This window comes from Salvelinus namaycush, chromosome 2, assembly GCF_016432855.1.
Source record: "Salvelinus namaycush isolate Seneca chromosome 2, SaNama_1.0, whole genome shotgun sequence".
In the NCBI taxonomy this organism is placed as follows: domain Eukaryota; kingdom Metazoa; phylum Chordata; class Actinopteri; order Salmoniformes; family Salmonidae; genus Salvelinus; species Salvelinus namaycush.
Genome location: NC_052308.1, coordinates 53115797 through 53259975, shown reverse-complemented (window position 1 = coordinate 53259975; position 144179 = coordinate 53115797). Strand labels below are relative to the sequence as shown.

At 42.0% G+C, this 144179-nt stretch overlaps 1 protein-coding gene across 1 annotated transcript; it reads left to right on the top strand.

The window, feature by feature from the left end:
* The first annotated feature begins 36932 nt into the window (after positions 1-36932).
* On the top strand, positions 36933-127132 carry pmepa1 (prostate transmembrane protein, androgen induced 1). The gene is made up of 4 exons (XM_039015118.1): positions 36933-37280; positions 103070-103224; positions 124903-124956; positions 125402-127132. The coding sequence occupies exons 1-4, from the start codon at positions 37175-37177 to the stop codon at positions 125990-125992; spliced, it is 906 nt and encodes a 301-aa protein (XP_038871046.1). The 5' UTR covers positions 36933-37174; the 3' UTR covers positions 125993-127132.
* Positions 127133-144179: the final 17047 nt, after the last annotated feature.

Here is a 144179-nt window from a genome sequence, read left to right as displayed (position 1 = left end):
GTACTGTAGGTAACTTATCATATCATAATAATATCACATAATCATATCATAATGCAGAGCCCCACCTGTTTTGAGCCCCACATTTTTAGCAAAAAAAAAAAAAAAAAAAAAAAAATTGTTGTTGGGGCTTGCCTGTTTTCTATGTTATTTTGGCATTAATACGTGTCACATATCAGTTTACAAACAATGTAAAAATATATATATCATTGAGTTAATAAAGCCACATACAAACATGGTCTCTTTTTTGTTTTCAAAATGCAGGTGTTTCAGCCTAGCTCAGTGCTTTCTGTGGTGGTGGGACAAGCCAGCAGAAAATATGGAGCGTTGCTCTGTTATTGGCTCAGTGTTCTGTCACTCATGGGGACACTACGTCACCACGAAGTCTAGGGGTAGAGCTCGAAAATGTAAGACCCTTGGGTGCTGCCATGGAGTTACATTAGAAGTGCCCATCCAAGAAGAATCAAGGTCATTGGCCACAGACAAATTTACGTCAAATCACATTATATCTACAGTAGCTTTGATTGGACATCATACTTTTAAACTCTTAGCTAGCAGTCATCATCATGAATCAAGTCGATAATCTACTGGCAAATCCTTTTTAATCCTTGTCATATGAAGATAAATAATTAAGATAAATTATAGATAAAACGTATTGGTGCTCATCAGCCATTGGACATAAACATTACACAACAAGTTGGAAATCGCAAATTCAACAATGAGTGGTTTGGAAGAAATCAGTGGCTAAAGCAAGCATTACAAAGTAATCATTAGCCTGCTATTCAGTGGAGTGGCTGTGTGGTCCCAAGTCTAAGATTAAGGGTATCTTTTTCTAGTTAAAAATTCTAAACATTCAACATTGGCCATGCTGTCAATGAAGCATGTTTTGTGCCGCTCTTAAAACAATTGTTAACTCGGAACTGCAAAATCTGACTTAGTGAGATCAAGACAACTGGGAACTCAGGAAAAATGACTGGGAAAATACGTTTTGAACTTTCATCGAACTCGGAATTGTAAATTGGGAACTCGGGCCTCTTTCTAGAGCTACGACCTGAAGAATACTGACGTCATCATGATTACCTTTTTTTTCGAGTTCCCAGATGTCTTGAAAGCACCAGGAATCCAGAGAATGCCAGACTTTGATGATAACATTTGATGACAAAATTTGCCCACGAAGGACCGCCGCGCCACCTTCCTGTTCATGTGAGCACAGCACAACAAGGTGAGTCCAAAAATGTATTGTATGCTGCTGCATAAATGATGTAATATGCCAGGGAGATATGCATACTGTTGCTAAGAAAGTAATACTGAGTGTATGTTGTGAAGTAAGCTGTTAGTAGCTCATGTGTCTCCCCCTAATAATTTGGTCGATTTTCACCTCTTAATTTTGCCTACTGTTCTGACTTGGTGGTGCACATGTAGCCTATAACCTGTTTTTTGAGAAATGTAATCATTGAATATTGTAAGAGCTTTCATTGTCTGCTTATTTGCCCCCTTTATTTATCCTACGGTTCTGACTTGGTGTACAGGGAGAATACTGTAAGAACGGCCCATGTTCTGAATTCTGTCGCTGTACATTTCAAAAGTGCTGAACAAATAGTTATATTGACTACGTCCGTCCTAGCTCGCTCATGAATGTCTTAATCGAAATTATGGATTGCCTCTTATCGGCTTGTCGTCCCCTTATGCCATAGTTTGTACATCTCAATTGTCAGTAGAAATCACATTTGTTTAAGCAAGTCAGCCATATCAGCTATGTTTTTTTAAAGGCAGTAAATGAGGCTGAATGAACTGTTTTGCTGCCAGACAAGGCTCCGCTGAATGCCAGGTGTAGTAGTGGTAAGGTGTTGGGACAGCTGTTGGGACTCTGCTGTTGGGACAGCTTTATGTAGGCCCTAACAGTTTGTGGGCACCGTTTGTCACCGTTATAGTGCACTTAATGTATTGTTTAGATTTGTGTTGTGTATTGGCTTTGCTGGCATGCATCACACTTTTTTTTTTACCCCACCAATATTTACATGCTAAAATCGCCAGTGGCTGTATCACCTCATGTGAGCATACCATTAGCTGTTTCAAAATGTCCCCAATCTTCCTTTTTTCTGGAAGAGGTCACATTTCAAAATGTCCCTTTCATTTGCATGTTTCCCTTTTATGTCTCTTTATATTTGGCAGTACAACTTCATCAAAGGCTGTCTGTTCTTCACCAGACAAAACAACTTTTGTTTGTTTTTGTTGTAGTGACCTAACTGAATGCAGGATATAGTCCAAATGACATCACCAATCAGGCATCACTTTAGTCTTGCTAAGACCATCCTCTCTATGCTTTCTCGTCACGTGGGTCGCAGATCAGGCAGGCTAGCATCTCTCACAGTCTCTGAAGCAAAGTTTTGTCTGGAGCAGAGGCAAGGTCAGACTCAGGTCATACTATCTGTGACTGTCTGTTACAGAAGGTGTCACACCCTTGACCAACCATAACAACAGGGTTAAATGGAAAACAGCTCAATACCAAGCAAAGCATTCAACGGGCCAACTTTTCCCACTTGAACTCCAATCATCCCTCAATCAGCATTGTCAGTGGCTTGTTATTGTTCTGTGAAAGGGTTGAACTGTTTCGTTTTGTGATACCAGTGATGAATATGTCCTGGCAATGACAAATATTTTCTGGGAACTGGACTGAATGGAATGGCTCTGAGGCCTTCAAAAATGGTTTCACTCACCTTGAAAGGCTGTCAGACTCCGACAAAAACAACAACACTGTCTAATGGATATAATGAACACCCTCAAATTGAATTCATAATTAAATTCTGGTTCAGCTCGAGTGCCATCTTTTCAAACCCCCGCTGATTATGGATGCTTTCGGAAGAATAACTGCCCTATTTTACATGGGCAATTTTACTAAGCACTAAAATATTAAGACTAGCGCTGGTTTGGGGAGCTTTTTACTGCACTTATCTTCATTTTGTTTAGCCCCGCAGGTGTTCATACAGACTGGTTTCATAGACTACACGTAACATAGTAAATGTAAATCCGGGACGCTCAAATTAGTATATGTTACGTTTGGTATGGTTACATAAGACAGAAGGTTACTTAAGGCAATAGGGTGGTTGGTCAGGGTGGGTGGATTTATGTATAATGTGAATGTCTAGCAACCCAAAGGTTGCATGTTTGAATCTCATCACGGACAACTTTAGCGTTTTAGCTAATTAGCAACGTTGCAACTACTTACTACTTTTTAACTACTTTAAAACTAAACTGAACAAAAATATAAGTGCAACATGTAAAGTGTTGGTCCCATGTCTCATGAGCTGAAATAAAAGATCCCATGAATTTCCAATCCGCACAAAAAGCGTATTTCTCTTAAAATTTGCACACAAATTTGTTTACTTCCCTGTTAGTGCGCATTCCTCCTCGACCAAGATAATCCATCCACCTGACAGGTGTGGCATATCAACAAGATGATTAAACAGCATGATCATTACACAGGTTCACCTTATGCTGGGGACAATAAAAGGTCACTCTAAAATGTGCAGTTTTGACACACAACACAATGCCACAGATGTCTCAAGTTTTGAGGGAGTGTGCAGTTGGCATGCTGACTACAGGAATGTCCACCAGAGCTGTTGCCAGATAATTGAATGTTAATTTCTCTACCATAAGCTGCATCCAATGTCATTTTAGAGAATTTGGCAGTACGTCCAACCTCACAACCACAGACCACATGTATGGCGTCGGGTGGGCGAGCGGTTTGCTGATGTCAACGTTGTCAACAGAGTGCCCCATGGTGGTGGTGGGGTTATGGTATGGGCAGGCATAAGATACGGACAATGAACACAATTGTATTTTATCAATGGCAATTTCAATGCACAGGCATACCGTGATGAGATCCTGAGGCCCATTGTCTTGGCAATTATCCACCGCCATCATCTCATGTTTTAGCATGATAATACCATGGCTCCATGTCGCAAGGATCTGTATACAATTCCTCGAAGCGGAAAATGTCCCAGTTCTTCCATGGCCTGCATACTCACCAGACATGTCACCCATTGAGAATGTTTGGGATGCTCTGGATCGATGTGTACAATAGTGTGTTCCAGTTCCCGCCAATACCCAGCAATTTCTCACATTTATTGAAGAGGAGTGGGACAACATTCAACAGACCACAATCAACAGCCTGATCAACTCTATGCGAAGGATATGTGTCGCGCTGCATCAGGCAAATGGTGGTCACACCAGATACTGACTGGTTTTCTAAACCACGCCCCTACTTTTCTTTAAAGGTATCTATGACCAAAAGATGCATATATATTTTCCTAGTTATGTGAAATCCATAGATTAGGGCCTAATTCATTTATTTCAATTGACTGATTTCCTTATATGAACTGTAACTTAGTAAAATATTTTAAATTGTTGCATGTTGCGTTTATATTTTTGTTCAGTACACTTAGCATCTTAGCTAACCCCTTCCCCTATCCCTTTTAGCTAACTCTCCCGTAACCTTAACCTTTTAGCTAGCTCATAACCTTAACCCTAACTTTAACCCATAACCCCTAGAGCTAGCTAACGTTAGCATTAGCCACCTAGGCACCTAGCTAATATTAGCAACAACAAATTGGAATTCATAACATATCATACAGTACGTTTAGCAAATTCGTAACATATTGTACGAATTGCAATTTGTAACATATTGTGCAAATTGCAATTCGTAACATATCATACGAAATGGATGATGGAGATCCACAAATTAACACCTACCATTTGGAAGGTAACATATCATAATAAATGGAGTGTTTCAGATTTATGTACAGAATAATATGAAATGCTCTGAGACCTCGTTGGTTTATAAGAGGCTTGTGAGAAACATACACAGGCAGAGAGAACATCACACTTACTGAGGAAAGTTCCAGGTTTAGCAGGAAATTGGAGCTGGTTCCTTTTCCGTTGCCAGGGTTCTCATTGTGCACAGTGTGTGAGAGTGTGGTGGATGGTGTGTGTGCGATTTGTGTTGGAAGGGGTTACGCAGGAAGTTCTGAGGAACTAAAGCTGTCATGGCCAAATCAGATTATGATGATTACCCTCTACCATTAAATTATCAAAATGTGCAGGAGATAGAGCTGGCAGTCTGGAATTATTAGTCTCTGTTGTTGTGTTGCCAGGGGACTTTAGGAAAGATTCTAATGTCTGCTCGGAGTATTTCATAGTGTATCTGTGTGTGCAAGAGAGAGAGAATGGGAGAGAGAGAGGGGGAGGGAGAGGCAGAAAGAGGAGAGACGAGAGATGGCATGCGTGGCATAAGCATACCACAAAACTGCATTTCGAGACTGTAAATGTTTTTAGCAATTTAGTTTATGGTAGGGTTTTACAGGGATTTCCGTAGACTAGTTTGATAGAGTGCACTTTGAGTGTGGAAAGTGATGACATACTAAGTCTGGCCAATTTTATCAGACTATTTTATCCTCTGCTGCATCCTCAGCTTTCCCTCTTTCCTAATAAAAAAACAAAGAACCAATGCAATGACAGCTCAAGAGGCAGTTCACAGTTCATTTACAATCATGCCTCTGGAACAGGTGCCAGTCTTTTGTCTTCAAATAACCAGATCTTTCTCATGCACCCATGACAAAAAAATTGTAACAGCATTATGGACAAGCGCAGCCCCAGAATGAATCAAGTATTTATTTGATAAGAGTGTCTGTCTCCACAATATCCACCTACACAGAAAGAGGGGATGTGTGTGTGTGTGTGTGTGTGTGTGTGAGAGAGAGAGAGAGAGAGAGAAACAAATGCACAGGAGAAGAAAGTAGAGATGGGAGAGCTGAGAGTGAGGAAGAGGAGGATCGACTGGTACTTTTTTCCCTGAAAGTCAGAGTGGAGGAGTCAGGGATGGAGAGGAGGTGTGAGATGAGAGGAGAGGAGGGTGATGTGTTATTATTCTTGCAGGGTGTGCTAGACTGGCTCCGCAGTTTGGCGTCAAAGCCAGACGTTACCTCATGCCTGCAGTGGCATGCAGGCACCCCCACACTCTCAGTGCTCGTGCACAGAGGCTGGCACTGCTGCCTCTGGTCCTGTCTATCTATCAGTCACTCTGTCATTCTACTAGCTATCCCCCTTTCCTTCAGTTCTGCCCAACGTCATAACCATCTTGAGAACTATTATGGTTTAATGTGTAGCCGCAGCTTTTGTGGGTATGTCTTTCTAAACATGTTTTATTGTCACATACTGTACACCGGATAGGTGCAGTAAAGTGTGTTGTTTTACAGGGTCAGCCATAGTAGTACTCCCTTGGACCAAATTAGGGTTTCGAACAAGCAACCTTTCGGTTACTAGCCCAAGGGTCTAACCGCTAGGCTACCTGCCACCCTGTGTGTGTGTGTGTGTGTGTGTGTGTGTGTGTGTGTGTGTGTGTGTGTGTGTGTGTGTGTGTGTGTGTGTGTGTGTGTGTGTGAGAGAGAGAGGGACTGAATGATTTTAAATATGGATATTACTGTAAAAGCAGACATATTGGCACCTTATAATTAGATCCAAAAGGATCCCTGAGATTCAGATTGCTGTGCTTGTTTCTTTATTAACTGAGACAAGTATACAATCTGGTTTTGAGAAAATGAGAAAAGGAAAAGGGAGTGAAAGCTAATTAAAGGAGGTAATAAATTGAGGGAAGCAAGGGGAAGAGAAATTGGGTCAAAATAGATGTTCATAGACAGAGTAATTGTGGTAAAGAATGGCTTACTGTATGTCAGCAGATTTCACACAATGAGCTTTGAACAGTTCCCTCATGAACCGGTCACAAGACACTTGGGATATCTCTCTATTGCTCTTGGTAAAACACTTTGACATATGTGAAGTTTGAAAGATGAATAAAATCAATTACCAAGACAATATTGTACGGTAGACTTAAAGCCCAAGGCAAAAAAAAAAATGTTGACTTTGGAATTATCTAGTTTGAACAACTTAGTATCTAGTTTGAATGACTTAATAAAAAACATTTAATAAGTCGTTCAAACGACATACTAAGTTGTTCAAACGAGACACTAAGTTGTTTAAATTAGTTATTATCTCATTTGAACTACTTAATTGTTATTTTGTCTAATTGTTGCTGCAGCCATTCATTCACTGATTCCATCCGTTGATATGATTAATGGATTGACTGTCTTTGTAAATAAGAATTTGTTCTCAACTGACTTGCCAAGTTAAATAAAATAAAGCAGGGCTGTTTTTGAATTCCAGAGCATGTACGTGGTCAAGTGTGGAGCAAGGAGCAGAGCGTAACTCGAGCAGATTAGAAAAATGCTGTCTGCCTTCTCTCCTGCTCCAAATTCGCTCTGGCAATGCTCTGCCCAGCATTTTTCGTTTCCTTTATCACTATTCTTTCAATTAGGCCTATTCGGTTGTAATAATTTAGCCTACCCCACCCTCAGAGGATATGTAGTCTCTACACTGAAGGACTTCAAATGTATTAACGGATGTTTTATGTAGGCAATAAAATGTATTTTAGTTTTTCTTAGAATAAAAAGCGCATTCAGCGCTTCTGTAACCACAGCAGACCATCTGCATTGGCTACATGAGACCAGTTTTGGAGTATGCTGTCCCTGCCTGGTACTCTGGCCTCACTCAAACCCTGACTGCTCAGCTGGAGTGTGTCCAAAAGAGAGCCTGCAGAATACTTCTGGGCGTCGTACACCAGCTACCGGGCACCCCTCGATACCCTCAGAATCATGTCCTTGGAGAGCAGATGGGAGCTGCCTGACATTTGCTAAATCCCTGCTGAACTCCCAGTTTGCAGACTATGAGGGGTAACGGGTAATGGTTCTTCACAGTGATGTCGTTGAGACCGGTGTAGTAGATGCACGGGCGCAGGGTTTTGTCCTTTTCCACAAAGAAGAGCCCTGCGCCGGCAGGGGAGGCAGAAGGACGGATGAACCCTGCAGCAAGGGAGTCCTTAATGTCCATAGCCTTTGTCTCCAGACCCGACAGAGAATACAGTCATCCCCGGGGCGAAGTGGTGCCTGGGAGAAGGTCAATCCCGTAGTCATATGGTCGGTGCGGCAGAAGCAAAGTGGCCCGGGTCTTACTGACCACCTCCCTCAGTTCCTGGTACTCCGCGGGAATGGCGGAGAGGTCCATGAGAGGTCCAGGGCAACTTCCGAGTCCCCAGGAAGACGTCTCGGGGCAGGCTGTGCTGACTTCAGGCAATGGGTGTGGCAGAACGGGCTCCAGCCCATGATGGCACCAGCAGACCAGTCAATGAGGGGATTGTGTCGCTGGAGCCAAGAGAATCCAATACCACGGGAACCTAAGGAGACTTAATGAGCAGGAATTGGATCATCTCGCTATGGTTCCCTGACACACGTAGGTTGATGGGGGTGGTATTGTGGGTGACCCAGCCTATAGGGCGCCTGTCCAGTGCTCTAACGTCCATGGGAATGGAGAGGAGCTGAGTGGGGATGTTCAGCTCCGAAGCCAGGGTAGCGTCCATCAAGCTCTCATCGGCCCCAGAGTCGATGAGTACCCGGAGAGATTTCGACTGGTTCCCCCACAGCAAAATGGCATGAAAAGGGGTGCTAGTATGGGGAGGGGAAAAGTTATCCGAATGGCCCACCAGAGCACTCGCTTCTACTGGTGAGTCTGGTCTTTTAGTGGACAGGTGGAGACGAAATAACCAGTAGACTCACAATACAGGCAACTCTTAGTGTGAAGCCTGTATAGCCGTTCAGCTGGAGACAGCCTAGCTCTGCCTAGTTGCATAGGCTCGGGAAGAGGTGAATCGGCAGTCTTCGGAGACTCTCGGGGAAACTCGGGTAGCCTCGGGTTCTCTCGGCAATGGAGCCGTCAGGGACTTCTGGGATGCCACAGAGGCGAGGTGGAATCCTTGGACGGGAGAGTGAAATCAAATCTCTTCTCCTTCCTTCATGCCCGTAGTCACCCATCGATCCGAATGGTCAAGGCGATGAGCGAGTCGAGATCCGTCAGTAGTTCCCAGGCTGCAAGCTCGTCCTTTACTTCCTCCGATACTCTGTGCAGGAACATGTTGAACAGCGCTTCCGGGTTCCATGCACTCTCAGCTGCCAACATGTGGAAATCCACCATATAGTCTGCCACACTGTGTGAGTCTTGCCGAAGCTGGAGTAACTTCCAGGCAGCCTCTTTCCGGGACAGTGGAGCATCGAAAACTTTCTTTACCTCCACCACAAACTCTTCCAGACTCAAGCAAATGGCCGACTGTTGTTCCCATACTGCCGTAGTCCAGGCGAGAGCCCTCCCGGACATCAGCGTGATGAGGAACGCTATCTTAGAGCGGTGCGAGGGGAAGGAGGAGGGCTTCAGATTGATGATGAGGGAACACTAAGCGGGAAACACCCGACAGGTGCCCGACTCTCCATCGAAGTGTTCCGGGGGAGGTAACCTGGGTTCCTGGGATGTTCTGGGACACTGTAAAGTCTATGGAGAATAAGAGCACCTCCTCCCAGCTGCCCACTGCACTGAGGCTATGAAACATTGTTACCACCGATAAATCCACTATAATTGAGAATTTCAATAAGCATTTTTCTACGGCTGGCCATGCTTTCCACCTGGCTACCCCTACCCCGGTCAACAGCCCTGCGCTCCCCACAGCAACTCACCCAAACCTCCCCCACTTCTCCTTCACCCGAATCCAGATAGCTGATGTTCTGAAAGAGCAGCAAAATCTGGACCCCTACAAATCAGCCTGGCTAGACAATCTGGACCCTCTCTTTCTAAAATGATCTGCAGAAATTGTTGCAACCCCTATTACTAGCCTGTTTAACCTCTCTTTCGTATCGTCTGAGATTCCCATAGAATGGAAGGCTGCCGCGGTCATCCCCCTCTTCAAAGGGGGAGACACTCTAGACCCATACGGCTACAGATCTATATCTATTCTACCCTGCCTTTCTAAGGTCTTCGAAAGCCAAGTTAACAAACAGATTACCGACCATTTCGAATCCCACCGTACCTTCTCCGCTATGCAATCTGGTTTCAGAGCTGGTCATGGGTGCACCTCAGCCATGCTCAAGGTCCTAAACGATATCATAACTGCCATCGATAAGAGACATTACTGTGCAGCCGTATTCATCGACCTGGCTAAGGCTTTCGACTCTGTCAATCACAACATTCTTATTGGCAGACTCAACATCCTTGGTTTCTCAAATGATTGCCTCGGCTGGTTCACCAACTACTTCTCTGATAGAGTTCAGTATGTCAAATCGGAGGGCCTGTTGTCCGGACCTCTGGCAGTCTCTATGGGGGTGCCACAGGGTTCAATTCTCGGGCTGACTCTCTTCTCTGTATACATCAATGATGTCCCTCTTGCTGCTGGTGATTCTTTGATCCACCTCTACGCAGACGACACCATTCTGTATACCTCTGGCCCTTCTTTGGACACTGTGTTAACAACCCTCCAGATGAGCTTCAATGCCATACAACTCTCCTTCCGTGGCCTCCAACTGCTCTTAAATGCAAGTAAAACGAAATGCATGCTTTTCATGCTTTTCAACCAACTGATCACTGCCCGCACCTGCCCTCCCGTCCAGCATCACTACTCTGGACGGTTCTGACTTAGAATATGTGGACAACCACAAATACCTAGGTGTATGGTTAGACTGTAAACTCTTCTTCCAGACTCACATTAAACATCTCCAATCCAAAATTAAATCTAGAATCGGCTTCCTATTTCGCAACAAAGCATCCTTCGCTCATGCTGCCAAACATGCCCTCGTAAAACTGACCATCCTACCGATCCTCGACTTCGGCGATGTCATTTACAAAATTTGCCTCCAACACTCTACTCAACAAATTGGATGCAGTCTACCACAGTACCATTCATTTTCTCACCAAAGCCCCATATACTACCCAACACTGCGACCTGTACGCTCTCGTTGGCTGGTCCTCGCTTCATACTCGTCGCCAAACCCACTGGCTCCAGGTCATCTACAAGTCTCTGCTAGGTAAAGCCCCGCCTTATCTCAGCTCACTGGTCACCATAGCAGCACCCACCCGTAGCACGCACTCCAGCAGGTATATCTCACTGGTCATCCCCAAAGCCAATTCTTCCTTCGGCTGCCTCTCCTTCCAGTTCTCTGCTGCCAATGACTGGAACAAACTGCAAAAATCACTAAAGCTGGAGACTCTTACCTCCCTCACTAGCTTTAAGCACCAGCTGTCAGAGCAGCTCACTGCACCTGTACATAGCTCATCTGTAAATAGCCCATCCAATCTACCTCATCCCCATACTGTATTTATTTATTTATCTTGCTCCTTTGCACCCCAGTATCTCTACTTGCACATTCATCTTCTGCACATTCTACCATTCCAGTGTTTAATTGCTATTTTGTAATTACTTCGCTACCATGGCCTATTTATTGTCTTTACCTCTCTTATCCTACCTCATTTGCACATGCTGTATATAGATTTTTCTACCGTATTATTGATTGTATGTTTGTTTATTTCATGTGTAACTCTGTTGTTGTATGTGTCGAACTGCTTTGCTTTATCTTGGCCAGGTCGCAATTTCAAATGAGAACTTGTTCTCAACTAGACTACCTGGTTAAATAAAGGTGAAATTAATGTATTTTAATTTTTATCAGCAACCATCACTCCCGTGTTCCAATGGGACGTTGTGCTAGCTAATCCAATTTTATCATCTTAAAAGGCTAATTTATCATTAGAAAGCCCTTTTGCAAATATGTTAGCACAGCTGAAAACTGTTGTGCTGATTAAATAAACAATAAAACTAGCCTCTATAGACTAGTTGAGTATCTGGAGCATCAGAATTTGTGGGTTTGATTACAGGCTCAAAATGGCCAGAAACAAAGGACCTTCTTCTGAAACTCATCAGTCTATTCTTGTTCTGAGAAATGAAGTCTATTCCATGTCAGAAATTGCCAAGAAACTGAAGATCTCGTACAATGCTGTGACTACTCCATTCACAGAACAGCGCAAACGGGCTCTAACCAGAAAAGAAAGAGGAGTGGGAGGCCTCGGTGCACAACTGGTCAAGAGGACAAGTACATTAGAGTGTCTAGTTTGAGAAACAGACGCCTCATAAGTCCTCAACTGGCAGCTTCATTAAATAGTACCCGCAAAACACCAGTCTCAACGTCAACAGTGAAGAGATGACTCCGGGATGCTGGCCTTCTAGGCAGTTTCAAAAACCATCAAGCACTATGTTTAAACTGGCTCTTATGAGTGCACGAAAGGAAGACCCAGAGTAACCTCTGCTGCAGAGGATAAGTTCATTTGAGTTACCAGCCTCAGAAATTGCAGCCCAAATAAATTCTTCAGAGTTCAAGTAACAGGCACATCTCAACATTAACTGTTCAGAGCAGACTGTGTGAATCAGGCCTTCATGGTCAAATTGCTGCAAGGAAACCACTAGTAGAGGACACCAAAAAGAAGAAGAAACATGCTTGGGCCAAGAAACACGAGCAATGGACATTAGACCGGTGGAAATCTGTCCTTTGGTCTGATGAGTCCAAATTTGAGAATTTTGGTTGCAACCGCCGTGTCTTTGTGAGACACAGAGTAGGTGAACGGATGATCTCCGCATGTGGAGGAGGAGGATGTGGAGGAGTGTGATGGTGTGGGGGTGCTTTGCTGGTTACATTGTCTGTGATTTATTTAGAGTTTAAGCCACACTTAACCAGCATAGCTACCACAGCATTCTGCAGCAAATCACCATCCCATCTAGTTTGCGCTTAGTGGGACTATCATTTGTATTTTAACAGGACGATGACCCAACAGACCTCCAGGCTGTGTAAGGGCTATTTGACCAATATGGAGAGCGTGCCAAGTCATCAAGGCAAAGGGTGACTACTTTGAAGAATCTCAAATATATTTTAATTTGTTTAACTATTTTGGTTACTACATGATTCCATATGTGTTATTTCATAGTTTTGACGTCTTCACTATTATTATACAATGTAGAAAATAGTAAAAAGAAAGAAAAACCCTTGAATGAGTAGGTTTGTCCAAACTTTTGACTGGTACTGTATATATTTACCCCAAAATATATGGAGGATTGGAAATGATGCAGACAATTATATTGATGAAACTACAATCTGCAATATTAAAACTGATCTAGCACCCCCAACATAAAAAAAACAGATTTAATCAGTCCCTAAAAATGGACTGCGCACGCACATTGCCGAAGGTTACTCTCTGGGGACTGCACTCTCCCAGACCCTTCTTCACTACTGCGTTGCTTCTCACTCCACGACGTGAGTCTTCCCCGCCTCTCTCATGTTGGAGCGTGAGCTATTGCTGCCCCTCACCAGATTTCGGCTTCCAAGGGCACTGCCACCTCGCCCACCAGTTGGGTCTTTAGTGCGGAAGCATCAGCATGACATGAAGCAGAAGTTCGACAAGAAGCACAGGGCTCTGAGTTAGAGCCCGTCGACCTTATCAGGCCAACAAAATGAGCACGTTCTGGTCCTCTCCAAGTCAGGTCAGTCGTCAACTGGGCCCAATGATAAATCTCATTGGCACGCCAGCTGTCTACGCAGGGTTCCTGCTCCCGTGAACACACCAAACTTGGCCACTGCTCCAGTGGTCAGGCAGGAAAAACCTGTTGCCATGCAACCTGCCCAGCCTCCTGAACAACAGCCAACTCTGTCTGCCCCTGAGCCATGTCAGGGCTCGTGCACACCCTGGGCGTTTTCAGGACTTTGATACTACCTTTCTTGGGGGGGGGGGTTGTGTTTGTTATTTAGCTCCTGTGAGTTTGTTATGGGTCTTTCGACTCACTGTATTGTTATCATGAAGGGCCACCGTACTTTGGCAAAATGGGGTTGTTTTGCGAGCTCAGGACAGTGGGCATGTTAGAGTGATAGTGAATAAATTCTGTCGTTGATAAAGAACAAAGTCTTGTTCTTCCAACACAACAATATATTGCATTATGTTATGGCTAGTTATGACACCTACATAAGTGTCAAAACCCACATTAAAAAAAAAAGTATTCCCTGCCAAGAAGTTCCCTTTCATTTGAAAGATTGTTTCTTAAATCCTTTGTTGTTTTAATGAATTCTTTACAGTCATCTTTTTTTCATTATATTTTAAATAACTTGTAGAAAATGCACTTCATGACACAATCATGAAGCATTATGACCATCCTGTACCACATTAGGTTGTGTTTGTAAATTCAATCTGGAGTGCCAGAGTGCTCACAAAGCGCGCTCTGGGTGTTCGTAAATTCAGAGGTTGTCAGATTGTCCATTCCTAAATTCAGAGCATTCACTCTCTGAGCGTTCAGAGCGCACACTGGACGTTCTGGCAGAAGAGTAGGGTTGATCTGAGAGTTCTGACCTCACAACAGCAGTCAAGCACCCAAGCTAACTGGCTAGCTTACTAGCTACTTCCAGACACAAATGAGAGAACCTCACTTTGACCAATTTACTCACCCTAGCAGAGTTGGTTAGGCTGTTTTCATGTTATCCAGAGATTTGGTGACTGTAACTGTGCTGCTGGCAACAATTTAATTACGCTTTTTTGCAAACGTTTACTGACTCTGACCATATTCAACGGGTGCTGAGTGTTAGTAAATTCATCAGTTATTCTGCACTCTGGCACACTCAGACGAGAGTGCTCTGAAATCAGAGTAGATAGCCAGAGTGAATTTACAAACTCATCCTTACTTGGACAGAAAATACACTTTATGCCACTGTTAAACCATATAAGCCAGATAGCCCTATCACGTACATGCCCTTATATGAGTCATCATTCAAAAAGAGGGTGTCTTGTCCTGCTCCTGAAATCTACTCCTGCATTCATCCCAGTCATCAGCAACAGAGCACTGGGGTAGGTGCATGTCTGACATCAATGTGTGCGCAAGACAATTATCATTTTATATGGTCAATTTAATATATATATATACCATAAACATAATATTGACACATACACTATGGTGTAATGGAATGTTTTGCCTTGTGTGGTAGGTTTTGTGGGTTTTAACACTCTTATTAAGGTGCCATAACTAGCCATACAATAATGCAATATATGTAACAACAGGTGTCATATTTGTGTCATGACAGTGTTATTACCATATTAAAAAGGTTGTGACAAGTTATGTCAACTGTTATGACATTATGACATGGTTATGACCATGTCGTAACGCGTTTAACCTGCTGGTTGTCAAGTGTTACCAAAATATGATATAAAACACCATTATTTACATAGAGCTACAGTAGCAATATCTATACCAAATTGCAGTTTTGAGCATACTAGGCATTCCATATATATTCTACAACATCACTCTAACTGAATATGGATGTTGTGTTGGTTGAATTTTCCAGGCAGGATCCAGAATGTTCTTCAGCTGGTGAACCTCTTCTTGTGTTGGGTAATGGCAGCTGGTTTAGCAAGCTTTGCCGCTGTGGCGATGTTGACAGGGATGTTGGGTTTTTTAGGGGGCTGTGACTCTGGCTCTATGTAGACAAACGTCTGGTCCTTTCTACACTCCACAGCAAGGTGGACAGCACTTTCTTCAACACCCACTGCTTCAACCTTTTGCAGAAGATTTGTTTGTACTGTAAGTCTCCTGGAAAGACATGAAGACTGATCATGAGGATGTGTAAAACAAGAAGACTGAACATAAAGATGTATAACCATACAATAAACCATGTTCATCTGTAAACAAAAAAGGGTACATTAGACTGGTACAGTTGAAGTCGGAAGTTTACATACACTTAGGTTGGAGTCATTAAAACTGGTTTTTCAACCACTCCACAAATTTCTTGTTAACAAACTATAGTTTTGGCAAGTTGGTTAGCACATCTACTGTCTGCATGACACAAGTCATTTTTCCAACAATTGTTTACAGACAGATTATTTCACTTATAATTCACTGTATCACAATTCTGGTGGGTCAGAAGTTTACATACACTAAGTTGACTGTGCCTTTAAACAGCTTGGACATTTTCTGAAAATGATGTCATGGCTTTAGAAGCTTCTGATAGGCTAATTGACCTCATTTGAGTCAATTGGAGGTGTACCTGTAGATGTATTTCAAGGCCTACCTTCAAACTCAGCGCCTCTTTGTTTGACATCATGGGAAAATCAAAAGAAATCAGCCAAGACCTCAGAAAAAAAATTGTAGACCTCCACAAGTCTGGTTCATCCTTGGGAGGAGCAATTTCCAAATGCCTGAAGGTACCACGTTCATCTGTACAAACAATAGTATGCAAGTATAAACACCATGGGACCAGACAGCCATCGTACCGCTCAGGAAGGAGACACATTCTGTCTCCTAGAGATGAACTTTGGTGCAAAAAGTGCAAATCAATCCCAGACCAAAGATTGTACTTTTTGGAGAAATGTTCTCTGGTCTGATGAAAGAAAAATAGAACTGTTTGGCCATAATGACCATCGTTATGTTTGGAAGAAAAAGGGGGAGGCTTGCAAGCCGAAGAACACCATCCCAACCGTGAAGCACTGGGGTGGCAGCATCATGTCGTGGGGGTGCTTTGCTGCAGGAGGGACTGGTGCACTTCACAAAATAGATGGCTTCATGAGAAGGAAAATTATGTGGATATATTGAAGCAACAGCTCAAGACATCAGTCAGGAAGTTAAAGCTTGGTCGCAAATGGTTCTACCAAATGGACAATGACCCCAAGCATACTTCTAAAGTTGTGGCAAAATGGCTTAATGACAACAAAGTCAAGGTATTGGAGTGGTCATCACAAAGCCCTGACCTCAATGTCATAGAAAATTTGTGGGCAGAACTGAAAAAGCGTATGCGAGCAAGGAGGCCTACAAACCTGACTCAGTTACACCAGCTCTGTCAGGAGGAATGGGCCAAAATTCACACAACTTATTATGGGAAGCTTGTGGAAGGCTACCTGAAACGTTTGACCCAAGTTAAACAATTTAAAGACAATGCTACCAAATACTAATTGAGTGTATGTAAACTTCTGACCCACTGGGAATGTGATGAAAGAAATAAAAGCTGAAATAAATCATTCTCTCTACTATTATTCTGACATTTCACATTCTTAAAATAAAGTGGTGATCCTAACTGACCTAAAACAGGGATTTTTCTACTGGAATTAAATGCCAGGAATTGTGAAAAACTGAGTTTAAATGTATTTGGCTAAGGAGTATGTAAACTTCCGACTTCAACTGTTCTTAAGGAAACTGAACATAAGTAAATTGAAAGTGGCTTTTTTCTGGAACCAAGTTACAGTACACAAACACCCACACAGCAATATAACAAGCCATACCGTGCACTGCTGTGCCCAGTCAGATCTTTGACACATTCACCCACTCCCACGCTGAAAGATCAGCCATAAAAATGTTGGTACCATTGTAACAGGTTGTAATCATGCTCTGGTCTCCAGCATGGGAACAGAAAAGGAATAGCTGATGTGGTAGTCTCAGGTAGGCCTACTCCAAATCATTTTGGCTCTGACACACACAAATGCAAGCTTTGCAGGTCCACCAACCCATCTAAATAACTCTCACACCCTTCATAAATCAGCAGAATGTTGATAACCTATTTATTGACACTTGATGTATTGTCCAGTAATATTTAGTTTGAAGTGAGACACCTTCAGTCAATCATAACGCGTCCATAAAGACTCTATATCGCATGATGCTGTACTTACTTTAAAGTCAGACCGCTTTGGTAATTTATAACACATACATAAATGCAGGGTCGGCAGGTAGCCTAGGGGTTAAGAGTGCGGTTCAAATCCCTGTCCCTGTCTGTCAATGTCGCTCTAAAAGTCGCTCTAAAAGACAATAATGTAACTGAAAATGCTCTACTTACTATGAAGTCAGACGCCTTCGGTTATTCATAACAGATACATAAAGGCTTAATGTAAACACAAATGTATTAACACTTAGGGAACAGCATAAAACAAATTCAATACAAGTTTAAACCATACATTTCCTTTTATTTTTACATTTTTAAACAATACCCATGTTTTAAGTTTCAAAAAGTTCAGCAATTACATTTAATACACTGCACAGGCCTGTGAATAGTGTAGCTTGTCCCTGAGCTGCTGAATTAATGGTTCTTGCCCCTCTGCCTGCTAAAGGTACTGCATATTGGTTCCAACCTTAAAAGTAATAACAAAGAAAGTTAGCAGGTCTGTTAGGAAATGCTTTTGTCACACCATCTGGATAAGGAAATGTCTGTGCTGCACCAGAAATACTCTAAATGAGGAGATGGGAAATTCCTTCCGATTCATATTATTATATTCCCCTTTCATTTACAAATCTCATGACATGACTATGAGACGTGGCTATATCTAGGGGGATTTATTTTAGTTGAGCTAGCTATCTAATGTTAGCTGGCTAGCAATTGCTGTGAAGTCACCGAAATTATTTGAAATAACGATTGAGGTAGCTATGTAATCTAACTCGATGCCTAACTACTACAAACCCATTTAAATGACAATAAATAAAGGTTAACTTACTAATTTTTCGCTGTCCAGTGGCAAGTGGACATTTGATTTGCAAATTCCATCACATGTGTGCTTACTGCGTTACTGATACACCGCTAACCAAACAGCAGTGCATGTGTTAAAAGGTAATTAAAGGGTAACATCACTCAAAAGTCGAAGTTTCTTCGATTTTTCCCAGACCTCAAAAATTGTCCTCTGATGCAGTTTATGCATTGCTGTGAACACAGAGAATCTAATTTTTGGGGGAAAATAGGGGAAATCTGAAACATGGAAAAACTAAACAGATCATCTCCATAAACAGATTATCTCCATAGACAGACATTGGCAGTAGAATGGCCTTACTGGAGAGCTCAGTGACTTTCAACGTGGCACCGTCACAGTTCGTCAAATTTCTGCCATGCTAGAGCTGCCCCGGTCAACTGTAAGTGCTGTTATTGTGAAGTGGAAACGTCTCGGAGCAACAACGGCTCAGCCATGAAGTGGTAGGCCACACAAGCTGAAGCGCATGTTCTTGGTTGCAACACTTAATACTGAGTTCGAAACTGCCTCTGGAAGCAACGTCAGCACAAGAACTGTTTGCCATGTTCCAACATCTAGTGGAAAGCCTTCCCAGAAGAGTGGAGGCTGTTATAGCAGCAAAGGGGGGACCAACTCCATATTAATGCCCATGATTTTGGAATGAGATATTTGACAAGCAGGTGTCCACATACTTTTGGTCATGTAGTGTATTATCACTATATAGCTGCAATTGAGGCGGCTTATTCTAATGCTTACCCTATAATGATGCACTAAATCACAGATTTGGTACCTCATTGCACACATGTTGTTACACATCATAAGAAAATATTGAGGCAAAAATGACAGACAGAAGCCTACAATTCGCAAATTACAGGTAACTGCCTAAATAAAGAAAACACCAACATAAGGTGTCTTAATAGGGCTTTGGTTTACCACGAGCCAGAACAGCTTCAATACACCTTGGCATAGACTCTACAAGTGTATGGAACTCTATTGGAGGGATGTGACACCATTCTTCAATGACAAATTCCATAATTTTGTGTTTTGTCGGTGGTGGTGGAAAACGCTATCTCAGGCGCCTGATCCAGAATCTCCCATAAGTGTTCAACTGGGTTGAAATCTGGTGACTGAGACGGCCATGACATGTGTCATTGACGTTTACATTGTTTTCATGCTCATCAAACCATTCAGTGACCACTCGTATCCTGTGGATGGGGGTATTGTCATCCTGTGGGGGCATAACCATGGTAGCAAAAAACATCACAACATTTTTATACATGACCCTAACTAAGCATGGTGGGATGTTAATTGCTTAATTAACTCAGGAACCACACCTGTGTGGAAGCACCTGCTTTCAATATACTTTGTATCCCTCATTTACTCAAGTATTTCCATTATTTTGGCAGTTACCTGTAGAACTCAACTGATTGAAGATTACGTTGACGTTAACATGATTAAAATATATAGGCCTATGTAGCCTATAGCCTACCGTATTTGTCTTTTCATGCTGTCATCTTGGCTTTCATTTGAAGCATATTTTTATCCTTCGCTTGTTTCTAACAATTGCAAATACACGGGCAACTTTGTATTTATAGTCAACTTTGTTCTGAAGTTATGGGTGGTCACAGAGAAACAGATGAACACCTCGATTCTATATTTAGAGGAAATCTCCTGTGTATAAAGTGATGCTGAAGGGCAAAACAGCATCTAACGACGCACTTAGCTGTTCTAGTGGTCTGAGGCAGTCGTAAATAACGAATGTTTTGAAGTGCAATTTAAGTAAAGATGCTTTTGGGAAACAGCTCAGAGATTTAACAATGCTCATATGGTTCTAACAATGAATTTAGCTTTAAGATGCTTTTCGGAAACTGGGCCCTGTATCATACTACCCACTGGGCACAGATGTAATTTCAACGCCTAGTTTTAATGTACATTTGTTTGAGATATCAACTAACGTGAATTCAATGTCAAATCAACAACAAATGTCAGCATGTCATTGGTTAAACATTTAATGAAAAAAAGGACATTTCCTTACTTTGATTACTTTTTGAAAATCCACATTGATTCAACGTCATCAGATATTTTGGGGGAGGCCGATGACATGGAACAAAGTTGATGCAACCAGTTTATGCACAGTGGGTACTAATTCTTCTAAAACCAAACATGCTGTCTATGAAGCCAATTAAGAGATAAGATGATGACACTAGGTCTATTGTGTGACTGCAAACCAGGGAGGAAACAAGTGAATTTCCTCTTCTACTGAACCAACATTTTAGGTGACAGTACATAGGAATTGCACAACTGACATTTTGTTAAAGTTGAAGACAGATTACAGTTAATCCGTCTACCTTCATGAGGAACATGGTAAATCTCTGCAAATCCTCTTTGAAAATTATATTGTGCCAATCTTAAGACTGCAAGTCGTTATGTGTGTAACAGGGAGACTAGAAGAGAACACACCTTAGATGCCACCAACCGCCATGTTCCGGCTTTTAGATCACTGTTTAATCTCTGCTATCTCTCTCGGTTCTCTCTACTCCCTCTCTGTCACGCTGAGCACTGCAAACATGATTAAGAATGCATGAGGAGAATGTTTTACTTGTTTAGATTATACCTTAGCTGAGCCATTTAACAGCCTGTTAATAGCCCAACACCATTACTCCTATGACCTTGTCATAACGGAAATTAAGTGAGAAACAGCAGGAACAACACAGGGGACTCTATTTACGTCTGGCGCTAAGGAGGTGCAATTGTCAAACGCACGCTAAACTGGTGCACTGGCATTTTCCAGCTCTAACGCAAGGTTCTATTTACCTGTCTAACATCAGCTCGCTGGTGCTGAGGTAGGAGGGGTGGCAATATTTGAGGTTCCTTAAAAACAAGCGCAAAAGTGACAATTTCATGCAGAGCTAGTGGAAAGTTTTAGGACCCACAAATACAGGTCTTAACAGTAATGCAGTTGATAATGGCATAAGCAGTCTATCCAGCCATGATGCACAGTGCCCATGGAAAGAGAGATTTTCCTTTTGTCCTGATGAATCTCGTATTTATTATAGAAACAAACAAAACCATTGGTTTTCCCCCATTTAAAAACCAAGCATAGCCTACCCTCACCTTCATTAGGGCTGGTTTAGCAGCATCACATAGGGGCGTGTTTTTATCCTGGCCACTAGCCAAAAGTACCCTATAAATGAAGGGGTTTTAAATAGTCTACTGAGTGTGCGTTGAAATATCTTTGTCGGTTTTTGCCCTCATGCTTATTCATTATTCGCAATTCACATACCTGCATTTCGCTTTTTCAAGTTGGCTATCTATCCAAAAGTGGCAATATTAATGTTCCTCTTGAGACACTGTGGAAACAACATAGCCAGTATACACTTCCTCAAAATAGTCCAAATTAATCTACGATAACTCAATAAATCACTCATTAATGTTGACGTTTTTGCAGAGGAGGTCTTTTTACATCAAACTAAGATGTTTGGTGCAGTTTATCTCAAGTGAAAATATTTGCATGAAAACTAGTCATCTCGTTCAATGACAACAAACACTTCCTTGAAGAATCCCGTCCCTAGTTCCCGTGGTACTAGAAGTAAGAGTAGATTATGGCGCTGCAATGGATAGCTGCCGTTTTACGGGCTCCTGACCAATTCTGCTATTTGGTGTGTTTTTTCACACTGATCTTAACTTTTTCTGTACATAATATTTCCACCATAATTTCCTATGACCGAAAACAGCTTCTGGACATCAGCGATCACTAACCTCGATTTGGATGAAGATTTCTACTTCAACGAGTAGGCAGTTTTGGATGTACTGCTCATTCTGGACCAGGCCCTATTCCTGGGCCTCGAAAGAGGAAGAGATGGTGCAAAAGAGGAAAATGAATGGGCTCCCTGACGAGAGTAAGTAATCCGCCTCTACCCTTTGGCGAGTAAGTAATCCGCCTCTACCCTCTGTTCTATTGGCAAACGTACAATCTTTATAGAACAAACTGGACGAGTTCCGGAGTCGTGGCTGAACAAAGATATGGATATTATACATCTAGCTGTTTTTTTTGTATCGTTAAGACTGAAAGGCAGCTTCGGATAAGGTTAAGGGTGGAGGTGTGTGTCTCTTGGTTAACAATAGCTGGTGAGCAATCTCTAATTTTAAGGAAGTCTCAAGGTTTTGCTCGCCTGAGATAGAATACCTTATGATAAGCTGCAGACCATACTATTTACCGAGAGAGTTTTCATCTATATTTTTCGTAGCTGTCTATTTACCACCACAAACTGATACTACCACTAAGAACGAGCTGTATAGGTCCATAAGCAATCTAGAAAATGCACATCCAGAGGCAGCGCTCCTAGTGGTCATTGATTATAATGCAGGGAAACTGAAATCTGTCAAACTTAATTTTTACCAGCATGTCACCTGTGCAACTAGAGGCAAAAAATTGTAAAACACCTTTAATTCACACACACATACACATAGAAATCTCACCCTCGCCCTCCTAACTCTATCCTCCTGATTCCTACTTACAAGCAAAAACTCAAACAAGAAGTACCAGTGAAGTGGTCTGAGGATGTGGATGCTAAACTACAGGACTGTTTCACTAACACAGACTGGAATATGTTCAGATAACATTGAGGCGTTTACCACATGAGGCGTTTACCACATGAGTCACCGGCTTCATTAATAACTGCATCGATGACGTCATCCCCACATTGACCATACGTACATATCCAAACCAGAAGCCATGGATTACAGGCAACATCTTCACTGAGCTAAAGGCTAGAGCTGCCACTTTCAAGGAGAGGATACTGATCTGGACACTTATAAGAAAATCTGCTACAACCTCCGACAAGCCATCAAACAGACAAAACGTCAATACAGGACAAAGATCGAATCCTAATACGCCAGCTCTGACGCTCGTCAGATGTGGCAGGGCTTGCAAACTATCACAGATTACAAAGGAAAACCCAGCCATGAGCTGCCAACTGACACAAGCCTACCAGACAAGCTAAATTCCTTCTATGCTCGCTTCAAGGCAAGCAACACTGAACCATGCATGAGAGCACCAGCTGTTCCGTACAACTGTGTGATCTCGCTCTCCGTAGCCGATGTAATTCCTTTAAACAGGTTAACATTCACATACGGATAACCAGACCGCGTACTCAGAGAATGTGCTGACCAGCTGACAAGTGTCTTCACTGACATTTTCAATCTCTCCCTGACCTATTCTGTAATGCCTACATGTTTCAAGCAGACCACCATAGTCCCTGTGCCCAAGAACATCAAGGAAACCTGTCTAAATGACTATCGCCCCAAAGTACTCACATCTGTAGACATGAAATGCTTTGAAAGGCTGGTCATGGATCCACAGATGACAACATCTCTATTTCACTCCACACTGCCCTCTCCCACCTGGAAAAGAGGAACACCTACGTGAGAATGCTTAGTGCCTTCAGAAATTATTCATACCCCTTTACTTCTTTAAAAATGAAATGTGTTACAGCCTAAATTAAACATTAAACAATTGATTTAACACACAATACCCATAATGACAAAGTGAAAAATGAAATACAGAAATATCTCATTTACTTAAGCATTCACACCCCTGAGTCAATACATGTTAGCATCACATTTGACAGTGATTACAGCTGTGAGTCTTTCTGGTCTCTAAGAGCTTTGCACACCAGAATTGTACAATATTTGCACATTATACTTTTTTTTATTCTTCAAGCTCTTCCAAGTTGGTTGTTGATCATTGCTAGACAGCCATTTTCAAGTCTGGCCATAGATTATCATGCCGATTTAAGTCAAAACTGTAACTAGGGCACTCAGGAACATTCAATGTCGTTTTAGTAAGCAACTTCAATGTATATTTGGCCTTGTGTTTTCGGTTATTGTCCTGCTGAAAGCTCAATTTGTGTCCCAGTGTCTGTTGAAAAGCAGATTGAACCAGATTTTCCTCTAGGATTTTGCCTGTGCTTAGCTCTATTCCTTTTATTTTTATCCTAAAAAAACCTCCTTAGTACTTGCGGATGACAAGCATACCCATAAAATGATGCAGCCCCCAACATGCATGACGAAATTTAGTTTCTTTAGTTTCTTATTGCAAACATGATGCATGTTTTGGAATATTTTTTATTATGTACTGGCTTCCTTCTTTTCACTCTGTAATTTAGGTTAGTATTGTGGAGTAACTACAATGTTGTTGATCCATTCTCAGTTTTCTCCCATCACAGCCATTAAACTCTGTAACTGTTTTAAAGTTACCATTGTTCTCATGGTGAAATCCCTGAGCGGTTTCCTTCCTCTCCGGCAACTGAGTTAGGAAGGACATCTGTATCTTTGTAGTGACTGGGTGTATTGATACAACATCTAAAGTGTAATTAATAACATGGCTTCCATGTGTTTGATACCATTCCATTTACTCCATTCCAGAGATTATTATGAGCTGTCCTCCCTCATGGTGAGAAGGTACATAGCTCGATTGCAATGCAATTTCGTCTGCTATTTCTGGAAAAGTACAAATATGATCTGTAAGATGGTGCCATTATGTATATAAAATATTACATTTGCGAGGAGAATAACAGTGAGTGGACATTTCCCCCATTCTCTTTATATTTAATCTTTATCCAGCTCCTATGAAAAGTTTGGATGTGCGTAAAACCCTCCATAGTCTAAGTTGCCTTGTCTATATTATACACCCAGGGGAGAAATTATGGTGCCTGTAACTGTATTTAGACAGCCTATTTAAACAAGTTATGTTTTTATTAGCATTTGATCAAAAAAAGGCCTTTTAGGCCTTATCAGCCTAGTAAATGTAATCTTGCTTATTGACTGTTTGTCATGTCCAGACCGCAAGTTACAGTAGGCCTAACCTTTATATCACTGTGAATTCTGTAGGCTATGTTTAACAGTGTTTTTCCGAATATGGGGCAGCTTATTTAATGAAATAGGTGGTAACCAACTAACATTGGAATTGGAGTTGACAACAACGCAATACATAAAAGACGTTAAGTACACAACTTGAAGCAACAACATATTTAGCCATGGAGCACATTCTGATTTTCCAGTGAGTGGCCAAGTATCAACAGACCCACAACTTGTTTTTTTAATCAAAACCCAGCCCTTTCGTGACACCGCCAGCTACTGGCTCAACATTGTAATCCAAGATGGCGTAGCAGTCAGATTACTTTTGTTCTTGTCGTGTCCCGTGTATATATCTTTTTTCTTTGCATATTTTTCTTAACCTCAACTTCAACATACTCTCCTGCAATCCGCCTCACCCAATGTGGTATGGATCTGCTATTTTCTTTACTTTTAAACCGGAACCCCAACAGAAGCTAGCCAGCTAACTAGCTAGTAGTCAGCTAGCCACTGCTAGCGGTCATCAGCTACCTTTAGCCCGGACAACTCTCGCCAGTTTGCACAGTGCGACTCAAACCAGAGCAAATCTGACTTATTTTTCTCCATATCTCCGGATTCCTACCGCAAGCTCTGAACCTTTTCACCTGGATCATCGCAGCTAGCTAGCTGCTATCCGAGTGGCCACTCCTGGCTAACGTCTCTGTCCCGACACAGTAACTAATTAGCCTGGAGTTAGCCTTTACATCTCCCGGCTAGCCGTAGAGGTCCATCAGCCACTCCTTGGGCTACAATACCTATTTTGCCAATTGGCCTGAACCCCCGCCGACCCATCACGACTGGACTACCGACGTAATTCGCCCGAGGGGGTTTTTCAATCTGGCTCCTCTGTTGCCACGACTCCTGAATGCCCATCTGCTAGCCTGCTAGCCACGGCCTGCTAGATGTCTAGAGCATATCGGACTGTTAGCTTATGAGGCCCATTGGACAAATTCTTTGGCCACTATACCTATTTTGCCAATTGGCCTGGACCCTTTTACCACACGGAGCCCTGCTGATCCACGACGACTGGTCTGCCGACGTAACAGCACGAGGGGGCTACAACAGACTTAATCCGTCGTGACGTCCCTCTAAGGCCCTTCTGCTAATTTGCTAGCCCCAGCCTGCTAGCTGCCTGAATCGCCGTGTCTCCAGCCCACCGAGCCACTCACTGGACCCCTTTGATCACACGGCTACGCATGCCTCTCCCGAATGTCAATATGCCTTGTCCATTGTTTTGGTTAGTAATTATTACCTTATTTCACTGTAGCTCAATACGCCTTAGTTAACCCTTTAGTTCCACCTCCCACACATGCGGTGACCTCACCTGGTTTAAATTATGTTTTTAGACACCATATCGCTCTCATTGTCACTCAATGCATAGGCTTACCTCCACTGTATTCACTTCCTACCATACCTTTGTCTGTACATTATGCCTTGAATCTATTTTACCGTGCCCAGAAACCTGCTCCTTTTATGCTCTGTTCCGAACGTACTAGACAACCAGTTCTTATAGCCTTTAGCCATACCCTTATCCTACTCCTCCTCTGTTCCTCTGGTGATGTAGAGGTTAATCCAAGCCTTGCAGTGCCTAGCTCCACTCCCATTCCCCAGGCGCTCTCATTTGTTGACTTCTGTAACCGTAAAAGCCTTGGTTTCATGCATGTTAACATTAGAAGCCTCCTCCCTAAGTTTGTTATATTCACTGCCTTAGCACACTCTGCCAACCTGGATGTCCTAGCCGTGTCTGAATCCTGGCTTAGGCAGACCACCAAAAACCCTGAAATTTCCATCCCTAACTAACATTTTCCGACAAGATAGGACTGCCAAAGGGGGCGGAGTTAGCCTGCAGAGTTCTGTCTTACTATTCAGGTCTGTACCCAAACAATTTGAGCTTCTACTTTTAAAAATCCATCTTTACAGAAACAGGTCTCTCATCTTTGCTGCTTGCCATAGACCACCCCCAGCTACCCCCAGCTGCGCCTTGGACACCATATGTGAATTGATTGCCCCCCATCTATATTCAGCGCTCGTGCTGTTAGGTGACCTAAACTGTGACATGCTTAACACCCCGGCCATCCTACAATCGAAGCTTGGTGCCCTCAATCTCACAAATGATCAATGAACCCACCAGGTACAACCACAAATCTGTAAACACGGGCACCCTCATAGATATCATCCTAACAAACCTGCCCTCCAAATACACCTCTGCTGTCTTCAACCAGGATCTCATTGCCTGTGTCCGTAATGGGTCTGCGGTCAAACGACCACCCCTCATCACTGTCAAACGCTCCCTAAAACACTTCAGCGAGCAGGCCTTTCTAATCGACCTGGCCCGGGTATCCTGGGTTCACTCCAGACCTGACTGCCCTTGACCAGCACAAAAATATCCTGTGGCGTACTGCATTAGCATTGAATAGCCCACGCGATATGCAAGTTAGGAACCAATATGCAAGTTAGGAACCAATATGGAAAGGCTAGCTTTTTCAAACACAAATTTGCATCCTGTAGCACAAACTCCAAAAGTTCTGGGACACTGTAAAGTCCGTGGGGAATAAGAGCACCTCCTTCCAGCTCCCCACTGCACTCAGGCTAAGAAACACTGTCACCACCGATAACTCTACGATAATTTCAATAAGCATTTTTCTACAGCTGGCCATGCTTTCCACCTGGTTACCCCAGTCAACAGCTCTGCACCCCCCCACAGCAACTTGCCCAAGCCTCCCCCATTTATCCTTCGCCCAAATCCAGATAGCTGATGTTCTGAAAGAGCTTCAAAATCTGGACATGCTACAAATCAGCCGGGCTAGACAATCTGGACCCTCTCTTTCTAAACTTATCTGCCGAAATTGTTGCAACCCCTATTACTAGCCCTTTCAAACTCTCTTTCGTATCGTCTGAGATCTTTAAAGATTGGGAAGCTGCCACGGTCATCCCCCTCTTCAAAGGGGGAGACACTCTAGACCCAAACTGTTACAGACCAATATCTATCCTACCCTGCCTTTCTAAGGTCTTTGAAAGCCAAGTTTAACAAACAGATCACCGACCATTTCGAATCCCAATTCTCTGCTATGCAATCTGGTTTCCGAGCTGATCACCTCAGCCACGCCCAAGGTCCTAAATGATATCATAACCACCATCGATAAGAGACAGTAATGTGCAGCTGTATTCATTGACAGAGTTGAAAGCCTTGATCAGGTCAATCACCACATTCTTATCGGCAGACTCAACAGCCTTGGTTTCTCAAATGACTGCCTCGCCTGGTTCACCAACTTCTCTGATAGAGTTTTGTCTGTCAAATCAGAGGGCCTGTTGTCCGAACCTCTGGCAGTCTCTATGGGGGTGCCACAGGGTTCAATCCTCTGGCTGATTCTTTTCTCTGTATATATCAATGATGTCACTCTTGCTGCTGGTGATTCTCTGATCCACCTCTACGCAGACGACACCATTCTATATACTTCTGGCCCTTATTTGGACACTTAACTAACCTCCAGACGAGCTTCAATGCCATACAACACTCCTTCTGTGTCCTCCAACTTCTCTTAAATGCAAGTAAAACTAAATGTATGATCTTCAACTGATCGCTGCCCACCCGTCCAGCATCACTACTCTGGACGGTTCTGACTTAGGTATTTGTAGTTGTCCACATATTCTAGGTGTCTGGTTAGACTGTAAACTCTCCTTCCAGACTCACATTAAGCATCTCCAATCCAAAATTAAATCTAGAATCGGCTTCCTATTTCGCAACAAAGGATCCTTCGCTCATGCTGCCAAACATACCCTCGTAAAACTGACCATCCTACCGATCCTTGACTTTGGCGATGTCATTTACAAAATAGCCTCCGACACTCTACTCAGCAAATTGGATGCAGTCTATCACAGTGCCATCCGTTTTGTCACCAAAGCCCCATATAGTACCCACCACTGCGACCTGTATGCCCTCATTGGCTGGCCTTCGCTTCATATTCGTCACCAAATCCACTGGCTCCAGGTCATCTCTAAGTCTCTGCTAGGTAAAGCCCCGCCTTATCTCAGCTCACTGGTCACCATAGCAGAACCCATCCGTAGCACATTCTTCAGCAGGTATATCTCACTGGTCACCCCCAAAGCCAGTTCCTCTTTCGGCTGCCTTTCCTTCCAGTTCTCTGCTGCCAATGACTGGAACGAACTGCAAAAATCACTAAAGCTGGAGACTTATATCTCCCTCACTAGCTTTAAGCACCAGCTGTCAGAGCAGCTCACAGATCACTACACCTGTACATAGCCCATTTGTAAATAGCCCATCCAACTACCTCATCCCCATACTGTTATTTTATTACTTTGCACCCCAGTATCTCTACTTGCACACTCATCTTCTGCACATCTATCACTCCAGTGTTTTAATTGTAATTATTTCGCCACCATGGCCCATTTATTGCCTTACCTCCCTTTTCCTACCTCATTTGCACACACTGTATATAGACTTTTTCTATTGTATTATTGACTGTATGTTTGTTTATTCCATGTGTAACTCTGTTTTTGTTTTGTCGCACTGCTTTGCTTTCTTGGCCAGGTCGCAGTTGTAAATAAGAACTTGTTCTCAACTAGACTTCCTGGTTAAATAAAAAATACATATTTCTTAAATACTGCGCCCATAATTCCGGTTGTGAAAATAGCACAAATATTTCTGACACACCCCTGAACCTATAACGCTACCGCTAGTGCTAAGATTTACCATTGCATTAGATTTGTTTAAAATAGAGCCTAGGATGTTATACGTCGTCGAGGTCTATGGGCGCATTCTGCTGCCCATTCGGAACTCAGGCAAGGCAACTCATCAGCCAATGGCGAATTCTTGTCTGTTAACGCAGGTTTCATAGCCACATTTTTTCCCAAGCTGTCAAAAATAATGATGCCGCAGACTGAAATGGAGATACTGCCTGCGTCGGCGACATGGCCATGAATTGAGCAGCGCTATATTTGCTCTCCCCCGCCTGGCTCACGCAGCTAAGCTGCTCAAAGAACAAAGGAATGTTTGGCGGAAAAGAGGGGCAGAGCACCGAGCGTTATGATAATCATCACCATCTATACTGGGAGGTGTGAATTGCAGACAATTACCACACGCTCAGATAGAAGCCATTAGCCATTAGCCCAAACAAAGCAAACCATGTTTCCAAGTTGATACATGTGCATCCAGGTATACTTATGTGGGTAAGTCAACTTATTTGAATGACATCGTTTCATATGATTTAATACCAGTGGTGGGCCGTCAGGGCCTGCAAGGCCTTCTCTGCTGGCCTAAACATCATCAGAATATAATTTTTTTTAAAATATATTTTCCCACAAATATGTATTAAATTATTCCCCAGAGTAAGAGTTATACTCTTCATTTCATAGCTTTCCTCTTGGTTGCACTGCTTCCAGCCCCAGGTTGAGATTTGGAGGGCTTGTCTTTATGTTAGATCTTTTATCCAATCATATTCAGCCATCATGTGTTGCCAGGGGTCTAAAATCTGCCCTCAGGCCTTCAGAATCAACAGTGCGGGCGCTTGTCGCTTATAGTGAATGGAAATGAAAATTTAGTGTCAACCAATCAGCTTTAGAGTTGGCTATTGTACGCCTGCTGGCTGGCTCCAGTGTTACACAGGAGCCAGCTAGCAGGCGTAGTGCGTGCACGTCTTTTGATTGGATTACCAATATTGAGAGGCAGGTCCTATGGAGATCTAGGAAACTGAATTTGATAAACGAATTAATTCGCGTACTACTAAGCTGTTTTTTCAACCCACAATGGCGGAAGGAGGAGAAGATATCGATTTGGTCGAGGATATAATTATAACGCCATTCTCAAGACGAACTTTTCAAGAAAAGTTAGACATTGTAAGGAGAGGTCGCCCGACGCCACAAAGCCTGTCACAGGCGGGAAAGGGCTTTGTTCGCTCGCCACTTTCAAAGTTTCAACTACGAGCGCTGTCAATGGCTCCTTGGCTCCGAGAAGCACTGCAAACTGTACTGCTGGGAATGCCTATTATTTGCAAGTGATCGATTTGGTGTTTGGAGCCACACTGGCTTTGCAAACTTGAGTTGTCTAACCAAGGCAGCAACGAGACACCAAAGTACGGCTGGGCACTAACAAGCAATGGTGCTTTTGAAAACTTTTGGGGACACCGGAGTGGATCTACAGCTCAAAGAACACGCGCGCAGGGCAACGGAGCTGCACAATGAAAAGGTGAAGGGAAATATTGAAAAGACTCATTGATTGTGTCATGTTTTTGGGTAAACACTGTTTACCCAAAAATGTCAATTTGTCAATTTCAAGGTGACGCAACGCCTGGTTATACTGCGTTTCTGTCTAAATGTATAGTGTCTAGAGCCATGGCATCATAATGAGGTGGATTCATTCGGGTGGGACTGTGTAATACCTCACAGAAGGCCCAGGCCCCAGGCCCACGGCACGCCACTGTTTAATACATGTTATTAACAAAGTCTTCTTCATTGGAAGTAAACTTCTATGTGAAATAATTGCAGTCATGGCTGTCTTGGTTGTAGAAAAGCAGGAATCTCTAAAGCTGTCCCAGCAGAGACACGCATGCGGGGGGGACACACACTATGGCTGCACAATCCACCAACTGAGCAAAGGGACACATCCTTTGGCTGGAAATAGCTAAAAAGGTGTGGAAAACCATTGTAAATTAGTGACACATCACAATACGTCAAACCAATCAAATGCCCTGCTTGGGCGGAGCTCCATAGGTGAAAACCTTATGGTAGGAACAACAGTGTGAGGATGGCCGGGAAATTGAATCCGGTCGCAGATTAAAACCGTATCAAAATATGTTGATGTATGCCGTCTTTTTGTTGAGTTTGACATCACCGGTAGGAACTACTATTACCTGGTCAGAAAATAGTGGGGAAACAACCTCGTCTCCAGGCTCAATTGCTATATACATTGCATTCTGAAAGTATTCAGACCGCTTCACTTCTTCCACATTTTCCACGTTACAGCCTTATTCGAAAAAGGATTTCCCCTCACCAATCTACACGCAATACCCCATAATGACAAAGCAAAAACAGTTTTTTTAGACATATTTTGGAAATGCACTTTGTTGAAACACCTTTGGCAGCGATTACAGCCTCAAGACTTCTTGGGTATGATTCTACAAGCTTGGCACACCTGTATTTGGGGAGTTTCTCCCATTCTTCTCTGCAGATCCTCTCAAGCTCTGTCAGGTTGGATGGGGAACGTCGCTGCACAGCTATTTTCAGGTCTCTCCAGAGATGTTAGATCAGGTTCAAGACCGGTCTCTGGCTGGGCCACTCAAGGACATTCAGAGACTTGTCCCGAAGACACTCCTGCGTTGTCGTGTGCTTAGGGTTGTTGTCCTGTTGGAAGTTGAACCTTCGCCCCAATCGGAGGTCCTGAGCGCTCCGGAGCAGGTTTTCATCAAGGATTTCTCTGTACTTTGCTCTGTTCATCATTCCCTCAATCCTGACTAGTCTCAGTCCCTGCTGCTGAAAAACATTCCCACAGCATGATGCTGCTACCACCATTCTTCAGAGGGGATGGTGCCAGGTTTCCTCCAGACACGACGCTTGGCATACAGACCAAAGAGTTCAGTCTTGGCTTCATCAGACCAGAGAATCTTGTTTCTCATGGTCTGAGAGTCCTTCAGGTGCCTTTTGGCAAACTCAAAGCGGGCTGCTGTGCCTTTTATTGAGGGAGTGGCTGCCGTCTGGCCACTACCATAAAGGCATGATTGGTCGAGTGCTGCAGAGATGGTTGTCCTTCTGGAAGGTTCTCGTATCGCAACAGAGGAACTCTGGAGCTCTGTCAGTGACCATCGGGTTCTTGGTCACCTCCCTGACCAAGGCCCTTCTCCCCCGATTGTTCAGTTTGGCTGGACGGCAGCTCTAGGAAGAGTCTTGTTAGGAACCACCTTTTTCCAATGAAGAATGATGGAAGCCACTGTGTTCTTGGGGACTTTCAATGCTGCAGAAATGTTTTGGTACCATTCCCCATATTTGTGCCTCGACATAATCCTGTCTCGGAGCTCTACGGACAATTCCTTAGACCTTTTGGATTTGTTTTGCTCTTACATTTTCTGTCAATTTTGGGACCTTATATAGACAGACGTGTGCCTTTTCAATCATGCCCAATCAAGTTGTAGAAAAATCTCAAAGATGATCAATGGAAAGAGGATGCACCTTATGTAAATAAGGTATTTCTGTTTTTTAATTTTTTAATACATTTGCAAAAACCTATTCGCTTTGTCATTATGGGGTATTGTGTGTAGATTGAGGATAAAAAAAAACTATTTTAGAATAAGGCTGTAACGTAAAAATTGAAATGGTCTAGACATTGTGTGTATATATCATATATAAACAAAATCTGCATCCCAAATAGCACACTAAATAGCTTAAAAATATATAGTTTTGATGTTCGGTTGAAGCAACGTTGACGTCACTTGTGGTCTTTACTGGCCTTAAAGAGAAAAGATGATGGTTGTTTATACTACATGTGCAAATATGTTGTGTGTATAAATAAGGCATGACAGAGATGGTTTGACATCCATTGCAATACAGATACATCAATTAGGAAATACTATACAACCAAGACACGGCCGTTCCATTCTGTCAGACCCTGGGCTGGGGTGTATTCATTAGGGCACACCATTGTAAACCATAGCAAAATGTTTTGCAAAGGATTTTTTTTTTCTTATTTGACAAATACAGGTTAGTCCCTCCCCGTTTCTGCCTGTTTTCTTACATTTGGTTCCTAGTGAATACGCCCCAAGTGTATTTTGTCAGCAGTCAAAATGTTACATATTTCATTTAAATCCATAAAATAATCAAGTGCATCATACTACATTTTTTTGGTGTCCCAAGAGCTCATCAATGCAAACTTGCCTTGTATTGCCATATTTGTTGGAGGGCAGCTATTCCTCTAGTCCAGTGGTTCCCAAACTTTTTATAGTCCCGTACCCCTTCAAACATTCAACCTCTGTCACGATCGTTATATGGTGGAAGAGAGGAGGACCAAGGCGCAGGGTGATAACAATACATCTTCTATTTATTGAAGACGAAAATGAAGAACACTTAAACAAACTACAAAACAACGACCGTGACGCTATAAACAAATAGTGCAGACACAGGCAACTAACATAGACAATAACCCACGAAATACCCAATGAATATGGCTGCCTAAATATGGTTCCCAATCAGAGACTATGATCAACAGCTGCCTCTAATTGAGAACCAATCTAGGCAGCCATAGACATACAAACACCTAGACTAGACACTGCCCCATAAACATACAAAACCCCTAGACAATACAAAACACATACATCCCCCATGTCACACCCTGACCTAACTAAAATAATAAAGAAAACAAAGATAACTAAGGCCAGGGCGTGACAACCTCAAGCTGCGTACTAGCACCAGGTTCAGCGCACTCTCAAATGTTTTTTTGCCATCATTGTACGCCTGCCACACACACACTATATGATACATGTATTAAACATAAGAATGAGTGAGTTTGTCACAACCCAGCTCGTAGGAAGTGACAAAGAGCTCTTATAGGACCAGGGCACAAATAATAATATAATAATAATCAATAATTTTGCTCTTTATTTAACCATCTTACATATAAAACTAACCACAGTTTAATGAGAAGGGTGTGCTTGAAAGGATGCACATAACTCTGCAATGTTGGGTTGTATTGGGGAGAGTCTCGGTCTTAAATCATTTTCCACACAGTCTGTGCCTGTATTTAGTTTTCATGCCAATGAGGGTCGAGAATTCACTCTCACATAGGTACATGGTTGCAAAAGGGTATCAGTGTCTTAACAGCACGATTTGCCAAGGAAGGATACTCTGAGCGCAGCCCAATCCAGAAATCTGGCAGTGGCTGCTGATTTAAATAAAATGTAAGGGATAACAAATCCAGTTGTTTGTCATCCGTTTCGGGAAAGTACCTGCGTAATTGCGCACCCAATTCACTCAAGTGCGTTGTTATAGCACATTTGACATTGTCCGTAAACTTGTTCATTTGCACATAAAAAAATCATACAATTATGGAAAGACCTGTGTGTTGTCCTTGTTAATGCAGACAGAGAAGAGCTCCAACTTCTTAATCATAGCCTCAATTTTGTCCCGCACATTGAATATAGTTGCGGAGAGTCCCTGTAATCGTAAATTCGGGTTCATTCAGGCGAGGAAAAAACATCACCCAGATAGGCCAGCCGTGTGAGAAACTCGTCATCATGCAAGCGGTCAGACAAGTGAAAATGAAGGTCAGTAAAAAAAACTTGTCAATACTTTGCCCCTTGATAGCCAGCGCACTTCTGTATGTTGTAAAAGCGTTACATGGTTGCTGCCCATATCATTGCATAGTGCAGAAAATACAAGAGTTCAGGGGCCTTGCTTTAACAAAGTTAACCATTTTCACTGTAGTGTCCAAAACATCTTTCAAGCTGTCAGGCATTCCCTTGGCAGCAAGAGCCTCTCGGGTTGATGCTGCAGTGTACACAAGTTGCGTCGGGAGCAACTGCTTGCATACGCGTTTACCACTCCACTATGTCTCCCTGTCATGGCTTTTGCACCATCAGTACAGATACCAATATGAGCAGCAGCTACGTTTGGCTACATAAGGCCTGTTAGTGGAATTCCCGCGAGAGTGTAACGGTTAATGTGATTGGATGTTAATTATTTCACTAGGCTACCTGTATTTGACATTGTGTTATTTCGCTGAACACTAGATGGTTAAATTTGATTTTTGACAGCGAAACGAGGCTACTCAGGCATGGAAAAAAAACTCACTCAAATGTATAGCTCTGTTGGAAAATGTGCAAAAAAAATGTGAATCACATTTTTATTTGGCGTACCCCCGACGGCATTGTGCGTACCCCTGGGAATACGTACCCCAGTTTGTGAATACCTGCTCTAGTCTAAAGTAACACATATTTAACTTGAGCAAGTAGGCCTGCAACCTATTACAGACATGTTTTTACAAAAATATCATGATCTGCAATGATAGTCTGAAATGTGTGTACATTGTAGAAAATCATATAGGCTATATATCTTCAGACATAGAAGAAGCTATTCTTTCTCTGGGTCACAGAACAGTCATGCGGCTTTCAAGACATTGTTATGTCATCGTTAAAACCACAGGAAGGTGGCATTAATCTATTGGCATCAGAGTAGACAAGCAAATGAGGCTGTGGTAAAGTTAGAACAAATGTACTGCGTTAGATAATATTAAATGCAAGAAGATTTTAATTATAGCCCAGTAAGCCCACCCATGTGCGGTACATATGCTTGAAACAGAGCATGTTACTACTCTTTTTGAACACTAAAATTAAAATATATGAAATTAATCAGTGTATGACTGGTGTTTCAGTTTGATTTTCTTTTCCAAAACGAATGAAAATTACTGTCAATCTAATATGCAGCTTCCAATGCAGATTGGCTACAATAAACTGTGTTGCCATCAGACTGCGATTCGATTGGCCAGACATCCTGTCACTCTTGCCAGTTCGTCTGGTGTTGACGTAATCTTGTCTGCCTCTAAGCCCCGCCCCAAGAGGAGCTCAGCCGACTTGGACTTGAATGAGGTGAGCTCAGAAGCCCGTCAGACAGACGGATACAAAGTAGCACAAGCTGTTCACAAACATCGGGGATACTGGAGTACCGACGGCAGGCTGCGGCCCGGGGAGGGGGGGAGGACGAAGGCAACTGTGACCCTAGAACCTTAACTTCCACCCGCAAAGAATTTACCAAGAAAGAAAATATCGTTTTTATGTGATTTCTGCACCGCCGCGCGCGCTAGAGAAGTGAACTGGAGAGAGCTCTTCGATACGTTTTTCTCCTACATTTCCAGATTTAAATGTTCAACTTCATGGGTCTAATAAACGGTACAGCGGCCATCCAGACCAATGTATCCTGTACATGTAACTGCAAACGCTCGACTTCATTCCAAAGCATGGAGATCAGTAAGTACTTTTGTTATGTTCAAGCTGCTACTTTTTGTACTTTTCTTTCCCACTTCGAATGACCAAGCTTGTCAACCAAGCTAAGCTGTCTGTTAGGTCTCGCAGACTTCCATTGCGTGGCTGGTAGGCTAGCTAGCTTAGCTATCTATCCAAGCTCTTTCTGCTTTCAATTCAGCAAAATGTCTGGCTGACTGCCTGGTTTTTATGTGCAACGTTTCTCAGCCATAACATGTCACAGCTACTTTTTGTCTAGGGGATTTTTGTCAACTAAAAAAGGTCTAGACTGTCTGCCGTGGTTTGACATGATGAAATGAAAGCTTATCTGGTCGTCATAACAAAGTTGACTCTTGTGCAGGCCAGACGTCTGGCTATCTCTGATTTCCAGTAATTGGCTCTAAATAAGGTCAATTATACTTCCATAAAAGGTGGCTCAGTGAAGACATTTTATAATACAAACCGTGTACATGTATTGTGTATGTATATGGACAATGAAAGCAAATTATTTGGTTATTGGAGTGATCTTGTAAACCTAAATCTTGATCATACCATGCAGATAGTGGACCAAATATGTAATGGTGGCATGAGAGGCTTTCTTTATCATAGTAACATTTTGCATATTTAAATCAGTAGATTGATTATTCTACCAGGGATTCATGAATTTATAAAACACAATAAATAGCGTTAGAAATATGTTTATTTATAGTTATTTATGAAATAGTTTAGAGTATAGGGGTGATTATTAGACATGAACAATAATACAATTATCGTCTCTTCTAAATCCACTCGGAAATGTCATTCAGTTACAATAGAGATTCGATATAGTCACAAACTAATTTAGGAGTAAAGCGGAATTTCCTATTGTGCTAAGCTCTGCCTGCAAGAACTGCATGATGTTTTGTCTAGAGATGGAGGGGATAAAAAAGAGTGAGAGATGCTCCCTGGTTTGATAAGAGTTTCCCCAAAGAGACAACCGGTCTGGATATCTTAGGGACTGATCTGGACATATTGAATTCCTCAAAGTAATGGACTGTGAGCTCATGTCTCCTGCATACAGTCTCCTCTTTTCCACACGAAAATATTTTTAGCCAGGAAAGAGACAAAATTCAATTTTTTTCCCCCCGGTGCAATTATGGAATTTTGAACGTGATCTGATCTTGGTTTCCCCATGATAAATGCGCCTTGTATCCTGTCTGAAGTGTTTTGTTTCTCTGTGGTAGGGCAGTCTTGACTGAAGATGAAGTGTAAAAGGTGCATGTCTGAAAGTGTTTCCATTATCAGAAACAAATACAATGGGAAGCCACTGCGTTTTGTCTAGACAGCCCCCCGAAAGAATGAGACGTGGTGGATGACAAAGCTTCAAAATCAGATAAATGGAAAATGTAAATACCATGGCCAGAATTAGGTTATTCACTTTGGTTTCCTCTGTTACTCAACTCAGCCTATTTGGGAATGCTCTATCTCTCTGAGCATTTAAAAGAATATGTTGAAATCAATTTCAACGCTTATCTGACTGTGTGGGTGGTGGTGGTGGTGGGGAGCTCATCTCAAGCTTTGATTTGGTGCTGTCTGGCGTTCTAAAGAACAGAAAGCCAATAGAATGTATAGTTCTACATGGGATGAAAGATATTCGGCAACCCACACTTCCTCTCAATCTCAGATGATATTTGTCACAACATTATACAACGCACTTATTCAGTACACAAGCTCCTCTTTTCCCCCTATTTCTTCAGTGAAGCTGTATATTTCTAAGCTTCCAAATACTGCTTAACAATTTCATGGCAGGTAGCCTTTAAACGGTTAAGAGCGTTGGGTACTAACCGAAAGGTCGCTGGTTTGAATCCCAGAGCAGGCCAGACGAAAAACTGCCGCTGTGCCCTTGAGCAAGGTGTTTAACCATAATTGCTCCTGTGAGTAGCTCTGGATAAGAGTGTCTGCTAAATGACAAAAATGTACCCTATTTATTCGATGCAATGATAATAAACACTGGTGGAAAAGAGCGTTTGATGCACTATACCAAGTTATCTAGCCTAAATAAAGTCGTTGATAAAAACTGTGACCTTCTATGGCTATTTTTCTCTGCCCAGACTGGAGGGCTGAATTGTTTCTTGATTTGTGATGAATTCCTGTTGAACGTTTGATTCTGTCGAGGCTCTGGTTCCTTCCCAGCAAGTGCTTTGAAGACATTCCAAGAGGAATCAGAAAATACTTCACTCTGCTCGAGATAGTGAGTGTGATACTTTAATTAATTGTAATACGATACTCTCCCATTATACACACACGAAGGGCAGAGGTTTAGGTTTTCTTTTAATCTGTTTCTCTCTATTCCCCAAAAAAGTTAACTGAAATATGAGTTTACCTTTTAAGGGCTTACTCACTGAGTAGAGTTATGGGGGTGAAATTTCTATTTACATATGTGCATACAGTTGAAGTCAGAAGTTTACATACACTTAGGTTGGAGTCATTAAAACTAGTTTTTCAACCACTCCACAAATTTCTTGTCAACAAACTATAGTTTTGGTAAGTCGGTTAGGACATCTACTAAGTCATTTTTCCAGCAATTGTTTACAGACAGATTATTTCACTTATAATTCATTGTATCACAATTCCAGTGGGTCAGAAGTTTACATACACTAAGTTGACTGTGCCTTTAAACAGCTTAGAAAATTCCATAAAATTATGTCATGGCTTTAGAAGCATCTGATAGGCTAATTTACATCATTTGAGTCAATTGGAGGTGAACCTAAGGATGTATTTCAAGGCCTACCTTCAAACTCAGTGCCTATTTGCTTGACATCATGGGAAAATCAAAAGAAATCATCCAAAACCTCGGGAAAAAACTGTAGACCACAAGTCTGGTTCATCCTTGGGAGCAATTTCCAAATGCCTGAAGGTACCACGTTCATCTGTACAAACAGTAGTACGCAAGTATAAACTCCATGGGACCACGCAGCCGTCATACCGCTCAGGAAGGAGACGCAATCGGTCTCCTAGAGATGAACGTACTTTGGTGCGGAAAGTGCAAATCAATCCCAGAACAACAGCAAAGGACCGTTTGAAGATGCTGGAGGAAACAGGTACAAAAGTATCTATATCCACAGTAAAACAAGTCCTATATCGACATAACCTGAAAGGCTGCTCAGCAAGGAAGAAACCACTGCTCCAAAACCGGCATAAAAAAGCCAGACGGTTTGCAGCTGAACATTGGGACAAAGATCGTACTTTTTGGAGAAATGTCCTCTTGGTCTGATGAAACAAAAATAGAAATGTTTGGCCATAATGACCATCATTATGTTTGGAGGAAAAAGGGGGAGTCTTGCAAGCCGAAGAACAGCATCCCAACCGTGAAGCACGGGGGTGGCAGCATCATGTTGTGGGGGTGCTTTGCTGCAGGAGTGACTGGTGCACTTCACAAAATAGATGGCATCACTTGAAAGGAAAATTATTTGGATATATTGAAGCAACATCTCAAGACATCAGTCAGGAAGTTAAAGCTTGGTCGCAAATGAGTCTTCCAAATGGACAGTGACCCCAAGCATACTTCAAAATTTGTGGCAATTTGGCTTAAGGACAGCAAAGTCAAGGTATTGGAGTGGCCATCACAAAGCCCTGACCGCAATTCCATAGAAAATTTGTGGGCAGAACTGAGAAGGCGTGTGTGAGCAAGTAGGCCTACAAACCTGCCTCACTTACACCAGCTCTGTCAGGAGGAATGGGCCAAAATTCACCCAACTTATTGTGGGAAGCTTGTGGAAGGCTACTTGAAACATTTGTCCCAAGTTAAACAATTTAATGACGATGCTACCAAATACTAATTGAGTGTATGTAAACTTCTGACCCACTGGGAATGTGATGAAAGTAATAAAAGCTGAAATCAATCATTCTCTCTTATTCTGACATTTCACATTCTTAAAATAAAGTGGTGATCCTAACTGACCTAAAACGGGGCATTTTTACTTGGATTAAATACCAGGAATTGTGAAAAACTGAGTTTAAATGTATTTGGCTAAGGTGTATGTAAACTTCCGACTTCAACTATACACTTTTCTATTCACATTAGCGATGGGAATGTCACGAGCCGAGAGAGGGTTCGGTATACGTTCTTGCGTCGCAGCTCAAAAGTACTGTAAATGTCACAGTAGCCACTAGGCAGGAGGCCAAGCAAACTATACACATAGCTAGCTACTAGCTAAAGTTATGCAAGCAACTCTTCATGTGTCTACCAATATTACACTTAATAGTTGCAACAAAACCATATTTATCTCATGAATAATGCAACAATTCACAACCATGTCAAGACATTTTCTTTCTTTGTACACATTTTTACTTCAAGACAAAAGCACAGAGTTACTGCTAGCTAAAGCTAACAACATGTCATCAAGTAATGTTAGCATATCAAAATGAACGATTACCCCTCTAATACAAATATACAAGTACAGTAGACCTACCTTTTAACATTACAACCAACCAATAATTTTTATCAATATCATGCAAATCATTAGGCTATATGTGGTAAAATCAAATTGTGAATGAAAACTTTGGTATAATTCACTGGGGACTTGAGCTGTTTTATATGGAAGCCCTTTCCCACCACCCGAAAATAAAATACATATAGATCATCCATATAGGTTATGTTTCTTAATTTGTAGCATTGTGTGGCAATTTCCATTTGTCAACGTTGTAGAAATCGGCACATCAGGTCCGCCGACAAACGTGTAATGAACTTGCCAGCTTGTAGTTCTAAAAAAACGGAAATGAGTTAGCATTTTCTACCTCTAGTTCATTGAGCATTCCTATGGGCGAAATTAATGGGGAATGGAGTTTTGGGATATATGCCAAAATAAGGTCTGAGGTTAACACGGGCTTAGGAGATCTTATGTTTCATTTTGTTCTATGAGATAATATTAGTCAGTTGACGTGACTTTTATGAATTATGAAGCCTTTACGTGGTCAAAATGTCAGTTGCTAACGAGTCGCTAACTGTCAGAGAAATGGAACTACAACATTAGTCATACATTTTTTTCACGTAACTATGTCGACCACGCAAATTAGTCTACGCTACAGTCCACCAAAAAGCTAGTTAGCTTAGTGAGCTTTCTGCTTCCCAGCTCGAAGGAAAATGCAAGGATGTTATATTGTTTGTTTCAGGCTGAAACCTTTTTACTTGTTTTTATTACATAAATGCATCAAAATTCACAAATAGTAATATTAGCTGATGAGATTCTCATAAAACAAAATGTAAAAGATCAAAGCCTTGGTTTACTGCAGACCGTATTTTTGGTGTTTATCCAAAACAAACAATTTCTCCATAGAATTTGTCCAACAAGACATGGCGGAGTTAGCTTCTGCAAGTGTCTACAAAAAGACTCCATTACTATTGCTCTCTATTTGCCCCAGCACTTTTCATTTGATTTAATAAAAAAATATTTACACAAGCGTTGAAAAGATGGACAAAGTACTGTTATTTTGACTGATTCACCTCATGATTTGTTTTAACAGGGTTTTTGTTTTCATCCTCCCTATGGCCAGGAGTTTTTCCAGGAGTAAAAACAAAAACAAAATATGTCCTGATTAGAAAAAATCTGGTCCCAGATTTGTATGATCTACTATATATATGTTTTATAGTATTGACATTAAATAAAACTTGAGAGAAATGGGCTTCCATAGATTTACGTAAGCTCAATGCAGCCGGCAGGCAGCAGCTACTGTGACAATTTCAGAATGTAACAGGCTGTTACTGCAATTTCAGGTAAAAACTCAATAAAACAAGTCTCAAATATAACCAAAATGTCAATACATTTCAGCTGTTTCTATTCAGCTATTATCATTTATACTGTAGGAGTGTTGAGTTCAACGAAGACAATAAACTAATACCCTGATCGGAAGGGGGGCAACTGTTGGGAGAGTGTCGTGCACAACCTCCGGAGGTAGCTCTGGAGACGTTATAATTTTGCAACTTTATACAACAGTATTGTAACTCGAGAATTGATACCTCTTGACAACCTCTCAAATGTCCCTTTGCTATTGTCAATGTGAAAACAATCTAATAGGCATGTCAATGCTCTCCGGGGTATAAGCCACAGTAAACACTGCTCTACAACCAACTAACTAATAGCAGTTTGGTGTATACGTCAATATAATGCCTTGGAGGTGTGAAACCAACAGAGCAGTCAGTCTCGCCAAAGCTAATGAGGCTTACAAACATTAATTCAACCTTAAATTCTCAGAAGGATTGGAAACAAGGAAGGGCCTTGGGCAAGGGATGGTTGTCTCACTGATTTCCATGGGGAATTCATTTCTCAATCAATTGTAACATTTGATAACGAATAATATGATACGGTGTGGGTTCTGTCCATATTCTTGCTATTCACACAAAGTTTTGAAGAAAGGGGGGATCCAGTGCAGTCGATGGGCCTAATCATTTGTCGCTAAAGAATGTCATTTTTAAATAGGCCTAGTATTGTGCCCGCTCTAATTCCATTTGCAGTTAGGGTTGTATACTGTTTTTAAGAGCAAGGGCTTTTATTTTGAAAGGGGAATTCACACAGTACACCTACACACACATACACCTGTGAGCCAGGCTGGGAGTCTGGCACGCAACTTAATTTTCCTGCATCTTTACTCTGAAGACAGTTTGGGAAAACAGGCATCGGGGAACATAACCAACCACAGACCGTGGAATGTTCTGTGTTCGACACCATTTTCTCTCTCTCTCTCTCCATGTCTTAGCAGGTCTTCAGTTGAGCAATCTGCACAGGAGCCCATATTCCCCCAAAGAGGTGTTTGTTCATGCATTCTCTTGTTTCTCTTTTCGTTGGTAAGGAGAGGGTCTGTCTGACTAGCTCTCGTAGGTCTGAATTTCAAGTGACTGTCATTCTTTAGAGAACAGGGCACATCTGCAGGTTGGCAGATTTGTTGGAATCAGAATGCGGCAGCTTAGAGGTTGAGGTGATTTTAAATTAAAATCTATTCTGCTCTTTCTTATTGTGAAGTACAGTCTTGATTGTGATCAAATTGGACTTGGGTGAGCAACAAAGACTGTCCTTCATCGCTCTCTGTTTTTGGAAACCACTAGGTCTATTTTGGTGTGTTTCTTGTCATGCTGTAAATCTCTTAAATGCTGGCTAAATACATTTCAGTGTCATGTGGGGAACGTCACCCCAATGGCTGTGTCGGAATTCTCATACTAAAAGTATTTACCTTGTACTACATATAGCCTACTACTTAGAACATACTGTTTGTATAATGTATGCAGTAAGCTCCTACATACTACAGTTACACACTAGGCCAACATGCTACTGTTCACCCATATTAAGGAAATGTTCTATTGCTCCATCATGTTATCGACCACCATTTGTTCACTTTTGCTCTTACAGCCGTCCCCTTTTCTGTTTGCATTGAATTGTTGGTCTGAAAAGGGTGATTCTCTTTCTGAAAAGTGTACAGTGAATTCCTATTACATGAAAAGGCTAAATTAAGTATGACATCCTGTCATTCAAGGCATACCCCAATTATGACACATTCTTGTATACTGCTGTATACTATATCTTTTATTCTTGCTTTGGGTACACTAAAAATGTACTAAATACGATGTAGTATGAGCAATTGGATACAGTCCTGTGAGAAATAGAATACTGAATCTATTGTCATCCTAAGCGTTATTTCAACTATCAGGCACCTTCTTTTCAGTGCCACTAACACAATCCCCAGCATTTTATGTTTATTGGAATAGCACTTCCTATTTACTTGTTTTGAAGAACAAACGATTTATGATTTGTAACCGTCTGGCCGGCATAGAACAGGCCCAGGCAGTGACAAGACGGACCACCCAGGAAAGTCTAGCTCACATCGCCCCACCCCAACACCCCCTCTCCTCATACCCAAGAAAACAGAGAATCAAATCTGCTACTAATTCAAGAGAACATGAGGAATATTCCTTTGGACAGGATACAGGTTTTGTTCAGTAACTCCCTCCCTCCTTCACTCTTCTTTCTCTATCACTTGTTCCCACACAGTGCTATTCTCCCTTTTTCATTCTTTTTCAGTCAGGTGCAAACATTACAATGGTTGGTTAATTATGCCATTTAGTGTTTCCTTTAAGATTATTTTAGAATTGGATAAAATGAACCGTTAATCCTACACAATTACTTAAATGAAATGACAAAGTGGTTAGATTGGAATTTTTTGAGGTGGCCAATAACCTGTTAATGGTTAGGCTACCATTAGTTCTTATCCCTTCTACACATGTTGTTCTTTTGTAAATGGAGGAATATTTTTTTTCCCTCATTAGGAGCAAGTCAAAAGTGACCTATTCTGGTTACAGAGGCCTAATAGAGGGTTTAATTATAATTTACCCTAATGAAGCAACATCAGGGTCATGTTCAGTGGTCATGGAATGGACGAAAACACTTTGAAACGGAGATGTGAAATGGGGAGGTACAATACTTTCTGAACTTAGGCCAGGGTGAAAGTAAGTGTTGCACCATTTCATTCCAGAGCTTGTGTGACTGCTCATGTGAAACCATTTTTAATCAAACCCTCATTTCTATATTATATCATAACCGTTACCAGGAGGCAAGATCTCTGACTCAGGTTGAAGGAATGTAACTTTGGGAGTCTATTTGCTCATACCTTCAAATTTACCTCCCTCCCCTCATACCTCCCTCCCCGGATCCTGCATGTACAGTAATTGCAGGGTAAGATTATTTTAGTCACTCCATAACCCTGTGTGTACCCCATCCCCACCCACCTAACCCCATCTCCATGGGTTACTGAACTAGGCCGCAGCCAAAACCAATGATCTCATCAGTACCACTCACTGCCCAGTCATTGAAAAAACACAGGCCTCTTCCCTTTGAAGTCCTTGCTCATCTGCTCTGACACACCAGCTGTGCGTGAGCTAGCTAGCCAACCGGCATCCATTTGCATTGGAAATGAGGTGGAAGACACAAGACCTGGCAAAACCTGCCAGCAACACGGGAAAAATCACAAAGTGAGTCCTGACCACAGACCTTACTCACTCACCCTACTTATCAAGACTATCAGATTCTTTAACTCCCTTCAGTTCTCCCCCTACGGCTCTATCTGTGGGTACCATTGGGCCCCTGTGAGGACTTGCTTGTGTACAGTACAGGGAATAAGGGTCCACAAGCAAGCAGATCGAGCTCTGAGCTGTATAATGCTTTATCTCCCCACCCCCTTCAGTTGTTATCAGTGTAGTCCTGGGCTCCATTCCCATCCAGTCACCTCCCCCCCCCCCCCCCCCCCTTGCCTCCCTCTACCCCTGCTCCCTCGCCCCCAGCCCTAGGGGGATAGGCACTAACATGCATGTCCTTTGTTGTCTGAAGCTGGCCAGAATGCCAGACTGGGGAGACTTTTTTTGGAAGTTAGAATTTATTTGGGTTATTCAGTTCTGGGAAAGAGTGACCGGGAGAAAGAGAGGATATTAGTGTGTGTATAATGTTTGTTCATGTAATTTTACTTGTTTGTTTATTTGTTTGAGTGCACACACACAAGCCATGTATGTGCATGTACACAAGCCATGTGTGTGTACGTGCATGTTCAACTAGTCGATTGTTTGGTTGATAGGCTATTGGTCCACTGAGATATATATATATATATATATTTTTTTTATCCAGCAGTAGCAAATATATATATATAGATTTTTATGGCACGCTCAGTGAACTAATCCATTGCGTCTATCAATTCCCCATCATATATTTTACCAGTAGTACATTTACCGTTAATTCCTATAATTTCTCATCTACAATGTTTGTTTGGTTACGGTAATTTATGTGAATGGTTTCAATATATTATTCCAGTATTTTACTATTTTCATTGTTCGGAGTTGACACGTTGGTTGCAGAGCGCAAAACCAATGCTACAAATTCCGTTTACGAGTTTTGTCCATTTAGTCATTGTCTTTTGTTTGGAGCGTTCCTGTCAATATTGAGTAAGGACGCGCATCTGATTTACGCATAGCAGGGATGCAAACTAGTCACCTTTTGGCGACATTCGCCGTTTTGAATCCAAAATAGGTGGCCTACGTGATTCGTGTAGATCCGATGAGAAACATTTGGGGGGTGCACTACTGGCTGTAAGCGAATGAGTACGTTTTGGAGCAATACTGGCTGTATCCAAGGCTCAGCCAATCGTTCACATAACAATAGAATGCAGCGCAGCACATGACTAAAGAAAGAAGAGACAACCAACTTGCTAGTTACAGCATCAGCGCTCGCTCTGGAAAGGCAGCTTGCCAGTTACAGCAGTGCATCCCCTGAACGACAATGAAGAGGTAACATGAGGTGAGAAGCCTGACCACGGAGACGGGGGTGAGAAGGTGATGAAGCGTACTTCATGAGCTGTAACCGAAAAACAACTGGCATTTGGAAAGTTTGAGGTGAGGAAGAAAGTGTGGTGGAACAAGTATTAGCATAGTTAAGTATCTTGCTAGCTGGATCGAATTCTCCGTTAGCTAGCCAGAGAAATGTAGAGCAACATTATCCAACTCATCTGAGCAAATAATTGAGTTCATAGTCTGAAAATTAGCTTGCTAATAAAGCCAGACAGCTAATGTTAGCTAGCTTACGTTGCAACTGCAGATGAGCTAACATTAGTAACCTAACCAATTCGCTATAGTATTAACTGGTATACGACTCCTTGCTGTTCCTCAAGTTAACTCGTTAGTTGCTTACTGGACCCTGGCAATCCGTGTGAAATGTTAACTAGCTAACGAACTAACCACTATCTTAACTAATGTTTTCTCTTTACAGTATGTGGTTAATTTTCAGAATGAGAGAATTAGATGAAAATGAGGCATTGCTTGTTAAACAAGTGGATTCAGGGATCAAGTGTAGCTGGAGCTGGGCCTGGCTTAAGCTGGATGCCACTATAGAGGTGAAAGGAACACCACACACTTTCCCTCATTCAGTACAGTAGATATAAAGGGGTATGCCAGGTGTACTCTGCCTGAAAGAGATCAATTTTGCCAACAAAGGGTATCATGCTCTGCTGGCACATTGTAGCACAGATGTCCACAGGCAGAAAGTGTGCAATGTAATAATGTGAAGTGTAGCCCAAAGATATTGTTTTTGTTGTGTAGAACTTGACAGTAACACATATGTGTGTGTGTGTGTGTGTGAGTGAAGGGGGATTATAAAAAATGTTAGTCAGTGATTGTTATTGTTGCACACATGTAGCCTTGTGCACTTGATCAATGTCTACTATAGTGGGCACTATAATAGAGCAAAAATAGAATGCCTGTTTGTTTCATTCTATTTCTACTTTAAGATGTTTTTTCCCCATATTGTTTGTGTGTGGTTACAAGCATTATATTATAGAGGCTGTCATGGCTAACTGCAATATTAGTGTATTGCTTTTTTTAATCAAGACTTGAGTGTCATTTGCAGTAAAGTCTAGGCAACAAGTAACATTGGATTGCTTTCTTACATTTTTTTTAGCTGTGTTATGTTCACATTAACCACTTTCTTTTACACACAGAGATAGATCATATTCTTTGTGGTTTACTTAGTTAAAACCTGGATTTCCTCCTAGCAGTCACCTTTTTGGGCCCACACCAGTTTGCATCCCAGGCATAGAAGTAGGCTTATAGGCTACCTGGCTTGCATATAAATGTTTCCACTTGTGGATCTGATCGTGTTTCTGATTGGTTTAATACACCACCACTAATGAGCTGTGGAGCTTCTCAAAGCAATGTTTTCTTCACCTCAAACAGCAAGCAAACAAGTCTGTTTTTACATCCATTGAAATTGACAATAGATCCTCAATATATTTGTAAAATCTTTTCAGTTCTTTTCACTTTGCGTGAAAGGAAAAAATGTCATGCTCTGATCCAATGGTAATGTCATAAAATAAGCCTACCTGATTACCTCTTATCCCTTGCGCAGATAGCCTACAGCTGTGTTTGTCCCGAGCTCACTGGTGCAGGAAACTCTTACATGCTGACCACACCGGTCTCCTTTTATTTTATTATTTTTTTATTTTATTTCACCTTTATTTAACCAGGTAGGCTAGTTGAGAACAAGTTCTCATTTGCAACTACGACCTGGCCAAGATAAAGCATAGCAGTGTGAACAGACAACAACACAGAGTTACACATGGAGTAAACAATAAACAAGTCAATAACATGGTAGAAAAAAAGAGAATCTATATACAATGTGTGCAAAAGGCATGAGGAGGTAGGCAATAAATCGAATAATTACAATTTAGCAGATTAACACTGGAGTGATAAATCATCAGATGATCATGTGCAAGTAGAGATACTGGTGTGCAAAAGAGCAGAAAAGTAAATAAATAAAAGCAGTATGGGGGTGAGGTAGGTAAATTGGGTGGGCTATATACCGATGGACTATGTACAGCTGCAGCGATCGGTTAGCTGCTCAGATAGCAGATGTTTAAAGTTGTTGAGGGAGATAAAAGTCTCCAACTTCAGAGATTTTTGCAATTCGTTCCAGTCGCAGGCAGCAGAGAACTGGAAGGAAAGGCGGCCAAATGAGGTTTTGGCTTTAGGGATGATCAGTGAGATACACCTGCTGGAGCGCGTGCTACGGGTGGGTGTAGCCATCGTGACCAGTGAACTGAGATAAGGCGGCACTTTACCTAGCATAGCCTTGTAGATGCCTTGGAGCCAGTGGGTCTGACGACGAACATGTAGCGAGGGCCAGCCGACTAGGGCATACAGGTCGCAGTGGTGGGTAGTATATGGGGCTTTGGTGACAAAACGGATGGCACTGTGATAAACTGCATCCAGTTTGCTGAGTAGAGTATTGGAAGCTATTTTGTAGATGACATCGCCGAAGTCGAGGATCGGTAGGATAGTCAGTTTTACTAGGGTAAGTTTCGCGGCGTGAGTGAAGGAGGCTTTGTTGCGAAATAGAAAGCCGACTCTAGATTTAATTTTGGATTGGAGATGTTTGATATGAGTCTGGAAGGAGAGTTTGCAGTCTAGCCAGACACCTAGGTACTTATAGATGTCCACATATTCTAGGTCGGAACCGTCCAGGGTGGTGATGCTAGTCGGGCGTGCGGGTGCAGGCAGCGAACGGTTGAAAAGCATGCATTTGGTTTTACTAGCGTTTAAGAGCAGTTGGAGGCCACGGAAGGAGTGTTGTATGGCATTGAAGCTCGTTTGGAGGTTAGATAGCACAGTGTCCAAGGAAGGGCCAGAAGTATACAGAATGGTGTCGTCTGCGTAGAGGTGGATCAGGGAATCGCCCGCAGCAAGAGCAACATCATTGATATATACAGAGAAAAGAGTCGGCCCGAGAATTGAACCCTGTGGTATGCGTGAGTGTTGCAAAATACATTTACATATACATGTTATTCAATAATTTCATTCAAACTGCTTGCGCGTCAACGATCGTCTGCGTAGCTAGGCATATACCCATGTGGGTGATTGAAAGTTGAACAAGGTTCACATTCCAGTCCAGTTGGTTGCCAAACGCCATATAAAATCCACAGAAGAAGAAGGAGACTGAACAAGGAGAGATTACTAGAAACTATGTTTCCCCTTTTATCTGTCGATGAATTGTCGGAGTAGAGAACACACGATTTTGTGTGACTGAAAATGGCTCAAAATTCTGTTCAGGTAAAATAACAACCCAATGTTTTTATCCCAGGACAAAATAGCTAGCAACAGCAAGCTAGCTAGCTAAATGTCCATGAATACTTCATAATGTTTCGACCTGTCCCCAAATTAATATTGTTGGTTCAGAGTTCGTTTTGATATTTCAACCTGCTTGTCCTGACCACGTCTGGTGTGACTGGACAAAATCCACATGCGTGCGATTGCAAAGGACATTTCAATAGCATTTTGGGTCATTCCATGTGATATCAGCAAGCTATGACACCCACCATCTCAAATTGTTCTGAAATTGTTTCTGTAGTTAGAAACAGATAAAGATAAGCATACCTGCAACATTATTTTATTCTAAGACAATTTGACCTCTTTGAAATTAATTGATTGCACCCAAATTGGCCATTTCATTTATAGGATTCATATAATATTCAGCAAATATAGTACCCAACGTCTGATTTTGACCAAACCTCTTAACAATGATTTAAGAAAATAAATGTTCAAAAGCCAGCCACGGACCGCCAAGACCACCCAACAGCAAATATACAGTATCTGTTCTCTATGGTTTGACAAGTAGTATGCCGCTTGGATAAATATTTATTCATCCTATGTAATGTATTCTCAGTGAATTTGGTGCTGTTTATTTTTCCCTTTTCAGAGAAATGAGTAATTGAAGTCGTCTATGTCCCATCACACAACCTGATAATATCAGGTTCTAACCACTAGATGGTGCTGATCCTGCTGTTAGGCGAAAAAAGTGTGAAGAATCCCCTCCCCTCAATGTTAACTCAAAACGTAATATTTTAATTATAATGATTTATACATGTACAATGAAGAGCTAACGTTGGGAGAATGTATTTGTCCAAATGATTTTTCTTTGAGATCCATATGAAAACAAAAAACAGGACTATTTATTTTTTTATTTTTTATTTCATTCTTTCTCTTTCTTTTCTGTCTTCAGTGCATCTCCTGTTGCAGTGATGTTGCCAAATCCCAAATTATTTTGGCAACCAGTTGCAGTGGCTGGTACTCCAATGGTACTTGTTTTTGGTAGAAAATGTGTGTCCTCTTTGTTTGGCCAAGAAAGTGACTTTGCTGGATTACTTAGATGCATGCTTTTCAGCTTTACTTCAATGTGTTCATCATTCACATCCTCCACAAATACAATCCAGTACTCATCATAGAAGCAAAGTAGAAAATTAGAGGCTCGCGCATTCACCATTGTATTCTCATCTATAGGTTTCCTAAGGACCAAGTCAAACGTAATGCATAATCTGGGCAGTACCCAACTTCAGCTGTGGCCAATTAACTATCTAGTGGTGAGGACAACTTCAATGACAAATTTCTCTGAACAGGGGGAACAAAACCCTCACCAAATTCTTTGAGAATACATTACATAGGATAAAGAAACAATACTCCAAGCCACAGCTCCATACTACTTGCCAGACATAGAAAACTGATACTATATACATGTTATTGGTGTGGGTGGTCCGTGGGTGGCAAAAAAAAAATCGGTGGATTCGTCATGTCTTACTTACTAAAATAAGTTTAGCCCTAATTGAATGTTGGGTACTATATTTATTGAATATAGGAATCCTATCAATTTAAAATTGCCAATTTGGGTGCAATCAATTAGCTTAATTCCTCAGTAATCAAAATATATTTCAACAAAATAATGTTGCAGGAATGCAAATCTTAGGAAGTACCTGTGGTAATAACTGTTCAATGTTGGTACAAACAGACCAGCTATGCCCTCCGTAAGGCAATCAAAGGCAAAACGACAGTAGAGAGACAAAGTGGAGTCGCAATTAATTGGCTCAGACACGAGAAGTATGTGGCAGGGACTCACGGATTATAAAGGGAAAGCCAGCCACATCGCGAACACCGACACCTTGCTCCCAGACAACCTAAACAGATTCTTTGCCAGCTTTGGGGGGAAAAAACAGAGCTGCCATGGTCCACCGCTGCTCACGAAGACTGTGAGCTCTCGTTCTCTGTGGCTGACGTGAGTAAGACATTTAAGCGTGTTAACCCTCGCAAGGCTGCCGGCCCAGATGGCATCCCGAGCCGTGTTCTCAGAGCATGTGCCTGGAGGGTTTATGAACATATTCAATCTCTCCCTATCCCATTCTGTTGTCCCCACTTGCATCAAGATGTCCACCGTTGTTCCTGTACCGAAGAAAGCGAAAGTAACTGAACTAAATGACTATCGCCCTGTAGCACACTTCTATCATCATGAAGTGCTTTGAGAGGCTAGTTAAGGATCATAACATCTCCACCTTACTTGAAACCCTAGACCCACTACAATTTGCATCCGCCACAACAGATCCACGGATGACGCCATCGCACTGCACATTGCCCTATCCCTTATGGATAAGAGTAATACCTATGTAAGAATGCTGTTCATCGACTATAGCTCAGCCTTCAACACCATAGTGCCCTCCAAGCTCATCACTAAACTCGAGGCACTGGGTCTGAACCCCGCCCTGTGCAACTAGGTCCTGGACTTCCTGACAGGCCTAACCCAAGTGTGTTTGCTCAGCCCCCTTCTGTACACCCTTTTCACCCATGACTGCGTGACCTCACACGTCTCCAACTCAATCCTCAAGTTTGCAGACGACACAACAGGAGTAGGCCTGATTTCCAACAACGATGAGACATCCTTCAAGGAGGAGGTGAGGGCCCTCACGGAGTGGTGCCAGGAAAATAACCTCTCCCTCAACAAAACAAAGGAGCTGCTCATGGACATCAGTAGATAGCCGAGAGAACACACCCAATCCACATCAACGGGGCCACAGTGGAGAGGGTGAAAAGTTCCAAGTTCCTCGGCGTGCTCATCACTGACAACCTGAAATGATTCATTCACACAGACAGTGTGGTGAAGGCGCAGCAGCGTCTCTTCAACCTCAGGGGCTAAGCTGAATTTCTTCAGCCTCCTAAGACCCTCAGGCACTTTTACAGATGCACCAGTGAGAGCATCCTGTCGGGCTGTATCACCGCCTAGTACGGCAACTGCACGGTCCGCAACTGCAGGGCTCTCCAGAGGCAGTGTACTGCCTGCCGTCCGAGACATCTACTGCACCCGGTGTCACGAGAAGGCCAAGAAGATCATCAAGGACCTCAGCCACCCGAGCCACAGCCTGTTCACCTCACTACCATCTTCAAGATAGAGACAGTAGAGGTGCATCAAAGCTGGGACAGAGACTGAAACAGCTTCTATCTCCAAGCCATCAGACTGTTTAAATAGTCACCACTAGCCGGCCTCCGCCCAGTACTCTGCCCTGAACTTTAGTCACCGTTACTAGCCGGCCAACATATGGTACTCAAACCTACACCTTAGGGCAGCAGTCTCTATCTATGTACAGTGCCTGATTTTGTGTCACTGATCTACACTCCATTCCCCATAATGTCAAAGTGGAGTTTTGTTTGTAGAAATGTTTTGAAATTAATAACAAATGAAAAGCTGAAATGTCTTGAGTCAGTAAGTATTCAATAAGATGCATGGACTCATTTGGGGTTCAATAATAATGGTTAACATGAATTTTGAATGACTACCCCATCTCTGTACCCCACACATACAATTATCTGGAAGGTCCCTCAATCGAGAAGTGAATTTCAAGCACAGATTCAACCACAAAACCAGGGAGGTTTTTCAATGCCTGGCAAAGAAGTGCACTGATTTGGTATACAGTAGGTACATTTTTTTAAAGTAAAATAAATAGACATTGAATATACCTTTGAGCATGGTGGTTATTAATAAGGCTTTGGATGGTGTATCAATATACCCAGTCACTACAAAGATACATGCGTCCTTCCTTACGCCGTTGCCGGAGAGGAAGGAAACTGCTCAGAGATTTCACCAAGAGGCCAATGGTTTAAACAGTTGCAGAGTTTAATGGCTCTGAAAGGAGAGAACTGAGGATGGATCAACAACATTGAAGTTACTGTACAGAATAAATAAATTTCCAACACAAGGACCAGGGAGTTTTTGGGGGATAAAAATAAACGGAATATAGCTATACGCACAGGCAAAATCCTAGAGGAAGACCTGGTTTCCAACAAACACTTAGACGAATTCACAAGAGTAGGCAACAACTCGTCTGCCACGCTGATCCTTAAGACTTGGGCCCTCAGGGGTGTGTACTTAGTTCATCATACCAAGACAGTCGTGAAGAAGGCACGACAATACCTATTCTCCCTCAGGAGACTTGAAAAGATTTGGCATGGGTCCCCAGATCCTCAAAAGGTTCTACAGCTGCACCATCGAGAGCATCCTGACCGGTTGCATCACCGCCTGGTATGGCAATTGCTGGGCATCTGACTGTAACGCGCTACAGAGGGTAGTGTGAACGGCCCAGTACATCACTGGGGCCAAGATTCCTGCCATCCAGGACTTACATAATAGGCGGTGTCAGTGGAAAGCCCATAAAATTGTCAGAGACTCCAGTCACCCAAGTTATAGACTGTTTTTTTCTGCTACCGTACGGCAAGTGATACCGGAGCACCAAGTCTACGACCAAAAGGCTCTTCAACAGCTTCTACCCCCCCACCCAAGCCATCTGACGGACAATTTATATTGACACCCCGCCTCCCTTTTGTACACTGCTGCTACTTGCTGTTTATTATCTGTGCATAGTCACTTCACCCCCACCTACATGTACAAATTACCTCAATTAACCTGTACCCCCGCACACTTACTCTGTACCGGTACCCCCTGTACATAGCCTCGTTATTCTCATTGTGTTACTTTTTATTATTCGTTTTTATTTTAGTCTACTTAACTCATCTTGAACTGCACTGTTGGTTAATGGCTTGTAAGTAAGCATTTCACGGTAAAGTCAACACTTGTTGTATTTGGTGCATGTGACAGTAACCTAAAACACAAGGCCAAATCTGGAGTTGCTTACCAAGACGACAGTGAATCTTCCTGGGTGGCGTAGTTACAGTTTTGACTTAAATCAGCTGGAAAATCTATGGCAAGATTTGAAAATGTCTGTTTAGCCATGATCAGCAATCAACTTGACAGAGCTTGAAGAATTTTTGAAAGAATAATAGGCAAATATTGTACATCCAGATGCGCTTAAGGACTAATCGCCGTCTAAGGTGATTCTACAAAGTATTGACTCGGGGTGTTAAATGCTTATACATTTATATTTTTCTGTATTTAATTTTCAATAAATTTGCAAAAATATATGCAAAGAAAAAATTCCCCTTGTCATTATGGAGTATTGTGTTTAGATGGGTAGAAAAATATATTGAATACATTTTGAATTCAGGCTGTAAACACAACATTTTGAATAAGTCAAGGGGTATGAATACTTTTTGAAGGTAATGTACATAGCCATTGAACAGTGGTCACTGACAATTTTTACATACTGTTTTACTTACTTCATATGTTGATTCTGTATTCTAGTCAAGGCTCATCCTGTATAACTACTGCTGTACAACTTTGCTGTTCATATACTGTTTATACCTACTGTCATATACATACTTTTCGTCATGTAGTGTGTGTAATATACAGTATGTGGACACCTGCTCTTTTCAAACATCTCCTTCCAAAATCATGTGCATTAATATGGAGTTGGTGTCCCCTTTGCTGCTATAAGAGACTCCACTCTTCTGGGAAGGCTTTCCACTAGATGTTGGAACATTGCTGCGGGGACTTCCATTCAGCCACGAGCATTAGTGAGGTCGGGCACTGATGTTGGGCAATTAGGCTTTCATCCCAGGTCAGGGCTCTGTGCAGACCAGTCAAGTTCTTCCACACCGATCTCGACAAACCATTTCTTTATGGACCTCGCTTTGTGCATGGGGGTATTGTTTTGCTGAAACAGGAAAGGCATTGCGCACTGTGATCTTTGGCTTGTGTGTGTCTGCTCGGCCATGGACACCCATTTCATAAAGCTCCCAACTAACAGTTATTGTGCTGACATTGTATCCAGAGGCAGTTTGGAACTCGGTAGGGAGTGTTGCAACCGATGACCGACAATGTTTACACGCATCAGCACTAAGCGGTCCCATTTTGTGACCTTGTGTGGCCTACCACTTCGCGGCTGAGCCGTTGTTGCTCCTAGACGTTTCCACTTCACAATAACTGCAGTTACAGTTGACCGGGGCAGCTCTAGCAGGGCAGACATTTGACAAACTGACTTGTTGAAAAGGTGGCATCCTATGACGGTGCTACTTTGAAAGTCACTGAGCTCTTCAGCAAGACCATTCTACTGCCAATGTTTGTCTATGGAGATTGCAAGGCTGTGTGCTCGATTTCTTTTATTTATACACCTGTCAGCAACGGGTGTGGCTGAAATAGCCGAATCCACTAATTTGAAGGGGTGTCCACATACGTGTGTGTGTGTGTTTTTATATATATATATATATATATATATATGTCACTTTGGAGTCCAGAGCAAGCAAAATCGTATGGCCTACCTGTAGCAAACTAAGTGGAGGTTGCAGGAGGGCACCCTGCCAGCAGAATGCTCGTTGCCAGCCGGGTAGCCCTGTTCTTTGCCAGAATATGTTACGTCTTCCTCCCATAATATTGAAGACAGTGCAATTTTACAGATGCTTTTCTTTAGTCATATAGCCAGTAGCCACCCTAATTAGGCGTATCTGAAAATGATCAATCAAATCGGTTAGTAGTAGATTGCTAAACTATTTTATATGGATGATAAATGTTGCCAGCCAAAACCGGGGGAAATTAACAAGTTCTTTCTGGTCACTAATCTGGATATGCGCGCCTGCCTTTGTGTGTCAATGCTGATGAATGGTCAATGGTCAACAATCAAGATGTGCAACTTTTTGGTTCTGAAGCATAGATGAAAATTTAACAATGATTGCAGGCAGTGGGTTCAGAACAACAACAAAAAATGCATACTCCTAAAAAAAAATTGGGTGAAAATTATACCACCATCGTAAAGGGCACTTTGAAGACAGGAAGGGCAAAGGGGCGTGTGCTCTGAAAAGGTAGAGCCTTGTCTGTGCACGTGCCTGCCGCGAACACGGGTGTTCTGCCGCTCAGCAAATGATCCCAAACAAAAACACAATTTCCTCTTTCCCTAAAACCACTCACTCACTCGCCCTCCTTTGTTTTGTGTTTCGCTTATTCCTATCCACTCGGAACATTTTGTAATTTTTTGGGGGTCTGCGGGATACAGGACTGTACCATCAAGACTGTAACCACAACAATGAGAAGCACTCGGCTGTGTGCTTCTCTGCTCCACCAGCTGCCCCTCCCTCTCTCTCCATTTTACATAGCCCACTCGACACCTTAACTATTACATAGAGAGAAGAGAGCTGTTATCTCCCACCCAAACATCCAAACAGAAGAAGAGTGAGGGAGAAAGGGAGGATGGAACAGAATGAAAGATATCAACCTGCCTGGAGCCCAACGGAGACGGCACCTTATTGTTCTGCTATACGAGGGCATCCATTTTACCATGTTCATTTTTGGATTCATATATTTTTATAGCAATATGCGTGCGCAAACCACATCACAGGCTTTTGCAGACTCACCCCAGCGACGGTATCTAGGCCCTGCTCTGCTCCCCTGGCTTTATTTAGCCTGCCTACACACACACACACACACACACACACACACACACACTACGAAGAAGCTCGCCAACCCGTTTGGAAGAGATCCGTAATATTAAGAGACTGTTGCTCCTCTCTTTGTGACCCAGACCCCAGTGAGAGAAGCGGATTAACATAGCGGATCCCCTAAAATAATGTAGGAGAGAAGTCGATGCGTCATGTGTGACTGGGTCGTCCCTGTTTGACGACTGTGGTGCATGAATGGAGCCTGCAGACAGTGGGAGGCGACTCAGACACTGTCTGGCACTAATAACAGTGCTGCGTGTGTGCTTGTGTAGGAGCATGTGCATGTGAGCAACCTGGGTGAGTAGAGGCTAAATGTCTGCTTGCATTAGCGAATGCAGTTGTCTGTTATTGAATCAACCGCTTGAGTTTTGTTTGTCTCTTTCCCCCTGAGTCTTCTGTGAAAGTTAGATTGGTCCACCAGCACATCTGGCCAATTTGGAAAATATCAACATTTAAAGGAAGGGTTTCTTCGATCATTCGGTTGCAAATATTCCCAAACAATATTTTTAAAGATGGCAGATGGAAACACTATTTTCAACTGAAAACATAATCTGCGGGAGAGAATGACTTTTAGCAAACTCCAGGTGTTTACTTTTGTTGGATGACATGAAAATAGATATCTTTGGCCACGCACACCAGTGGTGGGTTTGGCATCGAAATGAGAATGCATGAGCGGAAAATGAATTCCTGGGACCCTTGTTAGGGTCAACGGCAACGGCATCAACTTTCCTCATTACCAGGATATTTTAGGCTAAAACTTGGCTACCAGTGGAGCTTCCAGCAAGACAATAACCCCAACCACACATCAAAATCCTCAAAGAAATGGTTAATTGGCCACAAAATCAATATTTTGCCATGGCCATTTCAGTCTCCAGACTCCAAACTAGAGGTCGACCGACTATGATTTTTCAACGCCGATACTGATTATTGGAGGACCAAAAAAGCCGATACCGATTAATCGGCCGATTTTAAATTTTTTAAATGTATTTATTTATTTGTAATAATGACAATTACAACAATACTGAATGAACACTTATTTTAACTTAATACATCAATAAAATCAATTTAGCCTCAAATAAATAATGAAACATGTTCAATTTGGTTTAAATAATGCAAAAACAGAGTGTTGGAGAAGAAAGTAAAAGTGCAATATGTGCCATGTAAGAAAGCTAACGTTTAAGTTCCTTGCTCAGAACATGAGAACATATGAAAGCTGGTGGTTCCTTTTAACATGAGTCTTCAATATTCCCAGGTATTGCCAGTGTAACAGTATAGCTTCCATCCCTCTCCTCGCCACTACCTGGGCTCGAACCAGGAACACATCGACAACAGCCACCCTCGAAGCAGCGTTACCCATGCAGATCAAGGAGAACAACTACTCCAAGTCTCAGAGCGAGTGACGTTTTGATACGCTATTAGAGCGCACCCCGCTAACTAGCTAGCCGTTTCACATCGGTTACACCAGCCTAATCTCGGGAGTTGATAGGCTTGAAGTAATAAACAGCGCAATGCTTGAAGCATTGCGAAGAGCTCTGGCAAAACGCACGAAAGTGCTGTTTGAATAAATGCTTACGAGCTTGCTGGTGCCTACCATCGCTCAGTCAGACTGCTCTATCAAATCATAGACTTAATTAGAACATAACACACAGAAATACGAGCCTTTGGTCATTAATATGGTCGAATCCGGAAACTATCATCTCGAAAACAAAACGTTTATTCTTTCAGTGAAATACGGAACTGTTCCGTATTTTATCTAACGGGTGGCATCCATAAGTCTAAATATTCCTGTTACTTTGCACAACCTTCAATGTTATGTCATAATTACGTAAAATTCTGGCAAATTAGTTTGCAATGAGTTAGGCGGCCCAATGACTGCGTGCAATGAATGCAAGAAAAGTGACACAATTTCACCTGATTAATATTGCCTGCTAACCTGGATTTCTTTTAGCTAAATATGCAGGTTTAAAAATATATACTTCTGTGTATTGATTTTAAGAAAGGCATTGATGTTTATGGTTAGGTACACGTTGGAGCAACGACAGTCCTTTTTCGCGAATGCACACTGCATCGATTATATGCAACGCAGGACACGCTAGATAAACTATTAATATCATCAACCATGTGTAGTTATAACTAGTGATTATGATTGATTGATTGTTTTTTATGAGAAGTTTAATGCTAGCTAGCAACTTACCTTGGCTTCTTACTGCATTCGCGTAACAGGCGGGCTCCTCGTGAGGAGGTTAGAGCGTTGGACTAGTTAACCGTAAGGTTGCAAGACTGAATCCCTGAGCTGACAAGGTAAAAATCAGTCGTTCTGCCCCTGAACAAGGCAGTTAACCCACCGTTCCTAGGCCGTCATTGAAAATAAGAATGTGTTCTTAACTGACTAGCCTAGTTAAATAAAGGTGTTAAAAAATCGGCCCTAATTAATCGGCCATTCCGATTAATCGGTCGACCTCCACTCCAAACCCATTGAAAACCTGTGGTTTCAATTGACACGGGTAGTCCATTAGCCCAGACAAATGATATCAAGGATCTGGAACGATTATGTATGCTGGAATAGTCGACGATCCCTTCCAATGTGTTTTCCAACTTTTCAACATTTTAGAAAAAGGCTCCGTGCCGTTATGCTCGCAAGGTGAGGTATTGAAAACAGGGGTGTCAATAAATTTGACCCCTACATTTTTTTGATAGATTTGTATTACTTGTTACACAAAATCTTTTTCTCGGAGCAATTGTATTCATATAAAATAATATAGTTTATTTTATACAGTCATTTTTCCTAGGCTTTATCAAGGGTGTCAGTAGTTTCGGACCCCACTGAGTATTCAATATGGTACCCCTTTGTTAAGCGACTGACCACCCCTTTCTCTTCCCCATTTAAAACCAAAGGATCCTTCACTGCCCATCTGGCACAAGTTCTCACACTTGTTAAGCAGAGGTTCTCCCTCTCTATAAATACAAACTCCCTCTGTCACTCCAAGCCCCCTCCCTGCCACCCCTACCTCCTCTACAGCATACACTTGCAGTCACACTAACCTTCTCCCTCCGCCCAGTATAAAAGTCACAGATCACATTGGGGTAGAGGGCTGCATTCCCGTGGGATGCCCACAGGACCTGCGGGTCCTGATAGAGATCATTGAGACACGGTCTGCATTTTTCATGCTGTGGGCGTTCAGACAGAGCTTTGCGATGAAAATATTTTTGTTGTCCCCCAGAGTATTTGGAAATGGCCGTCTTTCTGCTTTGTATTCGTTAGCATAAGGCCTCAAACACACCTACAGCGTCATTGCTCAAAGTGGTATGCAGCATCATCTGGATGTGTGTGCAACAAAAGTTCAACATTCACCTTCTGCTACCCCTTTCTGTCAAGCCGTCTGCACATACAATTTGATGCATATGTTCAATAAATCCAAAAGTATGCACCACACAGAACGCACTGCAACTGCCTCTGCAACACAATGCTGCAAGGCAAACAGAGCGTTCCATTGTAAAAGTAACTTGGATCACATGAGGGCCCTCGCTATTTTTATACCCATTTACAGGTGGTGTCTCTTTGTAATTTAATTATTAACTACAGTGGCTGGCTGGCTAGTAGCCCCGGGCTCTTGTCTGACACTGAGCCAGACTGTCTCAGACAAATGGCTACTACTTTAGCAATGAAGGCTAAAGCTGACCCGTAAGAGCTGATCTAAGTTCAGGTTAGAGTTTTATGGCCTAGTGGTGAGGGTTAGGATTGAATCTAAACTGAGTGTAGGCTACTGTAGATCTCTGTTTTAAGGGTCCTTTCTACATGTACCGTGCCTTCGGAAAGTATTCAGACCCCTTCACTTTTTCCACATTTTGTTAAGTTACAGCCTTATACTAAAATGTATTAAATGTTTTTCCTCATCAGTCTACAAACAATACCCCATAATGACAACGCGAAAACAGGTTTTTTGAAATTTTTGCAAATGTACACTACCGGTCAAACGTTTTAGAACACCTACTCATTCAAAAGTTTTTCTTAAATTTGTACTATTTTCTACATTGTAGAATAATAGTGAAGACATCAAAACTAGGCAGGGTCTACAGTCAATCACGGATTACAAAAAGAGAACCAGCCCCGTCGCGGACCAGGATGGCTTGCTCTCAGACAGACTAAACAACTTCTTTGCTCGCTTTGAGGACAATACAGTGCCACTGACACGGCCCGCTACCAAAACCTGTGGACTCTCCTTCACTGCAGCCGAAGTGAGTAAAACATTTAAACGCGTTAACCCTCGCAAGGCTGCAGGCATTTGCAGACCAGCTGGCTGGTGTGTTTACGGACATATTCAATCAATCCTTATCCCAGTCTACTGTTCCCACATGCTTCAAGAGGGCCACCATTGTTCCTGTTCCCAAGAAAGCTAAGGTAACTGAGCTAAATGACTACCGCCCCATAGCATTCACTTCTGTCATCATGAAGTGCTTTGAGAGACTAGTCAAGGACCATATCACCTCCACCCTACCTGACACTCTAGACCCACTCCAATTTGCTTACCGCCCCAATAGGTCCACAGACGACACAATCGCAACCACACTGCACACTGCCCTAACCCATCTGGACAAGAGGAATACCTATGTGAGAATGCTGTTCATCGACTACAGCTCAGCATTTAACACCATAGTACCCTCCAAACTCTTCATCAAGCTCGAGACCCTGGGTCTCGACCCCGCCCTGTGCAACTGGGTACTGGACTTCCTGACGGCCGCCCCCTGTTGGTGAGGGTAGGTAACAACATCTTCACCCCGCTGATCCTCAACACTGGTGCCCCACAAGGGTGTGTTCTGAGCCTTCTCCTGTACTCCCTGTTCACCCACGACTGCGTGGCCATGCACGCCTCCAACTCAATCATCAAGTTTGCGGACGACACTACAGTGGTAGGCTTGATTACCAACAACGACGAGACGGCCTACAGGGAGGAGGTGAGGGCCCTTGGAGTGTGGTGTCAGGAAAATAACCTCACACTCAACGTCAACAAAACAAAGGAGATGATCTTGGACTTCAGGAAACAGCAGAGGGATCACCCCCCCTATCCACATCGACAGGACAGTAGTGGAGAGGGTAGTAAGTTAAGTTCCTCGGCGTACACATCACGGACAAACTGAATTGGTCCACCCACACAGACAGCGTGGTGAACCTCAGGAGGCTGAAGAAATTCAGCTTGTCACCTAAAACCCTCACAAACTTCTACAGATGCACAATCGAGAGCATCCTGTCGGGCTGTATCACCGCCTGGTACGGCAACTGCTCCGCCCACAACCGTAAGGCTCTCCAGAGGGTAGTGAGGTCTGCACAACGCATCACCGTGGTCAAACTACCTGCCCTCCAGGACACCTACCCCACCCGATGTCACAGGAAGGCCATAAAGATCATCAAGGACAACAACCACCCGAGCCACTGCCTGTTCACCCCGCTATCATCCAGAAGGCGAGGTCAGTACAGGTGCATCAAAGCAGGGACCGAGAGACTGAAAGAAGCTGTTTATCTCAAGGCCATCAGACTGTTAAACAGCAATCACTAACTCAGAGAGGCTGCTGCCAACATACTGACTCAACTCCAGCCACTTTAATAATGGAAAAATTGATGTAAAAAATGTATCACTAGCCACTTTAAACAATGCCACTTAATATAATGTTTACATACCCTACATTACTCATCTCATATGTATATACTGTACTCTATACCATCTACTGCATCTTGCCTATGCCGTTCTGTACCAGCACTTATTCATATATTTTTATGTACATATTCTTCATCCCTTTACACTTGTGTGTATAAGGTAGTTGTTGTGAAATTGTTAGGTTAGATTACTCGTTGGTTATTACTGCATTGTCGGAACTAGAAGCACAAGCATTTCGCTACACTCGCTTTAACATCTGCTAACCATGTGTATGTGACAATTTGAAACTATGAAATAACACATTTGATATCATGTAGTAAACAAAAAAAGTGTTAAACAAATCAAAATATATTTTATATTTGAGATTAATATAATGCAGCACTCCCATCACTCTCCTTCTTGGCAAAATAGCCCCTACACAGCCTGGCGGTGTGTTGGGTCATTGTCCTGTTGAAAAACAAATGATTGTCCCACTAATCCCAAACCAGATGGGTTCGCGTATCACTGCAGAATGCTGTGGTAGCCATGCTGGTTAAGACTTAAACAGCCTTGAATTCTAAATAAATCAGTGTCACCAGCAAAGCACCATAACACCACCTCCTCCATGCTTTACGGTGGGAAATACACATGCAGAGATCATCCGTTTACCCACACTGCGTCTCACAAAGACACGGCGGACAAATTTCCACCGGTCTAATGTCCATTGCTTGTGTTTCTTGGCCCAAGCAAGTCTCTACTTCTTATTGGTGTCCTTTAGTAGAGGTTTCTTTTCAGAAATTTGACCATGAAGGCCTGACTCACACAGTCTCCTCTGAACAGTTGATGTTGAGATGTGTCTGTAATTCTGTGAAGCATTTATTTGAGTTGCAATTTCTGAGGCTGGTAACTCTAATGAAGTTCTTGAAGTTTTCTGTATTGACTGGCCTTCATGTCTTTAAGTAATGATGGACTGTTGTTTCTCTTTGCTTATTTGAGCTGTTCTTGCCATAATATGGACTTGGTCTTTTACCAAATAGGGCTTTCTTCTGTATACCCCCCTAACTTGTCACAACACAACTGATTGGCTCAAACGCATTAAGAAGGATATCAATTCCACAAATTAACTTTTAACAAGGCACACCTGTCATCAAAGCAAACGGTGGCTATTTGAAGAATCTCAAATATAAAATATTTTTGATTTGTTGAACACTTTTTTTGGTTTACATGATTCCGTATGTGTTATTTCATAGTTTTAATGTCTTAACTCTTCTTTTACAATGAAGAAAATAGTCAAAATAAAGAACCTGAATGAGTAGGTGTTCATTAACATTTGACCGGTAGTGTATAAAAAATTAAAAACATACCTTATTTACGTAAGTATTCAGACCCTTTGTTATGAGACTCGAAATTGAGCTCAGGTGCATCCTGTTTCCATTGATCATCCTTGAGATGTTTCTACAACTTTATTGGAGTCCATCTGTGGTAAATACATTTAATTGGACATCATTTGGAACGGCACACACCTGTCTATATAATGTCCCACAGTTGACAGTGCATGTCAGAGAAAAACCAAGCCATGAGGTTGAAGGAATTATACGTAGAGCGCCGAGACAGGATTGTGTCGAGGCACAGATTTGGGGAAGGGTACCAAAAAAAAATCTGCAGCATTAAAGGTTCCCAAGAACACAGTGAAGAAGTTTCATACCACCAAGACTCCTCCTAGAGCTGGCTGCCCAGCCAAACTGAGCAATTTGGGGGGGGAGAAGGGCCTTGGTCAGGGAGGTGACCAAGAACCTGACTCTGACAGAGTGAACATCAGAAGAACCTTCCAGAAGGACAACCATCTCTCCAGCACTCCACCAATCAGGCCTTTATGGTAGAGTGGCCAGACGGAAGCCACTCCTCAGTAAAAGGCATATGACAGCCGGTTTGGAGTTGGCACTTAAAGGACTCTCAGAATGAGAAACAAGATTCTCTGGTCTGATGAAACCAAGATTGAACTCTTTGGTCTGAATGCCAAGCTTTAAGTCTGGAGGACACCTAGCACCATCCCAACAGTGAAGCATAGTGGTGACAGCATCATGCTTTGGGGATGTTTTTCAGTGACAGGAACTGGGAGACTAGTCAGGATCGAGGCAAAGATGAACGGAGCAAAGTACCGAGAGTTCCTTTGAAGAAACTCTGCTCCAGAGCTCTCAGGACCTCAGACTGGGGCAAAGGTTCACCTTCCAACAAGACAACGAACTTAAGCACACAGCCAAGACAACACAGGAGGGGCTTTGGGACAAGTCTCTGAATGTCCTTGAGTGGCCCAGCCAGAGCCCGGACTTGAACCCAATCGAACATATCTGGAGATACCTGAAAATAGCTGTGCAGCAACGCTCCGCATCCAACCTGACAAAGCTTGAGAGGATCTGCAGAGAGAAGAATGGGAGAAACTCCCCAAATACAGGTGTGCCAAGCTTGTAGCATCATATCCAAGAAGACTCAAGGCTGTAATCGCTGCCAACGGTGCTTCAACAAGGTACTGAGTAACAAAAACCAGTGTCAAAAAAGACCCCAACTCCAGCCTCTAAAAACCCACTGGGTTTGCCTTCAAATTGACTTTGACTGTAAATCCATAGGCGGATGCCAGCAGCCAGCTCAGTGCTGAATAGCTCAGAAACAAAGCTGATCTCATTGGAGCTTTCACACTGGATGCCAAGAACCAAAGTCTGAATACTCATGTAAATGTGATATATTATAATTTTTTTAATACATTTGCAAAAATGTCAGACAACTATTATAGGGTATAATGTGTAGATTGATGACGGGAAAAAACAATTGCATCCATTATCTAATAAGGCTGTAATGTAACAAAATGTGGAAAAAGTCAAGGGGTCAGAATACTTTCAAAGTTCACAACCTATGTCCTTACAGTAGTAGGTTCCATAGAGTTAGTATGGCTAGGCTAAGTGTAGCTACACTCTCCAGCTTGCCTCTTTTGAATGTTAGCCGGCCACAATGACTCTCAATCAGTGGTTTGCAGGTCCCAGAGTCAAGCTAGCCTTGCTATAAACAGAACACCATGTGTTGCAAATAGAGCCCAGTGGTGCTATCACCATTGAGCACTCATTCATTACACCACCCCTCTTATTCTCTCTCTTGTTCTCTCTGTCAGTGTCCGTCCTGTCCCCCTCTACCCTCCCTGTAGCAGATCCTCCTTGCTGTTCTCCCAGTGACTTTGGATCTTGGCATCCAATGTGAAAGCTCCAAGGAGATCAGCTTTGTTTCTGAGCTATTCAGCACTTTGAGCTGGCTGTTGGCATCCGCCTATGGATTTACAGTCAAAGTCAATTTGATGGCAAACCCAGTATGTTTTTACAGGCTGGTGTTGGGGGGTCTTTTTTTGGCTCTGGTTTAAAAAAAAAAGAAGACATATTATTTGATATTCATCTTTGATAGGACACTAAACTCAGATGTTCTCATTTTTGTATAGTGTCTTTTGTAAGTTATACCGTTCATGTAAACAGAGCTTGAAGTTCTGTTTGTTAGCAAGGCTTTTGGCGACGATGTACATTTTTTGCTGTAGGACATAATTGATCCTGGTCAGTCACTCTATTGATTGAAAACATGATATTAAAGAGTCTCATATCTAAATAAATATTATCTTAAACCATAGTAGTTTATCCTCATAAAGGGGTTATTCACTGCAGTGCCTGGACAGTGGAGTGGGGCATGGGAATAAGTGGAGATGGGAGGAAGGTATGTTGGCACAGAAGAGGGCAACTCCCCATCAGAACAAACCAACCCAAAGCCCCTAACAGGCCTTCATTAGTCATTCTGCTAATCACTACCCATGTCTGGTTGCCCCCACTGTGGCAGAAAGGTTGGGGTGGGGTAGCTATCTGTCCCTCATTCTCTGTCTCCCTCTCTCACACTCTGTGTCATATTGAGCCATATTGGCCCTGAATAGTGCATATGTTCACTTCTGGGAAAGCCCAGAGAACAATGTCCAGCACTCCGGCAGAAGATTTCTCTTTCACGTCCCGGGCCCTGGCAGAACACAGCGGAGTCATGGAAATGAAATGATTATGTATCTTAGCTAAGTCCTGGCAATACTCTTCGACTGTGTGTTATGTAAACTCTTGGCATCTGGCATCTGCATTGGTTTTGTGTGTGTGTCTTTGTATGTAATGCTGCCCAGGTTTGCAATTGAAAATGTACTGAGAATGGAATTATAGTTGATGAGGGAGATTTTTCTTCCCATGAAAATATGTAGCACAACTTACACTGGAGCTCAATGTATCTGACATGGGTAGCAATTAATTTAATCAAACAAGCGAATTGTCGGTATAGGGACAAAGTGGAGTCTCAATTCAATGGCTCAGACACAAGACGTATGTGGTAGGGTCTACAGGCAATTACGGACTACAAAAAGAAAACCAACCACGTCACGGACACTGACGTATTTTTTCCAGACAAACTAAACACCTTTGCACGCTTTGAGGATAATACAGTGCCACCGACGCGGCCCGATAACAAGGACTGCGGGCCCCCTATCCTTTTCCGTGGCCGACGTAAGACATTTAAACGTGTTAACCTCGCAAGGCAGCTGGCCCAAACGGCATCCCTAGCTGTGTCCTCAGAGCATGCGCAGACCAGCTTGCTGGTGTGTTTACGTACATATTCAATCGCTCCCTATCCTAGTCTGCTGTCCCATCAAGATGGCCACCATTGTTCCTGTACCTAAGAAGGCAAAGATTACTGAACTGAATGACTATCGCCACGTAGCACTCATCATGAAGTGCTTTGAGAGGCTAGTCAAGGATCATATCACCTCCACCTTACCTGCCACCCTAGACCCACTTCAGTTTGAATACTGCCCCAACAGGTCCACAGACGATGCAATCGCCATTACACTGCACACTATCCTATCCGATCTGGACAAGAGGAATACCTATGTAAGAATGCTGGTCATTGACTACAGCTCAGCATTCAACACCATCGTACCCTCCAAGCTCATCATTAAGCTGGAGGCCCTGGGTATAAACCCTGCCCTGTGCAACTGGGTCCTGGACTTTCTGACGGGCCGCCCCCAGGTGTTGAAGGTAGGAAACAACATCTCCACTTCGCTGACCGTCAACACTGGGGCCCCACAAGGGTGCGTGCTCAGCTCCCTCCTGTACTCCCTGTTCACCCATGACTCTGTGGCCATGCACGCCTCCAACTCAATCATCAAGTTTGCAGACGACACAACATTAGTGGCCCTGATTAACAAAAACTACGAGACAACCTACAGGGAGGAGGTGAGGGCACTCTGGGTGTGGTGTCAGGAAAACAACCTCTCACTCAACGTCAACAAAACAAAAGAGATGATCATGGACTTCATGAAACCGCAGAGGGAGCACCCCCCTATCCTCTTCGAAGGGACAGTATTGGAGAAGGTGGAAAGGTTTTTTAAAGTTCCTCGGCAAAAATATCACAGACAATCTGAAATGGTCCACACACACAGACAGTTTGGTGAAGAAGGCGCAACAGGACCTCTTCAACCTCAGGAGGCTGAATAAATTGGGCTTGTCACCTAAAACCCTGACAAACTTTTACAGATGCACAACTAAGAGCATCCTGTCGGGCTGTATCACCGCCTGGTACGGCAACTTCACCGCCCTCAACCGCAAGGCTCTCCGGCGGATGGTGCGGTCTGCACAACGCATCACCGGGGGCAAACTACCTGCCCCCAGGATACCTACAGCACCCGATGTCACAGGAAGGCCAAAAATATAATCAAGGACAACAAGCACCCGAACCACTGCCTATTCACCCCGCTACCATCCAGAAGGCGAGGTCAGTACAGGTGCATCAAAGCTGGGACCGAGAGACTGAAAAACAGCTTCTATCTCAAGGCCATCAGACTGTTTAACAGCAATCACTAACTCAGCTGCCTACATAGACTCACTAGTCACTTTAAACAATGCCACCTCAATAATATTTACATATCTTACATTACTCATGTCATATGTATCTATTGCATCATGCCTATGCCACTCGGCTATCACTCATCCATATATTTATATGTACATATTCTTCCATCCCTTTAGATCTGTGTGTATTAGGTAGTTGTTGTACAATTGTTAGATTACTTGTTAGATATTACTGCACTGTCAACTAGAAGCACAAGCATTTTGCTACACTCATTAACATCTGCTAACCATATGTATGTGACCAATAAAATTTGATTTGATTTGAATGTACGGCAGGGAAAGACATTAACGCTTGTCCGGGACAAGTATAAAAACAAACAAATGTTGGGCAAGCAGAATTTAGATTTAAGTTGTCCGAATGGGCAAGTAAATACAAATCATACAATATAAAACAATTACTCTGATCGGGAATTGGATCAATGTCCTCCAGATGCAATGTTTTGCACCGTGATCTACCATTTCTGCAGATTGCATTGACGGGCATGAGCAGTCTTTTTCAATTACCTTTTGAGATCAAATCACAGAGCTGTGTGTAGCCTCGTGTGCACCTTTGTTGATATTCATTACTAGTTTCAGTTATTTGCCCAATTATATATATATATATATATATATATATATATATATATATATATATATATATATATATATATATATATATATATATATTTGCAGCAGGTGAGTCATTTCTACAATTTTCTGTCCCCAGGAAATATTTGTTCATGATTATTGTATTTAAGATTTTCTGTGTCCCTGGTTTGACTTTCCACCATGTTTTATTTTTTATTCCACTTTTTCAAAAATAGCCCCTTCCCAGAATGACATCACATTCAGGAAGTGTCATAAAGCTGGCCTTCTAGGCAGAGTTCCTCTGTCCAGTGTCTGTGTTATTTCACCCATCTTAATCTTTTCTTTTTATTGGCCAGTCCGAGATGTGGCTTTTTCTTTGCAACTCTGCCTAGAAAGCCAGCATCTTTGAGTCACCTGTTCACTGTTGACGTTGAGACTGGTATTTTGCGGGTACAATTTATTGAAGCTGCCAGTTGAGGACATGGGAGGCATCCGTTTCTCAAACTAGACACTCTAATGTACTTGTCCTCTTGCTCACTTGTGCACCGGGGCCTCCCACTCCTTTCTAATCTGGTTAGAGACAGTTTGCGCTGTTCTGTGAAGGGAGTAGTACACAGCGTTGTACGAGATCTTCAATTTCTTGGCAGTTTCTGACATGGAATAGCCTTAATTTCTCAGAACAAGAATAGACTGACGAGTTTCAGAAGAAAGGTCTTTGTTTCTGGCAATTTTTGAGCCTGTAATTGAACCCACAAATGCTGATGCTCCACATACTCAACTAGTCTAAAGAAGGACAGTTTTATTGCTTTAATCAAAATAACAGTTTTCAGCTGTGCTAACTTAATTGCAAAAGGGTTTTCTAATTATTAGCCTTTTTAAAATGATAAACTTGGATTAGCTAACACAACGTGCCATTGGAACACAGGAGTGATGGTTGCTGATAATGGGCCTCTGTACGCCTATGTAGATAATCCATTACAAATCAGCTGTTTCCAGCTACAATAGCCATTTACAACATTAACAATGGGCCTCTGTACGCCTATGTAGATAATCCATTACAAATCAGCTGTTTCCAGCTACAATAGCCATTTACAACATTAACAATGTCTACACTGTATTTCTGATCAATTTGATGTTATTTTCATGGACAAAAAAATTTGCTTTTCTTTTAAAAACAAGGACATCTCTAAGTGACCCCAAACTTTTGAACGTTAGTGTATTATAATTAGTGTTTTATTAGTGACTCGAGCTATTAGCACCAGGCAACATGACTAACCTAGCATTAGTGTATTATTTAGCTTCAGTCATTGCTAGCTCCAAAGTTGATCCTTTACCATTTTGGCCTAGCTTTTTTAGTAGTCTTGAAGCTTTGTGCAGTAATTAGCTCTATTTCTAGTCTATTACAATTTTATGTTGAGCCCTATGGTAGCTTAGTGCTCAGCCAGTGCCATATTTGGCTTTCTCACTAGCTTAGAGGCTAGCTAGCTAGTGCACCTTCACTGCAGGTGAACCTGAAACAGATTTTCCGTTACCTGAGCTGTTAATGGTGTCCGACCGGTGAGTGAGTCTCCTCCTTCCCTAGCTGCTCTCAACTGGCCTTTGTTTAGCAGTCTAGACATGATGCAAAGGGGAATACAGCAGTGCCACGACTCAGACAGACACCGAGACCTCCTAACCCCTTGCCTGTCACTCCCAAAAGTCGGCCGGGCCTAATATATGCATGTATGTGTGTAGGGGGCAGGGACATGGGAAATTGGGCCGTATATGTGCTATGCATAATCTGCATTCTAGATGAGGTTATAGAGGGGCTCCAATCATTGGACTGGTGGTGTAGCCAAGTTTTTCCCACAAATTGAGTTCAGCCATTCAGGTTTTGTTTGTTGTTACTGCCCGTGTGATATTTTAGCCTTTGCAATGGTTAAATGGTTAGTGCAACGACTGAGGTAAAAAACGTATGTGTCATGACTCTCAATCTAACTTTACAATGGCTACACACACAGAACTACAATTCTGTTTTGTGACTAATATAATTTTGTAGGAATGAATAGAAGGTACAGTGCCTTCGGAAAGTATTCAGACCCCTTGACTTTTTACATTTTGTTACTTTACATCCTTATTTAAAAAAAACATTTTTTCAGCAATCTGCACACAATACTCCATAATGACAAAGTGAAAAGGTTTTTTAGATTTTCTTTGCAAATGTATAAAAAATGAACAGATACCTTATTTACTTAAGTATTCAGGCCCTTTGCTATGAGACTCGAAATTGAGCTCAGGTGCATCCTGTTTACATTGATCATCCTTGAGATGTTTCTACAACTTGATTGGAGGATTGTGTCGGCACAGATCTGGGGAAGGGTATCAAAACATTTCTGCAGTATTGAAAGTCCCCAAGAACACAGTCGCTTCCATCATTCTTAAATGGAATAAGTTTGGAACCACCAAGATCCTTCCTAGAGTTGGCCACCCGGCCGAACTGAGCAATCGGGGTAGAAGGGCCTTGGTCAGGGAGGTGAACAAGAACCCGATGGTCACTCTGACAAGCATTTCGTTACACTCGCAATAACATCTGCTAACCATGTGTATGTGGCCAATAAAATTTGATTTGATTTGACAGAGCTCTAGAGTTCCTCTGTAGAGATGGGAGAACCTTCCAGAAGGACAACCATCTCTGCAGCACTCCACCAATCAGGCCTTTATGGTAGACTGTCCAGACGGAAGCCACTCCTCAGTAAAAGTCACAACAGCCTGCTTGGAGTTTTCCAAAGGCATCTGAAGACTCTCAGACCATGAGAAACAAGATTCTCTGGTCTGATGAAACCAAGATTGAACTCTTTGGCCTGAATGCCAAGCGTCACATCTCTGGAAACCTATCACTATCCCTACATTGAAGCATGGTGGTTGCAGCATCATGTTGTATGGAGGATTTTCAGTAACAGGGACTGGGAGGCTAGTCAGGATCGAGGCAAAGATGAACGGAGCAAAGTAAAGAGAGATCCTTGATGAAAACCTGCTCAGGACCTCAGACTGGGGCAAAGGTTCACCTTCCAACAGGACAACGAACCAAAGCACACAGCCAAGTCAACGCAGGAGTGGCTTCCGGACAAGTCTCTGAATGTCCTTGAGTGGCCCAACCAGAGCCTGGACTTGAATCCAATCGAACATTTCTGGAGATACCTGAAAATAGCTGTGCAGCAACGCTCCCCATCCAACCTGACCAAGCTTGAGAGCATCTGCAGAGAGGAATGGTAGAAACTCCCCAAATACAGGTGTGCCAAGCTTGTAGCGTCATACCCAAGAAGACTCGAGACTGTAATCGCTGCTAAAGGTACTTCAACAAAGTACTGAGTAACAGGTCTGAATACTTATGTAGATGTGATATTTCACTTTTAATTTTTTATGCATTTGCAAACATTAAAAAACGTTTTTGCTTTGTCATTATGGGGTATTGTGTGTAGATTGAGGGGGGAAAAACAATTTCATCAATTTTAGAACAAGGCTGTAATGTTACAATGTGGAAAAAGTCTAGGGGTCTGAATACTTTCCAAATGCACTGTATACACTATAGGACAGTGGTGTGCCTGAACAAGTCACATTCCTCTTTCCATGTAACTCATTGGTAGTAATAACACGTATAACAAAGATGAGAGTTATAAGGCCTATCCAGTTTTCCAGTCCTCTTATATTGTGTAATAGGTTGTGTTGTCTGTGAACATTCTTCTCCTATGTGTGGCTGTGAGGGCTGTCACCTAATAAAACCCAACTGGTCACACAGACCAGAGCAAGAGGCCCTAGGTCCCAGCTCCCAGTCCCATCCACCTTTCCCTCTATGATGATTGGCTTAGGAATTCTGATGTATGTAAATTAAGTTTTGCATATGAAACCAGGCTTGCCGTACATCAGAGGGGAAATGGGAAGGTCTGGGGGAAATTGAAAAAGGGTGGGGACAGGGTGTCTCCTGGCTACCTGGCTGTGTCTCGGGGGGAAGGTCATTGGTTATTATGGGGTGGCACCCCTGCAATCAAAGCAAAGGGTTCATTGTCAGAATTACTGGGGGTTGGGGGTGAGCAGTGCTTGTGTGGTGGGGGTAGTTTTTGTTGCCCTAAGACCACAGAGCTAGCCTTATCAGCCCTACCACCCCCTCCGTTCTCTACCCCTGTTCTTTAATATTACACTCACAATTGTAGCCATCATTTCAGAAATACTCTAATTTAAAGTATTTTCCCACATCCCCACAATCGTTTTAATACCCACTATATTTCCTTTTGATTTGGTCCTCCCAGTTGCTGCCAGGAATACATGACATGACAAATGTTCCTCGATACTAGTCTGCGAGAGATGGTTTCAGTTGCTCAAGTTTTGTCCTGCCCCAACATCTCGCCCAGAACCATCCAGACGGAAGTCATCTGAACTTGAGTCTCAGGCATGAGTAAGCGCTGACAGAGTTGAAAGTAAAGCCCTTTCTCTCCTCCCCTCGAACGGAGCTATAAAAGTTTAAACCCAGGAAGCAGCCCTCTGGGCCCGATGTGCTCTTCCTGAAACTGACTCATGGCTGCTTGATTTGCCTCTGTATGGAGCAGAGAGGGGCTGCTGGCTGAGGTTTGTGTGTGTGTGTCCATGTCAGTGTGTGTGGGAGTGTGTATGTCCCAGCTCCTAACCTCCCAGCTGGGGCATTGTGCAGAGTGCAGCTGAACAGACTCACCCAGACCATCCTGCACAGTACAGAACGCTTAGCTGTCTGTGTCCAGTGTGACGGATCAATCTCATTAACCATAGTCATCCGCTTCCTGCATTCTCTGCCCTATGTGACTAACTTGGGTAGCTTACATGGACCATTTGCAGAGATTTTGACTATTTCCAGTGATGCGACAAAACCATCACCCTTTATATTGCAATCAAATCGCCTTGTTTATTATAGCCCAAAACTATGGGAGAATAGCAAAGCGGAGGGATGCGTAAACCTTTATCCCTGCATTATTCATTAAGGGCAACATGGCTGTTCAAACCTAATGAAGTTTAGTTCAACCGCCCAAAGATAATGTCCTCTGAAATCTTAAATGGCAAGTGTAATAATATTTGCACAACCCTGGCTCCCCAAGGTCCTAGCTTGACGACTGGACATGTATTATGCATTGCTTTTTAGCACAGCTGGCTTTGCAATTGTCTAAATTAATTTCCTTTTTAATTACCATTAGGCTGTCTGCAGTTAGCATCAGCGGCTAATGTGTGGCCTAAAGAGGTCAGAGTGAGGTAAAGTACAACCTTACAGTGAAATGCTTACTTACAGGCTCTAACCAATAGTGCAAAAATGGTGTTAGGTGAACAATAGGTAAGTAAAGAAATAAAACAACAGTAAAAAAACAGGCTATATACAGTAGCGAGGCTACATACAGACACTGGTTAGTCAGGCTGATTTGAGGTGGTATGTACATGTAGATATGGTTAAAGTGACTATGCATATATGATGAACAGAGAGTAGCAGTAGCGTAAAAGAGGGGTTGGCGGGTGGTGGGTGGCGGGACATAAATGCAGATAGCCCGGTTAGCCAGTGTGTGGGAGCACTGGTTGGTCGGCCCAATTGAGGTAGTATGTACATGAATGTATAGTTAAAGTGACTATGCATATATGATAAACAGACAGTAGCAGCAGCTTAAAAAGAGGGGTTGGGGGGGGCACACAATGCAAATAGTCCGGGTAACCATTTGATTACCTGTTCAGGAGTCTGATGGCTTGGGGGTAAAAGCTGTTGAGACACCTTTTTGTCCTAGACTTGGCACTTCGGTACCGCTTGCCATGCGGTAGTAGAGAGAACAGTCTATGACTGGGGTGGCTGGGGTCTTTGACAATTTTTAGGGCCTTCCTCTGACACCGCCTGGTGTAGAGGTCCTGGATGGCAGGCAGCTTAGCCCCAGTGATGTACATGGCCGTACACACTACCCTCTGTAGTGCCTTGCGGTTAGAGGCCGAGCAATTGCCGTACTAGGCAGTGATGCAACCAGTCAGGATGCTCTCGATGTTGCAGCTGTAGAACCTTTTGAGGATCTCAGGACCCATGCCAAATCTTTTTAGTCTCCTGAGGGGGAATAGGCTTTGTCATGCCCTCTTCACGACTGTCTTGGTGTGTTTGGACCAATCTAGTTTGTTGTTGATGTGGACACCAAGGAACTTGAAGCTCTCAACCTGCTCCACTACAGCCCCGTCGATGAGAATGGGGGTGTGCTCGGTCCTCCTTTTCCTGTAGTCCACAATCATCTCCTTAGTCTTGGTTACGTTGAGAGAGAGGTTGTTATTCTGGTACCATCTGGCCAGGTCTCTGACCTCCTCCCTATAGGCTGTCTCATCGTTGTCGGTGTTGTGTCGTCTGCAAACTTAATGATGGTGTTGGAGTCGTGCCTGGCCATTCAGTCGTGGGTGAACAGGGAGTACAGGAGGGGACTGAGCACGCACCGCTGTGGAGCTCCAGTGTTGATGATCAGCGTGGCAGATGTGTTGCTACCTACCTTCACCACCTGGGGGCGGCCCGTCAGGAAGTCCAGGATCCAGTTGCAGAGGGAGGTGTTTAATCCTAGGATCCTTAGCTTAGTGATGAGCTTTGAGGGTACTATGGTGTTGAATGCTGAGCTGTAGTCAATGAATAGCATTCTCACATAGGTGTTCCTTTAATCCAGGTGTGAAAGGGCTGTGTGGAGTGCAATGGAGGTTGCATCAGATCTGTGGATCTGTTTGGGCGGTATGCAAATTGGAGTGGGTCTAGGGTTTCTGGGATAATGGTGTTGGTGAGCCATTTTCCAACATTTCAAAGCATTTCATGGCTACGGACGTGAGTGCTACGGGTCTGTAGTCATTTAGGCAGGTTGTCTTTGTGTTCTTGGGCACAGGGACTATGGTGGTCTGCTTGAAACATGTTGGTATTACAGACTCAATCAGGGACATGTTGAAAATGTCAGTGAAGACACCTGCCAGTTGGTCAGCACATGCCCGGAGCACACGTCCTGGTAATCCATCTGGCCCCGCAGCCTTGTGTATGTTGACCTGTTTAAAGGTCTTACTCACGTCGGCTACAGAGAGCGTGATCACACAGTCGTCCGGAACAGCTGATGCTCTCATGTATGCCTCAGTGTTGCTTGCCTCGAAGCGAGCATAGAAGTGATTTAGCTCTTCTGGTAGGCTCGTGTCACTGGGCAGATCGCGGCTGCGCTTCCCTTTGTAATCTTTAATAGTTTGCAAGCCCACCCACATAAGACGAACGTCGGAGCCGGTGTAGTACGATTCAATCTTAGCCCTGTATTGACGCTTTGCCTGTTTCATGGTTCGTCGCAGGGCATAGCAGGATTTCTTGTAAGCTTCCGGGTTAGAGTCCTGCACCTTGAAAGCGGCAGCTCTACCCTTTAGCTCAGTGCGAATGTTGCCTGTAAATCCATGGCTTCTGGTTGGGGTATGTACGTACAGTCACTGTGGGGACGACGTCCTCGATGTACTTATTGATGAAGCCAGTGATTGATGTGGTGTAAGGTAAAACAAACAGTTGAGCATATTTCAGTACAGTAAAGTACAGTGCAATACAGTAAATTGTACCTCTAGTGTGCTCTATTGTATTATACTAAACTGTACTGTTTTGTGCTGACCTATACTCTGCTCTTCTTTACTCTACTGTGCTGTCCAAACTTGTGAAACAGACGTCTATGATAGGTTCAGATTTGGACGGACCATAACTACTTTTCAAGGTCCATGGACGTCCGGTGATCAGTGGGTGAGAGGGTTGGTTACAGTAAATGGAAAAGAGAGGGCTCATGGGTAGGTGTCTGTAAGAACCTGTTTTCACACTCTTGCTTTGACCCCCACGCGACAAAGAGAAAGATAGTAGTTATGAGCTGAACATAACTAGTATGCCAGTGGAAGGGAGGACAGTAGCAGGTGACCCAACTGAAGTTTGTGACTAGTATGAATTCCCATGTGTTCATTCTGTTACCAATTTGGTAACATAATGATGTGTTTTAATCACTTAAAAAATCATTAAAAATGTATCAGTAAAAACACTAAGTAATTGGTTGGTCTACCTTTTCTCGTTACTTCTGTGCACTTTCATTATCCTCCCTTATGAGGGGGAGAAGTTAGAAAATATCTTAGATGTGTTGGTTTTTGCTAACAGCATGACAAGAAACTAGGCAATATTTCTTAAAATTCCATCTGTTTGAACAGAAGTCAAATCCTCTTAGCTTTCATTTGACAACAAATCTGATTTGCTCGTATGAACTTCACATGTTAGTGCTCATGGGGCTTTTTACGTGGAAATGCCCGTAGACTTTCCAGACAGTCACAATGGAAGAGAAATTTAGATGGGGGTTCTTTTAAGCTTTCCTGATAATTGTGGTTGAGGAGGATTTTGAATTTGAAGTGAACTGAATCAAGTCAACACCTGTCACTCCTATTCTCTCTGTGAAGTTAAAAATGTCACTTCATGCTTTGATCAAACATTGTTGATTTTAAAGCTGCAATATGTAACTTTTCACACTTGTTTAGATTGTACAATGATTCTCTACACTATACTTGCTTGTTTTGTCACATAAACGGAAATTAGGCGAACTATTAGAATTTGAACAACCAGGAAAAGACAGAGCGATTTCTACAGTGCATCTTTAAATATTTTTTATAAGAGTTTGGCTGCAGTCAATTTGCCTGCTAAGCATAGTACCACATGTCACATTTTTATGCTGGTGATGGTGTGTGCTCCCGTCTGGTCTGAAGTGGCCATTGTTTGTGGCCTTGTCTAGACTGGCTGCCGACCGGGCTTACTTGCTGATGCAGGCAGCAAACAATGCGGCAAGCTGCTGAATGTGTGTGTGTGCCCCATAAAGGAATCCCCCTCTGTGCGGCAGGGACAACTGGCACACACACACACACACACACACACACACATATATACGTATATGTGTATGTATATGTGTATATATGTGTGTGTGTGTGCTGACACGGATTTAGAGAAAGGGGTGTGTCTGTCTCTCCTCCCACCCTCAAAATAGGAAACAGCTGGGACTGTCTAAATACCATACACACTCATCTGAATTGTTCACTATTGTTTGTCTATAGGGTGCAGGGGGCGGGTGTCTGGTGCCCTTTGCAGATGTTTAATGCAGTTTATTAATTTGTCCTTCCCTTTCTTTTCATAGCTTTCTCTCTTATTTGCCAGAAAAGGCAGCACACGTAGTGAAACTTCATAAGTCCTCATTATTGATTCCTGTACTGTTATCGCTAGTCCCCACACAGAACATATTTGACAAATTGTTTCTGAGGTAAATCACAACCACTTGCTGATGATTGTAATGCTTCCGCAGGTTCATCAACCTAAAACCTTGGAACGGATGTTGTGACATAACAGAGAGCTTAAACCCGCCAAACGGCTTCCTCTTGTCTTTTTGGGTTGAAAAAGGATGTGATTCCATAATCCCCAAAAATGAGGGCTCAGACAAAGAAATGCCTCACCTAGACTGAATTCAGCACGGGCAATTAAGAGCAGCTGTAAACCATCAATCCAGGCCTCTGCAGAACAGCAAATCTCTTCTAGGAAGTGCCTTTCGAGAGCTGCCTTTTTCCTGGGGTCATGTATTGGCTCTCCCACCAGAGGCCTAGAGAGAACGCGATCGTAGGCAGTGAGGGAACGAACGAGTGTTGGCCACACACTGGCTCCCGTGCACCTGTGTTCACTTCACGCTGGCAGTGGGGTCTGCTGTGCTTCCTTCATCATTCATTCCATTTCTGCTCCTCCCTCCTACTCCTGCCTACAGCCATAATTATAACCTGGCACATGGAGCTCTTGCTGTTGTTATTGTTATTTCTCAATCCTGGCAGATGTCTTCATCTCCTAAAATGACTAATTTGGACCTCCGCAGCGCTGGGCAAAAGCACGTAATGAAGTGCAACATGCTTCACGGCCGAGGTTCAACCAGTTATTAGAAGGGGTTTATGGGGCTATGTTCAAGAACCAACACAACACCAACTAAATACCCCAAATTTCTTCATAACATTGAACAAAGCCTAACCACACCGGTTGTGTAGTTTAACACCATTGACCTTGTAATCTAAACACATTTCAGACATGTTAGACTACCATAAATCTGTAGAATAAATGTTGTAAAGCCCTTGGCATATAATGACTAGTTTCCACATTAGGTGTTAAGCTAGTTTCTTTGATGTTGTGACTAATGCCCTATGAGTCTCAGCAGCCCTTGTGGCTGCCTGCCACATGTGTTCAGCTCGCTATGTTTCCTGACCAAAGCAAACAACTCTTCTTTTATTTTTCCTCCACATCTGCACCATTTAGCCTTCCCAGTTAGCGCTAGCATGGAGGGCTGTTGTGTATATCTCCAAGCTTGATTATGTGCAAAGACGAGAAGTCCATCCAAGTCCCAGCAGTCCATTCAAGTCCCAGCAGTACACCACCACAAATGACTGGATTTGAGACACGTTTCATTATGTACCTAGAGGGCTTTAGCTCGTAAAATTAACGTTCGAAACAATATCGATGAGTCATGGTGTAAACACTGACTATACAGAGCCCAGGGGGAAATTCTGTTGGATGTTGAGCCAAAGTCCACTTTTTTGGATTTGAGAAACCAGCCGACTAACGTGCCTCATCCTGAGCCAAATAATTTTTTCCATTGGGCGAGCCCATAGTCGTCAGAGCTGTGGGAATATTTCAGTGAAGTAAATGCTGAGGTTACTGGACTTTTCTCCTCTAATCTCTTGTCTATGTTTAAGGAAAAAATACATTGTTCCTTTCAATGTCTGGGCAGTGTCTATAATTCCAACCCCAATTCAGATCTTCATCGTCCTTCATTCAACCTCACTCATCCGAGCATACATTCATTAAGTGGGATTTGTGTAGCTGGGGTTTGTTTTGTCTTGTTCCCTCCCCAGATTAAAACGAACCGGATTCCTGCCAGGGCTCTTGTAGTTAGACGAGTTTGACTGTGGTGGTGGTGGAAGTGGTGTTCTCTCTCTAGACAGACACTGTTATGTCTGGACGAGTGTTGAGTCTGTCTGCAGCTGCGGCTGACGGGTATGGCAAGTTTTCAGCTCTGGAAAAACTTGGCAGCCATCTGTTTATAGATGAGGCTGCCATGTTGGGGAACGTCTGTGTTCCCTCCAAGAGACAGTTTACACAGCGCAGACCTGGAACATAAAACCCAGCACCTGGAAATGGCCTCTCTTTATCGGCCTCCAAGGCCCATGCAGTCATTAGCCGTTTCGTCTGTTCCCACAAGCTCTTAAAGTCAACACTGGTGCAGACTGTTGTTTTTTTATTATCAAGGTGAACGCAAAACATTTTCGCTTGAACTCTTGAACTTTCTATTCTCATTAGAATCACTTCCTATATACGGCCAGGCTATATTTAATAGTTGGAGTATGTTTTCCCTACAATAGGCCTGTCATGTCTTATGTCTGGACACCCGTTGGCAAGATTAACTGTAGGGAGAAATTCACAGTGGACAGCTTCTAGGTTTGTATGTCTGTGTAAATGGATGTTGTTAGGGGAGACAAAGCACATCCCACCCTATTCAGACTGTAGCCTGGATAATAATTATGTCTAGCACCACTCCAGCTCAAAACGGGAATGACTGTCAGACAGAGCGAGAGGTGCGTCCTTATTGGAGTTAGCCAAGCGCTGGATGACTTGCTCTTTGCTCCCCAGTCTGGCTCTTCATGTTTTCTTATTCAAATGAAGGAGAGCGTGGCTGTGTGCCCTTGGTGACAACAGATAAATGAGGTGGCAAGCCAGGGACCGGGGGAGTGCGAGACGAGGTCTAGGCTAGCTCCCGCTGGCTAGAATAACAATGAGCGTCACCCCGCTCGGCCCGCAGACAGGCCAGCTGATAACAAGGTTAGATTTTCATAAGCTACAGACAGTCAGACAGTCAGGTCCGGGTGTACATGCCGGTGGGTGAGGCAGGCTCAGTCCCGCAGTGAGCAGTGCACTAATCGTCCGCTGAGCTGTGAATGATGGCACGGAGGAGGAAACTCAATTTGAGATTCTGCCATGATTCTTTTAAAACACTGGGCACAGACGCGGCAGACGGCTCTCAAGCTGTTCTGCCGGCTTTCCTTTTCAATCTTTAGAAGGGATGTTTCTTTTTGTGTGTTTAACACCACTATTGTGCTCCGTATTGTGACGTTGCTTACTTTTCCTCCATATTGTTTCAAGGGTGGTGAATCACAAGGAGGGTATGTACAGTATGACTACACCTTAGGCCACACACACTGTAAAGGCGTTAACCTGCAACCTCCCACACTCCCATCCCATGATCTGTCTAGCCAAAACCGGACCTTTCGAAACTCCCTTTCCTGTCCTGTAGCTACAGAATCGAACAGATCTATTCTTCCTATTTTCAGAGCTCCTTCACCCATACAACTCCTTTGCTTTAGGACACTCTTCTAGCAATGTGGAAGTACTCAAGTTAATCCAGTAGCCCTGCTCATCCTTTGTTCTTACCTTCACTTGTCTGTTTCAGTAATTCGCCAGCCAGGCCTCCCCTGTGGGTTCTAATAGGTGGGGGTGGGATTTAGTGGCGAGAGTAGGTGGGGCGGTAGAGGGGGGATGTAGCCTAGGATTCCCTGAAGCTGCCAGCTCTGTCTAGTCAGGGAGAGGAGAAGGAGGGGGCGATGTCTGTCACCCCCCTCCCTTGGGACGAATCCGAGATGAGCGAGAAAATGAGTGTGTTTATTCTATTTATGTTCTAACAGGGTCGTTCCACCTCAAAAAGCATAAGAAAGAGGTTTTCGATGCCCATCATATCAAATCGTTCTGAAATCATTTCTGTAGTTAGTAACAGATACGATTAGCATTCCTGAAAAATTATTTTGTGAAAATATAATTTGATCTCTGAGAAATTAAGCTACTTGATTGCACCCAAATTGGCCATTTTCATTTATAGAATTCAGATAATATTCAATAAATATAGTATCCAACATCCAATTTGGAACAAACTTCTTCCTACCAATGAGTAAGACATGAGGAATCCCCCCCCAAAAAAAATGTCAGAAGCCACCCACGGACCCCCCCCCCCCCCCCCCCAGACCTCATGCCAATCACACCCCAACAACCAGTATACAGTTTCAGTTTTCTATGTTTGACAAGTAGTATGACTCTGTGGCTTAGAGTATTGCTTCTCCATACTCTGTAATGTAGTCCCTGTGAATCTGGTGATGTTTTCCCCCCCTGGAAAAGTACCAGGTTTTGAACACCTAGATGCCGCTGTTCCTGCTATACTGCCACACTCTTTTATCTGTTATGCTCGTCTCTTGTGTTTATTAAATGGATCACATTTCCTTGGCAACTTTGGGTAGAAAACCAATAGATTTGTCTCATTATGAAAATAATGAAAACAATTCAAGCCAGTCCTCCATGAAAGCAATTCAGTTTGTCCTAATAGCAACCCAATGCTTCAACCCAACTCCTTGAATAGTCCAACAAGTGGCCGCTACCAGAGGGTTATCCTTATGCAGTTCTCATATGATTGTCATCATTTTATTGAAAATAAGAATAGAATATGTTTCTAAACACTTCTACATTAATGTGGATGCTACCATGATTACGGATAATCCTGAATGAATCGTGGTTATCCTTAATCATGGTAGCATCCACATTAATGTGTTTATAAACATTCTATTCTTATTTACATTAAAAATTATGACAATACATTATGTATCATTCATTTTAGAGGTTGACCGATTATGATTTTTCAATACCGATACCGATTATTGGAGAACTAAAAAAAGCTGATACCGATTTAATCGGACAATTTTTTATTTTATTTATTTATTTGTAATAATGACAATTACAGCAATACTGAATGAACACTTATTTTAACTTAATATAATACATCAATAAAGTCAATTTAGCCTCAAATAAATAATGAAACGTGTTCAATTTGGTTTAAATAATGCAAAAACAAAGTGTTGGAGAAGAAAGTAAAAGTGCAATATGTGCCATGTAAGAAAGCTAACGTTTAAGTTCCTTGCTCAGAACATGAGAACATATGAAAGCTGGTGGTTCCTTTTAACATGAGTCTTCAATATTCCCAGGTATTGCCAGTGTAACAGTATAGCTTCCATCCCTCTCCTCGCCGCTACCTAGGCTCGAACCAGGAACACATCGACAACAGCCACCCTCGAAGCAGCGTTACCCATGCAGAGCAAGGGGAACAACTACTCCAAGTCTCAGAGCGAGTGACGTTTGAAACGCTATTAGCGCGTACCCCGCTAACTAGCTAGCCTTTTCACATCGGTTACACCAGCCTAATCTCGGGAGTTGATAGGCTTGAAGTCATAAACAGCGCAATGCTTGAAGCATTACGAAGAGCTTATGGCAAAACGCACGAAAAGTGCTGTTTGAATGAATGCTTACGAGCCTGCTGGTGCCTACCATCGCTCAGTCAGACTGCTCTATCAAATCATAGACTTAATTATAGCATAATAACACACAGAAATACGAGCCTTTGGTCATTAATATGGTCAAATCCGGAAACTATTATCTCAAACAAAACGTTTATTCTTTCAGTGAAATACGGAACGGTTCTGTATTTTATCTAACGGGTGGCATCCATAAGTCTAAATATTCCTGTTACATTGCACAACCTTCAATGTTATGTCATAATTACGTAAAATTTTGGCAAATTAGTTCGCAATGAGCCAGGCGGCCCAAACTGTTGCATTTACCCTGACTGCGTGCAATGAACGCAAGAGAAGTGACACAATTTCACCTGGTTAATATTGCCTGCTAACCTGGATTTCTTTTAGTTAAATATGCAGGTTTAAAAATATATACTTCTGTGTATTGATTTTAAGAAAGGCATTGATGTTTATGGTTAGGTACACGTTGGAGCAACGACAGTCCTTTTTCGCGAGTGCGCACTGCATCGATTATATGCAACGCAGGACACGCTAGATAAACTATTAATATCATCCACCATGTGTAGTTATAACTAGTGATGATTGATTGATTGTTTTTTATAAGATACGTTTAATGCTAGCTAGCAACTTACCTTGGCTTCTTACTGCATTCACATAACAGGCAGGCTCCTCGTGAGGCAGGTGGTTAGAGCGTTGGACTAGTTAACCGTAAGGTTGCAAGATTGAATCCCTGAGCTGACAAGGTAAAAATCTGTCGTTCTGCCCCTGAACAAGGTAGTTAACTCACCGTTCCTAGGCCGTCATTGAAAATAAGAATGTGTTCTTAACTGACTTGCCTAGTTAAATAAAGGTGTTAAAAAATAATCAAATAAAAAATAATCGGCAAAATCGGCGACCAAAATGACCGATTTCCGATTGTTATGAGAACTTGAAATCGGCCCTAATTAATCGACCATTCCGATTAATCGGTCGACCTCTAATTCATTTCTATTGGGCACAAAATAATCTGAAACACAACCAAAACAAACACAAATTCATCCAACAAGTTTGTAGAGTCACAAACGTAATGTAGTCATTGCGTGCTAGAAATATGGGACCAAATATAAACTCTAGTTGAGCCGACTCTGAGCTGGGGTAGTTTATTTCATGTCTCAGGGCCTCAGCTGTTTGAGAGAGCAGTGAATGTGCTGCAAATCCAGGGGGATGCAGGCGAACATAACAAACAAACCACTGTTCATGATTCCACTCGTTCGAAAAGAGGCAGGTGTGATTAGAACTCGGTCAGATCCAGGATATAAGCTCTCTGAGCATTGATCAATGCTAGGGATCCTCATATGTAGTTACATTCCTGATTAGAACTGCTGTAGCCTAATGGTTTGCTTGTTCACCAGGAATGGTCTAACAGTTACTAATCCAGACCTTTTTTGAAGGGAATAAACCACACACAAAGGGACCGTTTTCTGGACACATATTATCGTAAAAGAGCGACAAACTGATTCACTTTCATGGAGGACTGGCTTGAATTCTGAGGATGACCACAAAATGTATTTTGTTCATGAGCCAAATCTATTGGTTTCTACCCAAAGCTACAAAGAAAATGTTGTGATCTACACTGAACAAAAATATAAACGCAATATGTAAAGTGTTGGTCCCATGTTTCACTGTGACGGGGATCTGTACACAATTCTGAAAATGGCCCAGTTCTTTCATGGCCTGCATACTCTCCAGTCATATCACCAATTGAGCATGTGTGGGATACTCTGGATCGACGCAGTCATATCACCAATTGAGCATGTGTGGGATACTCTGGATCGACGTCTACGACCGCGTGTTCCAGTTCCCGCCAATATCCAGCAACATGGCATAGCCATTGAAGAGGAGTGGGACAACATTCCACAGGTCACAATCAACAGCCTGATTTAATTGCACTGCATGAGGCAAATGGTGGTCAAACCAAATACTGACTGGTTTTCTGATCCACACCCCTACCTTTTTTTTAAGGTATCTGTGACTAACAGATGCATATCTGTATTCCTAGTCATGTGAAATCCAGATTAGGGCCTAATGAATTTATTTAAATTGACTGATTTCCTTATATGTACAGTAACTCAGTAACATCTTTTAAATTGTTTCATGTCGCATTTATATTTTTGTTCAGTATATCAGTATATTTAATGAACACAAGAGACCAGCAAACTGGATAAAAGAGTTAGGTGGTATAGAAGGAACAGCGGCATCTAGTGGTCAAAACGTGGTACTTTTACACGTATTGTAAATAATGCAAGCAACTTATATTACACATTTCTCTGAACGCGCTGGGGGGGGGGATTCACAGGGAATACATTACATAGCATGGAGAAGCAATATTCCAAGCCTCATACTACTCAAATAGAGAACTGATACTGCATACTGGTTGTTGGGGTCAATTAGTGTAGGGGTCCGTGGTTGACTTTTGCCAATTTTTTGGGATTCCTCATGAGTTACTCATTGGTAGAAAGAAGTTTGTTCCAAATCGGATGTAGGTTACTATATTTATTGAATATTATCTGAATTCTATAAATTTAAATGGCCAATTTGGGTGCAATCAATAAGCTTAATTTAAACAAAATAATTTTTCAGGAATGGCAGTTTCTAACTGCAGAAACAATCTGAGATGGTGGGTGTCATGGCTTGCTGAAATGACATTGAACGACTCAACACACACGTTCAGGGAGTGGTCAATCCCAGACAGACATGCAACATATTTCATGAGTTCGATGGGGCACAGGCTTGGTAAAGATGGAGTGGTTCTAGTTTTTTGGCCCCTGGCACCTTGACCTGGTTACGACGAGACTCCAGTCCCCCCCCCCCCCCCCCCCCCCCCCCCAAAAAATGGCACTTATTCTAAGTATGTCAGATTCACTCCAGTCTGCTAGACAAGCATCATCGGCCGCTGTCGCAGATCGAAAGTGGGTTAGCACAAGCTGTGCACTGGGACAAACATTGGCTGTGCTTATTCTGCTTCTTTTTTTTTCAAGGTGTACCTCCCAGCCAACAATCTATCTAGTCACCAAATGTGTGCCCAGTTGACCTGTCTCATCATTCCAGTGAGATGATTAATTTCCTTCATCCCTGATGTAAGATCAGTTCAGAGTTGTATGTCTCTACGGTGGCCTTACTTGCACTGTTTGGAGCACAGTTGCTTTCTGCAATTAATTTGCTTCTCGAGGTAATTCATTGTCCTACATTGGGCTGGGACTGTGTGTTGCCTGGTATACTTTGGCAGAGTTGCATGAGGCTCAGTGTACAACCCCTGCATCTCAATAACCAAGTGTCCTCCACACACACTAATGGCATGATGGCTTGAGTCCCTTCCTGGTGCTTTACTACAGTTACTTTTAGTTTTTTCTCTCTTTTGAAATGGCGCTCTTGTTAAAGTGTTTTGGTCTGAAATACATTTTACATCCCTTCATGGGATAAACTGGTGAAATAAAGGTGCAATTAAAACAGCACTGCACATATAATTTTGTCAAGTCTGCCTGTGTATCTCTCTTAGTGTTTGTGTGTGTTATGTCCACTTAGTGTGTGTGTGTGTGTGCATTCCCATATTTGCACATATATTTGTGAATGTCTCAAACCTGGCCTAGGAGTCTCATATTCAGCATCTCTACAAAACTGTGTGTATCTGTGTGTGTGGGGTGGGGGGGGGGGGGCATCCCGAGCATCTGCTGTTGTGTCTGGAAATGCTTTAGAGACACGCCGAGCAGCAATTGAAATTTGCTCTGAGATGTCAAGCTACGCCTGAGAGCTCAAAATATAGAGAGGCGGAGATTTTAAAGAGCAACAATTCCGGTTTTGTTTGTCTAAATTTCCTCCCGACTAGATGACAACCATATTTCCACTAGACCTGTTTTCCGACAGCTCTTGTCCGGACTCGCCGTTCATTCTATCAAATCTACCTTGACTCTTCCATGTGTGCCCCTGTTGTTTGGGTTGAAATAATTACTATAACTTGATTTTGATTAAAGCACAGTCGGCTTTGTTTATTGAACAGTTGCTTCCCCCAAGACGTGTTCAAACAAAGACTCCAGGAAGGTTTCCCATTACTTTGGGCCTTCTCCTCACCCTCTCTCTCACTCCCACCCCTTAACCCACCAGACATGTGTGAACACACAGACACACACACACACTCACAAACACCCTTGAATTTCACCAAAGCTCCAGTTCTAAACTGGGTGGGTGGTACATGGTTTGCTTGTGGTTTAAATTTGCTCTGCTAAATACAATAAAACCAGTCTCAGAATTGTCACTGAACAGTCTTCACTTAGTGTTAGCATCAGTGCTAATGGTTACACCATGTTAGCAAAAGCGAATAACTCGCTTACTCACCTCCTGTTTTTCACCACCCATTGCTATCAAACTGTGTTTAACTAAAAGTTCCTTGTGTTTAGGCTGAGCCTAGTCCACTTAGCATTAGCATCTAGTGCTATCATTTTAACATATAAGGTAAAGCTAATAATTCACTTAGCTCCCCCTTCCCTCTTTTTCCCCCCACCCGTATCAATAGTGTGAGTGTCCCGATCTAAAGTTCCCACACTTGTTGGTTGTGGCTGTATGACCGTGGCTCCAAAGTCAATGAAAAGGGGTTGCTTTGTTCCCCCCACCCCCTTCTGTCTCACTATTGCTCCCCACTGTCTCGGTCTCTCCCTGCTCTGCCCTTCTCAGTGACTCTGCGCAATGCAGACCTGCCCTGTTTGCTCCGAGCACTGCACCCCCTCCAACCCAGCCTTTTTAATGGAAATTGGCAAGCAAATGTTGTGCACCTCTGACCTACAACCTGCCGCCGGCACAGACACAAACACACACACACACAGACACAAGCGCACACACCCATCCTGCCTGCCCATGTGAGCAGACAGTTTTACAGACTGATATATCCCCCTTTCCTTACACACACATCCACCCCACACCCTGCTATCTGGCCACTCCCAAATTCCCTAGACTAACAGTGTGTCGAGTCAGTAACAGGGAGGGAGAGACAGATGAGTGTGGAGTGCTAACCCTTCCCCCACCCCCCCCTCGTCCCGCTGTCTGTCTGCGTGCTTAGAGCTGTCTGGCTCAGCAGTGACCGCGAATGCCCCGGCTGGACACTGAGCAAGGGAGGGGAAAAATAGATTGGGGGGGGGGGGGGGGGGTGCAGGGTTGTCTTCCTTCTTTGACAGGGGACTCCCTTGACCCCCCTCACCTTCCCCATTTGGGGGCGAGTGAGTATCTCCACAGGCTGTATTGTCTAGAGAGAGAGAGAGAGCGGCTGGGGTGCTGTTGCTCTCGAGCTCGAACACACACATACACACACAAACAAAATCAGCAACCCTTTTTGCACTAACCTTTTTGACTCATCACATATGCTGCTGCTACTGTTTATCTGTCACTTTATTCCTAGTCATGTACATATCTACCTCAATTACCTGGTACCCTGTATATATAGCCAAGTTATTGTTACTCGTGTATTTATTATTACTTCTCTATTATTTCTCTCTGCATTGTTGGGAAGGGCCTGTAAGTCAACACGTGTCTACATTAGAACTGCTGTAGCCTAATGGTTTGCTTGTTCACCAGGAATGGTCTAACAGTTACTAATCCAGACCTTTTTTGAAGGGAATAAACCACACACAAAGGGACCGTTTTCTGGACACATATTATCGTAAAAGAGCGACAAACTGATTCACTTTCATGGAGGACTGGCTTGAATTCTGAGGATGACCACAAAATGTATTTTGTTCATGAGCCAAATCTATTGGTTTCTACCCAAAGCTACAAAGAAAATGTTGTGATCTACACTGAACAAAAATATAAACGCAATATGTAAAGTGTTGGTCCCATTTTTAATGAGCTGAAATAGAAAGTCCCAGAAATGTTCCATACGCACAAACAGCTCTCAAATGTTATTTACATTCCTGTTAGTGAGCATTTCGCCTTTGCCAAGATAATCCATCCACCTGACAAGTGTGACATACCAAGAAGCTGATTAAACAGCATGATCATTACACAGGTGCACCTTGTGCTGGGGACAATAAAAGGCCACTCATTTGTGTTGTTTTGTCACATAACACAATGACACAGATCTCAAGTTTTGAGTGAGCCCTCCCCTGAACATCCTCCATGTCAGCTGGCATGTGTGTGCGCACACAGGCCTAGTTTTGGGGAATGATAATTCATTTATTTAACCCTTGTTCTACCAGGTAAGTTGACTGAGAACACATTCTCATTTACAGCAACGACCTGGAGAATAGTTACAGGGGAGAGGAGGGGGGATGAATGAGCCAATTGTAAACTGGGGATGACTAGGTAAACATGATGGTATGAGGGCCAGATTGGGGATTTAGCCAGGACACCAGGATTAATACCCCTACTCTTACGATAAGTGCCATGGGATCTTTAGTGACCACAGAGAGTCAGGACACCTGTCTCCAGTCCACCTGCTGTCCCCAGTCCACCTGCTGCTGCTCCAGTTTCAACTGTTCAGCTTGCGGCTATGGAACCCTGACCCGTTCACCGGACGTGCTACCTTGTCCCGTACCTGCTGTTTTCGACTCTATATTGCACCTGCTGTCTCAAACTCTGAATGATCGGCTATGAAAAGCCAACTGACATTTACTCCTGAGGTGCTGACCTGTTGCACCCTCTACAACTACTGTGATGATTATTATTTGACCCTGCTGGTCATCTATGAACGTTTGAACATCTTGGCCATGTACTGTTATAATCTCCACCCGGCACAGCCAGAAGAGGACTGGCCATCCCTCAGAGCCTGGTTCCTCTCGGTTTCTTCCTAGGTTCCTGCCTTTCTAGGGAGTTTTTCTAGGGAGCCACCGTGCTTCTACATCTGCATTGCTTGCTGTTTGGGGTTTTAGGCTGGGTTTCTGTATAGCACTTTGTGACATCGGCTGATGTAAAAAGGGCTTTATAAATACATTTGATTGCTTGATTAACGTCCCATCCGAAAGACGGCACCCAACACAGGGCAATGTCCCCAATCATTGCCCTGGGCCATTGGGAAAGGGTACCTCATCCTGGCCCTCCAACACCACTTCCAGCAGCATCTGGTCTCCAATCCAGGGACCAACCCTGCTTAGCTTCAGAAGCAAGCCAGCAGTGGAATGCAGGGTGGTGTGCTGCTGGCATTATGAGCAACTCTTGAACGGTTAACAGTGTGTGTATCTGTTTGTGTGCATGTGTTTAAATTTAGCCCTGGCTTTAGTTATTGCTGCTGTTTCCCTTTTTCCGGACCACTGCAAAGTCTCCTCATTGCGCAGTTTTTTTCCACAATCTGTTCCTAGGGATTTATTCTGGAAGCTTTGTTGGAAAAGCTTTGGTAAACTTCTTCTCTGTTCGGTCTGGCAGCAACCGCTCAGAGGCCATTTTCTCCTCAACCCCGACTATCCCTTTTTGAACGTTTCCATTTGCTTTCCTTAAGATAAGCCATTTCAGGAGCATGAAGGCTTGCTTTTCTCAGAACAACATTCCTCTCCTCTCTTGCAATGCTTTGTCTATTAAAAATACCCAGAGAAGCTAGATAGAAGATGGACTACTTGAATAAAGTGCATTCATGTCTATAATTAAAAAGGCTGTTAATAGCAATACAAAAAAATACTTCTCACAAGACACAATGTTGGTGGTGGACAATGTAGCGGCTTTCATTTGTTTCTATGATAGCCTATGATATAGGTTAGGCCTAGTATATGATGTAGGCCTACCTTATGATATATGGTACTCAATAACACCATGATCCTGGTAGTGGTGTGAATGTTTAACCGTTAAAACAATTAAAGAAATAGGGATCCTTAACATGAATTAAAATCACCCATATTATTTTCCATGTAATAGTTGAACTAGACGATAGGCTAGAAACAGGGGTGCCAGGAGAAGTGGGTATACTCAAATTTTTCAAACGGCCCACTTGGTGAAGGAAAGATGCCCTGTGTGGAAAGCCGGGAAACCCATGGGGCGGCGCACAATTGGCCCAGCGTCGTCCGGGTTAGGGGAGGGCTTGGCCGGCAGGGATGTCCTTGTCCCATCGCGCTCTAGCGACTCCTGTGACGGGCCGGGCGCATGCACGCTGTCACGGTCGCCAGGTGTACAGTGTTTCCTCCGACACATTGGTGTGGCTGGCTTCCGGGTTAAGCGGGCATTGTGTCAAGAAGCAGTGCGGCTTTGTTGGGTTATGTTTCGGAGGACGCATGGCTCTCGACCTTCGCCTTTCCCGAGTCCGTACGGGAGTTGCAGCGTTGAGACAAGACTGTAACTACCAATTGGATACCACGAAATTGGGGCGAAAAAGGAGTAAAAATAAAAAACTATCACAGGTTTCAGTTTTTTTTAATACGCATCAGAGGGGATTAAGAAGTGAGTAGATGCAATGCCCACAGAGTATACCTGCGTATATAGCCTCCATTACACGACTAGCTATAAAGGCCTGGGAAAAGTTCTGTAATTTAAAAGGTACCCTCAGCGATATAAAGTAGATGCAGAAAGTATACAGCGTAGTTTGTCAATTTCCGCAACAACTAAGAGTGTTGAAGCGCAAGGCTCAACTTCTCTACTGTTTTGGTACCTGGCTACCATGCTGTCAACAGTGTGAAGCGAACCTGTGCACATGAGCAGATACAGGGTGTGACCGTGTGATAGCGTTGCATCTCGCTCATCTCAATATCCTAGCCTATTCATTGATGATAGGCACTGCTTTACTGAAGTTACAAGACATTGAAAGAAGAAACAAGAAATTGTGAGACAGCTTTTGATTGCAAATAGATACGCCGAGTGCACGCTTCTGACTCTGTCTGCCTGGTGCCGACCTACTGTGCCCCCCCCCCCCTCTCTTGCTGTCCCTCACTAACAATGAAAGATGCAAGTTTGATTGTGTTTTCGGAAGGACAGTCTGCTCCGTTCCAATAATACTGAATCTTAGGAGTCGATTCCGCTCTTGACACTCAGAAATGGGAGTCAGCACCGGGAGTCGAGGAATCAATTATTTTGTAGTATACTCTCTACCACTATGTCATCGTTGTTAAGTTCGGAAAAAGAGGCCTGTATGGCAATACAATAGAGAGTGATGTGCCCAGCTACGCAGTCCTGCCTGCCTGGCACACACTGGCCCCACTACGTCGCCCTGCTGCTAGCCCTGCCATCTGTGTGGAGCCTCATCCCTGTGTGTGCATGCTGGTGTGTCCGTGCCCCCGAGCACCATGTCAAGGAATAAGGCTGTGCGCCAGCTGACAGGGCCGTTCCAGACAGTGGGTTTGCATAGTCGCTGGCACAGGCCACTGGCCATATATTAACCCCGATGCTTTAGTAGAGAGACCCTAGCAACAACACTGTTTGTTTGTGGGAGCCGGGGTTAGGGTTGGGGTGTGTTTTGGTTTTATGAGCGGGAATTTACCTTAAGTCAATATTGAGAAATGAGGCCAAGGAACGAGGACTTCTCATAACATACATTCGAATTATCCTTCGGTTTGTGTATTTTAGGCCGTGAATAAATGTGGCATGTGTATATACAGTACCAGTCAAAAGTTTGGACACACCTACTCATTCAAGGGTTTTTCTTTATTTTGACTATTTTCTACATTGTAGAATAATAGTGACGATTTTCAAAACTATGAAATAACACATATGGAGTCATGTAGTTTGAAATTTGTTTTATATTTGAGATTCTTCAAAGTAGCCACCCTTTGCCTTGATGACAGCTTTGCACGCTCTTGGCATTCTCTCAACCAGCTTCATGAGGTAGTCACCCGGAATGCATTTCAATCAACAGGTGTGGCTTGTTCAAAGTTAATTTGTGGAATTGTAGAAAATAGTAAAAATAAAGAAAAATCCTTGAATGAGTAGATATGTCCAAACTTTTGACTTAAATGTATAAACATTTATGAATGTGCTTTGCCGTAGTAATTCTGGTAATTCTGTCTAGTCTTTCTCTCCCTCTTTCTGTCTCGCTCCATCATTATTCTCTTCATCTCTGACCCATCTGTCTTTCTCTGGATTGTGCCACCACTCCCCCTCTCCTCTCCCTTTGGAAAACATTTTTTTTTGCACCCCATTGTTCGGAGCAGTAGGGGACAATCATTTGTTGTGTGTGTGTCGAGTAATGTGTGTGAGAAAGTGGGGACAAGGCTGCAGACCTTTGCGGGCCGCAGTGTGTGTCGTTCTGCTCAGTGAGCACACAGGTTGGGGCTCTCGCCGAAGTTGAGGTATTAGGGGTAACACGATGCAGCCGGTCTCAGGGGGTCCCCACCACCACCATAACTGCGTACAAACTCAATGTAGCGGTGAGTTGTGCATTAATCGTTACTATCTTGGATTTTAATCATTGGGTAAAATCTGTAGGAGTTCGTTTTTTCTCTTCATGCATTAGTTTGTTTTTTTCCCAAGTCAAAAGTCCAATGCGATGAGTTATTGAGCTTGTTTTCTAGACTATCTTGAATTTGAGTTTCTTTGCCAATTGTGTTGTTGTCTGTGTATAACTAGCGTGATAAAAGCCTGTGTTGTATGAGGATGGCAAAGTCTCCTTTAATGCTGCTGCAGGTCAGACATGGTTGTGTAATAGTCACTGGTAAGACTTATGGAATGTTGGAACAAACTATTATCAAGTCTCTCTAGCCTGCGAGAGCATTTCAGTATCTGGGTTATGAGCACACTGCATAGCTTGGTCTCTTTGTTGTTTTGACTAGAATAGGTTAGGGGCAAATCCATGACAACAGAATTGCACTGAGACTCAGCTTTTTCACTTTAATGTATACAAAATAAAAAACATTGTTGTCAAAGTTTAACAAACTATGCAACTCTATGCACAATAACTACTTTGAAGAAATGACACGGTACATTTCACAAAAACACATTTACTGGAAGAACAGTGCAGATGCAAAGTTTGGTAACAGAATTACAGTAAAATCTCCCTCCGTTTATGCGACCATGTTTTCCAAAAACTCTTAAATACTGTTAAACATCTTCTCAAAATGAAGATTCAAAGATGTCTGTAGAAAGGAGGTATGAGCTGAACATAACAGTATGCCAGTGGAAGGAAGGAAGGAAGGAAGGAAGGAAGGAAGGAAGGAAGGAAGGAAGGAAGGAAGGAAGGAAGGAAGGAAGGACAGTAGCAGGTGACCCAACTCTGATTTCCCATTGTAGCCAATTCAATTGCAGTAATTCTGTTAGATTTGTTGGTAATTCTGTTACGGATTTGGTAACAGAGTTATGAGTTTTAATCACTTAAATAATGTTTTACTGATTCCTTGTTACTTCTGTGAACTTTTGTTATCCTTTCTCCTCATGGGGATAGACATTAGAAAATATCTTTAACATACAGTGCCTTCAGAAAGTATTCACACCCCTTGACTTTTTCCACATTTTGTTGTGTTATAGCCTGAATTTAAAATGGGTTTAAATTGAGATGTCACTGGCCTACACGCAATACCCCATGTCAGTGGAATTATGTTTTTTATTTAAAAAAAATGATACTTAAGAACAAGAAACATAGAAATAACACACACAGAACAGATCTACTGCTTCTGAGACTTGCTTTGAATGAGAATGACAGATCTATAACTCACCTTTCTACGTGAATTTGGTCGGGTTGCCAAAAAAGTTACATATTGCAGCTTTAACAAGTCACATAATAAGTTGCATGGACTCACTCTGTGTGCAATAATAGTGTTTAACATTATTTTTGAATGACTACCTCAACAACAACAAAACGCATTGAATATGTGGTGAAGTGATTAATTACACTTTGGATGATGTATCAATACACCCAGTCACTACAAAGATGCAGGCGTCCTTCCTATCTCAGATGCCAGAGAGGAAGGAAACCGCTCAGGGATTTCACTATGAGGCCAATGGTGACTTTAAAACAGTTAGATTAATGACTGTGATAGGAGAAAGCTGAGGATTGATCACCAACATTGTAGTTATCCACAATACTAACCTAAATGACAAAGTGAAAAGGAGGCCTGTACAGAATAAAAAGTATTCCAAAACAAGCATCCTGTTTGCAATAAGGCACTAAAGTAAAACTGCAAATAATGTGGCAATGAAATTAACTTCATGTCCTGAATACAAAAGCGTTATGTTTGGGGCAAAATTAACACATCACTGAGTACCACTCTTCATATTTTTAAGCATGGTGGTGGCTGCATCATGTTATGGGTATGCTTGCCATCGGCAAGGACAAGGGAGTTTTTGTGGGATTAAAAGAAACAGAATAGAGCTAAGCACAGGCACAATCCTAGAGGAAACCTGGTTCAGTCTGCTTTCAACAGACACTGGGAGACAAATTCGCCTTTCAGCAGGACAATAACCTAAAACACAAGGCCAAATATACACTGGAGATGCTCTTACCCAAGACAACGTTGAATGTTCCTGAGTGGCCTAATTACAGTTTTTACTTAAATCAGCTTGAAAATCTATGGTAAGACTTGAAAATGGTGGTCCAGCAATGAACAACCAACTTTGATAGAGCTTGAAGAATTTTCTGAATAATAATGTGCAAATATTGTACAATCCGGATGTGAAAAGTTGTTCTAGATTTACCCAGAAAGACTCACAGCTGTAATCATTGCCAAAGGTGATTCTAACGTTTTGACTCAGGAGTGTGAATACTTATGTTAAAGAGATATTTCTGTTTTTCATTTTTATTAATTTTTTACCTTGTAATTATGGGGTATTGTGTGTAGATGGGTGATGGAGAAAAAAATCTATTTAATCCATGTTGAATTCAAGCTGTAACACAACACAATGTGGAATAAGTCGAGGGTTATGAATACTTTCTGAAGGCACTGTATGTGGGTTTTTGGTAACATAATTACAAGGTACAAGGCAATGTTGCTTAATCTTACAGAAGGCAAATAATTTCTCAAACTAAATATAAGTGGTGATATTAGCTGGCAGGGGTCTTTACTTCAACATTATTGTGTTTTGATGAATTGTAATACCTATTTTCTGGTAGGTGTTTTCTAAGAAGCTTTTTCAATCTGTTTGAACAAAAATCAAAGCCATTAGTTATTACCTAATTTTTAAGACGGATAATGGTTGAAATTTGTATATCTGCCTTCATTTCCCCAAAATATAGACTCAGCTTTATTTTGTCACATAATTTGATATGCTCCTATGAATTTCATATGTTGGTGCTTTTACATGGAAACGACCTTAGGCTGTTTCACAGAGGAAGCTACTATGTTAGCTTATGCTTTGCTTATCTGCTCAGTTAGACTGTCTGTGTTTGGTTTGAGTTGTTGCTTGGGGCAAAAGTCCCTGCTGGATTTTTTTATGTGGGGCTGTCCGTGAACTTTCTCTCTCTCTCTCTCTGACTGTTGAAGTGTGAGAAGAACACAAAGTATGTCTGAGTTAGAAAGTGTGTGTGTGTGTGCGTGCGTGCGGAGTCCTGCATTTGTATGTCTCTGTCTGCTTCTGGGTCTGTTTGTGTGTTCCGTCTGCCAGGGTCACGTGGGGGGAGGGGAAGGTCAGGCTGTCCTGCCCTGTCTCCAAACAAAGATTGCCCTGTCTACCTCGACACTGTTGTGAACTCTTCTGGGAAAAGAGCTCCCGTCGTCTCGGAATCAATAGAGCCTCTGAGCTGACCAATAACTCTACTCATTTTACTACACGCGCACACGTGGTGCGCTATGATGATAATATTCAAACATGTCATAAGACTGGAAGCAGCCAGTCATTATGACAGTATAAGTTGTCATATCACTGACATCATACCTGTCATAATACTTGATGTCTTGCATATCATCGATGATGTGGTACTTAAAATAGTTCCTGCTTGGCTTTTCTATTGAGTAGGATATCATATGTGCCTACTTTAAGAGTTGTTACGAATACTAAGGGTATGTTTCAAAATAATTCTCACAATATTGGTCCCAAATATATAGCTTGGCAATATGGACAAAAAGTTATATAGAGATAAATGTAACTATTTTACTCTAACGATAAATACATCAAAATAGAAAATATTAGCAGCAGGATTTATTTTTAAGTAAGACAACTGAGATGGTATGCAATGTTATAAAAAGTAAGCTATTTCATGTAACATATCCCGGGAAATGCATCATTGATATTTTGATGTGCAACCTGTCAAAATAGGATCCAGAATGATCAAATTATTTTTGGGCTCTTCAGAGATTAATTTGCAGACATCCTTGTGCATGGGCCTATTGGCATAGGCTATATTAGCCTATTCACCACCTGAGAAAGTGGGAACTCAAAACACTTAGTAGATTGCTAACTCTAAGATCTTGTTGCTAGATAGCCATGTACGCTAATTGATTAATCTATCAGTAAATGTAATGTCCTACAAAACATTCTAGTGCTAGGCCTATGCTACTTGATGTGGGCCTATTCAGTGCAAATGGCATGTTCCACTCGGCTCTGCGGGCCCATCAAAATCATACTACGTAGCCTACTCCGGTTGGAAAGTGGTGCCATGAACTCAATATTGAGAGGTGAGAAATAAATGATATACTTAGACAGCTGTGACTCTCCTCTATGTAACAAGAAAATGATATTTTTCTTGCTATTGCATTTTGAGCGGTCATATGCTTGTGTTTATCAGAATGCAGCCCACAGAATGCAGCCCACAGTGAAACAGGGCCAGGCAGATACTTTCATAGCAGCAATCAACATAATGCATAGGCTATTACTGTTGACCAAAAATAATGGTTTTAGAACAAAAAATTGTCTGGAACATTGTTTAGCAAAATCACAAAATATTACTGACCTAAGCCAAATGCTTCGGTAGGAGGAGGGCAATGTCGGTGTCGATCATTTTTGCTTTATCATCCCAGCTCTACCCAAACATACTTACTAGGAACCAAGCAAGGAAGTACTACATTAGTAAATGAAAAATAACTAAATTGAATTATATAGCAGTCCCCTTTTGGCCAAAGGTAAGTATAGAGGACCTTATAAGTATAAGGTCCTCAATACAAACCTTTGGGACTTAACCTCTCTGGGATCCCACATGGCCAACATCCAGTGGCAATGCAGTGTACCAAATTCAAATAAATTACTCTAAAAATTAAACGTTCATGAAATCACACATGCAATACACGAAATTAAAGCTACACTTGTTGTGAATCCAGCCAACGTGTCACATTTCAAAAAAGCTTTACGACGAAAGCACACCAAACGATTGTGTTAAGTCAGTACATAGTCACAGAAAAACACAGCCATTTTTCCAGCCAAAGACTGGAGTCACAAAAAGCAGAAATGGAGATAAAATGAATCACTAACCTTTGATCTTCATCAATGACACTCATAGGACTTCTTGTTACACAATACATTTATGTTTTGTTCGATAAAGTTCATATTTATATCCACAAATCTCAGTTTACATTGGCACGTTACGTTCAGTAATGTTTTGCTTCCAAAACATCCGGTGATTTTGCAGAGAGCCAAATCAATTTACAGAAATACTCATCATAAATGTTGATGAAAATACAAGTGTTATGCATGGAACTTTAGATAAACTTCTCCTTAATGCAACCGCTGTGTCAGATTTCAAAAAAGCTCTACCGAAAAAGCACACCATGCAATAATCTGAGTACAGCGCTCAGAGCCCAAACAAGCCATACAGATGTCCGCCATGTTGTGGAGTCAACAAAGTCAGAAATAGCATTATAAATATTCACTTACCTTTGATGATCTTCATCAGAATGCGCACTCAGGAATCCCAGTTCCACAATAAATGTTTGATTTGTTCGATAAAGTCCATTTATGTCCAAATACCTCCATTTGGTTCGCGCTTTTAGTACACATTCCAAACTCACAACGCGCTTGCAGGTCCAGGCGAAAGTTCAGACAAAGTCATCTTACAGTTTGTAAAAACATGTCAAACTAAGTATAGAATCAATCTTTAGGATGTTTTTATCATAAATCTTCAATAATGTTCCAACCGGAGAATTCCTTTGTCTGTAGAATTGCAATGGAAATCAGCTAACTCTCAAGTGAACGCGCGTGACCAGCTCATGCCACTCTGGCAGACCTCTGACTCATTCAGCTCCCATTCCCCCCTCCTTCACAGTAGAAGCATCAAACAAGGTTCTAAAGACTGTTGACATCTAGTGGAAGCTGTAGGAAGTGCAATATGACCCCATTTCCACTGTATCTTGGATAGGCAAAGAGTTGAAAAACTACAAACCTCAGATTTCCCACTTCCTGGTTGGATTTTTTTCTCAGGTTTTTGCCTGCCATGAGTTCTGTTATACACAGACATCATTCAAACAGTTTTAGAAACTTCAGAGTGTTTTCTATCCAAATCTACTATTATATGCAAATTCTAGCTTTTAGGACTGAGTAGCAGGCAGTTTACCCTGGGCACCTTTTTATCCAAGCTACTCAATACTGCCCCCCTGTCCCAAAGAAGTTAAGAGGACTACTATATAATTACATTTTGTTACTTTGTATTTACTAAGTAAGTATGGAGTACGTACTTGTTTGGTACCTAGTAAGTACGTTTGAGACCAAATAGTTACCATGTGTTTACTTTTTGTTAATAGGTATTTATCTAGTTATTGTCTAGTAATTACCGGGCTGTAAAATGAAGGGTCAACAAACATGCAGTGCATTCGGAAAGCATTCAGACCCCTTGACTTTTTCCACATTTTGTTACGTTACAGCCTTGTTCCAAAATGGATACAAATAAATAAAAACATTAATCAATCTACACATAACACCCCATAATGACTAAGGGAATACAGGTTTTAATACATTTTTGCAAATGTATTAAGATAAAAAACAAAAATACCTTATTTACATAAGTATTCAGACCTATTGCTATGAGACTCGAAATTGAGCTCAGGTGCATCCTGTTTCCATTTATAATCGTTGAGATGTTTCTACAACTTGGAGTACACCTGTGGTATATTCAATTGATTGGACATGATTTTCAAAGGCACACATCTCTGGTCTGATGAAACCAAGATTGAACTCTTTGTCCTGAATGCCAAGCATCACGTCTGGAGGAAACTTGGCCCCATCCCTACAGTGAAGCATGGTGGTGGCAGCATCATGCTGTGGGGATGTTTTTCAGCAACAGGGATTGGGAGACTAGTCAGGATTGAGGGAAAGATGAAGGGAGCAAAGTACAGAGAGATCCTTGATGAAAACCTTCTCCGGAGCGCTCAGGACCTCCGATTGGGGCAAAGGTTCACCTTCCAACAGGACAACGACCCTAAGCACACAGCCTAGACAATGCAGGAGTGGCTTCGGGACAAGTCTCAATGTCCTTTAGTGGCTCAGCCAGAACCCGGATTTGAACCCAATCTAACATCTCTGGAGAGACCTGTAAATAGCTGTGCAGCGATGCTTCCCATCCAACCTGACAAAGCTTGAGAGGATCTGCAGAGAAGAATTGGGAAAAACTCCCCAAATACAGGTATGCCAAGCTTGTGGTGTCATACCCAAGAAGACTCGAGACTGTAGTCCCTGCAAAAGGTGCTTCAACAAAGTACTGAGTAACGGGTCTGAATACTTATGTAAATGTGATATTTCAGTTTTACATTTTTTACAAATTTGCAAACATTTCTACAAACCAGTTTTTGCTTTGTCATTATGGGGTATTGTGTGTAGATTGATGAGAATAAAAGAAAACATTTAATCAATTTTAGAATAAGGCTGTAACGTAACAATGTGGAAAAGTCAAGGGGTCTGAATACTTTCCGAATGCACTGTAGACCTATGCAAGTTGCTTTTCGTAACATCGGACTAAGTTGTTTTCAATTACCATGGTCCCAAAATGTCCCAAACACCCTTTCCCAATAAACTGTGCAATGTACATATCCTCCTATCTGTCCTCTTGAGTTCTTCTTTCTATGAATGAAGGGAGTTTCACGCACATCCAATATAATAACCGGAGCTAGACTAAAAGAGGGTCCAATACATAGTATCTTCTCACTTCTGCTGCTCCCAAACATGATATGTTGATGAAGCTTAGGTGGTATAATCATCAAGTATTCCACTCTTCCACTAGCTCTAACCTCTCCCTTCTCTCTCCAGCCCAGTTGGAGTTTGTGCAGATCCTGGTGATCGTGGTGGTGATGATGGTGATGGTGGTGGTGATCACCTGCCTGCTCAACCACTACCGCCTGTCAGCACGCTCCTTCATCTCCAGGCACAGCCAGGCTCGCAGGCGCCACCTACCACTGGCCTCAGTAAGTACTCTACACTGACCAGGACGTAGACTTTACTTTACAGCCTCCACACAGACCAGGGCGTGGAGTCTACTTTACAGCCTCCACACAGACAAGGGTGTAGACTATTTACAGCCCCTATAAATACTTCATAATTACATCTCACTGACCAAGGAATATACTTTACTTGACAGCCGCCACACAGACCAGTATGCAGCCTTGACCAGTGCTTCCCAAACTGTGGGTTGGGACCCACTTGTGGGTCAAGGCAGGGAAAGAGATAAAGGTCGTGGGATACACATTTTGGTGCATTGCACATTTTCCGGATGGACATAACACTTTCAGTGTTAACTTAAAGCTGCAATATGTAACTTTTTGGGCGACCTGGCCAAATTCACATAGAAATGTGTATTATAGATCTGTCATTCTCATTGAAAGTCAGTCTAAGAAGCTGTAGATCTGTTCTGTGTGCGCTACTTCTATTCTTTCGGTTTTCTACACCAGCTTCAAACAGCTGAAAATACAATATTTTTGGTTGTGGAAAATATATTTCACAGCGGTTTAGATGGTACAATGATTCTCTACACTATACTTACATGTTTTGTCACATAAACTAAAAGTAGGCGAACTATTACATTTTTTGCAACCAGGAAATAGCAGTACTATTTCTGCATAGTGCATATTTAAATGACTATACCAGATATAAAATATGCAGAAAAGATGATATACATTTGAAGTCGGAAGTTTACATACACTTAGGTTGGAGTCATTAAAACTAGTTTTTCAACTCCTCCACAATTTCTTGTAAACCAACTATAGTTTTGGCAAGTCGATTAGAACATCTACTTTGTGCATGAGACAAGTAATTTTTCCAACAATTGTTTACAGACAGATTATTTCACTTATAATTCACTGTATCACAATTTCAGTGGGTCAGAAGTTTACATACACTAACTTAACTGTGCCTTTTAAACAGCTTGGAAAATTCCAGAAAATTATGTCATGCTTTAGAAGCTTCTGATAGGCTAATTGACATAATTTGAGTCAATTGGAGGTGTACCTGTGGATGTATTTCAAGGCCTACCTTCAAAATCAGTGCCTCTTTGCTTGACATCATGAGAAAATCTAAATAAATCAGCCAAGACTTCAGAAAAAATTTGTAGACCTCCACAAGTCTGGTTCATCCTTGGGAGCAATTTCCAAACGCCTGAAGGTACCACGTTCATCTGTACAAACAATAGTACGCAAGTATAAACACCATTGGACCACACAGCCGTCATACTGCTCAGGAAGGAGATGCTTTCTGTCTCCTAGAGATGAACGTACTTTGGTGCGAAAAGTGCAAATCAATCCCAGAACAACAGCAAAGGATCTTGTGAAGATGCTGAAGGAAACGGGTACAAAACTATCTATATCCACAGTAAAACGAGTCTTATATCGACATAACCTGAAAGGCCACTCAGCAAGGAAGAAGCCACTGCTCAAAAACCGCCATAAAAAAGCCAGACTACGGTTTGCAACTGCACATGGGGACAAAGATTGTACTTTTTGGAGAAATGTCCTCTGGTCTGATGAAACAAAAATAGAACTGTTTGGCCGTAATTACCATCATTATGTTTGTAAGAAAAAGGGGGCGGCTTGCAAGCCGAAGAACACCATTTCAACCATGAAGCACGGGGGTGGCAGCATCATGTTGTGGGGGGTGCTTTGCTGCAGGAGGGACTGGTGCACTTCACAAAATAGATGGCATCGTGAGGGAAGAAAATTATGTGGATATATTGAAGCAACATCTCAAGACATCAGTCAGAAAGTTAAAGCTTGGTTGCAAATGGGTCTTCCAAATGGACAATGACCCCAACCATACTTCCAAAGTTGTGGCAAAATGGCTTAAGGACAACAGTCACAGTATTGGAGTGGCCATCACAAAGCCCTGACCTCAATCCTATAGAACATTTGTGGGCAGAACTGAAAAAGCGTGTGCGAGCAAGGATGCCTACAAACCTGACTCAGTCACACAAGCTCTGTCAGGAGGAATTATTGTGGGAAGCTTGTGGAAGGCTACCCGATACGTTTGACCCAAGTTAAACAATTTAAAGGCAATACTACCAAATACTAATTGAGTGTATGTAAACTTCTGACCCACTGGGAATGTGATGAAAGAAATAAAAGCTGAAATCATTCTCTCTGCTATTATTCTGACATTTCACATTCTTACAATAAAGTGGTGATCCTAACTGACCTAAAACAGGGAATTTTTACCAGAGTTAAATGTCAGGAATTGTGAAAAACTGAGTTTAAATGTATTTGGCTAAGGTGTATGTAAACTTCCGACTTCGAGTATACCAAACATTAGGAACACCTTAATATTGAGTTGTACCCCCCCCTTCCACAGGGATGCTGGTCCATGTTGACTCTAGGGCTGACCCAATTTTGTTAACTGGTCGATTGTTTGGTAGATAGGCTGTTGGTCGACCAATATTATTTTATTTTTTGTCGAGCAGTGGCAAATATACAGTCTAAAAAAATATATATGACGCACAGGACACCCATCTTATTCATACCTTTCTGAGTGGACTAATCCATTGTAGAGGCCGCTGGCATGACCCACCAGTATCACCGGTAGTGAATTTACACTAAATTACCATAATTTCTAATCTACAATGTTTGTTTGGTTACTGTTAATTCTTTTAATGCATTCAATATATTATTATTATTACAGTCTTACAGTTGTCATTGTAGGAGTGGACACGTTTGCAGAGCGCAGAACCTAGGCTAAACTTGTGAGAAAAAAGTTTTTGTTTTATTTCATTCCATTTGTGAGTTGTCATTTCATTAATTGTCTTCTGTTTGGAGCGCTCCTGTCAATCTTGAGTAAGGACATGCGCCTGATTACGCATAGAAGTATTTTCATTTGTATTTATTTAAGGATCCCCATTACAGCTACTATTCCTGGGGTCAAACAACATTTAAGGCAGTTATGTATAATTTAAAATTGATAACACATTTCACAACACATTGTGTTCCCTCAGGCCAAAACTGTACTACCACATATCTAAAATACAAATTACATGTGTACGTGTGTGTAGAGTGCGTGTCTTATTATGTGTGTGTGTGTGTGTGTGTCTTTTCACAGTCCCCGCTGTTCCATAAGGTGTATTTATATCTGCCAGCAGCAGCGGGAGGAGGAGGGTTGGGTCGGGAATCGTTTTTTTTTTCTCTTCTGATTAGGCTATATTGATCTCTGGCTCCCTCTAGTAATTTGTGTGTCTTAATTTTTTCAGACAAGCTCAGTAGCCTACATAGTTTTTCCTGATTTAAAAAAATATTAAAACATACAATCTACTTGCAGTGAAGCCGATCATCTTCTACATCAGTCAATCAATTAACATACTCCCATCCAGAGCGACCCACAGAAACAACCAGGATCAGCGCCCTGCTCAAGGGAAGTCGACAGATCTTCCACTAGGTCAAAAACGGGGACCCGAACCAGCGATCTATCAGCCTCTGGCCCAAGCTCCCAACCGCCAGGCCACCAGCCCTCTTAGATCCACCCACAGTTCCCTAAGAGTTGCCCCTCAACCATCCGGCACTATTTACCTGTGTATGTGTGTGTGTCCGTGTGTGCATTTGAATGAGAGCGTGTATATGCATGTGTACAAACATCTGCGCCGCATCAGCCTCAGGCAAACAGGCATTAGCTTTAACAACACTGCCCCTCACACGGGACCCAAACCGGCTGCGCGCGTGCGCCATCGTGCATACATTTATTTTGTCCCCCTACACCAAACGCGATCACGACACGCAGGTTAAAATATCAAAACAAACTCTGAACCAATGACATTAATTTGGGGACAGGTCGAAAAGCATTAAACATATATGGCAATTTAGCTATTTAGCTTGCACTTGCTAGCTAATTTGTCCAATTTAGCTAGCTTGCTGTTGCTAGCTAATTTGTCCTGGGATTGGCATCTACACTTTCCTAGTTTTACAACGACAACCGGCAAAACATTTAGTCTTTCAATTACCCATGTGGGTATAACCAATGAGGGGATGGCACGTGGGTACCTGCTTCTATAAACCAATGAGGATATGGGAGAGGCAGGACTTGCAGCGCGATCTTCATCAGAAATAGAAAGGAGTTCTATTTTAGCCCTTGGCAACGCAGACGCTCGCGAGCAGTGTGGGTGCAGTAATTGAATAACATGGATTTCTATATATATTTTGCGGCTGACACGTCGCGTGCGAGAGTGGTCTGGTCAGCATGTCAATGTCATTCAAACATACTTAAAAAAAAAAAAACGTTATATTTTTACTTTATTTTTTGAATTTTCTCTTTGACCGTCATTCTATCCCCCGCCCAGAAACTCCACTCTCACTTGTCTCCAATTCCACATCCCAACCCGCAGCTTCCTTCAGCCCATCCCACCAATCTCTGCTGGCCACCCTCTTCTGATTTCTACGCACCATATATCTTTCAACTATGCTGTAATGTTTAACATACAATTTGAATCTATCTAATCGAACAGAATCCACAGATTACGAGTTGGAAGATAAATATTTTTACTAAGGGTATTAGTATATTAGTAATTGACTGACCAGGTCTCTCCAGATCTCCCTACAATACTATTTCTAGGGTCAATTTTAGATCAATGTTATGCATTTTCAGCCATTCCTGAACCTGAGACCAGAAACAGGCTACCTCAGGCTACAATGGTCTATTGATTCTGTATCCTCACAACAAAATCTGCGGAGCTGTGATGATTGCATGCCCCGAATATTCAACATTTTGTTGGTGGCAAGAATTCTGTACAATAATTTTAGCTGAAAAGCACAATGTCTTGAATCTTGTCATTTTTTAAATATATTTTTTTAACCTCTATTTCAACAGGGAGTCACATTGAGATTAAACATCTCTTACAAGAGAGCCCTGTACACATTACAATAAAAACAGAATATTAAAACATACACATGTGTAAAAAAAAAAAACTTAAAAAAAAACGATATAATTCAGCACACAATTAACAAAAATAAACATTTAATAAAAGCAATCACATTCAACTACATAGAGGTTCTCAATCAATAATTTAAACTGCCTGAGTGGCACCAGTACATCTAGCTGCAGTGAACTCTGCATATTGTTCCACAAATTAGGTGCAAAAAACGAAATGAGGATTTTCCTAAGTCTGTGGAGACTGAAGGGATCTCTAGTGTTATCCATTCCTGTGAACGGGTTTGGTTACTTATTATTCTTATTCTACTTAATGAAGTTACATATGGAGGGAGGTTCTGTAAGATTGCTTTGTAAATACATTTATGAGAAGTCAGCTCTCTTCTTACAGACAGTGAGGCCCATCCCACATTTTTATACAGCCTACAATGATGAGTCCTAAAATTGTCCCTGTGATAAAACATATTGCAGAATGGTAGACTGCGTCCCAGGGTTTTAAAACCGAGGTTGCCGTATGCATGTTAACAATTTCACCAAAATCCAATACAGGGAGAAGCGTTGCTTTAACAATATTTCTCCTATTTTTAATACTAAGGCCTGATTTATTTCGATATAAAAAAACAATCTTGGATCGTAGCTTCTTAGTCAGATTTTTTTATATGCGTTAGGAAGGATAACTTGTCATCAATCCAGACACCTAGGTACTTATATTGAGAAACAAGCTCAATTTGGGCTCCATTTTTATAGCGCAAATATGCAGGTTCTCAGGGTCAACATTTCGTGACCTAGAGAACAGCATGAGCTTGGTTTTACTTGTATTTAACACTAATTTAAGGTCTGTAAGTGATTTCTGAATTGAATCAAAGTCATGCTGAAGTTCACAAATGGCCTGCTGCACTGAGATGGCACAAAACTGTGTTATCTGCATAGAGATGAATGCTACAATAATTAACAGTTTTTCCTATGTCATTAATATACAAAGTGAACAATAATGGACCCAAAATTGAACCCTGACGAAAACCTTTTTGAATCTCAAGAAATTCTGATTTAACCCCATCTATCAAGATGGCCTGAGTTCTGTCGCTAGGATAATTCTGAAACCATAAACGGGCTCTATATCCCAGGCCTACTCTTGATCATTTCTTCAGCAAAACAGAATGATCAACAGTGTCGAACGCCTTTGACAGGTCAATAAACAAGGCAGCACAGCTCTTTTCAGCATCCAAGGCATTGACAAGATCATTAGCAACTAGCGTGGTTGTACTATGCCCAGGCCTAAACCCTGATTGGTTTATATTAAGAATACAATTATTATATAAAAAGGATGAAGTTGTACATTAACCAAGGATTCAATAATTTTTGCTAAACAAGGTAGTCTTGAAATGGGGCGATAGTTGTCAAGATCATTTGTATTAGAGGTCGACCGATTAATCGGAATGGCAGATTTAATTAGGGCCGATTTCAAGTTTTCATAACAATCGGAAATCGGTATTTTTGGACACCGATTTGGCCGATTTAAAAATATATATATATTTTTGAACACCTTTATTTAACTAGGCAAGTCAGTTAAGAACACATTCTTATTTTCAATGACGGCCTAGGAACGGTGGGTTAACTGCCTTGTTCAGGGGCAGAATGACAGATTTATATCTTGTCAGCTCGGGGATTCAATCTTGCAACCTTACGGTTAACTAGTCCAACGCTCTAACCACCTGCATCTTATTGCACTCCACGAGGAGCCTGCCTGTTACGCAAATGCAGTAAGAAGCCAAGGTAAGTTGCTAGCTAGTATTAAACTTATCTTGTAAAAAACAACCAATCAATCATAATCACTAGTTAACTACACATGGTTGATGATATTACTAGTTTATCTAGCGTGTCCTGCGTTACATATAATCGATGCGGTGCGCATTTGCGAAAAAGGACTGTCGTTGTTCCAACGTGTACCTAACCATAAACATCAATGCCTTTCTTAAAATCTATACACAGAAGTATATATTTTTAAACCTGCATATTTAGCTAAAAGAAATCCAGGTTAGCAGGCAATATTAACCAGATTAAATTGTTTCACTTCTCTTGCGTTCATTGCACGCAGAGTCGGGGTAAATGCAACAGTTTGGGCCGCCTGGCTCATCGCGAACTAATTTGCCAGAATCTTACGTAATTATGACATAACATTGAAGGTTGTGCAATGTAACAGGAATATTTTGACTTATGGATACCACCCGTTAGATAAAATACGGAACGGTTCCGTATTTCACTGAAAGAATAAATGTTTTCTTTTCGAGATGATAGTTTCAGGATTCGACCATATTAATGACCTAAGGCTCGTATTTCTGTGTGTTATTATGTTATAATTAAGTCTATGATTTGATAGAGCAGTCTGACTGAGCGGTGGTAGGCACCAGCAGGCTCATAAGCATTCATTCAAACAGCAATTTTGTGCGTTTTGCCAGCAGCTCTTCAAGCCTATCAACTCCCGAGATTAGGCTGGTGTAACCGATGTGAAATGGCTAGCTAGTTAGCGGGGTGCGCGCTAATAGCGTTTCAAACGTCACTAGCTCTGAGACTTGGAGTAGTTGTTCCCCTTGCTCTGCATGGGGAACAATACTAAATACTAAAGTGCCTATACTAAAGTGCCTATAGAACATCCAATAGTCAAAGGTATATGAAATACAAATCGTATAGAGAGAAATAGTCCTATAATTCCTATAATAACTACAACCTAAAACTTCTTACCTGGGAATATTGAAGACTCATGTTAAAAGGAACCACCAGCTTTCATATGTTCTCATGTTCTGAGCAAGGAACTTAAACGTTAGCTTTCTTACATGGCACATATTGCACTTTTACTTTCTTCTCCAACACTCTGTTTTTGCATTATTTAAACCAAATTGAACGTGTTTCATAATTTATTTGAGGCTAAATTGATTTTATTGATGTATTAAGTTAAAATAAGTGTTCATTCAGTATTGTTGTAATTGTCATTACCTTTTTTTGGTCCTCCAATAATCGGTATCGGCGTTGAAAAATCATAATCGATCGACCTCTAATTTGTATCCCCACCCTTATGGAGTGGCAGAACATATGCGGATTTCCAAGCTTTTGGAATACTTCCTGATAACAATGTTAAATTGAAAATGTGGGCTACTGAGCCAGCAATTAGGAGTGCTGCACACTTAAGCAGACCAGGATCCAAATGATTAGCCCCTGTGGATTTTTTTTGTATAATGTTAACAAAGAAAACTCCTGACTAGCATTTTCAGTATCATTCAATAGATTTTCACCATCTACATCCAAACTACTCTTTTCAAGAGCTGGCTTTGAAATACATTCAAATATAAAGCCTGCAGAGATTAAATGGCGATTTAAATGCATTAATGATATCAATTTTGTCAGTAATAGGGCCAGAATCTAAAATAATTTATTGGAGGAGAGAAGAGGGGATACAACCCTTCAGTCCTTTAACAGCTTTCCAAAATTTAGCTGGGTTCCCTGTACATTCAGATAGTGTATTAACATAATAATCTGATTTTGCTTTTTTAACTAGTTTCACACACAGATTTCTCAACTGCCTAAAAGACTGCCAGTCTGGGTCTGGGAGTCTGTGAATCTGGGAGTCTGTGAATTATTTTTTAAGGGAGCATGTTAATCTACAATACAATTGAAAACATTTGAGAAGTGGTTTTAAGAGCCAACTCTGGGTCAGGTATAGATGCAATACAATCAAAGTCTTCAAAATAAAGGTCAAACAAGGTTTGGATCGAGGCATCCGTATATCCCTGACATATGCAATAGGACAGTAGTCACTAATATCCAAAGCAAATACCCCACTCCCAGCATATTTCTCTGGAGTATTTGTAAATATGAGGTCAATCAAAGTTGACTTTGTAGGGTCCTTTAAGTTTGAACGAGTGGGCTTTGTAATCAGCTGGGTCAAATTTTGATTAGTACAAAAATCATTTAGACAATCAGCATCCTGCGTTCCCCATGCAAGATTAAAATCTCCAGCAATCAACACATCTGGTGTAATAGAAATGGCAATTAAATCAGTGAGTTTGTTTAGGACACACTTCTTGGCGGAAGGTGGATGATAGATTCCTATAACTGTTATTCTTGATTTGGAACACAACTGCAGATTTAAAGCCAACAATTCAAATTGTTTAGGACTGGAAAGTAGCCTTTAACAGAGACACACAAAGAAGATTATTTGTGTAAATAGCAACACCACCACCTTTGCCTTTCCTATCAACCCTAAACACATTGTAACCATCCATAGCAACATCATATATCAACTCATACACCCTGTACCATGGAATCGGTACATCAAAAATCTCTTCCCAACTATTTAGCAATCCTTATGGCACAGCTGTCAACATCCTGGTCCTCAAATGAAACTGGTATTCCTATTTATGCTTTTTTTATTCCTCCGCCCGTTTTGGTCCTTTATATTGGGCAGACAGACCAGTTCAAATCAAATTCTATTTGTCACATGAGCCGAATACAACAGGTATTACCATGAGATGCTAACTTGCAAGCCCTTAACCAACAATGCAGTTCAAGAAATAGAGTTTAAAAAATCTAATCAATTCAAAAGTAACACAAATGTACAAAACAATAACGACGCTATATACAGGGGGTACCGGTACCTAATCATTGCAGGGGTACAGGTTAGTCGAGGTAATTTGTAAAGTGACTATGCATAGATAATAAACAGTGAGTAGTAGCAGTGTGAAAACAAAGGGGGTGGTCAATGTAAATAGTCCGGCTGACCATTTGATTAGTTGTTCAACAGTCTTATGGCTTGGGGGTAGAAGCTGTTAATGAGCCTTTTGGTCCTAGACTTGGCACTCCGGTACCGCTTGCCGTGCGGTAGCAGAGAGGACAGTCTATGACTTGGGCGACTGGAGTCTTCGACCATTTTTTGGGCCTTCCTCTGACACGCCTAGTATATAGGTCCTGGATGTCAGGAAGCTTGGCCCCAGGGATATACTGGGTCGTACACACTACCCTCTGTAGCGCCTTACGGTCAGATGCCGAGCAGTTGCCATACCAGGCGGTGATGCAACCGGTCAGGATGCTCTCGATGGTGCAGCTGTAGAACCTTTTGAGGATCTGGGGACCCATGCCAAATATTTTCAGTCTCCTGAGGGGGAAAAGATGTTGTCGTGCCCTCTTCACAACTGTCTTGGTGTGTTTGGACCATGATAGTTTATTGGTTATGTGGACACCAAGGAACTTGAAAGTCTCGATCTGCTCCACTTCAGTCTTGACGATGTTAATGGGGGCCTGTTCGGCCCTCCTATTCCTTTAATCCAAAATCAGCTCCTTTGTCTTGCTCACATTGAGCGAGAGGTTGTTGTCCTGGCCCAACACTGCCAGGTCTCTGACCTCCTCCCTATAGGCTGTCTCATCGTTGTCTGTGATCAGGCCTACCTCTGTTGTATCGTCAGCAAACTTAATGATGGTGTTGGAGTCGTGCTTGGCCACGCAGTCGTGGGTGAACAGGGAGTGCAAGAGGGGACTAAGCATGCACCCTTGAGGATCTGCGTGGAAGATGTGTTGTTTCCTACCCTTACCACCTGGGGCCAGCCCGTCACTAAGTCCAGGATTTGAGGAGAGGTGTTTAGTCCCAGGGTCCTTAACTTCATGATGAGCTTTGTGGGCACTATGGTGTTAAACGCTGAGCTGAAGTCAATGAACAGCATTCTCACATAGGTGTTCCTTTTGTCCAGGTGGGAAAGGGAAGTGTGAAGTGCGATTGAGATTGCGTCATCTATGGATCTGTTGGGGCGGTATGCAAATTGCAGTGGGTCTAGAGTTTCTGCCATGAAGGTGTTGATGTGAGCCATGACCAGCCTTTCAAAGCGCTTCATGGCTACCGATGTGAATGCTACAGGGCGGTAATCATTTTGGCAGGTTACCTTTGCTTTCTTGGACACAGGGACTATTGTGATCTGTTTGAAACACATAGGTATTACAGACTCAGCCGTGGAGAGGTTGAAAATGTCAGTGAAGACACTTGCTAGTTGGCCCGGGCATGCTTTGAGTACACTTTCTGGTAATCCGCCTGGCCCCGCGTCTTTGTGAATGTTGAGCTGTTTAAGGTCTTGCTCACATCTACTACGGACAGCGTGATCACACAGTTATCCGGAACAGCTGGTGCTCTCATACATGCTTCAGTGTTGCTTGCCTCTAATCGAGCATAAAAGGCATTTAGCTCGTCTGGTAGGCTCACGTCACTGGACACCTTGCTGCTGGGTTTCCCTTTTGTAGTCTGTAATAGTGTTCGAGCCCTGCCACATCCAACGAAGGTATTTGTATTTATTATGGATCCCCATTAGCTGCTTCTAAGGCAGCAGCTACTCTTTCTTGGGTCCAGCAAAATTAAGGCAGTTTATACAATTTTAAAAACATTACAATACTTTCACAGACCGTGTGCCCTCAGGCCCCTACTCCACCCCTACCTCATATTATATATATATATATATTAGTACAAAATCCATCTCTACGTGTGTATGCATGTGTCTGTGCTGCTTCACAGTCCCCACTGTTCCATAAGGTGTTTTTGAAATCAGATTGTACTGCTTGCATCAGTTACCTGATGTGGAATAGAGTTCCATGTAGCCATGGCTCTATGTAGTACTGTGCGCCTCCCATAGTCTGTTCTTGACTTGGGGATTGTGAAGAGACCTTTGATGGCATGTCTTGTGGGGGTATGCATAGGTGTACTAGCTGTGTGCTAGTAGCTTAAACAGACACCTCAGTGCATTCAGCATGTCAACACTTCTTACAAAAACAAGTAGTCATGAAGTCAATCTCTCCTCCACTTTGAGCCATGGGAGATTTACATGCATATTATTAATGTTAGCTCTGTGTACATTTTAAGTGCTGCCCTGTTCTAAACCTGACCACACGACTGAACAGTAGTCCAGGTGTGACAAAACTAGGGCCTGTAGGACCTGCCTTGTTGACAGTGCTGTCAAGAAGGTAGAGCAGCGCCTTATCGTGAACATACTTCTCCCCATCTTAGCTACTGTTGTATCAATATGTTTTGACCATGACAGTTTACAATCCAGGGTAACTCCAAGCAATTTAGTCACCTCAGCTTGCTCAATTTCTACATAATTTATTACAAGATTTAGTTGAGGTTTAGGGTTCAGTGAATGATTTGTCACAAATACAATGCTTTTAGTTTTAGAACTATTTAGGACTAACTTATTCCTTGCCTCCCACTCAGAAACTAACTGCAACTCTTTGTTAAGTGTTTCAGTCATTTCAGTTGCTGTAGTAGCTGACATGTATAGTGTTGAGTCATCCGCATAGACACTCTGGCTTTTCTCAAAGCCAGTGGCAATTCATTAGTAAAGATTGAAAAAAGTAATGGGCCTAGACAGCTGCCTTGGGGAATTACTGATTCTACCTGGATTATGTTGGCGAGGCTTCCATTAAAGAACACCCTCTGTGTTCTGTTAGACAGGTAACTCTTTATCCACAATATAGCAGGGGGTGTAAAGCCATAACACAAGGTTTGCCAGCAGCAGACTATGATCCATAATGTCAAAGGCCGCACTGAAACAAAACAGCCCCCACAATCTTTTTATCGTCAATTTCTCTCAGCCAATCATTAGTCATTTGTGTAAGTGCTGTGCTTGTTAATGTCCTTCTCTATAAGCATGCTGAAAGTTTGTTGTCAATTTGTTTACTGTAAAATAGCATTTTATCTGGTCAAACACATTTTTTTCCAGTAAAGGGGGCTTTACTATTCTTAGGTAGCGGAATGACTTTTGCTTCCCTCTAAGCCTGAGGGCACACACTTTCTAGTAGGCTTAAATTGAAGATGTGGCAAATAGGGGTGGCAATATCATCCGCTATTATCCTTAGTAATTTTCCATCCAAGTTGTCAGACCCCGGTAGCTTGTCATTGTTGATAGACAACAATAAATGTTTCACCTCTTCCACACTAACTATACGGAATTTAAAATTACACTGCTTGTCTTTCATAATTTGGTCAGTTATACTTGGATGTGTAGTGTCAGCATTTGTTGCTGGCATGTTATGCCTAAATTTGCTAATCTTGCCAATGAAAAAAATCATTAAAGTAGTTGGCAATATCAGTTGGTTTTGTGATGAATTAGCCATCTGTTTCAACGAATGATGGAGCTGAGTCTGCCTTTTTTCCCAAAATGTATTTTAAGGTGCTCCAAGCTTTTTGCTATCATCAGATCCGGTATAGTAGGATTCAAACTTAATCCTGTATTGACACTTTGCTTGTTTGATGGTTCGTCTGAGGGCATAGCGGGATATTTTATAAGCGTCCGGATTAGTGTCCCGCTCCTTGAAAACATCAGCTCTAGCCTTTTGCTCGATGCGGATGTTGCCTGTAATCCATGGCTTCTGGTTGGGATTTGTAGGTACGGTCACTGGGGGGGGGGGGACGTTGTCAATGCACTTATTGATGAAGCCGATGACTGAGGTGGTATACTCCTCAATGCCTTTGGATGAATCCCGGAACATATTCCAGTCTGTGCTAGCAAAACAGTCCTGTAGCGTAGCATCCGCATCATCTGACCACTTCCGAATTGAGCGAGTCACAGGTACTTCCTACTTTAGTTTTTGCTTGTAAGCAGGAATCAAGAGGATAGAATTATGGTCAGATTTGCCAAATGGAGGACGAGGGAGAGCTTTGTATGCTTCCCTGTGTGTGGAGTAAAGGTTGTCTACAGTTTTTTTTTTCATCCAGTTGCACATGTGACATGCTGTTAGAAATGAGTTAAGTTTGCCTGCATTAAAGTCCCCGGCCACTAGGAGCGCCGCTTCTGGATGAGCATTCCCTACCTCCTCCCGCTGGCACCTGCCTAGTTTTGGGGTAATGATGTAATCAATTGGTTGTAATCTTGGATTGAGCAGACCTTCCCATACAATTCTAATAACTCCATGAAAGACATAACTCTACCATTCCAATTTACAATATAATTTAAAAACAAAATACCCTTTTCAAACATTCATAAACAGTTCTTTTATCAACCAGCACATTTGAGGTCAGCCATAATATTTGTTGTAATATTTGTTCTATCTTTTCAAGGGAATTAATTTGGAATTGTAGCCAGCTCTGCGATGCTTGTTTGAAAAAGAGAGATACTTTGAAAAAAAAAAAGTATTTTCAATTAATCGAAAATGAGACGTGGCAATCTGCAAAAAGACAAAAAGGCCATTTTTAAACAATAGATGAGCTTTTCTTAGTAATATACCAATTAGGGTTCAAGTAAAACTTTTGTATAAGTGAAGCTTTTAGAGGTTTAGTGCTTTTATATTTAATAATCTCAACCCACTCAGTTCATATTCATTATATAGATAAGGCACACTTTATTTTGCCTGATTTAGCATCCCAGATAAAGCGTAATATTTTTTGCTCATATGATTTGAAAATGAATCACCAGGAGTAGGCAGCGCCATAGGTAAGTGAGTAAACTAAGATATGACTAAGGAGTTAATCTATTTTCCCATAAATAGAGGTATTTACCTCTCCATAATTGCAGGATCTTGTCTATTTTTACAAGTTTTCTATTGAAATTCATTGTAGAGAGCTCATTTATATCTTTTGTTATATGAATACCAAGTGTGTCTACTGCACCGTCAGCCCATTTTATAGGTAAACTGCAGGGTAATGTAAAAGTTGTATTTTTTGCGTAATACTGTACTCTTATCGTAATTAGGTTTTATTCCAGAGAGTCCAGAAAAGTTATCTAGATCTTCAATGAGACATTACAGCGATCTAACTTACGGACTTAATATAAAACTTGAGTCATTGGCATACATGGACCCCTTTTGTTTTTAAGCCTTGGATTTCTAATCGTCTAATTTATTTTTATTTCACCTTTATTTAACCAGGTAGGCTAGTTGAGAACAAGTTCTCATGTACAACTGCGACCTGGCCAAGATAAAGCAAAGCAATGCGACACAAACAACAGAGTTACACATGGAATAAACAAACATACAGTCAATAATACAATAGAAAAAGTCTAAATACAGTGTGTGCAAATAAGGTAGGATAAGGGAGGTAAGGCAATAAATAGGCCATAGTGGCGAAAAAATTACAATATAGCAATTAAAGACTGGAGTGATAGATGTGCAGAAGATAAGTGTGCAGGTAGAGATACTGGGGTGCAAAGGAGCAAAACAAATAACAGTATGGGGATGAGGTATTTGGATGGGCTATGTACTGGTGCAGTGATCTGTGAGCTGCTGTGACTGCTGGTGCTTAAAGCTAGTGAGGGAGATATGAGTCTCCAGCTTCAGTGATTTTTGCAGTTCGTTCTAGTCATTGGCAGCAGAGAACTGGAAGGAAAGGCAGCCAAATGAGGAATTGGCTTTGGGGGTGACCAGTGAAATGTACCTGCTGGAGCGCGTGCTATGGGTGGGTGCTGCTATGGTGACCAGTGAGCTGAGATAATGCGGGGCTTTACCTAGCAAAGACTTATAGATGACCTGGAGCCAGTGGGTTTGGCGACGAATATGAAGCGAGGGCCAGCCAACGAGAGCATACAGGTCGCAGTGGTTTGTAGTATATGGGGCTTTGGTGACAAAACGGATGGCACTGTGATAGACTGCATCCAATTTGCTGATTAGAGTGTAGGAGGCTATTTTCTAAATGACATCGCCGAAGTCAAGGATCGGTAGGATGGTCAGTTTTACGAGGGTATGTTTGGCAGCATGAGTGAAGGATGCTTTGTTGCGAAATAGAAGCCGATTCTTGATTTAATTTTGGATTGGAAATGCTTAATGTGAGTCTGGAAGGAGAGTTTACAGTCTAACCATACACCTAGGTAATTGTCCACATATTCTAAGTCAGAACCGTCCAGAGTAGTGATGCTGGACGGGTGGGCAGGTGTGGGCAGCGATCGGTTGAAGAGCATGCATTTAGTTTTACTTGCGTTTAAGAGCAGTTGGAGGCCATGGAAGGAGAGTTGTTGTTATTTGATCTGATCTTGTTAACCTGTTTGGGCTGCAAGGGGCAGTATTGAGTAGCCAGATAAAAGGTGCCCATTTCAAACGGCCTCGTACTCAATTCTTGCTCGTACAATATGCATATTATTATTACTATTGGATAGAAAACACTCTCTAGTTTCTAAAACCGTTTGAATTATTTCTCTGAGTGAAACAGAACTCATTCTGCAGCACACTTCCTGACCAGGAAGTGGAAAGTCTGAAATCGAGGCTCTGTTCTTCTTCCTGCCTATAAATGGGCACGAGACCTATTAGTATACATGCACGTCATACACCTTCCCCTGGGTGTCAAGAGGCTGTGAGAGAAGAAATGAGGTGATTATCTTGGTCTGAGATGGAACACATCATCTTGGAATGACGTGTCCCCCATTTTCGGTACTCTGAAGAGCGCGAGGTGGACAGTGGGATTGCCTTTTGTTTAGCTGCCGTTATAGGCGACTACTATCTCCGGCTTTGATTTTATTTGATACATGTCACCATATCATCGTAAAGTATGTTTTTTCAATATAGTTTCATCAGATTATTGAAAATTTTTCGGGAGTTTTGCCGTGTTCAGTTCTCTTCCGTTTGTTGACATGGAGAGCGTCGTGCCACTTGGCTAGTGTGCTTGCTAAATGAAGATGGAAAGTTGCCGTTCTAAATCCAAACAACGATTGTTCTGGACAAAGGACACCTTGTCCAACATTCTGATGGAAGATCAGCAAAAGTAAGAAACATTTTATGATGCTATTTCATATATCTGTCGTAGATGTGAACTAGTCGTCGGCGCCCAGGTGTTTCTGGCTATTGTGGTAAGCTAATATAACGCTACATTTTGTTTTCGCTGTAAAACACTTAATAAATCGGAAATATTGGCTGGAATCACAAGATGCCTGTCTTTCATTTGCTGTACACTATGTATTTTTCAGAAATGTTTTATGATGAGTAATTAGGTATTTGACGTTGGTGCCTGTAATTATTATGGCTGCTTTCGGTGCAATTTCTGATTGTAGCTGCAATGTAAACTATGATTTATACCTGAAATATGCACATTTTTCTAACAAAACATATGCTATCATCTGATGAAGTTGTTTCTTGGTTAGTGGCTATTTATATCTTTATTTGGTCGAATTTGTGATAGCTACTGATGGAGTAAAAAACTGGTGGAGTAAAAACAGTGGTGTCTTTTGCTAACGTGGTTAGCTAATAGATTTACATATTGTGTCTTCCCTGTAAAACATTTTAAAAATCGGACATGTTGGCTGGATTCACAAGATGTGTACCTTTCATATGCTGTATTGGACTTGTTAATGTGTGAAAGTTAAATATAAAAAAAAAATATATCTTTTGAATTTCGCGCCCTGCACTTGAAGTGGCTGTTGTCATAAGTGTACCGACGCCGGGCTGCAGCCATAAGAAGTTAACTAACATTTCGATAGCCATAACGAATAGATATGGTGACAGTGGACACCCTTGTTTAACTGCTCTTGACAATTCAAAACTCTCTGAGAAGTAGCCGTTATTTACTATTTTACATCTGGGGTTGTTATACATTACTTTTACCCATTATATAAGAGAATCACCAACATTGAAAAAATCCAGGCATTAATAAATCAATTCCGTTCTTACTTTATCAAAGGCCTTTTCGAAATCCACTATAAATACCAGGCCTGACTTCTTAGATGTTTCATGTTGTTCTTTTATCTCTAGTAGTTGTCGTATATTATCTCCAATGTATTGTCCGTGTAGAAAACCGATCTGATCAGGATGAACAATACCTGGTAAAAACCTTTTTTTAATTCTGAGTGCTATGCATTTCACTAGTATATTTGCATCAACATTGCAGGGTAACAGGCCTCCAGTTTTTTAGATAGACTGGATCTTTATATTTGCCATCTGGGTCTTGTTTTAATAATAGTGAAATCAGACCTTTCTGCTGAGTACCATTTCTATAGGAGTAGTTAAAACAAGCTAACAATGAAGCTTTGAGAATATCAAAAAAGGCTTGATATACCTCTACCGGTATGCCATCAAGCCCTGGGGTTTTTCCAGACTGAAAGGATTTTATAGCCTCAAAGTTCTCCATCTGTAATTTAGTCTTCGCACTGATATTTTTGTACATTTTGTTAATTTACATTTTTTTGTATTTGCAAATAATTCCTTACAGTAATCGTCATTCAGAGGTTGAGGATGAGACAGAATAGAGAACATCTGCTTCAAATATTTAGCTTCCTCTTTTAAAATATAATTTGGAGAATCATAATAACGAGTTTCTGCAAATTATTTTTGGTAGGATTCCTGTGTTGGAGATTCAGGAAGAATTTGGTGCATTATTCTCCATATTCCATCCGTTCTTGAATAAGTTCCTCCAGTTCTTTTTGTTTTTCCTCCAACTTATTTTGAATCTCTAGTATCGTTTTTATTTTGATCTACCTGTACTATTAGTTCATGTATTTCCCTTGTTGGTCTTGGCTCTTTAGACAGAAACTGCTTTTTTTATAATTATTGATCAGTTTTGAATTGAATAACCTCTGCACATACATTTAAAGGTATCCCAAACAATAAGGGGATTTATTGAACCTATATTGTACTGGGAAAATTCAGTTATAAATTGTTCTTCAGTAAACTTTGATAAAATTTCCAATATTCCTGTCCACGTGGAAATTCTGTAACAGTTATTGTGAAGGCCAATTAGATGATGATCCGATCGCTTTCTGTCTCCTATCAATACTTTGTTAACATTTGACGCAAGAGAGAAAGAGAAAAGATAGTAGTCAAGACGACTAGCTTGATTAAGTCTCCTCCATGTATATCTCACTAGGTCAGGGTTTTTTAGTCTCCAAATATCCATTATTTCTCATGTGTCCATAATATTTGTGATTTCCTTAAGGGCACGGTGATGATAGTTTGTAGCGTTATTTATTTATATATATATATGTATACACATACATACATTTGCAAAAATGTACACTGCTCAAAAAAATAAAGGGAACACTAAAATAACACATCCTAGATCTGAATGAATGAAATATTCTTATTAAATACTTTTTTCTTTACATAGTTGAATGTGCTGACAACAAAATCACACAAAAATGATCAATGGAAATCAAATTTATCAACCCATGGAGGTCTGGATTTGGAGTCACACTCAAAATTAAAGTGGAAAACCACACTACAGGCTGATCCAACTTTGATGTAATGTCCTTAAAACAAGTCAAAATGAGGCTCAGTAGTGTGTGTGGCCTCCACGTGCCTGTATGACCTCCCTACAACGCCTGGGCATGCTCCTGATGAGGTGGCGGATGGTCTCCTGAGGGATCTCCTCCCAGACCTGGACTAAAGCATCCGCCAACTCCTGGACAGTCTGTGGTGCAACGTGGTGTTGGTGGATGGAGCGAGACATGATGTCCCAGATGTGCTCAATTGGATTCAGGTCTGGGGAACGGGCGAGCCAGTCCATAGCATCAATGCCTTCCTCTTGCAGGAACTGCTGACACACTCCAGCCACATGAGGTCTAGCATTGTCTTGCATTAGGAGGAACCCAGGGTCAACCGCACCAGCATATGGTCTCACAAGGGGTCTGAGGATCTCATCTCGGTACCTAATAGCAGTCAGGCTACCTCTGGCAAGCACATGGAGGGCTGTGCGGCCCCCCAAAGAAATGCCACCCCACACCATGACTGACCCACCGCCAAACCGGTCATGCTGGAGGATGTTGCAGGCAGCAGAACGTTCTCCACGGCGTCTCCAGACTCTGTCACGTCTGTCACATGTGCTCAGTGTGAACCTGCTTTCATCTGTGAAGAGCACAGCAGTGGCGAATTTGCCAATCTTGGTGTTCTCTGGCAAATGCCAAACGTCCTGCACGGTGTTGGACTGTAAGCACAACCCCCACCTGTGGATGTCGGGCCCTCATACCACCCTCATGGAGTCTGTTTCTGACCGTTTGAGCAGACGCATGCACATTTGTGGCCTGCTGGAGGTCATTTTGCAGGGCTCTGGCAGTGCTCCTCCTGCTCCTCCTTGCACAAAGGCGGAGGTAGCGGTCCTGCTGCTGGGTTGTTGCCCTCCTACGGCCTCCTCCACGTCTCCTGGTGTACTGGCCTGTCTCCTGGTAGCGCCTCCATGCTCTGGACACTACGCTGACAGACACAGCAAACCTTCTTGCCACAGCTCGCATTGATGTGCCATCCTGGATGAGCTGCACTACCTGAGCCACTTGTGTGGGTTGTAGACTGGACAACTCTCATGCTACCACTAGAGTGAAAGCACCGCCAGCATTCAAAAGTGACCAAAACATCAGCCAGGAAGCATAGGAACTGAGAAGTGGTCTGTGGTCACCACCTGCAGAACCACTCCTTTATTGGGGGTGTCTTGCTAATTGCCTATAATTTCCACCTGTTGTCTATTCCATTTGCACAACAGCATGTGAAATTTATTGTCAATCAGTGTTGCTTCCTAAGTGGACAGTTTGATTTCACAGAAGTGTGATTGACTTGGAGTTACATTGTGTTGTTTAAGTGTTCCCTTTATTTTTTTGAGCAGTGTATAAAAAAAACTGTTTTTGCTTCGTCATTATGGGGTATTGTGTGTAGATTGAGGTGGGAGGGGGGGGAACGATTTAATCCATTTTAGAATAAGGCTGTAACATAACAAAATGTGGAAAAGGTCAAGGGGTCTAAATACTTTCTGAATGCACCGTATATGGAGAAATACACGTTTTAAAATTTTGAACAATTGAACAAGATTTGTTTGAGTCGGGGACAGCCCTAGTTGACTCCAATACTTCCCACAGTTGTGTCAAGTTGGCTAGATGTCCTTCGTGTGCTGGATCTTTGTTGATACACTCAGGAAACTGTTGAGCGTGAAAATCCCAGCAGCGTTGCAGTTCTTGACACAAACTGGTGCGCCTGGCACCTGCTACCATACTCTGTTCAAAGGCACTTAAATCTTTTGTCTTACCCATTCATCCACTGAATGGCACACATACACAATCCATGTCTCAAGGCTTAAAAATCCTTCTTTATTGAAGTGGATTTAACAAGTGAATAAGAGATCATAGCTTTCACCTGGTCAGTCTATGTAATGTTTTGTATACTCAGCGTTTTAATGTCTGGTGTTTCTTTCTTTGTGAGACAGTCAGAGGCTTACAGGAGACAGGTTGTCTGCCACATGTCTGACACATCGCCCAGTGCAGTGATCTGAAGATTCCAAAACCATATGACTGCACTGCTGCTTTCTGAATCACCCACACACACTGCTGCTTTCTGAATCACCTAGCCTGTGATTCATTCGTTAGGAGATATGGGGAATGATGCCGTGTGTGTTTTGGGCTAGGCAGACGTCTGTGTACTCTGCAGGAGGGGGTATGAGTCAGAGATGACAGAGCTTTCTGTGTCACGGTCAGTGTCTGGCTGTGTGTTTGTTTAGGATTGCTTGTGTGAAGAGCACTTGAACAGTACATGTAGCTCTTGTCCAATTCACAGCCCATCTAGGTGTAGAGAACAAGGCTCAGATAGAAGGACAGGAAGTTTACAAAGGCACTCCAGTATTAGCCCTTGGGTTCTGCCTATTAAGAGATGCTATACAAGTATACCTTACTCTGTCTGGCTCTGGGGTTGATCTCATCACCTTCACCCTATGCTCAAAGGTGGTTGGCTCTTTGGCTGGAAAGGTAAGTACTCCACTTGCACATGGTATGCAGTGACATGATAAATTCTTCTCTCTCTCTCTTTCTCCTTGCACCCCGCCATCGCTCTCTCAGGATGGGAGTCTGTGGTCCTCAGATGGCCCAGGGTCCACCAGTGGAATGAGCGAGGTAAGGGGGATTATGGGTAATCTTGTTTAGCCATTAAGACTTTACGTCTATAGGGGTCATCCCTAAACCCAGGGACCTAAAATTCATCCCAAATGGACGGAAATATATTATGGATTTGTCCTCCTATATAAGAGCAGAGGGGCTATGGGTGTTTATGGATGTTCATAGCAAAGAGATGACAACGATGGTGCTGTATTGTTTTGTATGGTTGCTCGGCCTCCTGTCAATATACCCTCACTCAATATACCTTCACACGCTCTTTTTGTCACTGTGGATAAAAAGAGTGTTCTGAACAAGAGGACCACAATGAAAATAAGATGTTGAACTTTTGTGTTATCCTCAATTATTTTAAGTGCATTGCATCCAAATACAATTTGTCAACTTCATCAAATTAATCACAAAAATGAATGTTTGTGCTAACTTTCCCTCTACTCCTCCCTTACAGCAGCAGGTGTACACCCCCCGGCCCCCGGACCGCGGCCCCTCCTACCTGCAGAGGGAGCGTCTGGCCCGCTTCCAGCCCACCTACCCCTACCTGCCCCATGCCATCATTGACCTGCCGCCCACCATATCGCTGTCGGACGGCGAGGAGCCCCCGCCCTACCAGGGCCCCTGCACCCTGCAGCTTCGCGACCCCGAGCAGCAGCTGGAGCTTAACAGGGAGTCGGTGCGCGCGCCCCCCAACCGCACTGTCTACGACAGCCACCTCCTCGATACCTCCCTGTGCCCGCCGCCCAGCCTCAATGCAGGAGTCAGTGCTACCACTGTAGCCACATCCGCACAGGCCTACTCCAGCCGAGTGGAAGGGGCGCCGCCGACTTATAGTGAGGTTATAGGGCACTACTACCACCCCTCTTCCCTGCCCAGGCACCACCACCAGACTTCTAGTGGCAGTGGGGGCATGGGGGGCGGATGCGGGTTAGGAAGCCCGGGTCCCTCGCTGTTCCACGGGATACTCCAGCAGGCCCACCTGGGCAGCTTGGAGAGCAGGAACGCACGCAACAAAAAGGAGAAGCAGAAGCCTCGGCAAGTGTGACGGCAGTGTTGGTGTCGGCTGTTTATTTCTTTCTCTGCGCACTTCAGCTGAACTGTTGGTGTCAGGCAGGGTTGGGGAGGGGAGGTCGACATGGGGTGGCAGGGGGAGGCAGACGTAAAAAAAAAAAGAAATGCCTCCCCTCTGAACTTTACCCCCCCGGTCACCGTCTTAACTGACAACCGTCGCCCCTGACTTACTTTGTATAAATATTTACTTGTTCTTTGTTGTCTCCGTGCTTACAGCTTTTTTTCTATACTGACAAATGCGAAAACAAAAAAAAAAGTTACATTTTTTATTTTATTTTGTATTTAGGTTTATTTTGTTTTTGTATGCCTTTTGCATCATTTCTAGTCACTTATCTCCTTGTAGTTTATCCTTAGTTGCTCAGAGTCTTTTAGAATGACCAGGTCTTCCTTTTTTAGATGCAGATGGCTCTTAGTGAGCCGCCACCTAACCCCGTCTGGCTTTGTGTACTGTCCGTGTACAGGCTTGTACAGTGCATTGATAGCAACCTTGTATCAGGTTGCCAGATTCAGGCTCTCACGGGTTGCCAGATTGAAGCTCATATGTTAGCCCTAGTTAGCCTCAGCTCATGACCCAGTTAGCCACAGTGCCAACACCCCCGTCGCTCATCAATCCACATCAAAGGGTGAGTAAGTTTAGCGATGTGGTGGTCAGCGTTGGCATCCATGGAAACACATGATTGACAGCTGACTGGGTCTGTGTATCAACATGAGCACTGGAATAGAGAGTCCTTTGAGGTCAATTGAGTACAGTACTTTGCCCACTGTAGTGCTTTATGGCTATCTTGCTGTACTATCTGGACCCATCTGAGTTTAGTACTGTACTTTGGGTCTTGTCCAGTCGATTTTAGTACTGTCTTTGGGTCTTTGGACAGACAAGTTCAGGAGTTCCCGTGTGCAAATGCTCTTCATTTTTTTCTGGATCTTTTTTAAAGAGATGTTTGCACAAGATTCAAGACTGTTTATCTGGAGAAAAAGAAAAGAAGTCTGCAATATGTATCATAGAAGAGAGGAGAGTGTGGGCAGGGGTATTTTTGTAAACATGGATTCTAAAGAGAAAAATACATTTTTGTTTTTTATTTTTTGTCTGCTCTAGAAATAAAAGTGAAAACGGTCATCTGTTGGGGTGCCAACTCAAATGTGTTTAACATTGTGCTATCTATACATATACATCCGTATGTATATGTATCAATGTATGTGTGTAAACATATATACACACGGAAAAACAAAGTTAAAAAGCACGATTTTAGAGTTATTTATATAATTGTTGAAAATAATTGCACTATTTTTTTATATAACGAAATGGAATGAGGAAAAACGAGACCTGGAGTTTTGCGTGCATGTGTGATCATGAGTGACAGAGCCCTCAACCTTTGAACCCCCAACTTTGAACTCCAGTTCAAGTTTATTATCTGCAGAGCCCCCAGATTTCTGACCAGAAGTAGGGTGAAGTTGCTCCTAGACGCTGATGTTGGGTCAGTTTAGCTTTTTCCCTACTAATGGTTAAGGCAAGGATAGGGGAAGAGAAGCTGATCATAGATCTGTACCTAGGGGAAACTGCATCTGACCACCATTTCATAGGACTGCAGCGTACAGTAGCCTACTACACAAAACAGCAGTACTGTAAGGCCAAAATCTGACTTAAAACATTTCGTGCGTGACTTTCAAATTGATCTCCTATTGATTTTAGGCAAACGTTAGAGTTAAAGTTGCAGATTTTTATTCAGGATTCTGCTAGTAGGCCCTATTCCATATGCTTAACTCTTTCACCTTTCAAGGCCTTTAGAAATTCAAAATCAACACAACTCCATTAACCTCAATTACCTATTATCACTCAAGATGTATTTGTCAAATCATTTATTTTGACAAACTACCTCAACAAGCAACACGTGAAGCACGCAGTCTCACATACCTTCAGATATTTTCATGATTAGTGCCCATAATGAATTTCAACTCATGGATTTTGTTTTTTTAATGCAAGCCTCCACCATGTGTAGGTTTGGAACAGAAAAAGATTAATCAGGAAACTGAAGTTGGAGTGGTGACCTTCACCACTTTCCTCTAAGCTTTGTATCTGAATGTCAGGCCTTTGAAGCGGCCAGGTGAGAGCGAGTGCTTTGTCAATAGAGAGCATGACTGAGCGTTTAGCAGGCAACTGTACGCTGCACACATCCTCCTACCGTCTGGGCTTTTCTCCAACAGGCATCTCTTAGCACTTTAATGAAGAAGGAGAGAGATGCAATCTTCCTCAGTCAGCATTGGTCTCACTTCAATATTGATATTATGCAACTGCTCCCTCTGAGGTGAGACTCAAACTGCAAGGGCGCCCAACTTAAGATGGTATCACAGCAAAGAAGAGAGATGTGTATGTGACAATAATAAAATACAAATAATATATATATATATATATATATATATATATATATATATATATATATATACACGCGTGCACACACACAGTGAGCTCCAAAAATTGGTACAGTGACACATTTTTGGTTGTTTTGGCTCTGTACTCCAGCAATTTGGATTTGAATTTATATAATGACTATGAGGTTAAAGTGCAGATTGTCATCTTTAATTTGAGGGTAATTTCATCCATACCGAGTGAACTGTTTAGAAATTACAGCACGTTTTGTACATAGTCCCTTCAATTTAGGGGACCAAAAGTATTGGGACAAATTCACTTATGTGTATTAAAGTAGTCAAAAGTTAAGTATTTGGTACCATATTCATAGCACGCAATGACTACATCAAGCTTGTGATTCTACCAATTAGCATTTTCCTTTTGTTTTGGTTTGTATTTCAGATTATTTTGTGCCCAATAGAAATGAATAGTAAATTATGTATTGTGTCATTTTGGCGTTCACCCCATATGGATAAAAAATATATATATTTAAAGCTGACAGTCTGCACTTTAACCTCATAGTCATTGTATAATTTCAAATCCAAAGTGCTGGAGTACAGAGCTAAAACAACAACAAAAATGTGTCACTGTTCCAATACTTTTGGAGCTCACATATACAGGACCAGTAAAAAGTCTGGACACATCTACTCAGTCAAGGGTTTTTCTTTATGTTTACTATTTTCTACATTGTAAAATAATAGTCAAGACATCAAAACACATGGAATCATGTAGTAACCAAAAAAGTGTATTTTAGATTCTTCAAAGAAGCCACCCTTTGCCTTGATGATAGCTTTCCACACTCTTGGCATTCTCTTAACCAGCTTCACCTGGAATGCTTTTCCAACAGTCTTGAAGGAGTTCCCACATATGCTGAGCACTTGTTGGCTGTTTTTTCTTCACTCTACGGTCCAACTCATCCCAAACCATCTCAATTGGGTTAAGGTCTGGTGATTGTGGAGGCCAGGTCATCAGATGCAGCACTCCATCACTCTCCTTCTTGGTCAAATAGCCCTTACACAGCCTGGAGGTGTGTTGGGTCATTGACCTATTGAAAAGCAAATGATAGTCCCACTAAGCACAAACCAGATAGGATGGCGTATCGCTACAGAATGCTGTGGTAGCCATGCTGGTTAAGTGTGCCTTGAATTCTAAATAAATTACTGATAGTTTCACCAGCATGGCACCATCACACCACCTCCTCCATGCTTCACTGTGGGAACCACACATGCGGAGATCATCCGTTCACACACTCTGCGTCTCACAAAGAGATTGGAACCAAACATCTCAAATTTGGACTCATCAGACCAAGCAAGTATCTTCTTATTGGTGTCCTTTGGTAGTGGTTTCTTTTCAGCAATTCGACCATGAAGGCCTGATTCACGCAGTCTCATCTGAACAGTTGATGTTGAGATGTGTCTATTACTTGAACTCTGTGAAGCATTTATTTGGGCTGCAATTTCTGAGTCTGGTAACTCTAATGAACCTATCTTCTGCAGCAGAGGTAAATCTGGGTCTTCCTTTCCTGTGGTGGTCCTCATGAGAGCCAGTTTCATCATAGCGCTTGATGGTTTTTGCGACTGCACTTGAAGAAACTTTCAAAGTTCTTGAAATGTTCTAAATTGACTGACCGTCATGTCTTAAAGTAATGATGGACTGTCATTTCTCTTTGCTTATTTGAGCTGTTCCTGCCATAATATGGACTTGGTCTTTTACCAAATAGGGTGATTTTCTGTATACCACCCATACCTTGTCACAACACAACTGATTGGCTCAAATGAATTAAGAAGGAAAGAATTTCCACAAATTAACTTTTAGCAAGGCACACCTGTTAATTAAAATGCATTCCAGGTGAATACCACATGAACCTGGTTGAGAGAATGCTAAGAGCGTACAAAGCTGTCATCAAGGCAAGGGGTGGCTACTTTGAAGAATCTCAAATATAAAATGTATTTTGATTTGTTTAGCACTTTTTTGGTTCCTACATGATTCCATATGTGTTATTTCATAGTTTTGATGTCTTCACTATTATTCTACAATGTAAAAAATAAAGAAAAACCCTGGAATGAGTTGGTGTGTCCAAACTTTTGACTGCTACTGTATATATGTACAAACGTGTGTGGACACCCTTTCAAATGAGTGGATTAGGCTATTTCAGCCACACCTGTTGCTGACAAGTCTATAAAATCGAGCACACAGCCATGCAATCTCTATAGGCAAACATTGGAAGTAGAATGGCCTTACTGAAGAGCTCAGTGACTTTCAATGGGGCACTGTCATAGGATGCCACCTTTACAACAAGTCAGTTCATCAAATTTCTGCACTGCTAGACCTGCCCCGTTTTACTGTATGTGCTGTTATTGTGAAGTGGAAACGTCTAGGAGCAACAACAGCTCAGCCCTGAAGTGGTAGGCCACACAAGCTCACAGAACGAGACTGCAGAGTGCTGAAGCGCATAGTGCGTAAAAATTGTCTGTCCTCATTTGCAACACTCACTACCGAGCTCCAAACTGCCTCTGGAAGCAACGTCAGCACAATAACTGTTCTTTGGGAGCTTCATTAAATGGGTTTCCATGGCCGAGCAGCCGCACACAAGCCTAAGATCACCATGCGCAATGCCAAGTGTTGGACTTCATTGGACTCTGGAGCAGTGGAAACACGTTCTCTGGCATGATGAATCACGCTTCACCATTTGGTGAATCTGGGTTTGGTGGATGCCAGGACAACGCTATCTGCCCTAATGCATAGTGCCAACTGTAAAGTTTGATGGAGGAATAATGGTCTGGGGCTGTTTTTCGTAGTCGGGCTAGGCGCCTTAGTTCCAGTGAAGGAATATCATAACGCTACTGCATACAATTACATTCTAGACAATTCTGTGCTTCCAACTTTGTGGCAACAGTTTGGGGAAAGCATTTTCCTGTTTTGCATGCCAATGCCTCCATGCAAAAAGCGAGCTCCATACAGAAATAGTTTGTTGAGATCGGTGTGGAAGAACTTGACTGGCCTGCACAGAGCCCTCACCTCAACCCCGTCGAAAACCTTTGGGATGAATTGTAACGCTGACTGTGAGCCAGGCCTAATCGTCCAAAATCAGTGCCCGACCTCACTAATGCTCTTGTGGCTGAATGGAAGCAAGTCCCCGCAGCCATGTTCCAACATTTAGTGGAAAGCCTTCCCAGAAGAGTGGAGGCTGTTAATGCAGCAAAAGGGGGACCAACTCCATATTAATGGACATGACTTTGGAATGAGATGTTCGAAAAGCAGTTGTCCACATACTTTTGGTCATGTAGTGTATGTCTAAGACACCAGACAAGGATGTCTGCTCGCCCCTTGCGCTTTCTTCCCGTTGGCCCCACTTTATTTATTTCTTATGTTTAAATTTCATTTTAGGACAAATACCTGAATTAAAATAAAAATGTCTGACCCTTCATGAGCAAGCAGCCAAAGGATTGATCTAAGGGGTGTGGCCATTTGACCTCTGACCCCTAGTGACATCTCATGATGCAGTTTGATGACCTCAGAGGGGAGTTTGGGCAGGTTTCCTGGTTCGATTTCAGTCTTTGCTTCAGGGAAACCAGTGCTGACTGATTACAATGCAGGCAGGGTGGGGAAGTGACACATTACAAACCAAAAAAAAGGAACCACTATTGGCATACCGTACTAAACCATACTGCTGTTTAACCTTGACATAACACTTTCATGGCGTTATGCCTGTCGTAACATTCTATGACTGTTCATTACAATAAAACAATATCAGTACTTGAAATTAAATGTCACGTATAATGACGACAGACATGCTAATGACAACTACATAATGTGGGTATCCTGTCAATTTGCATGAAGTAAAGAGCTATATTTTCCTCTGAACTCTAAACCTTTCAACATTTCTGTTAATACAATGCACTTCGTACATAAATTGAAGGCATTGCAAGCTCCAATAATTCTCATTCATAATGAAGGCATTGCAAGCTCCAATAACCCCTAACATATTTGGGTGCATTGTTTTTGTACACTACCTTACCCATCTAAGGACTTCTTACCGTCTAGACTGGGTGCTCAGATGAAAGCAAACAGAACCACTCAGACAAAACAAATAATACTGAATATTCCAAATGGTGTTCCCTTATATCCTTATATCACCCCCTGTCCCCATCTGAAATGAGCTCCTACAGTTCCAGAGAGATGCCTGTGTCCAATGATGGAGTCCCACATAGACCTTCCTCGTGCTGCCATTGGCTGGGTGTCGGTCCCCTTGGAAATGTTCAGTGTTTATGTGCGCCTGCCTGTGATGATAGATTAGGCTCCGTCTGTGCTGTCAGTCTGCCTAGACTTGCCCTAGACGGACTCACAAAATGACAGACGTATGGATGATAATGTTGACAGAGGTGTCGCGGAGAGTGTTGCAATATACCTACTATTTGCCTTTTGATAATGTAGTAATTGTTTAACTTAGAGAAATGTAATGGTTGTTTTTTTTCTTCAGTTTTTTTCTTTTTAAAAATATATTTTTGCTCCAATTCATTGTACACGCATGTAAGGGTTTTGCTGTATGAATAACAGAACATTTATTCCATGGTTTGACCACCAGGTGTCTTCACTAACGATATTGTCTACCATAGTGAGTCAGGCTTTGGAGACAATAGCCCAAACCAGGTTGGGCATCACTTTGTTTCAATGCAGCCAGTACCACAGGTTTCTGCACTTTATTTAAACTGGTAGAGTTGATGGGAAGTACTTTTAGGTGACCAAGTGCCAGAACAATGCCTTTGCTCCTATTCGCTATTAGAGAACCCTTTAGTCGTCTTCAACATGCGCTATAGTACTTAGTGTGGAATATATGCCTCTAGCTTTTGGCGGCACCATTTTGAAGACAAGTACAAGGAACAACCAGATGGGGACAGGCTCAAAGGCATCACCCTGGGCAAGAACCTTCTTTACCTTCGTCCACCCTCCCAACTACAGCCTCCTTGACCAGTGTGAACCTTACGGAGTCCATATTAGGACAGCTGAGATTAAAGCCATCCTAATATGGACACCATAGAGTGGACCTGGATGGGTTAAATTCTGCCATATTACCTATTGGTCTATATACCCAAATCACTATAGATTCCCTTCACCACCACATGCTCAGTTTCTAGATGTGTGCCTTTGAGGATTTAGTGGTTGAGACTTTTTTTGTAATGTGTTATAGCGCAATTTTCTTCCTCTGGATTCTGTTGCCTTTTTCACATGAAACAAATCGCCCTTGTTATTTACAATTCCCCAAAATACAATAGAGAATTGACTCCCATGTTCTATCATACGATGATCATTTCCAACTTCGCTGCATGCATACCGATAAGAGTAAATATCAACCTTGAAGCACTAAAGTAAACCAAATGGGTGAAGCATGGGATGGAGAGGGCCCAGCTCTATGAATATAGAACATAGCAAACAGAACCTGTCCTATTATGCAGTACATGTCCCACTACTGCATTATAAAACAAGGGTTCTTACTTTGCTCCATTGTGATCATCATCTGCTTTAGATTCCGATATTTCGTTCAATAAGTTACTGTTGAGGGTTTCAGTGTGGGGGGAAAAAAAGCATTTCCAAAGAAGGAATCATCCTAACCAGACTCTTTTTTAGACTGTCAAGAGTCAAAATGACTTGAACTTTGTTATTTTCCTTTGTTTTGACTTTTTTTTTTGACTGTTCTGTTGCTTTGCTTGTTTTGCCCTTCAAATTAGCATTGCTTTGAGTCTTTTCTTTTTTGAAATAAATAAATGAGCGATGATAAAAAAATATATATATGGTTGCAGTATAAGCATATTTATCAAACTCTTAAGCAATTTATTAACTGTACAGAAAAACCGACTATCCTGGTGCTTATTTTGTTATGACGCTTTGTGTACTGATGAAGAGGTAATGTTGTACTGTCTATATAAAATCAGTTCTATTCTATAACATGTTCTATGCCGAGATGTATTGCAGTAAATATATAGATGCCTACTGTTGTCGACAATAATTGCTTACGTGTATCAACATTGTTTATTTAAATTTATATTGGATCCTTAAAGTGTTACTGGGTTTGTATCTCTATTTGATAAGAACAGGAGACAATGTCTATAACAGAACATGCTATGAATCTGATACATTTCAATTAGCCCCCAATTAAACAAGTAAAAACATTTTATAAAAACTGTCTGCTTTTTTTGGTCTTTTTACTCACTCAGTTTCACGTCACTGACCCTGAAGAATAAAACATAGACATTAAAACACAACATATTTAGTTTATTATTTCTTGTTGCATTGTCGAGAATACGACAAGAGCCTGCAAGTAAGCATTTAGTTGGACGATGTATACCACATGTATCATGTACATAATGACAAATAAAACTTGAAACTACACAATTTCTTATGATGCATATTGTAAGTGTATAACTGACAATTTCACAGGTTTCACTGCTCTGAGGATGTACAATATAAGTAAAGTCCTAACATTGTATATGGTCATTCACTGATACTTTACCAGTTTAATCAGTCTTGCTTATTTGACAGTGATATTGGTTACTACCACAAGATGGCAGTTGTACACAATTGTTTGAGCAAAGCTTTGCTGCAGCTTTCACCCATGCTAGTGTACACCAGTTGTAGGCAGTGACACTCAGTATCCAACAGGAGGTAGGCTTTTATAGTTTATTCTTATTACTAGACCACACACAGTATACGAGTACTAGTTCTATACTAATGCTAGATTCCAAATTGACCCCTAGCCCCTACTCCCTAGCCAACCAAACAAATATCTAAATATGTAATTGCACTGAACTATACCTTTTAATGTGATAAACTCTTGCAGTTACAGTTACACAGAAGCATATGATTTATTTTACTAAGCTGCAGTACAGGTTAAGTTTTGAATTCCCCCAACTGACCCCCTACAGCCCTCAAACTCAACTCTGGACATTGCAGCTAGTTCCACTTCTTTTTTTCATTGTTCCCCTCTAGTCAGGGACTGATTTATACCTGGGACACCATGTGTGTGCAATTAAGTATCAGGTAGAACAGAAAACCAGCAGGCTCCGGACCTCGTAGGGTAAGAGTTGAATACCCCTGCCCTACAGCATATTCAAATTCACATTACACAAGATTTCCAGTTGTTAATGGTCATTTCAATTGACAATATACCATTGATTCTTAAATAATTTAACTCATTATTTCAGTTTATAAGCCATTCGTCTTAGAAGATTCACCCTATTGTAACCCTAAATCTAATGTTGTATAACTCAAATTTGTATATTTTTGTTGTCAAATGAATAGCTTCAAAATATGTTTAAAACCCATTTTGATCTCATTGACTGTCAATCATTGCATGCATAGCTCTGTGGATATGAGTTTCCCAGACCCATCCCTCAGCTTAATACCAAACAAAATGGTGGGGATGCTGTTAAGGTGAAACACAAACTCAGGATTGTGGCTTTAAGGAAGCCCACATTATCCTGTTTAATGAATGATCCAAAGGGTGGAACAGAGTGAACACTGTGTTTCCTACAAGTCAGTTTTCTCACTCAAGACTTATGTAACGGTTCTTGATAGAGGAATCAAGGGAATTGAGTTTGATTAAACATCACAGTATCAAATAGGTCATCAAGCATTCAATTCCTCCGACAATATAGTCTGTTAGAAGCAGCTCTCCCTTTTTGTCTGGTGATGGTGTATTCTTGTCATGTTGTATGACATTGGCAAAAATAATTATGTTGTGGTACCAACAAATGCAATGGTATTAATTTGTTTTTTGAAGCAAGTCCTTGCTTACCATAGAACTCTGAATCCAAATAATAGTTCACATTTCAGTCTGTGAAAATAAGGTTCAAATAAATTATTTTAAACTATTTTAAAGGGAAAATCTGTGATTTCTACATTAGTTGTACAGTTACAGAGGTATAAATAGCATTCCTCCCCCAAACATACCTCCCCTGTTATTGGTAATGATGAAAGGTTAGCATGTGTTGGCGGTATGATCTTTTTGCCTCTGTAATTCTTTCCCTCATAATTTTTCAAGATTCATTCAGGATAATCCGTAATCATGGTAGCATCCATACTAATGTAGAAATGTTCAGAAACATATTATATTCTTATTTGCAATAAAAGTGACTGCAAAATGACACTACATTACCTAAGATTAATTTCAATTGGGCACAACATAATCTGAAACACAACAAAAACAAACTGCAAATGCATCCAACAAGTTTGTAGAGTCACAAGCTTGATGTAGTCAATGCATGTTAAGAACATGGACCCAAATACTACACTTTTGGCTACTTTAATACACATATAAGTGTACACTTTTGGTTCCCTAAAATGGGGGACTATGTACAAAAAGTGCTGTAATTACTAAACGGTTGACCCGATAAAGATGAAAATACCCTCCAATTAAAGCTGCACTTTAACCTCATAGTCATTGTATCATTTCAAATCTAAAGTGCTATAGTACAGAGCCAAAACAACAACAAAAATGTGTCTGTCCAAATACTTTTGCACCTCTCTGTGTTAGAGATCGCCGGATTAATCGGAATGGCCGATTAATTAGAGCCGATTTCAAGTTTTCATAACAATCGGAAATCGATTTTTTTTTTTTACACCTTTATTTAACTAGGCAAGTCAGTTAAGAACGCCTTCTTATTTTCAATGACGGCCTAGGAACGGTGAGTTAACTGCCTTGTTCAGGGGCAGAACGAACTATTTTTACCTTGTCAGTTAACTAGTCCAACCACCCTCTAACCACCTGCCTCACAAGGAGCCTGCCTGTTACGCGAATGCAGTAAGAAGCCAAGGTAAGTTGCTAGCTAGCATTAAACTTATCTTATAAAAAACAATCAATCAATCATAATCACTAGTTATAACTACACATGGTTGATGATATTACAAGTTTATCTAGCGTGTCCTGCGTTGCATATAATCGATGCAGTGCGCATTCGCGAAAAAGGACTGTCGTTGCCCCAACGTGTACCTAACCATAAACATCAATGCCTTTCTTAAAATCAATACACAGAAGTATATATTTTAAACCTGCATATTTAGCTAAAAGAAATCCAGGTTAGCAGGCAATATTAACCAGGTGAAATTGTGTCACTTCTCTTGCGTTCATTGCACACGAGTATATGCAACAGTTTGGGCCGCCTGGCTCATTGCGAACTAATTTGCCAGAATTTTACGTAATTATGACATAACATTGAAGGTTGTGCAATGTAACAGGAATATTTAGATTTATGGATGCCACCCGTTAGATAAAATACGGAACCGTTCCGTATTTCACTGAAAGAATAAACGTTTTGTTTTCGAGATGATAGTTTCCGGATTCGACCATATTAATGACCTAAGGCTCGTATTTCTGTGTGTTATTATGTTATAATTAAGTCTATGATTTGATAGAGCAGTCTGACTGAGCGATGGTAGGCACCAGCAAGCTCGTAAGCATTCATTCAAACAGCACTTTCGTGCGTTTTGCCAGCAGCTCTTCGCAATGCCTCAAGCATTGCGCTGTTCATGACTTCAAGCCTATCAACTCCCGAGATTAGGCTGGTGTAACCGATGTGAAAGGGCTAGCTAGTTAGCGGGGTGCGCGCTAATAGCGTTTCAAACGTCACTCACTCTGAGACTTGGAGTAGTTGTTCCCCTTGCTCTGCATGGGTAACGCTGCTTCGAGGGTGGCTGTTGTAGATGTGTTCCTGGTTCGAGCCCAGGTAGCGGCGAGGAGAGGGATGGAAGCTATACTGTTACACTGGCAATACTAAAGTGCCTATAAGAACATCCAATAGTCAAAGGTATATGAAATACAAATCGTATAGAGAGAAATATATATAATATAATTCCTATAATAACTACAACCTAAAACTTCTTACCTGGGAATATTGAAGACTCATGTTAAAAGGAACCACCAGCTTTCATATGTTCTCATGTTCTGAGCAAGGAACTTAAACGTTAGCTTTCTTACATGGCACATATTGCAATTTTACTTTCTTCTCCAACACTTTGTTTTTGCATTATTTAAACCAAATTGAACATGTTTCATTATTTATTTGAGGCTAAATTGATTTTATTGATGTATTATATTAAGTTAAAATAAGTGTTCATTCAGTATTGTTGTAATTGTCATTATTACAAATACATTTAAAAAATCGGCCGATTAATCGATATCGGCTTTTTTTGGTCCTCCAATAATCGGTATCGGCGTTGAAAAATCCTGATCGGTCGACCTCTACTCTGTGTATACTGATTGATTCTTGACAAATATAACTTATAAATGCCTCATGAGTTTAGTTCAACTTTCATACCCCATCAGAACCCCAAATATAAGATTGTTTTACTCCGTTGTTTATAAACAATGTAATTGTAAACAACACTGTAGCCTCAAAACATGGGCCGGGATTTCAATCCGATCGCTGAATTAGACAATGTGCCATTTAAAACTAATTCCAATTGAGACATATTATGCAGCGTTTACCGTGAATGATGGTCTCCGTGGTACATTGCCTTTAAAACGTGCATTTAAAAGTCCCAAAATGTGCTCCTTCAAAGCTAAATAAACAAAATGATATTGGCAAGATCAGTTTGCAGGTCTCTCTTTTCTTTTAACAAATGCTTTCAAAACTTGAAATACATTGGGACTAGAAAAGAAAAGAGAATATGAGACTTGGATCATATACATTAGGACATGCAAAGGAAAATGTTTTATAATGGAAAACCAGGCTCCCTCCCTTTTTCAGTCCATTTTCCATCCATTTCAGTTTGGTGCCTAATTAATACAACCATGGTTTTCCTTTTATGGCAACCTGTCCTCATGTTCCGTAGTTCAGCCATATCTTATGCAGAAGTTAAAGGGTACCGAAGAGTCATAAACTCAAATGTGTCTTGCAAAACCTCTGCTAAAGAATAATTCAAGCGATAAGCCATATCAGTTACAATACAAACCATTCAAACCTTTTAGATAAGCTCTCAACTTTGGTGCGTACATTGTATGTTTTTAGCATTGAGCAATTCAGCTGTGCGCAGGCTGACGCTATCGCCACGCTATCTCCCCTGAGCAAATATTATTTGGGATCCCACAGGCTCTTACATCATTTAATTGCTCACTTTGCATAAGAAACATTGTGTTGACAGGGTTGCAAAGTAATAAACTTCTCCTATGAATAAAAAGTAGGCTGAATATTGCCCTGGATTAGACCCAAAGGTCATTTAGGTTATATTATAAAGTATATTTACATATTGGGTGATAGTGAATGATAGGGCTGTGTGTAAAATAGTTTATACCTGTAATCAAGAAGTCAATTGTACACAATTGATAAGCGTGTTTTTTTTAGAGGTGCTAAATTTACTTCTATAATTTTGGAGATATTTGCACCAAAGGATGTACTATTTTCATTCCCTTCAGAAAATAAACTTTGCACTGTTACTTTAAATCTGTCAGTAAGGTTTGAAGCATCCAGCCAAATCATTCTAATATGTTACTTAAATTGACGCACCAGTGGTTGCAAATGGGTCTTCTATAGGATTGAGGTCAAGGCTTTGTGATGGCCACTCCAATACCTTGACTTTGTTGTCCTTAAGCCATTTTGCCACAACTTTGGAATTATGCTTGGGGTCATTGTCCAAGCATAATTCCAAAGTTGTGGCAAATTGGCTTAAGGACAACAAAGTCAAGGTATTGGAGTGGCCATCACAAAGCCCTGACCTCAATCCTATAGAAAATGTGTGGGCAGAACTGAATAAGCATGTGTGAGCCAGGAGGCCTACAAACCTGCCTCAGTTACACCAGCTCTGTCAGGAGGAATGGGCCAAAATTCACCCAACTTATTGTGGGAAGCTTGTGGAAGGCTAGATGAAACGTTTGACCCAAGTTAAACAATTTAAAGGAAATGCTATCGAATAGTAATTGAGTGTATGTAAACTTCTGACCCAGTAGGAATGTGATGAAAGAAATAAAAGCTGAAAGAAATAATGTTCTACTATTATTCTGTCATTTCACATTCTTAAAATAAAGTGGTGATCCTAACTGACCTAAAACAGAGTTAAATGTCAGGAATTGTGAAAAACTGAGTTTAAATGTATTTGGCTAAGGTGTATGTAAACTTCCGACTTCAAATGTATATAATTTTGAGAAGATTGACACAAAAGGATGTCCTATTTTCATTCCGTCCATAAAATAAACTTTGCACTGTTACTTTAAATCAGTCAATAAGCATTGTAGCATCCAGACAAATCATTCCAATCAATCGTACATTGTAAAGTTAAGTAACCCTTACAATTCATTCCCTTCATTCCTGCAATTCTACACATTTTGACATGACTTATGCCATGTTCATATGAGTGAAAGTGACTAACAAAATGAATGGGGGCCCCGTGGAGGTTAGGGCCCCTGGGCACGTGTTCTGCGTGCCGGTCGGCAATTTGTTCATGATTACTACAAGTTTCAGATAGGCTGGCTAGACTCATTTACATTTATTCCATGAATAGAGTGCCTTTTGAGTAGTGTAATCTTTTCTATCATAACTATTTTTTTCACGTAATTTTATCATTCTGTCATAAAGAGCATAACAAACATGTTTTCTCATCTCAAGAGGTGTCACGCCCTGATCTGTTTCACCTGTCTTTGTGATTGTAAGGGAATTTAGTATTTTTTTCAATCCACTTTTAACTTAAATCCAATGACATGGTGACATTTTTTGTAGATTTCACTTTGAATACACGCTAGTTGACAACTCAATCAAATGTAAATAAAAATAGACGTAATAAGAAACACGTATACCTCAAACGTGCACCCTAGTTACACAAACAATCCCGCACAAATAGCAGGCGGGCCTACTGGGAAATATAGCCCGACTAATCAACCAAACACAAAACAGGTGAAACCAATAAACAGAAAAGGGGAAAAAAGGATCAGTGGCAGCTAGTAGGCCGGTGACGACGACCGCCGAGCGCCACCCGAACAGAAAGGGGAGCCACCTTCTGTAGGAATCGTGACAATAAGAGTGTTATTTAGGAGCTTTGTTTGTTCCTCCTTGCGTGAGTAACGGGTGTCTCTGTTGTCGAGAGCGTTTGACTTTTGTATTGTGCCATACCTGTATTTGGTGGACTTGCTTATTAAAAGTACGCATCTCAGACATCTCTGCTCTCCTGCGCCTGACTCCTTCACACAACATTGTCACACCAACAAGAACACCAAGGGGTTAGAAATCCAGTGGCTAAAACAAAAGTATCAATGTATGCTGGTGACTCTAGTTTTTTCTTAAGTCCGCAATCTGGATCCCTGCACAGTCTCATTGAAGATCTTGATCACTTTTCTAGCCTCTCTAGATAAAAACCTAATTATGACAAGTGTACCATATTATGTATTGGATTGTTAAAAAATACACTGTTTACACTACCTTGTAGTTTACCAATAAAATGGCTGGATGGTGAAGTAGACATATTTGGTATTCACATCTAAAAAAATATGACTTAACTTACCACAATTAATTTCAATAGAAAGTTAGCAAAAATAGATACGATTTTGCAACCATGGAGAGGTACATACTTGTCTATTTATGGAAAAATTAACTATTTGGTCCTATTAAATCAAATCAAATCAAGTTTATTTTATATAGCCCTTCGTACATCAGCTAATATCTCGAAGTGCTGTACAGAAACCCAGCCTAAAACCCCAAACAGCAAGCAATGCAGGTGTAGAAGCACGGTGGCTGGGAAAAACTCCCTAGAAAGGCCAAAACCTAGGAAGAAACCTAGAGAGGAACCAGGCTATGAGGGGTGGCCAGTCCTCTTCTGGCTGTGCCGGGTGGAGATTATAACAGAACATGGCCAAGATGTTCAAAATGTTCATAAATGACCAGCATGGTCAAATAATAATCAGGAATAAATGTCAGTTGGCTTTTCATAGCCGATCATTAAGAGTTGAAAACAGCAGGTCTGGGACAGGTAGCACGTCCGGTGGACAGGTCAGGGTTCCATAACCGCAGGCAGAACAGTTGAAACTGGAACAACAGCAAGGCCAGGTGGACTACACAGGTGGCGGATAGTACAGTTCTCAACTATCACAGTTTACTTACTTACTTACTAATGGCATTGCCTACTCCAGATGATTGATTATTTTAAAATGAAATCCTTTCCAACATATCACTATTTTTAAAACAAGCCATAGAAAGCTTGTTGCAATTTTAGTTTAATAAACCAGAAAAGACAGAACAAATATTGCAACAAATATTATGGTTAAACTGAAATATACTAATTGATTTAAAAAAAAAAATTGGTATAATCTTTGTTAATGATATCATAAATAGGACTGAAGAGTTATGGCACACATGCAGTTAACAAAAAAAATATGGAAATGTCTGCTCTAACCAAAATTACAACCAACTGATTGCAGCATTACCACAAAAATGGAGGAGGCAAATGGAAAGGGGAGAAGGTAAGGAACTTATCTGTTGCATTAAAGACCATAATTGGCTAAATACATTTGTGATAAAAAAGTATACCAGTTTCACTTAAAGATTTAAAAAAATGACAGATGCGCATATAGGTCGCAAAATAGCTGGGAGGAGATTTTCAATGATTTTCAATGTACCGATTCCATGGCACATGGTGTATGAACTGACACACAAAACGATGTTGGATTCAAAATGTAGAATTTTTCCATTTAAATTATTATACAAAATTCTTGCAACCAATAGAATGTTAAATATATGAGGATACAACCATCCCAGCTCTGCAGATTTTCTGCGAATAGACAGAATTCTTAGATCACTTGTTTTGGTACTATCATGACTCAGGATATGACCCAGATGCAGACACAGGTGGCGGATAGTACAGTTCTCAGATTATTTATTGTAAACACAGGGCAGGCAAAGGGCAGGTCGAGGACAGGCAGGGGTTTGTGATCAGGTCAGAGTCAGGCAGGTACAGGACAGGCAGGCAGGTTTGGGGTCAGGGCAGGCAGAGGTTCGTAATCAGGTCAGAGTCAGGCAGGTACAGGATGGCAGGCAGAATAGTCAGAACCGGGAAAACTAGGAAAAAGAACTTGAGAAAAAGGAAGACGGGAAAGCACACTGGTAAGACAAGATGAACTGGCAACAGACAAACAGAGAACACAGGTATAAATGCACCGGGGATAATGGGGGAGATGGGCGACACCTGGAGGGGGGTGGAAACAAGCACAAAGACAGGTGAAACCTCTCCCAAGCCCGCAGGAAGATGTCCCGGGGGAAGGCAGCACCGACTTCAGGCAATGCGCATGGCAAAACGGGCTCCAACCCAGGATAGAACCAGTAGCCCAGTCGATCAGAGGATTGCCTCTGGAGCCAGGAGAACCCCAAAACCACGGGTACATGAGGGGATTCAATGGGCAGGAACTGCACACTCTCACTGTGATTACCCGACACTCTCAGGTTAATGGGAAACGTAGTGTGGGTGACTCTGCCAATAGAGTGCCCAGCCAACGCTCTGATGTCCATGGGAATGGAGAGGGGTTGTGTGGGGATTCCCAGCTCGGACACCAGGGCTCTCGTTGGCCCCAGAGTCAATGAGCACCCCGGAGAGATTTGGACCGGTCACCCCACAACAGAGTAGCATAGAGAGGGGTACAAGCAATGGAGGATGGGAAACTCCCCGTACGGCTCTCCAGCATACTCATACCTACTTGATGAGCCAGAGTTTTTAATGGGCAGGTAGCTAAGAAATGTCCTGTAGCTCCACAATTTAGACAGCTCTGGGTGTTAAGTCTGTGCAAGCTCTC

What these genes read in the sequence shown, in the direction of transcription:
- pmepa1 (XM_039015118.1), top strand. Translation starts at nt 37,175, where the DNA reads ATGTTCAACTTCATGGGTCTAATAAACGGTACAGCGGCCATCCAGACC. An exon ending in GCCACCTACCACTGGCCTCA is followed by an intron (nt 103,225 to 124,902) that starts GTAAGTACTCTA and finishes TCGCTCTCTCAG; the next exon opens with GATGGGAGTCTGTGGTCCTC. An exon ending in CCACCAGTGGAATGAGCGAG is followed by an intron (nt 124,957 to 125,401) that starts GTAAGGGGGATT and finishes CCTCCCTTACAG; the next exon opens with CAGCAGGTGTACACCCCCCG.